Below are 114,451 nucleotides of genomic sequence, written 5' to 3'. Positions count from 1 at the left end.
CCACCAAACCCTGGCCCCAAGTGCCATGGCCACACCTTTCTGGAACCCCTCCAGGGATGGGGACTCCACCACCTCCATGGGCAGCCTCTTCCAACCCCTGACCACTCTTACATCTCCCAGCAGACCCCCAGCAGGTGGAGGTGCCCAAGCCAGCTTGCCCAGATGCACAAATCCTGCAGAGCTCTGCATCCTCCACGACACTCCCAGCAGGGCAAATTTGTGACCCAAAGTGTTGAATCCTTTTGCTAAGCAGTGGATGATCAGTGTGGGAATTAGCTCATGGCAGCTCATCATGAAGGAGGCTCTGGGGACTGGGGGGATGCTGGAGCTGCCCCAGCCCACCCTGCCATCCCTCCTGGAGGTGCAGCACTCACCCAGGCCATTTGCACAGTTGTAGAAGTCAAAGCAGTGCACGGCTCGGTCCATCCCGTATGGTCCCATGAGTGTCCTGGGAGAGGAGAAGAGAGGAGAAGAGAGGAGAAGAGAGGAGAAGAGAGGAGAGGAGAGGAGAGGAGAGGAGAGGAGAGGAGAGGAGAGGAGAAGAGAGGAGAAGAGAGGAGAAGAGAAGAGAAGAGAGGAGAAGAGAGGAGAAGAGAGGAGAAGAGATCTTTCAGCATCTGAACTCAGACATGCACAGATGTCCCACCATCATCCACACAAGAACATCATTCCCCCCACCCCAGACACTGCCTATGGAATGATGTAGATCTGGGAAGTGCTTTGGGGAGGAAGCTGTGCTCTGCTCCCTGTGCAGAAGCAGTTCCTCTCCTGGGCTGACTTCATCGCCCCCAGGAGCCCAGCCCTGCTTTCCATCAGCCATGCCTGGCTCTGACTTTCTCAGACCAAGCTCCACTCACCCTCCTGCCCACCTGTCTTCACTGTGGGCACCACCTTGGCCACCCAGGAAGCAGCAGTGCTGCTGTGCTGGCTTTGGAGCCCAGGCAGCTAGGTTGAGGGTGGAGCTATTGACACTTCTGGCGTCCTTGCTTTGAGACCCCCCCCCTTGGCAGAGGCTGTCTAGGGGAGACTGATCAGATCCCCTCTCAGTCTTCTCCTCTCTGGACTGAACACTCCCAGGGCTCTCAGCCTCTCCTCCCCAGGCAGTGCTCCAGGCCCTTCAGCATCCTTGCAGCCCTCCCTTGGACTCTCTCCAGCAGATCCCTGTCCCTCCTGAACTGGGGAGCTCAGAACTGGATGCAATATTCCAGGTGGGGCCTCAGCAGAGTAGAGAGGGAGGAGAACCTCCCTAGCCCTGCTGGACACACTCCTCTGAATGCCCTCCAGGATCCCATTGGCCTTCTTGGACAATGTTCTTGTCTTGGGACCTCCACCCTGCCAGAGGCTGTCTAGGAGAGTCCAACCCCTGCAGCCAGCAGGGACAGCTGCAGCCAGAGCAGGCTGCTGCCAGCCCCAACCAACCTGCCCTGCACTGCTGCCAGCCATGGGGCAGCTCCCACCTCTCTGGGCAGCCTGGGCCAGGCTCTCCCCACCCTCAGTGTGAAAAATGTCTTCTTTCTATCCATCTAATGGAGCAGGATGTTCAGCTCTTCATGCCCTGGACGTTGTTTGCAGCATGTCAGAAGAGAGAGCATCTCCCCAGCACTGGGTCCCTGTAAGGCTGAGCAGCTCTGTGAGGCTGCAGCTATCCAGCAACCTGGGAGATAGCCACAGCTGCAGCCCCTCCTGCTTATCCTGGCTTGGCCAAACCATTTGTGCAGCTGTGGAGTAGGTGTTGGGCAAGCTTTGGTCCAGCAGAGGCTACAGAGCTGCTGCTGAGGGGCCTGGAGCAGCTCTGTGAGCAGCAAAGGCTGAGAGCCCTGGGGCTGAGAGCCTGCAGAAGAGCAGCCCCAGAGGGCAGCTGAGCAATGCTCAGCAAGAGACTAAAGGAGCTGTGGGTAGGGGGCAAGAGGCTGGGGCCAGACTCTGCTCAGTGGTGCCCAGGGCCAGCACAAGGGGCAAGGGGCACAAAGTGGCAGGCAGGAGGTTGGATGTGAGCAGGAGGAGAAAGTTGTTTGGTGTGAGGGTGCTGGAGGGCTGGAGCAGGCTGGCCAGAGAGGTTGTGGAGTGTCCTTGTGTGGAGAGCTTCCAACCCCCCCTGGGCATTGTGCTCCTGGGCATTGTGCTGTGGGTGCCCTGCTGGAGCAGGGCTTGGGCTGGGGGAGCTCCAGAGGTCCCTTCCAGCACCACCCTGCTGGGATTGTGGTGTGTGATGAGAAGCTCCAATCAGACATCCCAAAGCTGCACATCCTGAGGGACACAACCCTCTGTATTAAACCTGGGGAAAAAAAAGAAGTCCCCCTCCCTCCCCCTTCCCCCGAAGTTTATAGAGATAAATGAGAGAATATGTGCAGGGCTGGGCATCATCCTCCCCACCCAGCAAATCTGCTGGACCTGTTTGTGATTCATTACCCCAGATTAGTGGGGGCTGGACAGCTGTCCAGCTCCTGGGAAATGAGATCAGAGCTGGGAGCAATGTTCTGGGAATAAAACAGCTTGACCGAGGCAGGCAGACAGCAACGAAGGCAGCAGGGCAGGATCTGCTCCCCAGGCTCTGGCACACAGCAGGGCTCCAGCCCTCTGGCAGGGGGCTTGGAGCTAGGGGGGGGCACAAGATCTGCAAAGATCCTTTAATGGTTGGATTCCACAGAATTCCAGAATCCCAGTGTGGCAGGGGCTGGAAGGGACCTCTGGAGGTGATTCAGTCCAACGACTCTCTGAGTCACAGCATCCTGGGACCCCACAATGCCAGCAGCATCCAGGGGAGGGTCTGCATCCCAACAGCAGCCAAGGGCCATGGCACTCCAAGGGCACTCTGCCCTTTGGCTGAGGTTTCACTGCCTCATGTTGTCTCTGAAGCTCCAGAGGTGATCTCCAGTTCCAGTGATGCTTGGAGGGTCAAACTTCATCCCAGCACCTCCCTTCCTGCACTTGGCTGTGTCTGCAAAATCCTCTCTGCTGCAAACCCCGTCAGGGGTGGCTTTCATGAACAACATCACAGAACCCCAGAACCCCAGCAGGGTGGGGCTGGAAGGGAGCTCTGGAGCTCACCCACTCCTACCCCCTGCTCCAGCAGGGCACCCACAGCAGCTTGCCCAGGAGCACAATGCCCGGGGGGATTGGAAGCTCTCCAGAGTAGGACTTGATGATCTCAAAGGTCTCTTCCAACCCAAATGATTCTATGGTTTTCTAAGTCCCTGCCTACCCAGGTCAAGGTGGGAGCTTCTCATCACACACCAAAGCATGGGGAAGAACATTCTTGCTCCTGGGCTGTGTGGCTCTCCCAAGGGCCCCACAGGCTCCCCTAGACAGCCTCTGGCAGGGTGGAGGTCCCAAGACAAGGACATTGTCCAAGAAGGCCAATGGGATCCTGGAGGGCATTCAGAGGAGTGTGTCCAGCAGGGCTAGGGAGGTTCTCCTCCCTCTCTACTCTGCTGAGGCCCCACCTGGAATATTGCATCCAGTTCTGAGCTCCCCAGTTCAGGAAGGACAGGGATCTGCTGGAGAGAGTCCAAGGGAGGGCTGCAAGGATGCTGAAGGGCCTGGAGCACTGCCTGGGGAGGAGAGGCTGAGAGCCCTGGGGGTGTTCAGTCCAGAGAGGAGAAGACTGAGAGGGGATCTGATCAGTCTCCCCTAGACAGCCTCTGCCAAGGGGGGGGTCTCAAAGCAAGGACGCCAGAAGTGTCAATAGCTCCACCCTCAACCTAGCTGCCTGGGCTCCAAAGCCAGCACAGCAGCACTGCTGCTTCCTGGGTGGCCAAGGTGGTGCCCACAGTGAAGACAGGTGGGCAGGAGGGTGAGTGGAGCTTGGTCTGAGAAAGTCAGAGCCAGGCATGGCTGATGGAAAGCAGGGCTGGGCTCCTGGGGGGGATGAAGTCAGCCCAGGAGAGGAACTGCTTCTGCACAGGGAGCAGAGCACAGCTTCTTCCCCAGGTCGTGGGACCCATCCCAAAGCACTTCCCAGCACTTAATCACAGGAGAAAAGGAGTTTCTGAGTCTCTATCCGATCCCAAATCTAGACACAGCTGAGGAAGGACAACTGCATGTGGCACAGCATGGGGCTCTGAGTCCACTGAGATGCAGGAGAGAGAGAGAACAAACCACGGAGACCTCTCTGCTCAGGCATCCAAAACCCCTCTCCAAACCTCCCTGCAAAGCCAGGGCCTCGGAGAGGCAATCTGGAAGCTTTTCCTCCATGTTAAAGATCCTCCATCCTCCTGCAACTCTTTCAGCAGCCTGACCCAACCACTGGCCACATCTGGCTGGCAGGAAGCAGAGCCCTTGGGCCGAGACTGGGGTTCCAGCATCCCACCCAGGGTTTGCAGAGCATTTGGAGTCAGCCGGGGACGCAGCTCCAGCAGGAGCACACAGTTCCAAGCAGGCTGAGAGGAGACAGAAGGACAGCAGGGCTGGGGGAGCAGAGACCTCTTTGACACAACCAACTTCTCCCTCTAACCCAAGGCACCAACAGTGGAACAGAGACCTCCTTGATGCAAGCAACTTCTACCCCTAGCCCAAGGCATCAACAGTGGAGCAGAGACCTCCTTGAAGCAAGCAACTTCTACCCCCAACCTAAGGCACCAAAGGTGGAGCAGAGACCTCCTTGATGCAGGCAACTTCTACCCCTAGCCCAAGGCATCAACAGTGGAGCAGAGACCTCCTTGAAGCAAGCAACTTCTACCCCCAACCTAAGGCACCATTGGTGGAGCAGAGACCTCCTTGAAGCAAGCAACTTCTACCCCTAGCCCAAGGCATCAACAGTGGAGCAGAGACCTCCTTGAAGCAAGCAACTTCTACCCCCAACCTAAGGCACCAAAGGTGGAGCAGAGACCTCCTTGAAGCAAGCAACTTCTCCCCCAACTCAAGGCACCAATGGTGGAGCACGAGGAGCTCTGCTACTGCTGGAGAGTCACAGAGTGGTAGGGGTTGGAAGGGACCTCTGGAGGTGCAGTCCAAGCCCCCCCTTGCCAGAGCAGGGTTACCTATGGCAGGTCACACAGGAACATATCCAGATGGGCCTTGAAAGTCTCCAGAGAAGGAGACTCCACAGCCTCCCTGGGCAGCCTGCTGCAGTGCAGGGAACCCATGGAGAGGAGCTGGCTGTGATGCCCTCAGCTCTTCCTGCTGCATGCCAGCCCCCACTGCCCACTCCTGGAGCAGCCACAGCACATCACCTGTGGCTTCCTCAGGTAGAGGTGGCCAGCAGGCTCTCCAGCACTGCTCCCCCTCAAGCCCTGCCTTCTGCTCACCTGCTGATGATGATGGCTCCTTTGTAGAGGACAGAGACCGCGGGCATCCTGCTGGCAGTGGCAGCCCAGCCCAGCCGGGCGCCAGCCACTTCGGTTGGGCAGAAATCCGTTAAAACGAGGGGAAAAAACCGAACACAACCCCAAACCCAACCAACCTACCCCAAACCAGCCAGTCCAGCACAAAGCCCCAGGGGGAGGGGTCACGTGGTGCCCCCATCTGCATGTTAATTCCACCCAACACTCCCCCAGCTCAGCTCAAAACATCTCCGATTTCAGATTAAAGCTTACGCAAGCCGGAGCCAGCGGCACCCCCCGGCCGGGCCGGCCCCAGCCAGGAGGGTGGGAGCTTTGCCGTCCCACCCCACCCCACCCCGTCCCAGCTCAGCTGCTCCCAGCGCTGCCAGCACAGCAGGGGCACGACCTGGGGACAGTTTTTGGTGTGGCTTTGGGGCCAGGGGTGGAGGAGAGCAGCGTTGGGTGCAGGTCGTGTGTGCTCACCAGCCCCGAAGGCTTCAGACCCGCAGCAGAGCTTTGGAAGCAGGGCCAGAGTGCAGGGCTTGAAGGGGTTCTCTGGTGAGAGTCGTGGAACTGGAGGGCTGCTGAGGTTGGAAGAGACCTTGGAGCCATCCAGTCCAACCTCTCACCCAGAGCTCACAACCCAGCACTGCTGCTGAGCCACTGCCACCAAACCACCTCCCTCAGCACCACAGCCAGGAGGCTTTAAACACCTCTGGGGTGGGGACTCCACCACCTCCCTGGGCAGCCTGGGACAGGGCCTGAGAAGCTTTGCTGGGAAGAAATTGCTCCTCATGGCCAACCTGAACCTGCCCTGGGGCAACTTGAGGCTGTTGCCTCTTGTGCTGTCACTGTTGCATGTGAGAAGAGCCCAAGCCCCACCTGGCTCCAGCCCCCAGCTGGCTCCAGCCTCCTCTCAGGGAGCTGCAGAGAGCAATGAGGTCTCCCTCAGCCTCCTCTTCTCCAGGCTCAACACCCCCAGCTCCCTCAGCTGCTCCTCCCTAGCCCTCTTCTCCAGACCCCTCCCCAGCTCTCTTGCCCTTCTCTGGCCCTGCTCCAGCCCTCCATGTCCTTCTCCATTCCATAGCATTTCCTGCTGAAATCAAAACCTGTTCTGCTGTCTGTTGGCAGGTCAGATGCTCTTCAACAGAGCCTTTTGTCTCCAGCCTGATGCACATCAGCACCAGGACCCTCATTTTGTGGGATGTGGGGCTGGAGGGATGCAGTTAGATAACCCAAAGTTGGCCACTGAGCAGGGACAGAGAGGGAACAAACCAGCCTGGGGCTGGCAGGAGCATGGCTGTCATTTTTGTGGGCATGGAATCACAGAATACCAGGTTGGAAGGGACCTCAAGGATCATCTGGCCCAACCTTTCTTGGCCAGAGCACTGTCTAGGTAAGGGCCAAGCATCTGTGCAGCTGAATCTCAAAGGTGTGCAGTGTTGGGGACTCCACCATTCCCTTGGAGAGGTTATTCCAATGCTGACTGTGAAATCTTGCACCAATCAGAATCTCCTCAGCAGTGCCTTGTGTGTGTGTGTGTCCCCTCCCCCCCCTCCTCTCCATGTGGCTCCTTGTCAAAAGGGAGTCTCCATCTTCTCTGTAGCCACACTTTGAACACTGGATCATGGGAAGAGGATCTGCCCTGAGCCTTCTCTTGTCCAGGCTGACCAAACCCAGCTCTCAGCCTTTCCTCACAGGGCAGCTGCCCAGTCCTTGGATCATCTTTGTGACCCTTCTCTGGATCCTTGGATCACCTTTGTGACCCTTCTCTTGGTCCTTGGATCATCTTTGTGACCCTTCTCTGGCTCCTCTTCAGCCTGGGGACCAGAGCTGACCAGGGCACTGCAGGTGAGGCACGATGTGAAGTGCAGGGAAATCCCCCTACAGGAACCAAGCTCCCCTGGAGCTGCAGGCAGTGGGAGGACAGAGGTCCTGCATCCCTGCCTGTTCTGGGGGACAACTGAGGTCACAACTCTTGGCCCTGACCCCATCCTCCTCATGCTGTTCCCACAGCAGGTCCCTGCAGGCTCCTGCCCATGAGTGGCAGCAGCCTCCTCAGCTGAGCTGCAGCTTGCACTAGGCCAGCTCAGCTGGGGGTGCTCTGCCTGGGGACTGCAAACTCCTTGCTGAGCCTTTCCCTCAGTCCCATGCTGTTGGCTGTTTCTTCTCCCATGTGATTTGATTAGCAAGAGGTCCCCCAAGGGCCACCTGAGGCTTTGCTGTGCAGGTGCAAGGAGACACAAAGCACTGATAAGGGGGAAAATTCTGCTGCATTCCACTTGTTTGGGGTTGTTGGTTTTTTTGAGGGCATTCAGATGAAAATCTTGAGCAGCTTGGACCTTCAGGTGGCCAAAACTCTCCCAACAACTGAATTCACTCAGCGGCAAGGTCAGAATTTGGATAAATGAAGTCAACAAGATACCAAACACAGCTGCCTCTGGCCATGCTTCACACAGTCCCAGAATCCAGCAGAGTGGGGTGGGAAGGGACCTCTGGAGCTCTGCAAGCTGAACAACTTCTGAAACAACTGTGCTGAAATTTTCCCTAATTAAGAGAGATGTTAATTGGCAGGAGCAGCATCAAGCATCTGATGCTTGTCCTAGAATCCCAGCAGGCTGGGGTTGGAAAGGACCTCTGGAGCTCCCCCAGCCCAAGCCCTGCTCCAGCAGGGCACCCACAGCACAATGCCCAGGAGCACAATGCCCAGGGGGGGTTGGAAGCTCTCCACACAAGGACACTCCACAACCTCTCTGGCCAGCCTGCTCCAGCCCTCCAGCACCCTCACACCAAACAACTTTCTCCTCCTGCTCACATCCAACCTCCTGCCTGCCACTTTGTGCCCCTTGCCCCTTGTGCTGGCCCTGGGCACCACTGAGCAGAGTCTGGCCCCAGCCTCTTGCCCCCTACCCACAGCTCCTTTAGTCTCTTGCTGAGCATTGCTCAGCTGCCCTCTGGGGCTGCTCTTCTGCAGGCTCTCAGCCCCAGGGCTCTCAGCCTTTGCTGCTCACAGAGCTGCTCCAGGCCCCTCAGCAGCAGCTCTGTAGCCTCTGCTGGACCAAAGCTTGCCCAACACCTACTCCACAGCTGCACAAATGGTTTGGCCAAGCCAGGATAAGCAGGAGGGGCTGCAGCTGTGGCTGCAGGTTGCTGGATAGCTGCAGCCTCACAGAGCTGCTCAGCCTTACAGGGACCCAGTGCTGGGGAGATGCTCTCTCTTCTGACATGCTGCAAACAACGTCCAGGGCATGAAGAGCTGAACATCCTGCTCCATTAGATGGATAGAAAGAAGACATTTTTCACACTGAGGGTGGGGAGAGCCTGGCCCAGGCTGCCCAGAGAGGTGGGAGCTGCCCCATGGCTGGCAGCAGTGCAGGGCAGGTTGGTTGGGGCTGTGAGCAGCCTGCTCTGGCTGCAGCTGTCCCTGCTGGCTGCAGGGGGTGGACTGGGCGAGATTTAAAGGTCCCTCCCTCCAATCCAAACCAGTCTGGGATTCCATGATTAAGGCAGGAGGGTCCAAGCCTACCCCCAGCTTTGGCTTTAAATGACTTGGTCACAGCTGGGCAGGAAGTTCTGTGGCAGATGAGGCACAGAAATTCACCTGCCCTAGGCAACGATACCCTCCAGCCATGCCTGCTCTATGGTGGAGAGCTGGTCCATGCCAGGCTGCAGCTCCTCAACAGGCAGGAGTACCCCTGGCACCAGGTCCTCCTGGGGGTGACGTTTTTGGGCAGCTCACCTCTGAGCAGCCCTCATCCCCCAGCCTCCTACCTCAATGACCACACTCCAGCTCCTCTCATGCACTAGGACAGGTCCCAGTAAGGACAACTTCCATCCCCACACCAGAAGACAGTGGACGACCTTCTGAGGTCCTTTGGGGCTCTGCTAAGAAATTAATTCTCAGAATGACTCCTCTGAGGCATGGGCCAGAGCCTTGGCTGGAATAAAGCAGCACTGCTGAAGGGAAGAGACACCCTGAGCACTGCAGACCCTGCTGGGGGGACAGGCTGACCTCTCTGACCAGCCTCAGAGGAGCTGCAGCAGGGGGTGAGGGAACCAGGCCAGCCCAACCCGAAAGGGGCAGGAAAAAAAAGGAGAATTTCCCTGCCTGGCAGGTCAGTAACTCACCTCCCCTGCTTCTGCAGCTCAGGGCAAGATCTCCACACCCAGGAGGTTGTTTGGGGCTTGCTTCATTGCCACATCCACGTGGATGTGGTGCTGAGGGAGGTGGTGCAGTGGCTCAGCAGCAGTGCTGGGGCTGTGAGCTCTGGGTGAGAGGTTGGACTGGATGAGCTCCAAGGTCTTCTCCAACCTCAACAGGTCTGGGATTCCTCTAGAAGCCCAGCCATGGTCCCACCAACCACTGCCAGCTGGCTCCAGACTGAGGCTTGCCCTTTCCCCTTGTTCTTCCCAGCGGCCAGAGAGGTTGCTGCAAACCACACCTTAGTCTGGGAGGTGCTGAAATAAATCCAAAGAGAATCAAAAAGGCCCTCAGGGAAGAGGAGCAAGGCTCAGCTTCCAAGTTCACCTCCAAGCTCTCGCCTCCATCCTCTCCAGAGAGAGTTGGGGTTGTGCAGTCTGGAGAGGAGAAGGCTCCCAGGAGACCTTCTTGTGGCCTTCCAGGATCTGCAGGGGGCTACAAGAAAGCTGGGGAGGGATTTATGAGGGTGTGAGGGAGTGATAGGACTGGGGGGAAAGGAGCAAAAGTAGAAGTGGGGAGATTCAGATTGATGTCAGGAAGAAGTTGTTCCCCAGGAGGGTGGTGAGAGACTGGCAGAAGTTGCCCAGGGAGGTGGTGGAAGCCTCATCCCTGGAGGTTTTTGCAGCCAGGCTGGATGTGGCTGTGAGCAACCTGCTGTGGTGTGAGGTGTCCCTGCCCATGGCAGGGGGGTTGGGACTGGCTGAGCCTTGAGCTCCCTTCCAGCCCTGCCAGTTCTGTGATTCTATGATCCTGGTTCCTCTCCTCCACCCCTCTGAGCTTTTTGCCAAGGGGCAAGGAGGCCAAGCAGCTGGTCCTGGAGCTGGCTGTCACCTTCACCACCCACCTCCTCCAGGGCACATCACCTTCTCCAAACCCCCCAGCTTTGGCCGTTGCTAAAGGTGGAGGAGATGGTGGCCATAGATCTGTCTGGGTTTCAGAAAGCAAAGAAGAAGAGGATGCTTGGAAGGAGCACAGCAAACAGGGAAGCTGTTTTCTTTTTTTCCTTATCATTCAAGCCTTGTCCTTCTCACCCAGACCACAAGCAGCCAATGCTGGGAAGATCTGCCCTGCAGTGGGCAGAGGTCAAGGCTTCGGTGGCACTGGGAGCATGGACAACAGGGGCAGAGCCACCTCTTGGGGCTTAATGTGAGCTTATGAAACACAATTACTCCTGAAGCTGAGGGGTTCAGCACCTGCTGTCCCCAGCCAAAGAGTTCTTTGCAGCCTGTTGGGTCATCTCCAGGCCATGTTAAGGCCATAGAAGGAAGGAAACAGAGCCATCCAGCTCCTCCATTATTCCAGCCCCAGGGACCAAGCTTTTGACACAATCACACAAACATTCAGGTTGGAAGAGACCCTCAGGAGCACCAAGTCCAACCCAGAACCCTACTCTGCAAGGGTCACCCCTAAACCATAGCCCCAAGCACCACCTCCAAACCACCTTGAAACACAGCCAGGCTTGGGGACTGCACCACCCCCCTGGGCAGCTCATTCCAGTCCCTGACCACTTTTGCCCTGGAAAAAACTTTTCCTACTGTCCAGTCTAAACCTACCCAGTGGCAGCTTGAGGCTGTTCCCTCTTGTTCCATCACTAATTACCTGTGGGAAGAGACCAGCAGCAACCTCTCCACAACCTCCTTTCAGGGAGCTGCAGAGAGCCAGGAGGTCTCCCCTCAGCCTCCTCTGTTTCACACTAACCATCCCCAGCTCCTTCAGTCACTCTCCATCAGATTTATTCTCCAGGCCCTTACATCTTGGCCTTCAGCACAACATCTGGCAGGCTTGTGCAGCTCAAGCCACAGCCTGTGGAGCAACCTTGGTGGCTGCAAATGTCAGCTTGTAGGAAATTAGGACTAGAGACACATCTCCAGCATGTCAAAGGAGATGTGTGGCTGTTGGTAGGACAGCTGAGAAGACAACTCCACCACATCCTCCCCCAAGAGCAGGGCTGTTTGCTCCAGGACACTTCTGGACTTCCAAGCCTTGAAGTCTCCAGCTCCTGGACTTTCAGGATGTTAGTTTGCAGTCCCCTCATGAAGATCTGCAGACTCCATGGCAAGGAAGTTCCTTCCAGCTTCTCTCCTCCCTGAGCTTTCCTAGAACCATGTTTGAAATGGAGATTAAATCAAACCAGCTCCAGGCTCCTCCCTGCCTCCAGCCAAGATGTGCTGCTTGGAAGTCCCACCAGGCATGGGGACTCCATTACCTCCCTGGGCAGCCTCTTCCAGTCCCTGACCACTCTTGCAGCAAAGAAATTTTTCCTCCTCTCCAACCTAACCTCCCCTGGCACACTTTCAGGCCATTGCCTCTCCTTCTGTCACCTGAGCCTAGGGAGCAGAGCCCAAGCCCCAGCTGGCTCCAGCCTCCTCTCAGGGAGCTGCAGAGAGCAATGAGGTCTCCCTCAGCCTCCTCTTCTCCAGGCTCAACACCCCCAGCTCCCTCAGCTGCTCCTCCCCAGCCCTCTTCTCCAGACCCTTCCCCAGCTCTCTTGCCCTTCTCTGACCTGCTCCAGCCCTCAGTGTCCTTCTTGCAGTGAGAGGCCCAGAACTGAACCAAACCTGAAACTCAGGCTGTGCCCTCCCCAGTGCCCAGCCCAGGGGCACAATCCCTGCCCTGCTCCTGCTGCCACCCCATTGCTGCTCCAGGCCAGGCTGCTGCTGCCCTTCTTGCCCACCTGGGCACTCCCTGGCTCCTCTTCAGCTGCTGGCACCCAGCACCCCCAGGCCCTTCTCTGCTGGGCACTTTGCAGCCACTCTGCCCCCAGCCTGGAGCCTTCCTGGGGATGTTGTGACCCCAGGGCAGGACCCAGCCCTTGGCCTTGTTTGGCAATGAGGGTCCCAAATCTGAGCCCAGGATCCAATCTTGTGGCCTCTCCAGTGCTGAATTATTTTCCACCTCTCCTCTACATGTTGGTCAAAGGACCTTCTGGAAAGCAGCCCTTAGGCTGTCTTGGATAAAAGGCTCCTCTACATTTCTTCCCTGGCCTGTCTCTTTCTCCTTCCTTCCTCCCACCATGGGAGAGACCAACCTGAACAACAGAGATGGTGAATGGAGGCCATCAAATCACACTTGCAGCTGGAGGAGCCACACAAGGTTGTCTCCACAAGCCAGGGCTGGCTCCTCACAGGCAGGCAGAAGAAACTCACTGCAGGACAGGGAATTGTGAGGCTGATGGTGAAAAGAACTACAGAAGGAGAGGAGACCCAACTACAGGGCCAGGTGTGCTTGAGAAGCACAGAGGTGGATCCCTGGCTCATAGAATCAGTCAGGGTTGGAAGGGACCTCAAGGCTCATCCAGTTCCAACCCCCCTGCCATGGGCAGGGACACCTCACACTACATCAGGCTGGCCAGAGCCTCATCCAGCCTGGCTGCAAACACCTCCAGGGATGGGGCCTCAACCACCTCCCTGCACAACCCATTCCAGGCTCTCATCAGTCTCATGGTGAAGAACTTCTTCCTCATGTCCAGTCTGAATCTCCCCACTTCCAGCTTTGTTCTATTCCCCCCAGTCCTGTCACTCCATGACACCCTCAAAAGTCCCTCCCCAGCTTTCTTGTAGCCCCCTGCAGATCCTGGAAGGCCACAAGAAGGTCTCCTCAGAGCCTTCTCCTCTCCAGACTGAACAACCCCAACTCTCTCAGTCTGTCTTCAGACCAGAGCAGCTCCAGCCCTCTGCTCATCCTCGTGGCCCTTCTCTGGACACCTTCCAGCACCTCCAGATCCTTCCTGGAACAGAAGCTCCAGAACTGGACACAGAGCTCCAGGTGTGGTCTCAGCAGAGTGGAGCAGAGGGGCAGAATCCCCTCCCTGGCCCTGCTGGCCACACTTCTCTTGCTACATCCCAGGCTCTGCTTGGCTCTCTGGGCTGCAAGTGCTCACTGCTGGCTCCTGGGGAGCTTCTCCTCCCCCAGCACCCCCAAGTCCCTCTCCTCAGGGCTGCTCTCCAGCCAGTCCCTGCCCAACCTCGATTTGTGCTTGGGATTGCCCTGACCCAGCTGCAGGACCTTGCCCTTGGTCTTGTTGAACCTCATGAGGTTGGCTTGTGGCCACCTCTGCAGCCTGTCCAGGTCCCTCTGGCAAGAAACCCAGGGCAAGATGAGGGAGTCAAGGCAAAGAGCCAGGTACAAGGAACTGGTGAGCTGGGAGTGCTTTGCCCCTCACCAGCCTGGCAGTTGGGACACCCAGGGCTGACCACCCTCAAGGTGAGGAGCAGCTGAGCCTGGATATGGTCAGACCCTGTGGGGTGTCATAGCATCACCTGGTTGGAAAAGACCTTGAGGTGACTGAGTCCAACCACAACCCAACCTCTGCCTGCACACAACTGTCAGACCATGGCCCTAAGCTCCTCACCCAGCCTGGCCAGGTCCCAGAGATTCCTGGAACTGTTCCTGTCAGCACAGACCTCTAAGATCATCAAATCCAACCCTCAGCCTAAGACCACCACAGCCAGGACCAAATCACCCCAGAGAGGTGGTGGCTTCAGGCAGGACCTTGAGCTGGGGGAAGCACAAGGGTGAGGACAGGCAGGTTGTGCAGCTACAGCCTGTGGAGCTCCTTTGGTGGCTGGAAAAGTCACCTTGTCTGAAACCAGAGCTGAAGATACCTCTCCAGCACACCAGGGCTGAGGTCTCCCGGCTGCTAGGACATCTGGGCTGTGCAGCAGCACCCCTGAGCCTGCCAGGAGCTTAGCTAAGGAGCAGGGTCTCAGCAGGTTTGTGTGGGTGGGAATTAGAGGTGGAAGGCATCCTGCAGTGCCAGCAAGGGCTGCCTGAGGGCTTGCAGCTCTAGGAAGCAGCAGGAAGGAGCTGGGAGGCTGCAGCCCTCCTGTTAGATCTCTGCCCACATCCCAGCCAGGATGGGAGCTGTGGTGGGAGCAAAGGGCTGTCCAGGACAGCATCAGGCTCCTGCTCAATAATGAGCCCACAGCTGCTTCATGGCCAATCAAACTCAGGGTAGGCTGCAGAGGCATTTTCTCCTGGTTGGAGAAGAGAAAACCCCAACTGTGCTGCTGCAGGGTCAGCTCTGACACCTGGAGAATGACCCCAGCAGGACACATCAGATGCTGTGGAGCTGGGAAGCAGCTGCCCAGTCACAGGGTCACAGCTCACAGGATGGTAGGGGCTGGAAGGGACCTCTGGAGACCACCAAGTCCAACCCCCCTGCCAGAGCAGGACCCTGGAATCCAGCACAGGTCACACAGGAACACATCCAGACAGGGCTGGGAAGGCTCCAGAGAAGGAGACTCCACAACCTCTCTGGGCAGCCTGCTCCAGGGCTCTGGGACCCTCCCAGTGCAGAAGTTCCTCCTCATGTTGAGCTGGAACCTCCTGTGCTGTGGTTGCCATCCATTGCCCCTTGGCCTATCCCAGGGCACAGTGAGCAGAGCCTGTCCCTGTCCCTTCCTTCCTGACCCCCAGCCCTCAGCTATTGACAGACATTGATCAGATCCCTCTCAGCCTTCTCCTCTCCAGACTGAACACCCCCAGGGCTCTCAGCCTCTCCTCCCCAGGCAGTGCTCCAGGCCCTTCAGCATCCAGCCATGGTGCAGTCCACATCCCTTTCATGGACAGTACCCAGGGAATCCCTTTGGATGAGCTCATGAGACCAGGGATATTCACCAAGACTGAACAGCAGAGGAACAATCACAGAGTCACAGAACAGCAGGTTGGAAGGGACCTTCTTGCCTGCAGGAGTGGGCAGGGACTGGCACAGGCTGCCCAGGGGGGTGGTGGAGTCCCCATCCCAGGAGGGGTTCCAGAAAGGTGTGGCCATGGCACTTGGGGCCATGGTTTGGTGGCCATGGTGGGGTTGGGTTGAAGGTTGGACTGGATGAGCCTGGAGAGCTCTTCCAACCAAGAGAGTTCTATGACGCTGTGACCTCTAGCAACACCTGGTCACAGGATCACAGGATTAACCAGGTTGGAGATCCTTTGAGATCACCAAGCCCAACCTATCACCCAGCACCATCTAACAACTGAGTGCCTCATCCAGGCTTTGTTTAAACCCTTCCAGGGACAGTGACTCCACCACCTCCCTGGGCAGCACATCCCAAGGACCAATCTCTCTCTCTGGGAAGAATTTCCTCTTCACATCCAGCCCAAACCTCCCCTCCAACCTTTGCTGGCCAAAGCATGGTCTAGACAAGCTGGCTCAGCACCTGTCCAGCTGAATCTTAGCAGTGTCCCATGCTGGGGACTCCACCACTGCCCTGAGGAGCTCATTCCAGTGGCTGATTGTTCTCAGGCTGAAAAACTGTCCAACAGGAACCTCCCCAGGAGCGACTTGAACCCAAACAAAGCCACAGCTGGGGAAGAGCAGGCAGGGACTATGGGGAGCACCCAGGGCCCAGCAGCTCTGTGCACCTCTGGGCACCAGCAGCCTGTGGGTACTCACCTGCAGGTGGGCAGAGGGGAGGTGGCAGGTGAAGGAGTGACCTCACTCCCCCCAGCCTGGGCTCCTGCCTCTTCCTGGTGACACTGCTGGTGGGGAAACCTCAGCCTAGCAGTCACACATCCCTCTCTCCACATCCTATGGGCACCTTCCTCCTCCTGATGGCCTTCACCCCCATCCTCTGGGGCACACAGAGGGATCCCAGGGGACCAGAGAGGCTACCTGGAGAATTTGCTGCTTCCCAACACCCATCCCCTCATCCCCACAGTGTCCCTTCCTTGCAAAGGGGCTCCAAGGAAGGCCAGGAGCTGTAGCAGCCCTACCCCAGCCTCACATCCCCTTTGCTGATGCAGCTCCACTCCCTGTAGCCATGCATAGCTCTTCTCCAGCTGCAGATGGCAGAGGGTGGTTCCTGGGGAGTGTGCTGGTGGCTCTCCCTTCCATCCTGCCCGAGCCAAAGCCTGCTCCTTAGTCCTAAGATGGAGATGTGAGGAGTCTTTAAAGCCAAGGCAGTTTTCCAGTGCTTGCTCCCTCCCTCTCTTGAGGAGAGATGTCTTCACCCTGGGCTGGATGCATCTCCTTAGCCTTCCTGGGCGAAGACTCCTTCTCCCAGGACATCTGCCCCATGAACCAGCACCACCAGGTCACCCAGACCATGGGCAGATGGAGATGCCACCCAGGCTTCCCCATCCTTCAACCCTTTTACTACCCTCCTCTGCACTTCATCCTCATTTTCCAATATCCTTCTCCAATGGATTGAGGGCAGGAGGGATTCATCTCAACCAACCTTTGCTGTCTAAAGGTCAGGTCTCTGCTGTCCATCACCCACACCCTGATAGGAGCAGAGGCTTCCAGGAGGGAGCTGATCCCATCTGAAAGACATGCATCAAGTCAGCTGAGGTGGAGCATGTTCTGGAGGTGCCTCCTGCCTAGTGAGAAGCAGCTCAGGCCACCCAGAGCTGGGGAAGCAGAGCTGGCCTCAGAGCTCACCATGGACATGCAGCTCTTCCCATACTGCTCTGAAAGGCTTTGGTTGGGGAAAAACAGCAGAAGGACCTCTTCAATTAACCTGTCCTGCAGTAATTAGGAAGAGAGGCTGTTCCAGGTAGAAGCCAGGCCAAGCTTGGTCTGCCAGAGGGTTTTTTTGGGGGGAAAGGCTTTGTGCCAAGACCCTGAGTGTCCCCAACATCTCCAGCCCAGAGCCTGGAGGTACCCCCTGGAGATGCAGGTGAACACCACTTAAGTACAGTCACACAGAACAGCTTCATTTTCACCCCAGCAGGACCAAGATGTGGTGGCACATCACACGTGGGGAAGCCTTCCTCCCTCCTCCTCCTTCTCCTCCTCCTCCCATGAGGAAGCTGATCTGCTTGGAGGACTGGTGCTGTGGTCCCAGTTTGGGTGTCAGCCCCAGTGAAGGGTTAACGAGATTATAAACCTCCTGCCTCTCTAAATCCCCTGGGCCCTGGGATTGGACTGGGAATAAACTTCTTAGCAGGGGCTGGTCACTGGTGGGGCTGCAGAACCTGCTCTGCTGGCCAGGCCACCCCTTTGTCTTCCACACATCACCTGGGGAAAAGGTGAGAACCTCAGCAGCAAACTCCCTCAAGTGAGACCCTGGGGAAGAAGGTGGAAAGGAGGAGGGAAGAGAAAGAGTACAGAAAGAGAGGGAAACAGCAACTTTTAGGGGAAAGCTCTTGGAATGTGCTGCTGAGCTGAGAGGCTTGGGAAGAGCTCTGACCCTTCCTTGAGCTGCCAACCTGCCCATGCTCAGGGCCAGACCCCAGCACACGGAGAGGTGGTAACACAGAGAGGGGTGGGGGACATGCTGGGTGGCTCTTGCACCCCAGCCAGGCCCAGTGAGGAGCTGGCAGGGAGTCTGCTCCAGCCATGAGACCTCCTGTGCATGGCATCGATGGGCACCTTGGGGCACTTTTAGTCCCCCCTGTGTCTGACAAAGCTCCTGCACAGAAGCCACTGTAGCAAAACCTGCTTACAGCCCCCAGCAGCTCTCTGAAGGCAAGAAGCCACCCGGGAGAGCCTTGGGGGTCACAGCAGCATCAGGACCAGGACAAAGCAGTGCTGTGGGATGAGCCCCTGGGCCAGGCGCAGCAACTGCCGATGCCAAGTGAGGTCCCAACATGGCTCCTGTTTACTTATTAAATTCCTATTTCAAACTCTAAAATTAATCTTTTAATCAGTGGCAGAGCAGGGCCGTGTTTATCAGAGCCCCAGGAAGGTGTTATCTCCCCACCATCTGCTCGCCACCCTCCACTGTGTCCTGGTGCAGCCACCAAATGCTGGCCGGTGGCATCTGGCTCCCACCACACGCCGGTGCCCCCTATACAAAGCCACCCCCCAGCTGAGGTCCTTTGGCCATCCCAGCAGACAAAGCTCAAAGCTGGGGGAGGTTTTGCGGCCCCCCCCCACCCCCACCCCCCGGCCCCTGGTGTATGAGCAGAGTTTCTGAGGCAGAATGTGGGGGATTGAAGGTTTTTGCCTTGCAGGCGCAGGGAAGTGGAGCTTGGGAGCTCCATGGAGCCAGGGACTGCCAAAGGACTCCAATGAGGCTGCCGGGGCAGGGCTGCAGCTCTGCCTGTCCCCCGTACGCACACCGCAGCCCCACCACACAGCACCCACCAGTGACACCAGCCTGTGGGTGCTCCCCGAGCTGCAGCCCACGAGGCTGAGCCTGTCCTGCACTACCTCCTTCTGACCAGCGACGGTTTCTGCCTTTTCTGCACCCAAAAGCAGCAGGGAAAGCAGCAGTGTAGCAACCCAAACCAACCTCTCGTGTGAAGGCAGCTGTGACCTCGGGGTGCTGCCCTCACCAACCTCCCTGCCCTCCCTGGGGTGCCCCCAGCCCCCAGCCCCTCGCTCCGATGACCTACTTCAGCAGAAGACGGTTGGTGGCCCATCAGCGTCCATGGTCCCTGCTGAACGCAGGGTGGCTCCGGGCTCTCGGTCCCTGGGGTGGACACTCAAGCTCAGCCAGCCCAAGAAAGCCTCTGCCACAGCTCAGGGTGGCCCCAAGGGCCCCCCGCCGGCTCTGGATCCGGCCCACTGACCCCCAGTTAATCGGCTAAAGCTGTGTGCTCTGAACCCTGGCCTCGGCTACAGACGTCCTCCCGCCGGCTCTCTCTGCCCTACATAGACATCTGCAGCGAGCCAGCGCCAGCCTTCACCTCTCTTCACCTCTGCCAGGCCTGCACCCGCATGGGGGTCCCTGCTGAGCACCTACCTGCCCCCCAGGACCGGCACGGGGTGGACGTGGTCCCTCCAAGGAGGCTGAGTTTGCTGGATGGGAGACCCCAGCAGCGGGGCTGCACCAGGAGCAGGAGCACCCCCAAATGCTGGGCAAGGCTTGGGGGGGGCTTCCCTAGCTGCTGCCTCAATAATAAACTCCCTTCCCCACCCCCACCCAGGCTGCTACTGCTCTCACCTGCACATTGCCCCTCCCGGGAGTGGATGCTGCAGGACTCCAATGCGACCCTGCCCACCAGAGAGGGGTCACCAAAATGAACTCAAATAAAGCCTGCAAATACCCAAGGGGTCAGCAGGTGCACCCCCCCTCAAGGCTGCTCCCCAAAAGGGGGGGTGGGGGGTGTCCAAGCCCCCTTCCCTGCACACCGGCATCCCCCCGTGCTTACCAGTAGATGAGGGAGAGCCCATCGAAGCGCTCCAGCTCTCGGCCAGGGAACTGGAGGTAGGACATCATCTGGGGCCACCCGTCCCCACCGAGCCCTTAGGGCTGCCACCGCCGGGTCCCGCTGCCCGGGGCCATGGGCTCCGAGCGCCAGCGGCCGGCACAGCTCCCTGGCACGGCTTCCCGGCACGGCTCCTGGCCGCAGCCGGCAGCATCTAATCCCAGACGGCAAGCATGTGATCGCCCCCCTGCCCGCTCCCCCCGGCGCAGCCCCGCCGAGGGCTCCACTCCTGTGCCTCTGCCGGTGCTGCCCTGTGCCTGCTCCTAGTTGGCATTTCCAAGACCCCTCGAGATTGGAGCCATGCTGGGTACAGTGCAGTGAACACCTCCACTGTGGGACCACCACAGCACCCAGCAGAGGTATTCCACATCTGTGGAGTGGCCATCAGCAGGGCACACAGAGAACCATGGAATCACAGATTGGGTTGGAAGGGACCACAAAGCTCATCCAGGTCCTACCCCCTGCCATGGGCAGGGACACCTCCCACCAGCCCAGGCTGATCAAGGCCTCATCCAGCCTGGCCTTCAACACCTCCAGGGAGGAGGCAGCCACAGCCTCCCTGGGCAACCTGTGCCAGTGTCTCCCCTCCCTCACTCCAAAAAATTTCTCCCTTCTCTCCACTCTCACTCTCCCCTCTCCCAGCTCAAAGCCATTGTCCCTCATCCTGGCACTCCCAGCCCTTCTCCAAAGTCCCTCCCCAGCTCTCCTGGAGCCCCTTCAGCTACTGGAAGGTTGCTCTAAGGTCTCCCTGCAGCCTTCTCTTCTTCAGGCTGAACAGCCCCAACTCTCCCAGCCTGTCCCCACAGGGGAGCTTCTCCAGCCCTCTGATCATCTTCATGGCCTCCTCTGGCCCCTCTCCAGCAGCTCCAGGTCCTTCTTGTGCTGGGGGCCCCAGAGCTGGAGGCAGTGCTGCAGATGGGGTCTGAGCAGGGCAGAGCAGAGGGGCAGAATCCCCTCCCTGTGCTGCTGCTCTCCTGCTCTGGCTGCAGCTCAGCACACAGCTGTCTCTGGGCTGCCAGGGACCATTGCTGTCACCAACTGACACCCCCAAGACCTTCTCTTCCAGGCTGCTCTCAGCCACTCCTCACCCAGCCTGGATTTGTGTTTCTGTATTTGTCCCTCCCTCCCTGCCCAGCATGGCACCTGGTCCAGTAAACTGAGTGTTTCCCTGGCAGATGATCCCTTCTGCCCCTTGCCATGGGCTGGCAGTGGCTGATAATGATGACTGGAGTGCAGCCACCCAGTGTGACCTGGGCAGGTTGGAGAGTTGGGTGAGGAGACATCTGCTGAAATTCACCAAGGGCAAAGGTAGGGTCCTGCAGCTGGGGAGGAACAACCTCATGGATCAGCACAGGTTGGGGTCTGACCTGCTGGAGAGCAGCTCTGGGGAAAAGGACTACGGAGTGCTGGTGGACAACAGGATGCCCATGAGCCAGCAATGTGCACTTGCAGCCAAAAAGGCCAATGGCATCCTGGGGTGCATGAGGAAGCCTGTGGCCAGCAGGTCAAGGAAGGTTCTCCTCCCCCTCTACTCTGCCCTAGGGAGGCCACAGCTGGAGTCCTGGCTCCACTTCTGGGCTCACCAATTCAAGAAGGGCAGGGAACTGCTCAAGAGGGCACAGAAAAGGGCTACAAAGCTGCTGAAGGGCCTGGAGCATCTCTGTGATGGGGAAAGGCATTGGGGCTGTTTGGTCTGGAGGAGAGCAGCCCCAGAGAGGATGAGTGCTGATCACTACTTACAGGGTGGGTGTCAGGAGGGTGGCACCAGGCTTCTGTCAGTGGTGCCCAGAGACAGGACAAGAGACGATGGGCACAAACCGGAACATCAGAAGTTCCATCTGAACATGAGGAGGAACTTCTGTAATTGAAGGGTGATGAAACTCCAGATCAGGCTGCCCAGAGAGGTGGTGGAAAGTCCTTCTCTGGAGACATTCCAAACCCACCTGGATGTGTTCCTGTGTGGCCTCATCTCGGTGACCCTGCCTTGGCTGAGGGGTTGGACTTGATGCTCTCCAGAGGTCCCTTCCAACCCCTACCAGGCTGTGGTTGTTAACTCACCACCCCCACCACCCCATTTAAAGCCACTTGCCAATGTCCCCCACCTGCACCAAGCCCAGGCTGCAGTCACACATGCTGCTGCCCTCCTGCCCAGCAGGCTCCAGTATCTCCAGTTACATCCTCTGGGACACAGTTCTTCTGTGGGGTTTTATTTCCCCCCCATTCCAGGTTGTCTGTTCAGACCCCAGCACCCTCAGAATGGTCCCTGGCAGGAAAGCTCTGAGGGTGAGTGCTGGTGGGCAGAGGTAAATGGTTTGAACTGGGGGGGCTCATCCATGTCAAATTATCCTGGAGCTGTGGGGTCAGAGCCAGTCCTTTTGTGCTTCCCCGTATCCAGGGACAGACAGACAGCAGGACAGGCAGACAGATCCCCGACTTTGGGGTGATGGGAAAGGCACATCTGAGTATTGTGTGCTTCATTTCTCCCTCTCCCCATCAGACACCATCCTGCGGCACCAGCCCAGGACAGCCAGCACCTGGGGTTGGGTGAGTCCAAAGGATTACAAAATACATTCACCTGTCCCCATCCTGCACAGTCTGGGACAGCCACCAAGGCAGGTCCTGTGCCCATCTCTCCCCCCAGCTCCAGGAAGTGCTTGGGGAGGGCACAGAATGGTTGATGGGGGCATCTGTCTGGCTGCTGCTGCCCAACCAAGGGGTCCTACAGGTGCAGGGCACAGTGGGGACTTGGTGGTGGCCAATGGCATCTCCAGCCAGGGAGATGACATCTCCTTGCCCGGAGATGACATTGACCTTGAGGTCAATCCTGCCTTGATGCCAGCGATCCAGCCCCGCCGAGGTGCTCAGTGCCCTGGAGCGTTGACCTGGAGGTCAGTGTGGCCACGCTGTGACAAAGAGGAGGGCGGAGGCTGCTGGGCGGACCGGGGCCGGGTGGGTGCAGGGCCCTGAGGCACCCAGCAGCCACCCAGGAGGAAGTGCCATGCCCGAGGTGACAGCCGCCGGCCGTACCGGCCGGGTGGTACCGGAGCTGCCGGGGAGAAGGGGAATGAAGGCTGCTGCCGCGCCGCATCCCTTCCGAGTGACTGTGCAGGACGTGCTGGTGCCAAACCCCTTTTCACCTGACACCTCCCAGCCGGCTGACAGCTCCCCTGAGGAGTACAGACGGCGACAGCCACCGAAGCTGTGTCCCCACGCACTTTCAGGGGCGCAGCTGTGCTTTACACCTTGCGCTGGGCAACGCATCGCCAGCCAGGACCCCTAACCCCGCGGGATATTTTGGGGTCAGGGCAGTCCCCAGCTTGGTGATCTGGCCGAGGGGTGCCGGTGGCCCAGGCCGGTGCGGGAAGAGCCACCTGCTGCCAGGGCTGTCGCAACGCGGGCGGTGCCGGGCGTGAGCCCCGGGCCGGGTTTGTGCCGCCGGCTGAGGACGGGCAGCAGGGTTTGCCGAAACCGCGGGGAGCGGGCGGGCGCTGGGCTGCCGCCGTGCCGCGGCCGGCTCAGGGCTGGGCTGGCCTCTCCCAGTCTCACCAGTGGGGATCGTCAAAGGTGGTGTCACCACGCTGCGGGGCAGGACAGCACCCATGGGCATGGCAAGGCCACCTCCGTCCTGCCCTGGTGCCAACCGTGGTGCCCAGTGCCCTGGAGCATCACTTCCATCTCCTTCCTTGCCAGGTGCTGGGAGCACGTCAGGGATGCTCTGGGGATGCCTCCCCCCTTTCCCACAACCCCGGGGGTTCACAGTGTCCCCCGAGCCAGGCTGGTGGTGACTCACAGGGACACGCCGGGGAGCAAGGTTCTGCCTTGCCCTTTCCTCCGTGCTGGCGGAAGCTGAGCATTATCTCCCTCGCCCATCGGAGGCAGCTGCCCCTGGGTGTTCTCCAGCCGCATATTTACAGAGATGCAAACATTACACCCCGGAAATTCCCGACCCTGACATCATGGGCAAGAGCCTGCCGTGCAGCCTCGACCTTTTTCTCCCTCTCGATGCGTTCTGGAAAGGCTGTGCTAGGGCAGCCTCTGCCCTGGGACTTCCTGGCTGCAGGCAACATTCCTCTGCAGGCAGTGTAGCTCCTTTGGTACCAAGGGCTGGGAGTTCCTGGGGTGCACGGCTTGTCCCCAAGCTCCCAGCAGAGCAGTGCTCCTGTACTGGTGTTCAGGACTGCAGCACAGGTGTCACACAAGAGGCAGGGGGCACACCTGTGTGTTCCCCCTGCAGGGCTGGGACTCTTCCACCCTCTTCATCCCTTCCTGACACAGGACCCAGAGCAGCTGCAACTGCAGCAAGTGCGTCATGACCATGAAGTCCTGAAGCCCTGCTGTGTGGTGCTCAGTGTCCTCGTCGCTGGGGACACAGGACAGGGACCTGGCAAACCAGAGGTGTCCTCCTATATCCAGCCCTCCCTGAGTCAGCTGCTGATGCCCCTCACCCCTCCTTGATGCCCACCGTGTGTGCCACCACTCGCTGCCCCCAACCTGGCACTCCCAGCACCTCAAAGCCACCACGCCAGTGACTGTACCACTGGTGCCAGCACAGCTCCTCTGCTCTGTGCCACATCAGGAGGATGAGGAAGAGCCAAACTTAATTTATTCCGTGCTGCATTTCCATGCCAAATGAGTCAGAGCAGAGGCCTCACTCGGCTTTTGTTTTGCTTGGCGCCCAGCGCTGGCTTTCGCTTGGTGCTAGTTCAACATTTAACTCCCCTGATGGCACTTGGGCTAGGACCAGCAACTGCAGCAGAAACAAAGCCACTTCCCTGCCCCTGCTGCCAGGGCAGGACCTTGCCCAGCTCTCGGATTTGCTTGGGAGCAATGCACTTGTTCTGTTTGGGGAGGGACTTTGGACAAGGGCTTGGAGTGCCAGGATGAGGGACAATGGCTTGGAGCTGGGAGAGGGGAGATTGAGAGTGGGGAGGAAGAAGAAATTCTTTGGAGTGAGGGTGGGGAGACACTGGCACAGGTTGCCCAGGGAGGCTGTGGCTGCCTCCTCCGTGGTGGTGTTGAAGGCCAGGCTGGATGAGGCCTTAGGCAGCCTGGTCCAGTTGAAAGTGTCCCTCACCCACGGCAGGGAGTTGGCGCTGGATGATCTTCAAGGTCCCTTCCAAACCAACCCATTCCATGATTCTGTGAAATCAGCTCAAACTCATCTGCTGCACAGTAACTGGAAGCTCCTGGTTAGCTCCCACTGAGTTGTGCAGCAAGAGGGGTCCCTGCTCATGGCAGGGGGCTTGGAACTAGATGAATTTTAAGGTCCCTTCCATCCCACACTGAGCTCAGTCCATCAAGCCCCACATCCCACAACCCCCATTTCAAGCTCTTGGGGCTGGCAGGGGCTGCAGGACGGGGCTGGAGCAGCCAGGCTGGGCTGGCTGCTGATTTCAGAACAAAACCAGCCCTAAAGGGAGCCGAAGGAGGTTTCGCCCAGCACAGGACCAGTTAGGAACGAGCAGGGCCACATTCCTGCACACGTGGGAGCCGGCGAGAAGGAAGCGGCAGGCGGAGGTGTTTCGGTGCTCTGCTTCCCTGCCGACTGCCGGCAGGAGCTCCTGCCCCCTCCTGACTGCCACCAAAGCCCCAGCACGGCAGCAAGAGGCTCAGCTGGGCCCCTCCAACGGCTGTCAAAAAGCCCCCGCAGAAAACAAATGAGATTTCTCGGCCCAGCCCCTTCTGGTTTGTGTTCCACTGAGTGTCTCAACTTTTGGAAGAAATTGACAAATTTTTTGGCATCTACCCCTCCCTGCCTTCCCCCTCCTCCCCCCCCACCCCCTTCTCCAAAGCTAAATCCTGAAATTCTTGCCTGTGGAGGCATCACTGAGAAGCCCCCCAGGGCTGAGCAGCCCCATCCCAGCTCCTCTGCTGCAACAGGTTCCCAAAAGCCCCTCAGTGCTTTGTGGGGTGCATAGAGAGGGGGACGCTGCTGCCACGCTGCTGCCTTGACCCACAGAGCCGCCGATACCTCCCCGAGTCACGATGGGCTTGGGTGAGGTGGGACAGGATGGGATGGCCAAGCCCCTCCTGAAGCAGGACCCCTGCAGCCGATGCCCATCTCAAAGCTCTGGGCAGTGGGGTGGGCTGGGCTGGGCTGGCGTCGATGGGGATGGTGCAGGGTGGAGCAGGGTGAGCTCGGCAGGGTGTGGGATCTGTGCCAGCAGAGGGCTTGCCAAGAAAACACGATCCCGTGGTGTAAAACGTGCTCCCCTCCCGCCGCAGCGGCGTGAGAGCTTCTTACCCGGGTTAAGTCAATATCATCACACCGCTGCCTCTGTCGAGCTGCTCACCCCCGTGGAAGGAGCTCCGTGGGGGTTTTAAGGGCTGGAGGGGAGTCATGGGAATGTGGTGGGCTCCAGCCCTGAGTGTGGGTCCCTGGAAGCGGCACCACTGGAGCTCTTCATCCCCTCCTGCAAGCTCCTGGCTGCCCCGCGGTGGGGCCAAAGCCCTGTCGCCCACCCAGGCTCCTGGCTGGCAGGACACCTCTGCTTTTGGATGCTCAAGAGGCTTCAGGGAAGCTGGTGGTACAGGGTTTGGGGAAGAGCATGGGGTGCACCAGCTCTGGCAGGAGCAGGAGCAGGAGCTGGGAAGGGAGGGCACAGAACAGAGCAGGGACTGACTGCATCGGTAGAGCTCATTCTCGAAATAGTGCAGGGAAAAAAATCCTTCCCCCTGTCTCCAGTCTGAGCTGTGGCTCCAGCAGACCCCAGCTGAGGGTCAAACCTCAGCACAGTGCTTTGGGCAGGCAGCAGCGAGCTGCCAGCACCCCCAAGGTCCCCAGAAGCAGGCTGTGGCTTGGTGCAGCACCTCTGATCCCGTGCCAGCGTGGAGGTGAAATACCTGGGCAGTTTACACAAGACATAGTTTTCCACTAGAGCAGAGTTTCTCTCCCTCCTTCCAGTGCTTCACCCAAGCAGCTGCAGGTTTGTGGCTCTCAAGGGCACTCCACACAAAAATGAGCCATGCTGGAGATGTGGGAGATTAGGAGGTTTAAGGCTGGAGAGCGGGCTCAGGAGGAGATGAAATGCCAAACCCCTCTGGTGGGCATCCCAGCCCTAAACCCAGCCCTCTGCTTGCCCTCAGCAAGAATTTGAGAGCAAAGAAGCACTGGGGTGAGCACAGCTCATGGGGTGAAGCTGGGAGAGGAGCACCCAGGTGCCCTGAGCTCTCAGGAAGGTGTTGCTGCTAGATATTGGGAGTGGATCCAAAAGCCTAACACCCAAAAAGTGTTTCTAGAGCAAAGAAAGCTGTGCAGCACCTCACGCGGTGAAATCAAAGCAGGAGGGTTTGGTTTCGCCCTCCTCACCTCCCTGGGTTTGGAATGGGAGCCAGCAAAGGCTGCCTGAAGAGGGAGGATGAGGGCAGTGGGTGCTGCCTGGCTGGGCATGGCTGCCTCTGCACCGTGGGGATGTTCACAGCCTCTGAACGACCCAGAGAAGCAGGGAGGGGGAATCCTCCTCTCCCTGTAAAACAGGGAAAGCCTGGTCTGCAACTTGGCCCTGGCATGGATGTGTGGCTGCAGCAGGGAGCGTGCCAGCCTCCTGGCACTGCCAGCCCAGCCAGCCCACAGGATTAACTGGTACTGGGGGATCAAATGAACGGTCCTTAGCCAGGAGGGCCTCACAAAATGAAGCCCTTTGGCCTCAGAATTGAAGCTGAGCTCCCTGAGGACAAAGCTGTAACCTCCAGCTGAATGGAGTTATCATGGCTGGCACCAGGTAAACCCCAGAAATTCAGCCCCAGCCAGGGTAGGGCCAGGCCAGTAGCCCCAGTTCAGGCTGTTTGCAGGGCTGGTGAGGGAGAGCTGCTGCTGCCAGGCTGCTCCAGCCTCACCTCATCAGCTCCCAGCAGCATCAGCCTCATGGCACAGTTCCAACAGGAAGCTCGATTCCAGCAGGACCCTACCACCCCTGCCAGAACCCTGCCAGGACACAGCATGGCCAGAGCAGGCTCTGGCACAGCCTTGGGCACTGGTGAGTGTGTTAAACACATCTCTGCTCACCAAAGCCTTGGAGATGCTCAGAGGGACCAGGCCATGGAAACCTGAAGTGCTGCTGCTTGGCAGGGTGACAGCCCAGCTCCCAGAGGGTCAGAGCTCCCGGGGGCTGGTTCCTGGTGACTGATTCACCACCAAGAAGCAGTTGGGGAGCATGGTCAGACCACCCCAGTGCCATGAAGCTTCCAGGAGCCTCCCCACCAAATGCTGGTGTGCTCAGACTCAGTAAAGAAGCTTCCTCTCACCCCTTCAAAAGCAGCCAGGAGGGCAACTCCCACCCCAGCAGGGTGGAGGAAACTCTCCCTCAAGCACACACACAGACACTTGCCTTGTGCTGTCACCACCAGGTCCTGCAGCCTTCCAGCACCCCGGGAAGGGGAAGCTCCATCCAGGCAGGAATGTGTCACCATCCAGAGGGCTTTGTGCCTGGAACCAGCAGTCCTGGAGCAGAGGAAATGCAACATGCAGGGGATCAGGATCAATAGGTCACGGCGTGCACTGACTCACCCCCAGAAAGAAAATCAGCAGAGGATTTGAGGCTGGTGGGGAAGCCACAATCAGGCCTTTAATCCCACAGGGACACAAAATCCTGGGATAAAAAGGCCAGAGATGGTCCTAATTGCTGAGTCCTGAGTGCTTGGGGATGTGTGAGCAAAACCTCTTAAGCTGCAGCAGGCCTGGGGGAGGCATCTCAGTGCCTTCTTGCTGCCTGCACGACCAAACTCCCCCCAGGGACAGGGGAATTCCACTTTGTGGGGGGATCTGCCCCAGTGCCCAGGAGGGCAGTGCTGGCACCAGCTTCAGGCCACAGGGAAAGAGTCACAGGATCACAGAACCACAGGATATTAAGGGTTGGAAGGGACCTCTGGAGATCCTTGAGTCCAACCCCCCTGCCAGAGCAGGAGCATAGAATCCAGCACAGGTCACACAGGAACACATCCAGGTAAGTCTGGAAAGTCTCCAGAGAAGCAGAATACACAACATGCCTGGACAGCCTGCTCCAGGGCTCTGGGACCCTCACAGTGAAGAAGTTCCTCCTCATGCTGAGGTGGAACCTCCTGTGCTGGAGTCACCGGGGTGGAGCCATGGTGCTCAGCACAGCAGACAGAAAGCAACCAGGAGATATTGGACCACATCAGGTGGTGGATGGAGGCTGGAGGAGGAGGCAGCTGCACCCCTTGGTTGTACCTCTGCATCTGTGCCCATAGAACTGTGGACAGGTTTGGGTTGGAGGGGACCTTTAGAGCCCATCCAGTCCAATCCCCCTGCAGCCAGCAAGGAAAGCTGCAACCAGAGCAGGCTGCCCACAGTCCCAGACAACATAACCTGGAATGGTGCCAGGGATGGGGCATCTACCACCTCTCTGGACAAACTGGGCCAGAATCTCCACAACAGCGTGGCCAGCAGGGAAAGGGAGGTTCTCCTTCCCTTCTAGACTGCCCTGGTCAGACCACATCTGGAGTCCTGGGGCCAATTGTGGGCTCCCCAGCTCAAGAGGGACAGAGAAGTGCTGGAGAGAGTCCAGGGGAGGCTGCAAAGCTGCTGAGGGGCCTGGAGCAGCTCTGTGAGGAGCAAAGGCTGAGAGCCCTGGGGCTGAGAGCCTGCAGAAGAGCAGCCCCAGAGGGCAGCTGAGCAATGCTCAGCAAGAGCTAAAGGAGCTGTGGGTAGGGGGCAAGAGGCTGGGGCCAGACTCTGCTCAGTGGTGCCCAGGGCCAGCACAAGGGGCAAGGGGCACAAAGTAGCAGGCAGGAGGTTGGATGTGAGCAGGAGGAGAAAGTTGTTTGGTGTGAGGGTGCTGGAGGGCTGGAGCAGGCTGGCCAGAGAGGTTGTGGAGTGTCCTTGTGTGGAGAGCTTCCAACCCCCCCTGGGCATTGTGCTCCTGGGCATTGTGCTGTGGGTGCCCTGCTGGGTTGGGCTGGGTGAGCTCCAGAGGTCCCTTCCAACCCCACCCTGCTGGGACTCTGGGATTCTGTCTCACCACCCTCAGCTTTAACAATCTCTCCCTGCTCTCTAGTCTAAATCTCCCTCTTCTAGTTTCAAACCATCAGTCCTGGCCATTCCTGGCCCACGGGGGGCTGAAGAACCACTCCAGCTGCTCCTCACCTATGCCCTGATTTACTCTGCACTAGGGGTTGGGGGAGTCAAGCCCTACCTAAGCCTCTTTCAGTCAGGATTGGAACTGGGAGCACCCTCCTTGGGAGCACCGGGTGAGGATGTAGCGGGGTGGGGCGGGTTGGGCCAGGCAGGAGGCAGGCAGGAGGCAGGCAGGGGGCAGGCAGAAGGCGGTGCTGCCCGATGCCCGCCTCCCTCCCGGCTCTGCCCGGCCCCGGTGGCGGAGCAGAAGCTGCGGGCGGCGGCGGCGGAAAGCGGGAGGAGGCTGCGGGCGGCGAGCTCCGGGGCCGGGAACGCGATGCACTCGCTCTTCAGGAAACGCAACAAAGGGAAATACAGCCCCTCCGTGCAGAAAAAGAGGTGAGTGCCCGGCCCCGGCCAGCCCCGCTCCGCCCGGGCCAAGCAGCTTCGCCAGCCCGGGGCTCCCAGCGCGCAGCATCCCCACCCAGAGCCGGGCTTTGGGGATCCTGGACTGTGGCAACCCCGCCTGAGGTGTGGGTACCCTCCAAAGTGTAGAGAATTTCCCGCGGGGTGTGGGCATCCCCCAGATGTGGGTGCCCCCTGAAGTGTGGGAACCTTCCCCGAGGGATGGGTGCCCCCCCACAAAGTGAGGGTACCCCCCAGATGTGGGAACCCCTCGATGTTTGAGAATCTGTTCCGAGGTGTGGACATCCCCCGAGGTGTGGGCACCCCCCGAGGTGTGGGCACACCCCAAGCTGGGTCCACCTCTGTGGTGCCCGACGAAGGCAGAGCGGTGGCTTTTCTCCGACCCCCTCGCAGCGGTGGCAGCTGTGGGGAGCAGGTTCCTTCGCTTCCCAGGCTGTGCTGGGTTCGATTGTAAGGGCACAAGAAGTGTAGTTGTCCTCAGCCTTCCTCCACCTGCCCCACCAGGAGCGAGTCGTCTTCTCCTCAGCTCTTTCTGGTGGGGTGGGGACATTTCTCAGTCGTAGTGGTGATAAAAAGCGCAGCAAGTTGAGAGCTCCCCTTGAAGGTCGCCGTGAAAAAGGAAAAGGAGGTGAAAATTCCACCCCCCTCGCAAGGCTTGGCCCCGCTTTGGGCTGTGCTGCGTTGCCGCAGATGGGGGGGCTGCAGAGTGGGTAGCCCCCAGCCCCTCCCTGCCTGCACAGGGGTGGTGACAGGAGGCACGGTTTTCTGAAGAGGTGGAATGTTGGGATCCATGCAGCACGTCCCGGAGGAGCTGCAGGAGCTCTAGAGCATGCAGAGTGGGATTGGGGGGGGGGGGGGGGCAGATGCAAGCCCATGGCTTGCTGGTCCCTCTCCATCCCTCTCCAGAGCCACCTGCCTTGGCTGGGGGGCTCGGAGCAGCCACTCAGCTCTCAAGACTTGGGAAGGCAGCTGGGGGGCAGGCACAGGGAGGCAAGTGCCTTTGGGGGCCCAGGATAGGAGCAGTTAACCCCAAAGCACTGCTGCCTCCTGAAGCGGGGAGCCCCTCGCTGCTCCCTGCCCGTGGGTGCGGTGCGGGGAAGGGGTGTTCCCTGAGACTTGAGGGTGCTGCCCGGGCACAGTGGGTGCTCAGCTTTGGCACTTGCTGAGCTCCCTCCATTCAGGCTGAGGCTCCAGCTGCAGCCCTGGGGACAGGCACCTCCGGCAGACCCAGCTGGCTCAGCAGGGCTGCCCAGGCTCCTGCTCCCAAAGCCTGGGGCACGCTTTGCTGCTAGCTCCTGCCCTGGGCAGGGCTGGCAGGAGGAGACAGGGTGGCACAGAGCCCTCTGAGGCTCAGCACGCACCCCCAGTGATGGCCCCAGCGTTCGTACGTTGTGAATTGCTGGTGACATTTCTGATCTTTGAGGGTATCAGTGGAAGGCTTGGAGGTGAGGAACACCACAGCTGGGGCAACATCCTGGGATGCTGAGCAGCATGGGGATGCTGGGAGGCAGGAGGAGACAGACCCGCTCTGTGCTGGATCCCCACTCTGAAGTCCGCAGTGCTGCACTGGGGGGGTCCCGAGCCCTGCATCGGGTACCCTGCCCTCGGTGCCCTTCGCTGCTGTCCCCCGCCGGACGGTGAATGGGGCTGGAGACGACGGTCCTGGCTCCGCCGCCCTGCCCGCCAGCCCTGCCTGGTCTGGGCAGGTGCCAAAGCACCTCTGAAGGCTGAAATCTTGAAATTTTTTTTTTCCGGCTGACTTGGTGGCAGCTGAGGAAGCAGCTCAGGGCTGTGGCCTTGGGCCACCCACCTTCCCTCCCCGCGCCCCAACTGGCCGCGCACCTCGGGGAGGGCTGCGCTCATTAGCCCCAATTTGTTAATTCCTGCGTTGGAGTTTACAAACATCTGGGAATCCAGGGAACACTCCCACAGTGGGGAAGCAGCCCCAGCATCGAGTCGGGGAAGCCGGTGCCGGACCGGTTGAGCAACTTGGTGGAGAAGTGTTGCGAGAAAGCAAGGAGCTGCTGCCGCCCCGGCCCGGCTCCGGGCGCTGCCGGCCTGCCAGCCGGCGCCCGCCCAGTTCTGCTGCTGCAAAAGCAGAGCCAGGTTGTGAACATCAACCGGCCGCCCCCGCCGCCCGCTGGGACCCGGGTTTCGACACTGGGAACAGCCCGGTCTCATACTGCGCTCCGCTGGGGCTGCACCTTAGACAAGGGCTCGGTGCCAAGGCGCTGCTGGTGACCGAGCCTCCAGCGCACGGTGGGCACAGGGCAAGGACTGAGCACCAGTCTGGCAGCTGTGCAAGGGCACTGGAGCGTTTCCTGGAAGCAGAGAGGAGCTGGGGCCAGGAGCTCGGCAGATCCAGGTGGGGGTTGCCCAGGGATCAGAAAATGTTTGGGTTCACTGGAAAAGATCTCTAAGCACCTCCAGTCCAACCATTCTCTAACTCGACCAATGCTGGGGCTAAGTCATGGCCCTCAGACCCACATCTCTGCCTCCTTTAAGCCCCAGGGATGGGGATTCAACCACCTCCCTGGGCAGCATTTGAGAACCTTTTCAGTGAAGTTTCTTCTAATGTCCAGCCTAAACCTCCCTTGGTGCAACTTGAGGCCATTTCCTCTCATCTTATCACTTGCTAGTAGGGAGAAGAGACCAGCCCCCACCTGGCTCCAGCCTCCTATCAAGGAGAGCCAGAAAGTCTCCCCACAGCCTCCTCTTCTACAAGATGAACAAGAAGGTCCCTCAGCTGCTCCTCCCCAGCCCTGTTCTTCAGATCTTTCCTCAGCTTTGCTGCCAAAACACTGTCCTACAGCAGTTTGTAGCACAGTGAGGAGCTTCTGTAAGTCCTGGTTGCTTCCTCAGCCCTTCCACGTTGAAGACATCTTGATAAGCAGCACCAGAATCTCAAGATCTCTGTGAGTCTATGCAGCCCAAGGCAGGTGCTTGTCTCCTGGTCCCCCAAGATGCAGACAACCACCTTTCCCCAGCCCCAGGCTGGCCCTTCAGCCTCCCACTCACAGCAACTTGGAGCATCAGGGCTCTGAGCAGCCTCTCCCCAAGCTGCTTGCAGCCTGCCCAGGGGCTGGGAACTCAGGGTGGGCAGGGAGGTGTTTCCTTGCCCCATTTCTGTTGCTGTGCCAGGGACCAGGAAGGAGCCATTTGGCCAACTGCCTCCAAGTCTTGAGGCTGGCTGGCCCCACACTCACCTGCTCTGAGGCTTTAAGAGGGCAATGGCAGGGAAAGAGCAGGAGTGACATCAAGTCCTGCAAAGCCACAAGGGTTTGAAGATGATTTGGTGCTGGGTCCTCTGACCTGCTGATGCTGAGCTGCACTAGCTCTGTGTCACTGCTTGGCTGGAGGAAAACCAGGACAATGCAGCCTGGACCACGTCCAGCTCCCAACACCATGCACAGCATCAGCAGGTTCTTCACCTCAGTGTGCAGGGGATGCTCCTCAGCAGCTCCCCAGGGGCTTGGCTTTGTGATGCAGAAATGAGCCAGGACCAGGGTCTGAGTCTTTCCCTAGGAGCACCTGGCCTGAAGTTGTGCCAGGGGAGGGTTAGGTTGGACATTGTTGTGCAAGAGTGGTCAGGGACTGGAAGAGGATGCCCAGGGGGGTGGTGGAGTCCCCATCCTTGGAGGTGTTCCAGAGCTGTGTGGCCATGGCACTTGGGGCCATGGTTTGATGTCCATGGTGCTGTTGGGTTGATGGTTGGTCTGAATGATCCTGGAGGCCTTTTCCAACCCAAACAATTCCATGATTCTCTGATCTGCTGCAGTTCTGACCTGGGCTTGTGGTCTCCAGGCCCCCATCTGACTCAAAGCATGTCAGGTGTAGGGCATTTCCCTGCCTAGTGTGGATGATGATGATGATGATGATGACATTGCTTTTGCCTCATGGATTTGGTTGCTCTTCTTGCTCACCCCATCCAGCAGTGAAAGGCCCTGGGGGTAGAACTAGGTGGTCTGTAAAGGTTCCTGCCAACCCAAAGCAGTCTGTGAGTCTGTGGGGATTCAGCTGGAGCTGGCCATGACTGCTGCATTGTTAGCACATCCCAGAATGCCAGCATGCTGGGGTGGGAAGGGACCTCAGGAGGTCATCCAGGCCAATCCCCCTGCTAAAGCAGGGCACCCACAGCAGCTTGGCCGGCATGGAAGGAAACCATCACCCTCCTTTCCTGTTACCTTCACCAAACACTTGCCAGGCTCAGAGAGCAGGAAGTTGGTTTCTCTTTTATCCAGTCCAGGCTTGGGAGGTAGAAAACAACTCAGCCTTGAGAAGTGGCTGCTGAAAGACATCCTTCTGCCAGCAGGAAAGGTAAAGCTCCTTGAGAAGCCTTGCTGAAAGCATCTGTCCAGGAAGACTCCCAGCCCTGGAGACCCTTGTCCCCAGCTAAAAGGGGGTGTAGGCAGCTGGGGCAGGCACCAGGAGGGGGTGACACACATTTCTAGAGGCTGTTTGGTAGGGCTGGAGCCAGCAAGCAGCAGCCAGCAGGTGAGTCAGGGCAGCTGCTCTGTATTTATGGTGCAGGAAGCCTCACACTGCCTGCCCAGCTCCTGCTGCCACTTCATGCACAGCACAGTTGTGCAGCATGGAATCACTGCAGCTGGCAAAGCCCTTTCAGCCCATCCAGTCCAACCATTCTCTAAGTCTGCCAAGGCTGGGGCTGAGCCATGGCACTCAGCACCACAGCTCTGCCTCTTGGAAACACCTCCAGGGATGGGAATTCAACCACCTCCCCAGGCAGCCTGGACCAGGCTTTGGGAACCCTTCCTGTGAAGAATTTTCTTCTCATATCCAACCTCAAAATCCCCTGGGGCAACTTGAGGCCATTGCTTCCTATCCTATCACTCAGGAGAAGAGACCAACCCAACTCCCTTTCAGGGAGCTGTAGAGAGCAGTGAGGTCTCCCCTCAGCTTCCTTTTCACGGGGGACAATGAAGAGAAGTGAAACAAGGCTGACCTTCCAGTGAGGGTGGAGGTTGCCCAGGGAGGTTGTGGCTGCCTCCTGCCTGGAGGTGCTCAGGGCCAGGCTGGATGAGGCCTTGAGCAACCTGGGCTGGTGGGAGGTGTCCCTGCCCATGGCAGGGGGTTGGAACTGGATGATCTTGAAGGTCCTTTCCAAGCCAAAGCATTTGGTGATGATTCTGTGACTCAGCACAGAAACTCTGCTGTCCAGCTACACCCTGCCATGGGGAGCCTGACAGAATGCTGCTCCCCAGTTTGCAGCCAGATCTTGATCTCTCCCAAACCTGAATTCCTCCTGCCCAGCCCTGACTCCTCTGCTCTGCCACAGTTTCACACTTGTGGCATAAGAAGTGGCACAAGGGAATGGGGGAGCTGCAGCTGGGGGAGTTTTAAGGGCATTTACAGTTCTGTGCTGTGACTTTCTGGAGGGTTCTTGGGATTTTAATTCCTGCTAAAGTCCAGTCCCCAGCAGCAGTGCTCACCTGGGTGTGTTTGATATGGGATCTGTGTAACTGGGAATTAAATGGAGATGGAATTGAGAGCAGCTTATCAGTAGCTGGAGGGGCAAGAGGCTGGGGCCAGACTCTGCTCAGTGGTGCCCAGGGCCAGCACAAGGGGCAAGGGGCACAAAGTGTCAGGCAGGAGGTTGGATGTGAGCAGGAGGAGAAAGTTGTTTGGTGTGAGGGTGCTGGAGGGCTGGAGCAGGCTGGCCAGAGAGGTTGTGGAGTGTCCTTGTGTGGAGAGCTTCCAACCCCCCCTGGGCATTGTGCTCCTGGGCAAGCTGCTGTGGGTGCCCTGCTGGAGCAGGGGATTGGTCTGAATGATCTCCAGAGGTCCCTTCCAACCCCACCCTGCTGGGACTGAGTGGTCACTGCCTGTCTCTGCATCCCAGCAGCAAGATATGCAGTGAGCAGGACCAGGATCAGTGCTCAGATCCCATCCTCAGCTGATGTGCTTATCCCTGCCCAGGTGGGGAAACTCCTGGCATGGGCAGGCTTCCCATCGGGAGAGCAGGGTCTGGACAGCACTGAGCAGGACAGAGCCCTTCCCATTAACCCTCCCAGCAAGGCTCTGATTCATGGCACAAGCTCCCAGCAGGAGCCTTCCCAGGGCCTGCACTCAACTGAACCAGTCAGAGCCCCAGGAGTATTCATTTGGGAGGATTAGTGAACTAACCTCCTTTTTTGGGGAAAAAAAAAAAAAAGAAGACAGAGAAGTCCAAGTGGTTTCCTAACACCTGCAGCAATTGGCATGCCAGAGGATGAAGCTGCAAGCACCAGGGAGATGCCAGCCTTGGGGAAGTTTGCTCCCAAAGGTGCTCAGATCACTGAGGGTGCAGCATGATGGGAGGAAAAACAGGAATAGAGAAAAAAAAAAAAAGCCCAGTTTTTAGCAGCAAAGTTGCCATGGCACAATAAGAATCATCAGGTTTGTGTGTTGAGGACCAATCTTCATTAAAAAAATTAATAAACAAGCCAAAACCCTAAGAAAAAACTCCAAAACCCTAAGAAAAAAAACCAAAACCCTAAGGAAAATCCCAAAACCCTAAGAAAAAAACCCAAAACCCTAAGAAAAAAAAAAACAACACAACAAAACCCTAAGAAAAAAAACCCCAAAAACCTAAGAAAAAAACCGCAAAACCCTAAGAAAAAAAAAAACAAAACCTTAAGAAAAAAAATCCCAAAACCCTAAGAAAAAAAAAGCCAAAATATTAATAAAAAACCCCAAAACCCTAAGAAAAAAACCCCAAACCCTAAGAAAAAAAAAATGCCAAACCCTAAGAGAAAAACCCAAAATATTAATTCAAAAAAACCAAAACCCTAAGAAAAAAACCCAAAACCTTAAGAAAATATACAAAACAAATCCCTAAGAACAAAAAACCAAAACCCTAAGAAAAAAAAGCCAAATTCTAAGATAAATTCCCAAACCCTAAGGGAAATAAAATTCCAAGTAAAAAAAAAAAGAAGTAAAAAACCCTCAAAGCTTAACATAAGAACCCCAAGTCTAAAAAAAAAAAAACAAAAAACAAAAAAACAAACCCAAAGAAAAAAAAGAAAAAACTAAACTCTAAGATAAACCCCCAAACTGTAAGGAAACACTAAGTGAAAAAAACCCAAGTCTAAGTAAAGAAACCCCAAAACCTGAGAAAAAAACCCCAAATCCTAAAAAAAGAAAACAAAACCCACCACCAAGTCTAAGCAAAAAAAAAACCACCAACCCCAGTCTAAGATAAATCCCCAAATCCTAAGAAAAAGACCAACTCTAAGTACAAACCCCCAAATCTAGTAAAAAGTGAAAAAAAAACAAATCCTAAGAACCAAAACCCCCAAATCTAAGTAAAAAAGCCCCAAAGCCTAAGGATAAAAAAAAAAAGAACAAAAAAAACCCCACACCTCTAAGATAAATCCCCAAACCCTAAGAAAAACCCAACTCTAAGTAATAAACCCCCTAAATCTGAGTAAAAAACCCCAAATCCTAAGACCCAAACCCCCCAAATCTAAGTAAGTGAAAAACCCAAACCCTAAGAAAAAAAACCAAAATCTAAGTTGAAAAACCCAAATCTAAGTTAAAAAAACCCAAACCCTAAAGAAAAAAAAAAACCCACGTTCTGGGACAAATCCCCAAACCCTAAGAAAAAGACCAATTTTAAGTAAAAAATAACCCAAAATCTAAGTAAAAGCCCCTCAAACCCTAAGAAATGAAGCCCCAAACTCTAAGATAAAGCCCCAAATCCTAAGGAAAAAAAAAAAAAGAACTCTAAGTAAAAAAAAAAAATAATCAAGTAAAAAAATCCAAACCCTAAGAACAAAACCCCAAATCTAAGTAAAAAAACCTAAGGCCTAAGAACAAAAACTAAGTAAAAACCACAAACCCTAAAAAAAAAAAAAAAAAAAAAAAACCCAAACCAAATCTAAGTAAAAAACCCAAACCCTGAGGAAAAAAAAAATTACCCAAATCTAAGTAAAAAACCCAAACCATAAGAAAAAAAAAAAAAAAAAAAATTTAAGATAAGTCCCCAAATCCTAAGGGAAAAAAAAACTCTAAGTAAAAAAAAAAAAAAAAAAAACAAAAAACAAAAAACCAAATCTAAGTAAAAAACCCCAAAGCCTAAGAAAAAAAGAAAAAAAAAAAACAAATCTAAGTCAAACCCAAACCCTAAGAATAGAGAGGAGAGGGAGAGGGAGAGGGAGAGGGAGAGGTGAGGAGAGGAGAGGAGAGGAGAGGAGAGGAGAGGAGAGGAGAGGAGAGGAGAGGAGAGGAGAGGAGAGGAGAGGAGAGGAGAGGAGAGGAGAGGGGAGGAGAGAGGAGGAGAGGGAGAGGAGAGGGAGAGGAGAGGGAGAGGAGAGGGAGAGGAGGGGAGGGGAGGGGAGAGGAGGGGAGAGGAGAGGAGAGGAGAGGAGAGGAGAGGAGAGGAGAGGAGAGGAGAGGAGAGGAGAGGAGAGGAGAGGAGAGGAGAGGAGAGGAGAGGAGAGGAGAGGAGAGGAGAGGAGAGGAGAGGAGAGGAGAGGAGAGGAGAGGAGAGGAGAGGAGAGGAGAGGAGAGGAGAGGAGAGGAGAGGAGAGGAGAGGAGAGGAGAGGAGAGGAGAGGAGAGGAGAGGAGAGGAGAGGAGAGGAGAGGAGAGGAGAGGGAGAGGAGGGGAGGGGAGGGGAGGGGAGGGAGGGGAGGAGAACTCCAAATCTAAGTGAAAAAAACCAAACCTTAAGAAAAAACTCCACATTGAAGTAAAACAAACCCCAAGCCCTAAGAACAAAACCTCAAATCCAAGTACAAAACCTCAAACCCTAAGAACCAAAGCCCCCAACCAAAGTGTGACCCCCAAGCCCTAAGCCAACCCCAAGCCCCTCTGCCACAAAGCATCACCCAGGGCAGGACTGTGCTAGATGGATGTAGGGAATTCTGCCCTGGAGCAGCTGCCCAGCTGGAACAAACCCTCAAATTCCTTCCCTTCCCATTCCTCATGGGAATAATCTCAGGTCTTCACCCCAGCTCTGGCTGCAGAGGATGAGCAACAGCTCATCTGCCCAGGGCAGCTTTTCCTGCCTGATATCATTTTTTCCTTCCTATCAGACAGTGTCCAAGTTCTCCAGAATTGGCACAGCCACTTTTTTCCAGGCTTTTCTCTTTCTTTTTTCCAGGCTATTCTCTTTTTTTCTAGGCTTTTCTCTTTTTTTTCATACTTTTCTCTTTCCCCCCACCTCCCCCAGGCTTTTCTCTTTTTTTCCAGGCTTTCCTCTGTTTCCCCCTCATCCTTCACACAAAGCCTGTTCTCTTTTAGCAGGGAAGCTTGACCATTCCCTTCCCTCCTTGCTCCCCTGCCTGCTCTTGCCTGTGGTGCCCTCCCCAGCTGGTCTGTGGCCAAATCCTGCCCTTCTCCCTCCCCAGCTCCACTCTGTGCTGCAGCCATCCCCTCCTGCTTGCATTTTGGCCCTTTCCTTCCAAAGCCTGGTTGCATCCCACAGCTCTTCCCTACCAATCCCACCCTCACCCCTCTCCCAGGCTGCCCAAGAATTCCTCAGCTCTTTGCCCACCACTTTGTACTTCTGCATCTTCCTCCTCCCAGCAGATGAAGGATGTGGGGAATCACAGCACCACAGAACTGTTGAGGTGGGAAGAGCCCTTGGAGCTCATCCAGTCCAACCTCTCCTGCAGAGCTCCCAACCACACCACTGCTGCTGAGCCACAGCCACTGCACCACCTCCCTCAGCACCACATCCATGCAGACAACATCCATGGCTCTTCCCTAGAGTCTCTCCTGGAGGGACTCACTCCTCCATCCCCTGGCATGGATATTTGGCGTCTCCCAACTTCAGTTTTCCCAACCAATCCCTCTGCTTGGCATCCAGGTGGGTGCAGGGGTCAGCCTTGTCCTCATGGCCTCTTAACCCACAGCCAGTGGAGGAGAATCATAGGATGCCAGGTTGGAAGGCACCTCAAGGATCATCACCTGGGCCAACCTTGAAGGAGGGGATAGGCAGCTTATTAACAGGGTTTGCAAATCAATAATCAGAGAATTAAAGACTGCTTTGGGTTGGAAAGGATCTTAAAGATCATCCAGGATCAACCCCCTGCCGTGGGCAGGGACACCTCCCACCAGCCCAGGCCACTCCAGCCTGGCCTTGGATACCTCCAGGCCAGGGCCAGGGTTAGGATTAGGGTTAGGGTTAATGTCAATGTCCAAGGTGGTTGATGAAGTCCCACAGAAGTGCCAAGATGCAGAAACAGAGAAAGGAGTCTGAGCAGAGGGTGGGGGTGGAGGAGGAGCTCCACTGATGCTGTGGTGGCTGTCTGGAGATCCAGCTCCCGTGGGGAGGTTTCATTTGCTTTCCCTGTAGTCCAGCCTCAGCTGGTGACAGCTGTGTGTGACTCTCACCTAAACCACAGAGGTGGGGAGAGCAAACAGCTCTTCTGGCAGGTCTCAGGGAAGCCAAGGCTGAGCAGCAGAGCCGTGCCCAGGGTACAACCAAGCATGTCCTCACTTGCCCTGCGTCCTCCTCTGCCTGGTCACACACATACTGCAGATGGAAGTAGGAGGTTCTGCCTTCCTGGGCAAACTGTCCCCTCCAGGGCAGGGAAACTCAGCCCCTGCCCTCCTTAGACCCCTTGCTTCTGCCCCCTGCAGAGGTGGAGAAGGGGTTTTCATTCCCAGGGTGACAGTTGTCACCTCCAGGGTACCACTGGGGCTGGAGGTGGAGGGTGGCTGTGCCTGGCACTGGAGTCACCAGGAGGGGAGGTGGGATCCAGCTGGCAGGGTGCAGGCAGCCCCAGCCTGTGGGGATGGTTAGAGCTCTTGGCTCAGAGACAGGGGATGAGTAGGGACAAGGGGACAAGGAGGCATGTCCTCATCCTCATCCTCATCCCCATCCCAACCTAGCCTTGTTGTGAGGGCAAGAGGCACATCCTCATCCTCATCCCAACCCAGCTGGTTGTGAGGACAAGAGGCACATCCTCATCCTCATCCTCATCCCAACCCAGCTGGTTGTGAGGACAAGAGGCACATCCTCATCCCCATCCCAACCCAGCTGGTTGTGAGGACAAGAGGCACATCCTCATCCTCATCCTCATCACAACCCAGCCTGGTTGTTTCAGCAGCATGGCCATGGAGGATGCTCCTGGCAAAGCTGGTACCTGAGTAAGAGGGTCAGGGCCAGGGTGTTGCACCCCCAGTTCCCAGCACCCAAGCTCAGTTTTGCTGGTGCCAGGTGAGCACAAAGGCTGGGCAGGGTCTGCAGGATCCAGTCTGCTAGGGCAGAGCAGCAGCAACAACTTGGGAAGCCATGGTGGAACCCAGCATGGCCACGGATCCCAGAGCATCCCTGCCTTCATTTGGTTGCCTCCATACAATTCAGAAGCTTCAGTCACAGATGGAACTAGAAAAGCCCCAGAGCTCCTCTGCTTTTTGGGATGGCTTTCACATCTATACTTGCAGGTGCACTGAAGAGTCACCCCTGGGCTTGCTAGAAAAGACCAAGAGCAAGGCAGGGGTCATGGAGATGACCAAGGTACGGGTCATGGAGATGAGCAAGGTAGGGGTCATGGAGATGAGCAAGGTAGGGGTCATGGAGATGAGCCAGCCAGCCCAGCCAGCCCTTCCCAAGCCTCACTCAGGGCTGGTTCCACTCCTGGCTCCCACCTGGATGAGCAGCCTCTGCCATCCTCAAAGCTCTGGCAGCCTCCAGTGCACTGGTGGGAGAGGGGGAAGGCTTCTTGGTGGCTGCAAGTCCTCTCAGGCTGCAGGAGATGCCAGCTTGGAGCAACCATGGCCTGAAGACACAAGAACATGAGCAGCACACTCGAGTTGCCCACCTTGAAGCCACTTTCTCTCCCCTGATTTCAGCAGATGTTTTCCCTGGTTACATGGGATGGGATCACGGAATCCTGGAGTCCTTTAGGTTGGAAAAGCTCCTCAAGATCATTGAGTCCAACTGTTAAGCCAGTGCAGCCAAGACCACCACCATGACATGGATTAGAAGCAACCCCAGGGTGGATTTTGAAGAGCTGCTCCCTGTGGCAGCAGGATCCAGCCACCCACACCCCATCTAGGGTGCTGATGGAGAAGCAGCTGAACAGGAGCCAGCAGTGCCCAGGTGGCCAAGAAGGCCAAAGGCATCCTGGCTGGGATCAGCAATGCTGTGTCCAGCAGGAGCAGGGAGGGGATTGTCCTCTGGGACTCAGCTCTGGGGAGGCCACAGCTTGAGTGTTGTGTCCAGGCTGGGGCAGCTCAATGCAAGAGAGATGTGGAGGTGCTGGAGCCAGGTCAAGGAAGCTGGGAAGGGCCTGGAGAAGAAATCTGATGGAGAGTGACTGAAGGAGCTGGGGATGGTTAGTGTGAAACAGAGGAGGCTGAGGGGAGACCTCCTGGCTCTCTGCAGCTCCCTGAAAGGAGGTTGTGGAGAGGTTGCTGCTGGTCTCTTCCCACAGGTAATTAGTGATGGAACAAGAGGGAACAGCCTCAAGCTGCCACTGGGTAGGTTTAGACTGGACAGTAGGAAAAGTTTTTTCCAGGGCAAAAGTGGTCAGGGACTGGAATGAGCTGCCCAGGGGGGTGGTGCAGTCCCCAAGCCTGGCTGTGTTTCAAGGTGGTTTGGAGGTGGTGCTTGGGGCTATGGTTTAGGGGTGACCCTTGCAGAGTAGGGTTCTGGGTTGGACTTGGTGCTCCTGAGGGTCTCTTCCAACCTGAATGTTTCTGTGATTCTGTGATCCTCCAGGGCACCCTTGCAGATGACCCTCAATGTCCTCTTCATCTGCTCCTCTGCCTGGGAATGCTTCCTTTCTGCTGCTGTCAGAGGGCCTCTCTCTCAGGCTGCCCCACCAGGAGGTGCCAGGCAGCAGCAGCAGTGCTGGACACAAGCCACCAGCCCTGCCAAGTACCATCTTGATGATGAAGCTTCTATAAAAAGCAAAAAATGCTCTGTAAAAACTGCCCAGGCAAACCTGAGCTTTTCTGGAGCTCTCAGAGATTACCAAGCTCCTGCAGCCTGGGGCAGGCTTTGAGGTTGGCAGGAACAAACCCAGAGCTGGGGTTTGGGTTGTTCTGAAGAACAGCAGCAAGCAGGAACATGTCCTGAAGCTCAGCACTGGTGCCAGGAGGAGGCCAGACCGGGGCTGGCCAAGCTGTTTCTCCCAGTGCCCATGTTGGAAGGGCAGCAAGCTGAGATGTTCCCCACTGCAGGCTGTGCCCACGGGGCACAGGAGTGGCAAGGCCACATCTTGCTGTTACCTGCTGGTAGCTGAGTACTGGCACACAACCAGGGAAGCCACTGCAAAGCACTGGCTGAGGACTTCTCTGGCCAACAAGCTCGGGCTCCCCATGCTGTGGAAGGCAGCAGGATGTGCCCCGTGCTGGCCTGGGGAAGCTCACGTGGACACCCCCAGCCCTGGGAAGGACCTTGGCACTGCAGGAGCCACCAGAGCTGGGCTGATGGAGCTGCTGGGTGAGGCTGCCCACTTGGGGGTCTCCCAGCCATGAGCAAGCATGGCTGGGCTGGTGGTGCTCCAGAAGCCAGCTCTGCCCTCCAGCCTTTGCAGGAGCCACACAGCTCCACCAAGCACCAAGTAAAAGTGCTTATAAAAAAGAAATTTGTCATGCTGAGGGTGGGGAGAGCCTGGCCCAGGCTGCCCAGAGAGGTGGGAGCTGCCCCATGGCTGGCAGCAGTGCAGGGCAGGTTGGTTGGGGCTGTGAGCAACCTGCTCTGGTTGGGGATGTCCCTGCTGGCTGCAGGGGGTTGGACTGGGTGAGCTTTAAGGTTCCCTTCCAGCCCCAAGCAGTCTCTGATGCCATGAAAGATGAGTTCTACCTCCACATAACGAGGTCTTTACTGCTCATTATCCTACTCTATGGATGGCTGGCATGGAGTGAGCCAGCCTTTGGCTTAAGCCCACATGGCAGAGCAGCACAGCCCCAGCCTTGCACCAGCCTCATCCAGCAGCAGAAACTGCTGGGGAGCATATCCTGCTCTCTGCCTCTGGTCAGCAGAGTTGGAGAGCTGCAGGCATGGCCTGGCACGCAGCCTGGCACACAGCCTGGCACGTAGTCCTCCAGGGCTGGCCCTGGCACACTACAGTCTCCCCTTGCAGCCAAAGTGACAGCAAGAAGACAAAACGTTTAGAACAAGCCTGGTGGTGCAAGAGCTGATGATGGGTTGGCCTCATTCTGCTCCAGATCAGCCAGCCCTCAAGAGGGGCTGTGAGGTTTTGGGGTCACCCTGACCCTGCTCCAGATCAGCCAGCCCTCAAGAGGGGCTGTGGGGTTTTGGGGTCACCCTGACCCTGCTCCAGATCAGCCAGCCCTCAAGAGGGGCTGTGAGGTTTTGGGGTCACCCTGACCCTGCTCCAGCTCAGTCAGCCCTCAAGAGGGGCTGTGAGGTTTTGGGATCACTCTGACCCTGCTCCAGCTCAGTCAGCACTCAAGAGCAGCTGTGAGATTTTGGGGTCACCCTGTGCCCTGCCAGTCCGGCTGTGATGGGGGAGGCTGGGATCAGCATCACCCCAAGAGTGAAACCCAGCGCTGAGAGGTGGATGCAACAAGTGCTGTGCCGGTCCGGGGATTGCTCCACACTGGGAACAGCTCCCTGTGGAGCAAGAAAGCCCTGGAGGGGGAGAGCAGGGGCTGCAAAGCAGGGCTGAGCCCCAGCGTGGGGGGCACACAGGGCTGCCCTGTGCATGAGCAAGGAACTCAAATGAACCATCATGCCCTGGGCAGGGGGGCTCCAGGTCCTGCTCAGGCTCCTCTGTCTCCATGCAGGGTCCTCTTGCAAACAGCTGTCCCCCCCAAACAGCTCCTCTCTCCCTGTTCCCCCCGAGAGCAGCTCCTCTCTCCCCTGCTCTGAAGCTGGGCGGCTCAGGCTCTCCCACCCACGGCACGGCTCTCGTTTCCCCTGCGTGGGACAGGCTCTGTCCTCCCCCCGCCACTCCCCTTCCTGGCACCGCGGCCAAATATTTTGGAAAAAGTTGGGAAGGCAGCAGTGAGTCACGCTCAGCTGCGGGGCCTGGCAGCCTGGGCTGGCCCCCGGCCACCCGCGGGGTCACAGCCCCAGCAGCAGCTCGGGGCCGGGGCTGTGCCCGCGGGGTGACGACTCCCCTCTTTTCTCCCCCTCTTTCCCTCCAGCATCTCCAGCAAAGAGCTGACCGAGCTCATAGAGCGCTTGCAGAAGAATGCGGACCAGGTGGAGAAGAACATCGTGGAGACCGACTCCCGCATGCAGAACGTGAGCCGGGCACAGGGCACCCCGCGGGCGGCACAGGGCACCCTGCCACGGCCCTTCCCACGCCACTGCTGCTGCCATCTCCTCTGCACTCCCTCTCTTTTCCCTGTCCCTCTCCCGTGCCCACTCCCTCTCTTCTCCTTTTTTTATTTTCCCCTTCCTTTTACTCCTTTTCCTTTTTCCGTTCCCTTTTCCCCTTTCCTTTTATTCCTTTCCCTTCTTTTCCTTTTCCCGTTCCTTTTATTCATTCCCTTTTGCCTCCTTTTCCCTTTCCTTTTATTCATTTCCCTTTGTCTCCTTTTCCCTTTCCTTTTATTCATTTCCCTTTGTCTCCTTTTCCTTTTCCTTTTCCTTTTCCTTTTCCTTTTCCTTTTCCTTTTCCTTTTCCTTTTCCTTTTCCTTTTCCTTTTCCTTTTCCTTTTCCTTTTCCTTTTCCTTTTCCTTTTCTTTTTCCTTTTCCCCTTTCCTTTTATTCCTTTCCCTTCTTTTCCTTTTCCCGTTCCTTTTATTAATTCCCTTTTGCCTCCTTTTCCCTTTCCTTTTATTCATTTCCCTTTGTCCTTTTCCTTTTCCTTTCCTTTTCCTTTTCCTTTTCCTTTCCTTTTCCTTTCCTTTTCCTTCCTTTTCCTTTCCTTCTTTCTTTCCGTTCCTTTTTATTCCCTTTTGCCTCCTTTTCCCTTTCTTTTATTCTTTCCTTTTCCTTTTCCTTTTCCTTTCCTTTTCCTTTTCCTTTTCTTTCCTTTTCCTTTTCCTTTTCCTTTTCCTTTTCCTTTTCCTTTTCTTCCCTTTCCCTTTCTCTTTCCTTTTTCCCTTTTTCTTTTCCTTTTCTCCTTTTCCTTTTCTCCTTTTCCTTTTCCTTCACCTTCCCTTTCCCCTTTCCCCTTTCCCTTTTCCCCTTTCTCTTTCCTTTTTCCCTTTTTCTTTTCCTTTTCTCCTTTTCCTTTCTCCTTTTCCTTTTCCTTCACCTTCCCTTTCCCCTTTCCCCTTTCCCCTTTCCCTTTTCCCTTTTCCCCTCTCCCTCCATGATCCATAACAAGGCATGGTTGCGTTCCCCCAGCTCATGGGAAGAGGTGGGAGGGTGCATCAGGGCCCCCAAATTCCTCCCTCCCCAGGGCCGTGCAGAGCAGGGTTGTGCATCCCGGCAGGAAGGTGGGGTGGGGGAGAAGGGGCTTGACCCATCCCCCTCTTCCCAAAGGACACGGTGCATCCCGAGGTGCCACAGCCCTTCCTCGGGGCTGCCGTAGGCGGCGGGAAAGCAAAACACATCACCAGGAGGCCAGGAGACAGCAGGGGTCCTGCCCATCTCTGCTGGGAAGACCTCTTGGGCCCCGTTTGTTTTCCCCCTTCCTCCGCGGCCGCGGTGGGGCTGGGAGCTCCAGGGGAGCGGCTGGTGCTCTGCGGGGTCTCCCCAAGCTGAGCAGCTGTCTGGTCGCCGCCCTGTGCCCGCGCAGGACCTGCACAAGCTCAAGTCGTGCCAGCCGGCGCAGTACCGGGACCTGACGGCGCAGAGGCTCTCCGAGTCCGACAAGCTGCTCTATGTGCTCGATGGGGACGCGGCCGTCGCCCGCCACATGAAGCACCCCCAGGGGGATATGATCACAGAAGAGTTGAGTACCGGGGAGGGGAGGACGCTGCTCCAGGGGCTCTGCTCAGCTCCTGCCTGCAGCTGGCGGGGGGGGGGGGGGAGGGGCGGGGGAAGGGGGGACGGGGGGAGAAGGCACCGCAGGCTTCTCTGTATCCCGATTAGCAGGCAGGCGTGGAGCAAGGGCAGCTGCATGCCTGCTGCAGGCAGCTCTGCAGGAAGCATGGTGAGGTGAGACCTGCCCACCCCTGCAGGACCATGCTCTACCTCAGCCCCAGTCTGCCCTGAGCTGGCAGATGTGAAACCTTTGCCCTCTTCCTGATTGCACAACGCAGTTGCTGCCAGTCTGTGTTGCCACCCTGATCTCTGAGGTCCCCTAAGGACAGTGCCTCCCACCCCAATCCATGGGGGCCTGGGAGAGGATCACCTCCAGCCACCAATGCTAAACCTGGTCCAGGTCCACGTCCTCCATCCCACCCTCACCTTTCCCTCCTGCAGCATCCGGCAGCTGAAGGAACGAGTGGCAAACCTGCGTGTGAAACACAACCAGATCTACAACTTCCCCCTGCAGCAGAACATTGAGCCCCAGGTCAACTGGTCAACAGTGATCGAGGAGAAACAGGTACCAAGGGGTTCCTCAGGACCACTGCCTGGCCAGCAGCACCACCCAGGCAGGACCTCATTCGTCTCCTCACAGAGAACCTCTTGGCAGCTTTCTTGTGAGAGCAGCAAAGAGCATGGGAAGGAGGTGGGGTGCTGGGTGGCAGAGGAGGATGCAGAGGTGATGGGACAAGAGCAGCTGCTGTGGAATCTGTGCTCAAAGTGACACCATTGGCAGCAGCCCAGCTGAGAAAGGAGAAGCTCCAGAGGATCAGAGGGCCATGGGGAATTGCTCCTTCAGGGGATGGGCTCCCAGGCTCAGCCTGGCCATTGACCTCCTGGTTGAGCTTGGGTAAACCTCTGCCCTTCTCCAGCTGAGGACAGAGCTCACACTCCGTCTCTGGGCAGTGTGCTCCAATGCTCCACTGTCCTATGGGTGGGGGAGCTTCTCCTGACACCCAGTCTGTGCTTCCCCCTGCAGAGGTCACCTCTCCTCTGCCTGCCACACACCAGCCTGCAGAGCCCACCTTTGCTCATCAGCCTTAGAAGAAGGATGCTGTTAGGTCCCTGTGAATCCTTCTGCTCCCCAAGCTGAACAAGCCCCAGCCTTTCCTCTTGGGTTCTTGGGTCCTTGCCAGTCACCACCTGCTTTGGGCTCTACTCTGTGGCCCTCATTTTTGATTTTGCCCCACTCCCTACACCCTTCCATCCTGAAAAGGGTTAAACTCCCCCAGACTGGCTCTCCCGGGCCAGTTTCACCCACATGCTCCCGGACACCCACATGAACCCAGCCCAGCCCAGCCCCAAGAGGAGTTTCCTGTGTCCCCTTGCGTCCCCCCATGGCTGACCCAAGCCCTGTGCACCACAGGATGCCCTGAGCAGTAAGGGCTTCGGCACCGACCTGCCGCTGATCAACAGCCAAGTGGAGGAGCACAACATCTTCCACAACGAGGTCATGGCCATCGGCCCACACATCGCCAAGGAAGGCAACAAGGTCAGCTCCCTGCCCCCCTGCCTGAGGCCCACGGGGCTGGCCCTGCCCTCAGCTGCTGCTGAAGCTCTGGGCACTCCAGCATCCAAGCTGCATCCAGTTCCACTGTCCTGCAGCCGGGGCTGGGTGGGGTGGGCAGCTAGCTCCATGCTGAACCTCAGAGCTCACAGGCTCACAGGATGTTAGGGGTTGAGAGGGGCCTCCAGAGATCTTCAGTCCAACCCCCCAGCCAGAGCAGGATCATAGAATCCAACACAGGTCACACCGGAACACATCCAGACAGGGCTGGAAAGTCTCCAGAGAAGGAGACTCCACAACCTCTCTGGGCAGCCTGCTCCAGGGCTCTGGGACCCTCCCAGTGCAGAAGTTCCTCCTCATGTTGAGCTGGAACCTCCTGTGCTGTGGTTTCCATCCATTGCCCCTTGGCCTATCCCAGGGCACAGTGAGCAGAGCCTGTCCCTGTCCCCTCCCTCCTGACCCCCAGCCCTCAGCTATTGATAGACATTGATCAGATCCCTCTCAGCCTTCTCTTCTCCAGACTGAACACCCCCAGGGCTCTCAGCCTCTCCTCCCCAGGCAGTGCTCCAGGCCCTTCAGCATCCTTGTAGCTCTCCCTTGGACTCTCTCCAGCAGATCCCTGTCCCTCCTGAACTGGGGAGCTCAGCACCCTACATCAAGTGGAGCTTTACAACGAGGCTAATCCCACACCCCCCACATTCCTCTCCACCACCAAGCCCCCACCAGACCACCACTCTCCATGCTCCTAACTCTTGCTCTGCTTCTCCTCTGTTATCAGGAATACCTGAGTGACTTCCAAGCCAAATACCAGAAGCTGCTGGTAAGAGCCCTCTGGGATCGTGGGACACAGAACCCTTTGGCACGGGTGCCTTGCTGGGGTGGCCAGGCCACCCCCGGAGGACCCCCGGAAAAGGACTTTGGGCTGAGCTCTCCCCTCTGGCCCTCCCCAGGCTGGGTCCCAGCAGCGGCAGCAGGACCTGAACTCCCTGCAGGACTACATGCAGCGCTGCACCAACAAGCTGTACTGGCTGGATCAGCAGGCCAAGGACAGGACCCACTACGACTGGAGTGACCACAACCTGGACTACCCCAGCCGGCGCCGCCAGTACGAGGTCAGTGTGCCCACGGCCCAGCCCTGCAGCTGCTGGCTGCTGCTTCCAGGGAATCACAGACTGGCTTGGGCTGGAGAAGCCTTCCCAGAGCATCCAGGCCAGCCAGCAACCTGACCCCACCATGGCCACCAAACCTTGGCCCCAAGTGCCATGGCCACAGGATTCTGGAACATCTCCAGGGATGGGGACTCCACCACCTCCCTGGGCAGCCTCTTCCCATCCCTAACCACTCTTGCAGCAAAGACATTTTTCCTCCTCTCCAACCTAACCTTCCCCTGGCACAATTTCAGGCCATTCCATCACCTGAGCCTAGGGAGCAGAGCCCAAGCCCCAGCTGGCTCCAGCCTCCTCTCAGGGAGCTGCAGAGAACAATGAGGTCTCCCTCAGCCTCCTCTTCTCCAGGCTCAACACCCCCAGCTCCCTCAGCTGCTCCTCCCCAGCCCTCTTCTCCAGACCCTTCCCCAGCTTGGTTGCCTTTCTCTGGACCTGCTCTAATCCTCAATGTCCTTCTTGGAGTGAGGGACTCCAAACTGAACCCAGGATTTGAATTGTGACTTCCCTAGTGCCCAGCACAGAGGCACAGTCACTTCCTTTGAGACAAAGGAGGTGGGCATGGAGCTGGGGAACAGGCTGGGGAATCAGATGGGGGCAGGAAAGGTCCCTTCTCCTGTGCCTCAGTTTCCCCTGCTCCATCATGAAGCACTTTGAGATGTGACAGCACATGAGTAGAGAGGTTCATTCCTTCCTCCTGGCAAGGATGACACAATGAGGAAGCTTTCCAGCTTCCTCCCCCTCCTCTGCCTTATCTCAGGGGTCACTCGGCAAGAGCCACATCTTTAGCAACATCTGTAGGGGAAGGAAAAGTGCAAGCTGCAGTAGGGGAACACCACACCTTGTGTCTGGAGGAGCTGCTCAGGCCTTTGCAGAATAGCTTGGTCCCAGGACACAGCCAGGGTCACCTCTGCTTTCCTGGGGTTCAGTATCTCTCCTCTCTCCATCTAGAACTTCATCCACCGCAAGCTGGAGGAGAAGGAGGAGGCCATCAACAAGCTGCATGCAGATGGGGACCAGCTGCTTGCCCAGAACCACCCTGGGAAGAATGCCATCGAGGTGAGCATCAGGGATGGCTCCCACCTTTCCCCCAGCCCTGGAGGACCCACTCAGCCCTTCTCCAGGGGGGAACCTGGTGCCAATGTGCCTCTCCACTTCACTTCCTGGAATGCCAAGTGGGAAGCAGTCTGCTTCACCTGCAGGTGTGCAAACACCACCAGAGGAGCTGAGATAAACATGAGGAGATCTTCCATTGTCCTCATTCCTGTGGTGGTTGCCTTGTGCCTGCCTACAAAGGATGGTGGCAAGTTCCACCTTTGGCAGGGAGAGGGACACAAGGGCACAGGATTTGCCACCTCCCTTCCCCCAGCCCTGTGCTCCCATCAGAGCTTTGGACCAGCTCCCCACTGTTCCCATCCTAGCTTGGACCTGAGAGCACCTGGGTGGTTCCAGGGGCAGCCAAGGAGCTGTTTGCTGAAGGTGGAAGCTGACTTTTGCTGGTGGGCAGCTGGGGCTCACCTCTACCAGAGGCTGTCCTGCTAGCATCCAGCTCCCACCCCTGTGTTGCAGGCTCACATCGAGGCAGTGCATGCTGACTGGAAGGAGTACCTCAACCTGTTGATATGTGAGGAGAGCCACCTGAAGTTCATGGAGGACTTCCACAAGGTACCAGATGTCTTTTTTGGGCAGCCAGGTGCTGTCATTGAAGAGCAGATGCTGGGTTGCAGGAGCTTCCGGAATCCAAACTATTGCTGCTCTGGACTCAGGGTAGAAGAGGTTGAAGCTACTCTGTGGGGCTTTTAAGGCTAGAAGGACCACCTTGAGCTGGTGGAACTCAAGCCATGATAGCTCAGGCACCAAAGGTGGCTTGGCCAAAGCATGGCTGGCACCTGCTCCAGTGCTGAGGTTCAAGAGCCCCAGCGTGCTGCTGGCATCCCTGTCTGCAGGCCAGCAGAGGCATCCCACAGAGGCAGCTCACCCCCAAAGCAAGGCATGGGCAGAGCTTGCACGCTCCACTCGGAAGCAGAACACGTCCAGGTGGGGAAGTGACAGCTGCAGAAAGCTGAGTTGTCCCTCAGGGAGCCCTGTGTGAAGGGCTCAGAGCCCAGCTGAGCTCAGCAGACAGATGTCTGCTGGATAAAGGGGATCCAGCAGGCAGGGAGGCTCTGCTGGGAGCAGGTCAGGCTGGATTCCTCTCCCACAGCCTGGGTGTGTTGGCGACGTGCTGAGTCTGTTGCCAAAGCTGAACGGCGGTGCCCAGCCCAGGCAGTGCCTCTTGTGGAGCTCTACCAGAGAAGAAGTGCCCCAGGAGGTGGTTTGTGTGTGGAAGGGCTTGGCTCAGCCTTCTCCTCGGTGCTGCCAAGGGAGACACCACACAGCGGTGTGATGCTGTCCGAAACTGGGGGCAGGGAGAGGTGGGAAATGAGAGTTCTGCAAGAGGAGACCATGGAACAAGCTGCCCTTGGTTGTCTCTGTTGCCCTGAGCATGGCAAACTGATTCCTCACCCTCTAGGTGTCCACAAGCCCATCACAGCTCCTGGTGGCTGTCCCTGCTCCAGGCAGTGGGAGGCCCAGGCTGCTGAGGTGGCTTTGCTCAGGGTTTCAGCAGGACCCCGTCTGAGCAGAGGCTTTGCCTTTCTGCAGTTTCAGAAGGACACTAAGGACGCCCAGGAGCTCTTGAAGAAGGTGGACACAGACCTGGAGCAAAAATTCAGCCCAGAGTTCAAGGACAGATACCAGCTGGAGTCTCTTCTCCGGGAGCTGGACGTGAGTGTTGGTGCAGGCAGGGGCACAGCAGGGCTGGCAGCAGCAGGACCCAGTGTCCCCATGGCACCCATGGAAGGGCATCCCTGCCAGTGTAGGCATCTTGCCCAGCTTTCTCCAGGGCGAGCAGCAGGACCAGGCTGCTTCCTCCCTGTGCCAGGCCTTCACCTGCCTCTTCCTTCCCCTCTGGCTAGAGGTGGCCTCTCCCATAGCAACGTAATTGCTCCCTGGGCTGGTCTGTGTTTGTTCTCTCCTCCAGCTGGTGCTCATGCAGGGTGGGAGCACAATCAGACCTGCTGCCAGAGGAGGTGGTGGAACTTGCTGTGCTGCTGGGAGCCAGGCTGCCAGATTGCCCACTTGGGAAGGGCTGTGCTGAGCCCAGCTGCTGGCACAGCCCTAGCTCAAGCCCAAGCCCAAGCATGCTGCAGCAGGCCCAGCTGCTGCACGTGTCCTGGAACAGCTGATAGAGAGAATCACAGAACGGGTTGGGTTGGAAAGGACCTTAGAGAACATCTGGTTCCAACTCTTCTGGCACGCACAGGAACATCTTCAGCTAGCCCAAGTTGCTCAAAGCCCCTCCGGCGTGGCCTTGAATGCTTGGAGGGGGCATCCACAACCTCTCTGGGCAGCCTGCTCCAGACCCTCACAGTGAACAACTTCCTCACAGCTAATCTAAATCCTTCTCCTGAGAGCTGTCTTCCTGCTGGTGCTCCATCCCACTCAGCTCTAGGGGACAGACACCTGCACAGCTGGGACCTGGGCTGCAGCTGGAGCTAACATCTGGGAACAGGCCTGCCCATCACCATGCCCCGGGAACTGCTCAGGCACTGGCACAGGCTGCCCAGGGAGGTGGTGGAGTCCCCACCCCTGGAGGTGTTCCAGGAAAGTGTGGCCATGGCACTTGGGGCCATGGTTTGGTGGCCATGGTGGGGCTGGGTTGATGTTGGACTGGATGCCCTGGGAGGGCTTTTCCAGCCCAAAGAGTTCTGTGATTCTGTGCAGCCAGGCAGGTGTGGAGCCCATACTAGGGAATGCTCATCACTGCCTGCTGGCTAATGCCAAGGCATGGGCAGGGGCACAGTCCCAGTGTCAACGTGTGCTCTTGTGGCCAAGAAGGCCAATGCCATCCTCCTGGGGTGGATTAGAAAGGCTGTGGTCAGTAGGTCAGAGAGGTTCTCCTTCTCTACTCCCCTGCTGAGGCCACATCTGGAATATTGTGTCCAGTTCTGGGCCCCTCAGGTCAAGAAGGACCTCAGGGAACTGCATGAGAGAGTCCAGCACAGAGCCATGAAAATGCTGAAGGGAGTGGAAGATCTTCCTTAGGAGGAGAGCCTGAGGGAGCTGAGGGCTCTGTAGCTTGGAGAGAAGGAGACTAAGGGTGACCTCATTCGTGTTTATAGATATGTGAAAGGTGAGTGCCCAGAGGCTGGAGCCAGGCTCTGCTGGGTGATGCCCAATGCCAGCACAAGGGGCAGTGGTGGAAGCTGAGGCACAGGAAGTTCCATGGAAACAGGAGGAAGAATTATTTCCCTGTGAGGGTGCCAGAGCCCTGGAGCAGGCTGCCCAGGGGGTTGTGGAGTCTCCCTCTCTGGAGATATTCAGGACCTGCCTGGATGTGTTCCTGTGTGACCTGCTCCAGGTGCTCCTGCTCTGGCAGGGGGTTGGACTGGATGATCTCTCGAGGTCCCTGCCAGCCTCTGACATTCTGTGATTCTGTGAACATGGGCACAGTCCCAAGCCTCAGCCTGGCTTCAGAAGTGGGCAGCAGAGCACAGGAGCACTTGGTGCAGAAACCCAGCGGCATCAGAGCAGGCCCCAGGAGCGGCTTCCAGCAGCACAGGAAAAGCAAAGCCTGCAGGATCTCCCCTGCAGCTGGCAGAGCCCAGGAACTCCTTCCCACCTGGTGTTGGTCTTTACCCTGTGCTAGGACCAGGAGAAGGCCTTGGACAAGTACGAGGCAGTGGTGAAGTCCCTGCAGGAGCGCAGCCAGCAGGTCCTGCCCCTGCGGTACCGCCGCCAGGCACCGGCACAGCACATCCCTGTCGAGGCTCTCTGCGAGTACGAAGGCGAGCAGGTACCAGCTCCTCATCTTCCTCATCCTCCTCACCTTCCTCAGCTCCTCATCTTCCTCAGCTCCTCATCTTCCTCAGTTCCTCATCTTCCTCATCTTCCTCACCTTCCTCATCCTCCTCACCTTCCTCATCTTCCTCACCTTCCTCAGCTCCTCATCTTCCTCAGCTCCTCATCTTCCTCATCTTCCTCACCTTCCTCATCCTCCTCAACTTCCTCACCTTCCTCAGCTCCTCATCTTCCTCAGCTCCTCATCTTCCTGAGCTCCTCATCTTCCTTAGATCCTCATCTTTCTCAGCTCCTCATCTTCTGTATCTCCTCATCTTCCTCATCTTCTGTTTTTCCTCATCTTCTTCAGCCCCTCATCTTCCTCATCCTCCTTATCTCCTCATCTTCCTCAGCTCTTCATCTTCCTCAGCTCCTCATCTCCCTCATCTCATCTTCCTCAGCTCCTCATCTTCCTCAACCCCTCACCTTCCTCACCTTCCTCATCTTTCTCACTTTCCTCATCTTCCTCATCTTCCTCACATTCCTCACCTTCCTCACCTTCCTTATCTCATCTTCCTCATCTCCCTTATCTCCTCATTTCCTCATCTTCCTCATCTCCTCATTTGCTCATCTCCTCATCTTCCTCATCCCATGAGCAACACCAAGGAGCTGCAGGGCCCTGTCTCTTTGAGGGGTCACAGGGGATGGAAGAGGGGCCTGGGGAATCATAGAATAGTTTCAACTGGAAGGGAGCACAAAGACCACCAAGTTCTGACCCCTCTGCCATGGGCAGGGACACCTCCCACTGGCCCAGGTTGCTCAGGGCCTCATCCAGCCTGGCCTTCAACACCTCCAGGCTTGGAGCCTCCACAGCCTCCCTGGGCAACCTGTGCCAGTGCCTCCCCACCCTCATGGGGAAGAATTTATTCCTAATGTTTCATCTCAGTCCAGCTTCTTCCAGCTTGAAGCCATCACCCCTTGTGCTGTCCCCCCAAAGTCCCTCCCCAGCTCTCCTGGAGCCCCTTCAGCTACTGGAAGGTTGCTCTTAGGTCTCCCTGGAGCCTTCTCCTCTCCAGGCTGAACAACCCCAACTCTCCCAGCCTGGCCTCCCAGCAGAGGGCTTCCACCCTGCCAGCACTGCTGTGGCCTCCTCTGGCCCTGCTCCCACAGCTCCCTGTCTGTGCTGAGGACTCCAGAGCTGCCCCAGCACTGCAGGGGAGGTCTCAGCAGGCACAGCAGAGGGGCAGAATCCCCTCCCTGCCCCTGCTGCCCACACTGCTGGGGATCAGCCCAGGACAGGCTGGGGCTGGACTGGCAGTGCTGGGTGCTGGCTCCTGGCCAGCTGTGCACCCCCAGCACCCCCAAGGCCTTCCCCCCAGGGCTGCTCTCCAGCCCTTCACCCCCAGCCTGGGTTGGTACTGGGGGTGCCCTGCCCCAGGTGCATGACCTTGCTCTTGGCTTTGTAGAACCTCATGATGTTGGCACTGGCCACAAACGAGCAGCTGCCAGCAGTGCCCAAGGAGTGATGTGTCCTGCAGTGGGGACAGGGTGAAGGTCCTGCTGGCCCTGGTGGGAGGTGACAGAGCAGGTTTGGCAGCCCAGGAAGGGTCTGGGGGAAGGCAGCAGCCTCACCTGGCTGTCACACAGCCTGCAGCAGGCTCAGCCTGGCTTTCACACAGCCTGCAGCAGGTTGTGACATCCTGGCTCTGACACGTTCCCACGCCCCCTGTGCGGCGCTGGAGAGGATGTCCAGGTGTGGTGCTGAGCAGAGGAGCTCAACCACCAGCAGCATCCCAGAAGCATCCCCCAGCACCACCATCCTGCTCCTGGCTTTGCTCCCCTGCTATCCGCTGGCCAAGGTGCTGGGACCCCAAAGCCAGCAGACAGCAGGGGAGCAGCAGGGCCCGGGGAGGAGCAAGCAGCTGCAGCTGACTTCAACCTTCCTCTCCCAGGGGAAAGCCCTCAGCAGGGCCTGGGAAACGCCTTCTCATCCCTGCCCTGCTGGGAGCCTGCTCGCTGGGACTGTTGCAAGAGGCTCCATGGCTTCGTGCCCGGGAGCCCAGGGGGAGTGGAGCAGGCACAGGAAGCTTTGGCAAGGAACAGGCACACGAAGAGGGAACTGAGTGAAGGGGTTTGGGCTGGTCCTGCCTCCCCGGGGCCGCTGGTGTGGGCGGAGCAGGGTGGGTGGTGGCTCCTGTCCTGCTGCTGTGACCAGTCGTTGTCCCCCTCCCCGCAGGGCCAGATAAGCCGAGGAGCCCACTACACCCTGCAGAAGAACACCGGAGACATCTGGGAAGTGGCAGACAGCTCAGGAGAGAAGATCAGTGCCCCGGGGGTCTGCTTCATGATCCCACCGCCTGATCCCGAAGCCATAGCGCTGGCAGACCAGTAGGTGCCCCCAGGGTGCCACACTGCACCTTCCCACAGCCACAGCAGCCTCTGCCCTCACCTCCACCAGCCCCAGGCTGTGCCACCAGCACTGCTGAGGGGCTCCTGCCCTGCTTCCCCTGCTCACAGCCTCCAGCTCCCTCCAGGAGGGCCTCCTGCCCACCTCCTGCTTGCATGAAAGCTCTCCCCTGGCAAAGCTCAGAGCCATCCATGAGTCCCCTCCTCTGGGTGGGGGCTTTTTGGTGGGGGGAGGTACTCACCCCTCCCTCAGCAGGCAGGTACCTGCCACTGCTGCCTCTCCCCTCTCTGGTGCAGACACTTCACCCTCTGCCAGCATGGGCTGAAGGTGCCTCTCCCCAGCTTGCTTCATGGTTGCCTTGAGGGACCAGGCCCCATGAGCCCCTCCAGAGCTGCCTTGTCCTCCCTGGAGCAGCACTGGGATGGGCTAAGGAAGTGATGGAAGAGCTGAGGGCTGATCTCTGACCTCATGCTCCCCACCTTGCTTCGTGGTTGCCTTGAGGAACAAGGTCCCATGAGCCCCTCCAGAGCTGCCTCCTCCTCCTTCCTGGATCAGCACTGGGATGGGCTAAGGAGGTGATGGAAGAGCTGAGGGCTGGACTCTGACCTCATGCCCACCCTTCCCTGTTCTGCAGGATTGCTGATCACTACGTGGCCATGAAGGAGAAGACCTCCAACTGCAAGAACATCCTCCAGCAGCGCTACGAGGGGCTGAAGGCTGACAGCATCGGAGGTGCAGCTCTGCAAGGGCACCTGCAGGCTGCCAAGCCACAAAAGGGCTGCTCTAGCCTTGAGCTTAGGTGGTGGCCTAGCTTAGGAAGATGTCACAGAGGGCTGCCCACCTCCTGAGGGTCCTGGGTACCACGGATTTGGGATGAGTGCAGGGGCAGAGCAGCCAGGCAGGGCTCGGGTACAGAGGGGGGTGCGGGTTTGGGGCTCAGCAGGAGGCTGGAGCCTCGAGGCAGCTTGCAAGCAGCTTTAGCCTGCCCCTCCCCCGCCTTGTTCCCCAGACGCTGCATCGGTGCGGGGTCGCCAGCTGCTGGCAGGGCTGGAGAAGGTGAACAGTGACCTGGAGAAGCAGGAGAAAGCCATCACAGCCAACCTGCGGCCCCCCCTGGAGCAGAGCCGTGCCGTGCAGGACAGCGCCGAGCGCTCCAAGGACCTGAAGGTACAGCAGCACAGCTCCCAGGGCTCCTCCAGCATGGCCCTCAAAGGCTGGGTGCTGGAAGCACTCCCTGAGCCCAGCAGCACGTGGAGAGGGAATGATGGTGCCAGGGGGGATGGGGAGCAACCCTGCCAGAAGCCAAAAAAAACCCCTTTGTCCTCCCCCCAGGTTGGTCATGGGAAGGTGAAATGGGAGGAAGGTGATGGCTGCAGAGCATGGGCTGGGCTCAGAGGGGGCCCCCAAGATGATCAGAACCTCCCCTATGGCACAGGCTGGGAGAGCTGGGGCTGTTCAGTCTGGAGAAGAGAAGACTCCAAAGAGACCTCAGAGCAGCCTTCCAGTACCTGAAGGGGCTCCAGGAGAGCTGGGGAGGGACATTGTACAAGGGCTGGGAGTGCCAGGATGAGTGACAATGGCTTTGAGCTGGGAGAGGGGAGAGTGAGAGTGGAGAGGAGGAAGAAATTCTTTGCAGTGATGCTGGGGAAACACTGGCACAGGTTGCCCAGGGAGGTAGTGGAGGTCCCATCCCTGGAGACATTCAAGGCCAGGCTGGATGAGGCCTTGAGCAGCCTGTGCTGGTGGGAGGTGTCCCTGCTGGCTGCTGGGGTTGGACTGCATCACCTCTAGAAGTCCCTTCCCACCCAGTGCATTCTATGGGTCTGTGGGGAGAGGGAGCCCTCAGGTTTGGCTCCTGTGCCTATTCTGAGTGCAGCAGGGATGTTAACTTTGCCACCACCCTGACCAGCTCAGAAAGGAGCAGGAGAAGGGCTGGTGCAGGGCACAACTTCTCCTGGTGGACCTGCTCTGGTGTGCCCTGGTGCTGGCCTCCTGCTGCTCCTTTCCTCTCCTCCACCCCTAATTAAGGCAGGCTCTGTGCCACAAACCTCCCTCGGGTTTGGAGGAAGTTCTGCTCCTGGCTGCATCACCTGCCAAGGGCTGTGGCAAACCCCAGGTGCCACCACAAGTGAAAGTGAATTGCTGCTAGTGCCTGCAGCTGTCCAGGCAAGGGTTCAGCTGGCAGACTGCAGAGCCGAGGAGTCCAGCACTGTGCTGACAGAGCTGGAGGAAACCACTCCCCAGCTGGAGCTGCCATGCTCAGGGCTAGTAGCACTGTCCCAGGAGAGACACAAGTCACAGAAGCATAGAATTGGTTGGGTTGGAAAAGCTCATCCAGGCCTTCAACCTTCAACCAAACCCCACCATGGCCCCAGGTGCCATGGCCACACCTTTCTGCAACACCTCCAGGCATGGGGACTCCACCACCTCCCTCGGCAGCCTCTTCCAGTCCCTGACCACTCCTGCAGCAAAGAAATTTTTCCTCCTCTCCAACCTAACCCTCCCCTGGCACACTTTCAGGCCATTGCCTCTCCTTCTGTTCCCTGAGCCTAGGGAGCAGAGCCCAAGCCCCAGCTGGCTCCAGCCTCCTCTCAGGGAGCTGCAGAGAGCAATGAGGTCTCCCTCAGCCTCCTCTTCTCCAGGCTCAACACCCCCAGCTCCCTCAGCTGCTCCTTCCCAGCCCTCTTCCCCAGCTCTCTTGCCCTTCACTGGCCCTGCTCCAGCCCCCAATGTCCTTCCTGGAGTGAGGGACCCAAAACTGAACCCAGGACACCAGCTGTGGCCTCACCAGCGGGGACAATCCTTGCCCTGCTGCTGCTGCCACCCCATTGCTGCTCCAGGCCAGGCTGCTGCTGCCCTTCTTGCCCACCTGGGCACTCCCTGGCTCCTCTTCAGCTGCTGGCACCCAGCACCCCCAGGCTCTTCTCTGCTGGGCACTTTGCAGCCACTCTGCCCCCAGCCTGGAGCCTTCCTGGGGTTGTTGTGACCCCAGGGCAGGACCCAGCCCTTGGCCTTGTTGAACCTCATCCCATTGGCCTCAGCCATGGATCCAGCCTGGCCAGGGCCCTCTGCAGAGCCTCCTGCCCTGCAGCAGATCAACTCTGCCACCCAATTTAGTGCCATCTGCAGAAAGTCAACACAAAATATCCTTTGTCCCACAGAGGGCTGAGAGGCCTCCTGCCACCAGAGAGATGCCTCCAGCCCTGCCCTCCCTGCTCACCCTGGACAGCCCAGGGCCACCTCCTGTGCAGCCCCCAGGTCCTAGCTGTGCTGCTTTGCTCCCCTGCAGAACATCACCAATGAGGTTCGCCGCATCGAGCCCGAGAAGGTGAGGAAGATCCAGGAGTGTGAGGCCTTCATCGAGTCTGTGCCCAACACTGGCAGTGCCTCCTTGGTGAAGAGCAAGGTGGAGAACACCAGCAAGAAGTACGACCGCGTGGTGCAGCTCCTCAGCGCCGCCCAGGAGAAGTAAGCCCTGGCTGAGGTGACCTGGCCTGAGGTGGGGCACAGCCACAGAGGTGGTCAAACATCTTTCTTCCTGTGCCCATAAAGGGTTGAGGTGGCCACCAGCCTGGAGAGGAGCCTCCAGCAAGGCCGGGACCTGCTGTCCACCTATGAGAACAAACTGGTGCTGGATGACACAGTGCCTGAGGACCCGCGGGGCATGGACCGCAAGAGGGAGGAGCTGCTGGTGAGTGCTTGCTCCAGCCAGCTCCGTGCCCTCCTGCTGAGCTCCACACGCACAACCACCTCCCCACAGCTGGGCTCGTTGCTGCCCAACCCAGGAGCTCCAACCGCTTGGTAAAGGGATGACCTCCTCCTCTTCCTCCTGGGTGTGAATCCTCAGGTTAACTGCAGTAAGCCCAGGAGCCAGCAATGTGTCCTCAGGGCCAAGAAGGACAATGGGGTCCTGGGGGGCATGAGGAAGAGTGTGGCTAGCAGGGCAAGGGAGAGTCTCCTCACCCTCTGCTCTGCCCCAATGAAGCCACACCTGGAGTTCTGGATCCAGTTCTGGGCTCCCCAGTTCAGGAGAGACAGAGAAGTGCTGGAGAGAGTCCAGGGGAGGCTGCAGAGCTGCTGAGGGGCCTGGAGCAGCTCTGTGAGCAGCAAAGGCTGAGAGCCCTGGGGCTGAGAGCCTGCAGAAGAGCAGCCCCAGAGGGCAGCTGAGCAATGCTCAGCAAGAGACAAAGGAGCTGTGGGTAGGGGGCAAGAGGCTGGGGCCAGACTCTGCTCAGTGGTGCCCAGGGCCAGCACAAGGGGCAAGGGGCACAAAGTGGCAGGCAGGAGGTTGGATGTGAGCAGGAGGAGAAAGTTGTTTGGTGTGAGGGTGCTGGAGGGCTGGAGCAGGCTGGCCAGAGAGGTTGTGGAGTGTCCTTGTGTGGAGAGCTTCCAACCCCCCCTGGGCATTGTGCTCCTGGGCATTGTGCTGTGGGTGCCCTGATGGAGCAGGGCTTGGGCTGGGGGAGCTCCAGAGGTCCCTTCCCACCCCACCCTGCTATGATCCTCTGCAGCTCCATGCAGCAGCTGGTGGGGAGCAGTGATAAATGTAACCATGGACAACCTCTCCTGCTTTTTCCACAGGCCATGGGTGCTGAGCTCCAGTCCAAGAAGTTCCTGCTCAGTGAAGCAGAGCAGAACTTGCAGAGGACCAAGTCCTGCTCCAACACCCTGGCCAGCAAGTTCCAGGAGCACTGCCCTGACATCGAGCGGCAGGAGGCTGAGCTCTACAAACTCAACCAACGCTTCAACAACCTCAGCAAGCAGATCGACCACAGGTGAGGCTCCAGGGCAGGACCCAGCTAGGGCTGCACCAGCCTGCAGAGCCAGGATGTTTGCAGTGAGGTTGGAACCACTCTGGAAGAGGTGAACCCCCCCTGCAGCAGGCCGTGCTGCCTTCCACTGTGACCTGCCCAGGCTGGAGAGTTGGGTGAGGGGAACCTCATGAAGTTCAAGCAGGGTCCTGCATCTGGGGAGGAACAACCTCCTGCAGCAGGGCAGGTGAGGGGGGACCTGCTGGGAAGCAGCTCCATGGAGAAGGACCTGGGAGTGCTGGGGGACAACAAGTTCCCCATGAGCCAGCAATGTGCCCTGGTGGCCAAGAAGGCCAATGGGATCCCGGGCTGCACTGAGGAAGAGTGTGGCCAGCAGGGCAAGGGAGGTTCTTCTCTCACTCTACTCTGCCCTGCAGTTCTGGGTCCAGTTCTGGGCTCACCAATTCAAGGACCAGGAACTGCTTGAGAGGGTCCAGCAAAGGGCTGTGAAGATGCTGAGGGGAGGGGAACAGCTCTGATATGGGGAAGGGCTGAGGGGCTTGGGGCTTTTGAGCCTGGAGAAGAGAAGACTGAGCGGGATCTGATCAGTGCTGATCAATACCTCAAGGGTAGGTGTCAGGAGGATGGGACCAGGCTTTGTTCAGTGGTACCCAGCAATAGGACAAGGGGCAATGGGCACAAACTGGAACATCAGAAGTTCCACCTGAACATGAGGAGGAACTTCTTTACCTTGAGGATGCTGGAGCCCTGGAGCAGGCTGCCCAGAGAGTTGGTGGAGTCTCCACCTCTGGAGACTTTCCAAACTCACCTGGATGCTGTCCTGTGTAACCTGCTCTAGGTGACCCTGCTCTGGCAGGGGAGTTGGACTCAATGACCTCCAGAGGTCCCTTCCAACTCCTATTATTTTCTGATTGTGTGATAAAACCTTCATGGGAAGGAGAAGGTGCAGAAGGGCTTCCAGGGAGAGCTAAGGAGGAGGAGAGAGATGTTCCTGGCACAGTTCCAGTGTTTCTGGCATAGTTCCACCATTCCTGGCTGGGGAGGTCTGGGCAGCTTTGGGGGTTGAATGTTCTTCCCACCGAGATGGAGAGACTTCGGCAAGAGAACAACTCTGGCTCACACCTGGGTCCTTGGGGAGCAGGGGAAGCAGGACTGGGCTGCAAGGTGTCTGCAGCTGACAGGAGGAGGGTGGTGGTGGTGAAGCTGAGCTGGTGTCCCCCCCAGGACACAGACCCTGCAGAAGGCCAGGAGTGCCTACTCCAACTACCGCACCAACTACGAGAGGCTCAGCCAGTTCCTGGGCAGTGTCCCCAGCTACGAGCCCCAGGAGACAGACAACATCCAGCAGGTGGAGAGGAAGCTGCAGAGCCAAGCGGTGAGAGCCCCCAGGGGCACCCACGGGGACAGGAGGAGGAGCAGGAGAAGGGAGAGAACTTAGGCAGCTCCTGGTGACAGCCTGGAAGTGTGGCTCAGGTCGGAAGGGACCACAGAGAGTAGCTTCCCTGAGCCCCTGCCATGGGCAGGGACAGCTCTCAAGTAGATTTGGCTGCTCAAGGTCTCATCCAGCCTGGCCTTGAGCACTCCCAGGCAGGAGGCAGCCACAGCCTCCCTGGGCAGCCTGTGCCAGACTCTCACCTCCCTCACGCTCAAGAACTTCTTCCTCAGCTCCACTCTAACCCTGCTCTGCCTCAGCTCCAAACCATTCCCCCTTGGCCTGGCTCCAGACCCCCTCAGCAAAAGTCTCTCTGCAGCCTTCCTGCAGGATCCCTTCAGGTCCTGGCAGGCAGCTCTGAGGTGCCCCTGGAGCCTTCTCCTCTCCAGGCTGCACACCCCCAGCTCCCTCAGCCTGTGCTCACAGCAGAGCTGCTCCAGCACCTTTTGAGCTTGACTGAGCTTGATTGTGAGAGTGGGAGGTCACAGTGTCCAACCTGTGCCTTGGTGACACTTCCCAGCTGGAGAAGGTTGGAGCTCTTGGGGTTGGGAGCTCTCCAGAAGGCTGCAGAAGGCCTTTGGCTTTGGTGTCCCCTTTGATGTGTGTCTGTGTGTGCCAGGCACTCCTCGGTGACATTGCAAGCAAGGAACAGGAGGTGCAGAAGGTCTCTGCCACAGCTCAGCAATACCAGCAGGCAGTGAAGGTAAGGACTGCAGCTGTGCTGCTGGGACAACTGGTGTAGAGTCAGGGACTGCTTTGGATGGAAGGACCTCTAAGGGTCATGTAGACCAACCCCCTGCAGCCAGAGCAGGCTGCTCCCAGCCCCAACCAACCTGCCCTGCACTGCTGCCAGCCATGGGGCAGCTCCCACCTCTCTGGGCAGCCTGGGCCAGGCTCTCCCCACCCTCACTGCCAAACATTTCTCCCTTCTCTCCACTCTCAATCTCCCTCTTTCACTTCCAACCATCCCCCCTTGGCCTGTCCCAGCAGGCCCTGAGACAAACTCTGTCCCCAGCTTTCTTCTGTCCCCTTGAAGCACTGCAAGGCCACCAGAAGGTCTCCCTGGAGCCTTCTCCTCTCCAGGCTGAACAACCCCAACTCTCCCAGCCTGGCCTCCCAGCAGAGGGCTTCCACCCTGCCAGCACTGCTGTGGCCTCCTCTGGCCCTGCTCCCACAGCTCCCTGTCTGTGCTGAGGACTCCAGAGCTGCCCCAGCACTGCAGGGGAGGTCTCAGCAGGAACAGCAGAGGGGCAGAATCAGCTACATCCTACAAGGAGCCTCCTAAAGACAGCCTGGAGAGTCCTTGCTCAGCCAGCTAAGGAGCTAAAGCCAGGTCCTGTGACATCCTGTGGCCATTAGCATGGCAGCTGGCTCAGGTTTCCTGCCTGGCAGAGCAGGGTCTGCACCCCAGGCCCAGCATGGGTAGGTTGGGAGGGCAGCACATCCCTGCAGCTCTGCTGCTGTGGTCACTGAGCAGCATCCAGCTCAGCCTGCCCAGAGGTCCTGCCAGCAGTGCTCTGGGTCCCACCAACCTCAGCAGCTCCCCTAACACACAGCCCAAGGGCAGAAGTCATTAGAGATGGGGTTTAGGGAGGACCTGTGCATGAAGGGCACCAGTAATGGTATTTTCCCACTGGGAACTTCTTCCCTCAGGACTATGAGCTGGAAGCAGAGAAGCTGAGGTCCATCCTGGACCTGGAGAATGGCCGCAATGGGTACACGAGCAAGAAGCCCAGGCTGCAGTCTCCTGCTGCCAAAGTTAAGGAGGAGGTGAGCAAGGGGAGGCCTGCAGCAAGCAGAGGACAGCTTGGGGAGCAATGGGGATCCTGCAAACAGCTCCAGCTGCTGTTGGGGATCTTGGGGCCAGAAAGGACCAGAGGAAAGGGCAGAGAGCTTGGGTAGGGAAGGGCAGAGAATTGGGGTGGGGAAGGGATTTGTCATCCTCAAACTCATCCACTTGTCAGGACTGGGCTGGCCATAATGGGAGAGAAAAAAACAGGATCTAGCACCTTCTGGAAGGGAAAGAGGGGGCAAGAGCCAAGCCCCTGGAATTCTTCCCCTGCCAGGATTTTGAAACACAGACTGAGATCTGACCACCACAGGCCACGTGTGCTGCAGAGAGATACCTCCAATCAGAGCCTGCTGCTTCAGGCAGGACCTGTTTGGTGCCTATAAAAGCAGGCACAGCATCCCAGCAGGGTGGGGCTGGAAGGGACCTCTGGAGCTCCCCCAGCCCAAGCCCTGCTCCAGCAGGGCACCCACAGCACAATGCCCAGGAGCACAATGCCCAGGGGGGGTTGGAAGCTCTCCACACAAGGACACTCCACAACCTCTCTGGCCAGCCTGCTCCAGCCCTCCAGCACCCTCACACCAAACAACTTTCTCCTCCTGCTCACATCCAACCTCCTGCCTGCCACTTTGTGCCCCTTGCCCCTTGTGCTGGCCCTGGGCACCACTGAGCAGAGTCTGGCCCCAGCCTCTTGCCCCCCCACAGCTCCTTTAGCTCTTGCTGAGCATTGCTCAGCTGCCTTCTGGGGCTGCTCTTCTGCAGGCTCTCAGCCCCAGGGCTCTCAGCCTTTGCTGCTCACAGAGCTGCTCCAGGCCCCTCAGCAGCTTTGCAGCCTCCCCTGGACTCTCTCCAGCAGTTCCTTGTGTCTCTTGAGCTGGGGAGCCCACAACTCCAGGACTCCAGATGTGACTTCCCTTGGGCAGAGTAGAGGGGGAGGGGAACCTCCCTTGCCCTGCTGGCCACAATCTTCCTCATGAAGCCCAGGACACCATTGTCCTTCTTGGCCCTGAGGGCACATTGCTGGCTCCTGGGGAACTTGTTCTTCCTCAGCCTCATCTCTTTACATCTCTTGAGGAGGAGCTGTACAGTGTGACCGTGACAGTGCCTGCAGCAGTCTTCCTCCCTCAGGTTTGGTAGATCACCAATGTAGAACACCCATGGTTGACTTCTTCAGCACCCTGCCTGAGCACCCCTAGCTCCACCACCTCTTCTCAAGGCATTTTTGTTCCCTAGGAAGCCATTCTGGCAGCCAAGTTCACCGAAGTCAATGCTGTCAACAGACAGAGGCTGCAGAACCTGGAGTTTGCTCAGAGCCTTCTGCGGCAGGTAAGGGATGGGCAGGAGGCCATGCAGAGGACAGTCCTGGCCAGAGCACACTCCTGTGCCCTTGCTACTACAACCTGAACTGGGAACCAGTCTAGCTAATGGCTCATGCCCCCCCAAATCACCTCCCTTATGGGCACAGGCTGGGAGAGTTGGGGCTGTTCAGCCTGAAGAAGAGAAGGCTCCAGGGAGACCTCAGAGCAGCCTTCCAGTACCTGAAGGGGCTCCAGGAGAGCTGGGGAGGGACTTTGGACATGGGCTGGGAGTGGCAGGATGAGGGACAATGGCTTTGAGCTGGGAGAGGGGAGAGGGAGAGTGGAGAGGAGGAAGAAATTGTTTGCAGTGAGGGTGGGGAGACACTGGCACAGGTTGCCCAGGGAGGCTGTGGCTGCCTCCTCCTTGGAGGTGTTGCAGGCCAGGCTGGATGAGGCCTTGAGCAGCCAGGGCTGGTGGGAGGTGGCACAAGACATAAGCCCCCAAACTGTTATTGCTGGGAGGGGTTTGACTCCATGTTCTTCCTTCAACAACAGCAACCAGAGGTCCAACTGACAGAAGACTTTGCCCAGAAGAAAACAGCTGTGAGGCCTGTGGAGGAGGTCTGGAAGCTGAAGAAAGAGCTTGAGGATGAGACTCAGCGCCGGCAGCAGCTGGAAGCGGAGATCCAAGCCATCCAGAACAACATTGTCCACCTGCAGAACCAAAAGCCCCAAGAGATGGTCGTGAAGAAGGAACTGCTGAAGAAAGTGCCTGACCCTCAGTTGGAGGAGAGCTTCCATAAGCTGCAGCAGAACCTTGCAGAGGAGCAGCGCAAGAATCAGGTCCTCCAGGACGAGCTGGAGGCTCTTAAAATCAGGCTGCGCGTCCTGGAGCACGAGAAGAGGGAAGGAGGCCAGGAGTACATCGTGAAAGAGGTTCTGAGGATTGAGCAGGACAAGGCTCAAGCCGACGAGATCCTGAGGCTCAAAGAAGAGCTGGAAGAACTCAGGAGGCAGGAAGGAACCAGAGAGAACGAAGTCCTCCTCCTGCGGCAACAGATCGCGGTGCTGTCCAGCGAGAAGAGCAAAGAGCAGGAGAAGGTAACAGAGAAGGAGGTGCTGAAGCTGCAGAACGACCCTCAGCTGGAGATGGAGTTTCGGATGTTGCAGGAGAGCAAGCAGAGGGAGAGTGCCCTGAGGCAGAAGCACGAGGAGGAGCTCAGCTTCCTCCAGGACAAGCTCAAGCGGCTGGAGAAGGAGAGGGCCATCGCCGAGGGCAAGATCACCGTCAAGGAGGTGCTGAAGGTGGAGAAGGACTTGGCCATCGAGAGGGAGGTGAACGAGCTGCGGCGCCAGTACGAGGACGAGAAGTCCAAGGGCCGCTCCAACGAGAGGGAGAAGGCTGAGCTGCTCAGGAAGATCCAGCTGCTGGAGGAGGAGAACTCCAAGGTGGTGGTCCAGGAGAAGGTGCGCGAGATCGTGCGCCCCGACCCCAAGGCCGAAAACGAAGTGGCCAACCTTCGTCTGGAGCTGGTGGAGCAAGAGAGGAGGTGCCGAGGGGGTGACGAGCAGCTGAAGAGCTGCCAGAGTGAGCTGGCTGCTCTGAGGAACAGAGGGCCGCTGGTAGAAGTCAAAGAAGTCATTAAGGAGGTCATCAAGTACAAAAACGACCCAGAAACTGAAAAGGAGCTGCTGCGGCTGCGGGAGGAAATCATCGAGAGGACAGGAGCCATCGAGCGAGCTGACCTGGAGATCTACCAGCTGAAGCAGGAGATACAAGCTCTGAAAGACACCAAACCTCAAGTGCAAATGAAGGAAGTGGTGCAGGAAATCCTGCAGTTCCGGGAAGACCCCAAGACCAGGGAGGAGGTGGAGTCTCTGAGAGCGCAGCTGGCAGACGAGCAGATGAAACACATCGACCTGGAGAGGGAGCGGCTGCTCCAGGAGGAGAAAGTAAGGCAGAGGGAGGAAGAACTTTCCCAGGTGAAGGAGAAAGTGGTCCAGCAGGAAGTGGTGAAGTACGAGCAAGACCCTGCCTTGAAAGCTGAGGTAAACTCCTTCTCCCAGAGCATCGAGAGCGAGCTGAAGCAGATTGACGAGCTGCGCGAGGAGCTGCGCAGGCTGCAGAGGAGGAGGTCTGAGCTGGAGCGGCAGCTGGAGGAGCTGGAGAAGGAGAGGCAGGCCCGCAGGGAGGCAGAGCTGGAGGTGCAGAGGCTGAAGATCAGGCTTAGCGAGCTGGAGGAGCAGGAGAGGGAGACAACGGAACGAGTGACCGTGAAGCAGAAGGTGATCCTTCAGCAGGACCCCCAGCAGGAGAAGGAGCACTCCCTGCTCAAGCTGGAGCTGGAGGAAGAGAAGCACCGCAGACAGGTCCTGCAAACAGAACTGGAAGCCCTGAGGAAGAAGCTGCTCTCCTTGGAGAAGATGGAGGTGAAAGAGAAGGTGGTGTTCTCAGAGAGTGTCCAGGTGGACAAAGGAGACACTGAGTATGAGATCCAGAAGCTGAAGAGCAACCTGGAGGAGGAGAGCAGGAGGAAGAGGGAGCTGGATGCAGACATCAACCGCCTGGAAACCAGGCTGTCCGAGGTGGAGTTCAACAACTCCAAGTCATCCAAGGAGCTCGACCTGCTGAGGGAGGAAAACCACAAACTCCACCTTGAGAAGCAGAACCTGCTGATGGAAACCAGGAGGCTGCAGTCAGAGATCGAGCTGACGGCAACAGAAGCTCGGGATCTGAGGAACATGAGCCACGTGGAGAGCGGAACTAACCTGGACTCCAGGTTCCAGGCTTTGGAAAGGGAGCTGGAGGAGCTGAAGCAGTTATCCCGGGAAAAGGATGCGGAGATCGAGCAGCTCCAGAACCGCCTCAAGACAGTGGCCATCAAGAGGGAGCAGAGGGAGAACCACCTGAGGCGCTCCATTGTGGTCATCGACCCAGACACGGGCAAGGAGATGTCTCCAGAGGAAGCTCACCTCTTCGGCCTCATTGAGTGGAGCCTCTTCGTCAAGCTGAAGAGCCAGGAGTGTGACTGGGAGGAGATCTCCATCAAGGGCCCCAACGGGGAGTCCTCAGTGATCCTCGACAGGAAGTCGGGGCGAGAGTTCTCCATTGAGGACGCCCTGAAGAGCGGCAGGCTGAGCACGGCCCAGTACAACAGTTACCTCAACAAGGAGATGTCCATCCAGGAGCTGGCAGTCCTGGTGTCTGGCAGCAGCTGCACAGCTCTCCCTCCACTCTAGGAAGCCAGGAGCAGCTCTTCCGAGCTGCACCACTCCTTAGGCTCCCAGATCGCTGCCGTTCCTCCTCCTCCTCCTCTGCCTCTCCCATGCTGCTCCAGCCTCTGCCCCAGCCGCGCTAACCAAGCCACGCTGCTGCTTGCTGTTGCCCACTGCAGAAGAACACCACCAGTAGAGTGGGACACACCTTCATCAGCACCACAGCACCACCTCCTCCCCCTCTTCATCCCTACCTGGTCACTCAAGCCAGCAGAAACCAAGAGAAAAAGCCTTAGGATGTAGAACCTGAAGCTCAGTGACTCAGTAGGACCTGAAGCCCAAGGACTCCATAGAACTGAAGCCCAAGGACTCCACAGAACCTGAAGCCCAAAGACTCAGTAGGACCTAAGGATTCCATAGGACCTGAAGCTCAAAGACTCAGTAGAACCTGAAGCCCAAAGACTAAGTAGGACCTAAGGATTCCATAGGACCTGAAGCTCAAAGACTCAGTAGAACCTGAAGCCCAAGGACTCCATAGAACTGAAGCCCAAGGACTCCACAGAACCTGAAGCCCAAGGACTCCACAGAACCTGAAGCTCAAGGTCTCCATAGAACCTGAAGCTCAAAGACTCAGTAGGACCTAAGGATTCCATAGGACCTGAAGCTCAAAAACTCTGTAGAACCTGAAGCCCATGGACTCCATAGAACCTGAAGCTCAAAAACTCAGTAGAAGCTAAAGTGCAAAGACTCAGCAGAAGCTGAAGCTCAAAGACTCAGTAGGACCTAAGGATTCCATAGGACCTGAAGCTCAAAAACTACATCTGTAGAACCTGAAGCCCAAGGGCTCCATAGAACCTGAAGCTCAAAAGCTTTGTAGAACCTGAAGCCCATGGACTCCATAGAACCTGAAGCTCAAAAACTCAGTAGAAGCTAAAGTGCAAAGACTCAGTAGGAACTGAAGCTCAAAAACTCAGTAGAATCTGAAGCCCAAGGACTCAGTAGAACCTAAAGCTCAAAGACTCAGTAGAACCTGAAGCTCAGACTCAGCAGAAGCTGAAGCCCAAGTCCTCAGTAGGACCTGAAGCCCAAGGACTCAGCAGAACCTGCAGTTTCCTCACTCTATACTCAAGCAGTCAAACAGAGAGCTGTATCCAGCTGTTGATAGAGACCAAAGGTGAAGATGGCTCCAAGGCAAGCAGAAGGAGCAGGTCACATCAGCTGCATGTTGGGAGGGCAGCCAGTTTCACTGTAGACAGCTGCCCAAGTGCTGGGGACCATCCTGAGAGAAGACCAGGTCTGGAGAAACGAAGCTGTGCCACACACCTCCATCCAGGACGGCCACGGCAAGACCTGAAGGCCACCTACCTGCGTGTGCTGCTGGGGACGTGTGGGGCGGGTGGCATTTGATGGCATCAGCCCTGGACCTGGACAGGAGCATTCCCATAGCAGAGAGGTCACCAGGAAGTCCATGAAGAGATTGGCCAAGCCCAAGAGGCAGCTGTGACCCACAGCAGGGAGCCTTCAGAACACAGCTTGCTCACCTGGTGGCTCCAAGCCATCCATGCTGGTTTTTACTGGTGGGAGTCCCATGGAGCTCCAGGGCTCCTCACCTGGGTGAGGGGATGGGGAGTGGGGGAGAATTCTATTTACAGCACCCAATAAAAGCACAGTGGGTCCAGGCAGCAGGTGAGAGACTCCTTATTGCTGACAGCATCCTCCTGAGCTTTGCCTAGAGATGGTCCTAGAGGGCTGGAGAAGCTCCCCTGTGGGGCCAGGCTGGGGGAGTTGGGGCTGTTCAGCCTGGAGAAGAGAAGGCTGCAGGGAGACCTTAGAGCAACCTTCCAGTACCTGAAGAGCTCCAGGAGAGCTGGGGAGGGACTTTGGAGAAGGGTTGGAAGTGCCAGGATGAGGGACAATGGCTTTGAGCTGGGAGAGGGGAGAGGGAGAGTGGAGAGGAGGAAGAAATTGTTTGGAGTGAGGGTGGGGAGAGACACTGGCACAGGTGTTCAAGGCCAGGTTAGATGAAGAGGAGAAGGCTCCAGGGGCACCTCAGAGCTGCCTGCCAGGACCTGAAGGGATCCTGCAGGAAGGCTGCAGAGAGACTTTTGCTGAGGGGGTCTGGAGCCAGGCCAAGGGGGAATGGTTTGGAGCTGAGGCAGAGCAGGGTTAGAGTGGAGCTGAGGAAGAAGTTGTTGAGTGTGAGGGTGGTGAGAGCCTGGCACAGGCTGCCCAGGGAGGCTGTGGCTGCCTCCTGCCTGGGGGTGTTCAGGGCCAGGCTGGATGAGGCCTTGGGCAGCCTGGGCTGGTGGGAGGTGTCCCTGCCCATGGCAGGGGCTTGGGGTTGGAGCTGGATGATCTGTGAGGTCCCTTCCAACCCAAACCAGTCTGGGGTTCTGTGGATTCAGAGCCAAAGCTAAGGAAGGAGCCTCCTTGCTTTGCCTGGTTGCTGTTTTCCAGGAGGAAAATGGCTGGAGCAGTGCTGGAGCTGGACTGATGGGCAGCACGGGATGGGAGTGACCTGCACTGAAGTGACTGCAGCTGCAGGAAAACAGGGAATGATGCTGGGATGGGGCCAGGGGATGCCATGTCTGGAGCATGCTCAGTTCCTTCTTCCCAAATTTTGGCTGATAGATGAATCCCAGGAAATCCTGAGGCCAAGAGCAGCTGTGAACACTCCCTGGTATCCATCCTGGCTCTGGGAATTGGCATCAGCATTGTACCTTTGTGAGCACAAGGATCCCACAGGGTCACACCATTGCTCCAGGGTGCCAAGGGGCAGGGCTGGGCTGGCCACTAAATGAGTGCCAGATGCCCTCTGTGAGTCCCTCTGCTTCCCAGTGGGAAGTGAAAGGGAAGAAGGGAGAGAGACTGATGGGGTGGGAAAGAAACTGAACCAGCTGGGCTGGAAACAAGAACAATGCCATGGGATAGAGACACAGAGACACAAACCACTATGGAGCCCAACCCCTGATGGCACCATTGGCACCACTGATGCTGGGGGCAGGCACTGGGCAAGTCCCAGAGTGGATCCAGGTGGGAATCAGATTCAGGAACTCATGGTCTGCGATCAAAGGCAGAACATTCAGAGTCCCCCTGGGACACTGATCACTGAAGAAGAGGCTTGACCCTGGGGATCCCTCAGCTCTCCCCTGAAGATGCCCTCCATAGGCTGCAATCCCTTGGTGGGCAGCTGAGGGTCTCCTGTGCTGTCTGCTCCTCCCCACAGCTGCCACCTCTGCCTTCCTGCCCCCCAAGCTGTGGCACAAGCTGTGGCAGTGCCCTTGGTGTGCCCAGGAGTGAGTCTCAGGCAGTGGCTTCCTGCAGCCCAGCCCTTGGCAGGAGCTCTGCCCATCAGCTCCTCCCTGCTAGCAGCAGCCCCTGGCTGTGCCAAGCTGTCCTGAGCTGCAGGAGCCTCAGAGAGCAGGGACAGAGCTGGGCAGGGACAGCCCTGGCAGGATCAGCTCTGCTCTAGGTCAGGGCAGCACACAGGTCTGACCCCCCCATGCCCTTTCCAGCAGAAGCCAACTTGGAGCATCAGCAGAGCACAGGGAATGAGGAGCTGCAACTCTGCCCCCACAGCAGAACCATAGAATGATTCAGGTTGGAAAAGATCTTCAAGATCATGGAGCCCAACCATTAATCCTACTCTGCCAAGTCCACCACTAAGCCATAGCCCCAAGCTCCACAGAATCATCACAGTGCAAGAGACCTTAAAGCTCATCCAGCTCCAACCCCCTGCCATGGGCAGGGACACCTCCCACTAGCCCAGGTGGCTCAAGGCCTCATCCAGCCTGGCCTGGAACACCTCCAGGTTGGATCTACACCTCCATGACTGTTAAACACAAGCAGGGATGGTGACTCAGCCACCCTGACACAGCTTAGAGCCAGCTGTGGGCTGCTCCCCCTGGAAGAGCTTTCAGTGAAGAAAGAATTCCTTCTTCCCTCACCAAGAGATGATCACCCAAAGCTGAAACCACAACCAAAGCCAGGAGAGCAGAGGGAAGGAGATGGAGGAGAAGCAATTCTGGAAAGTTTGAAACCATTTATTCAGTTGCTTTGTACAAGGTGAAGAGTTTTCATCCCATCCCCTGCAGCAAGACAGTCCCACCACACACCAGAGAACAACCCAAATGAATCTAGCAGGAAAGGGCACCTCTGACAGCCACAAGGACTGGGGCTGGGGGGGGATGTCCTCTGCTCCCCATACCACCACAAAGCCCCTGGTGGAGGCAGAGGTGCCAGGCTCCCAGCTCCTCAGCAGCTGCTGGTCTGGTCCTGCCTTGCTGCCACTCCACATCATTCACTCACTCCTTAGAGCACACAGAGACATGAGAGAGAGAAAAAAACCAACCAAACCCCAAGGCAAACAAATATCCCACAGAATTCCCACCAAAGAAACGTTTCCCTGAGGCAAGAGGCTTTGCTAAATTCCTAGGAGGAGGGCATTCTGCTCTGGGTGCTGCCCAGCAGCAGCACTTCAAGTTGAAAGCAAAGAGAGGGAGGAGAAGCAGTAACCTCCAGTCACCCACTGGGAGTCCCCTGTCCTGCCAGGGCTTGGGAGGCTCTTTCTCAGCTACCACAGGCAAGGTGAAGGTTGCAAAGTACCCTTTGGAGGTCCTCATTCCAGTAGACCTCCATCCACTGCTCAGAGTCCACCAGTAACTGCTGTGCTGAGCTCTAGTACCACGAGTTCTGTCTTTGGCTCTTTTGCTACAACCTAGGGATTTATGTATGTATTTATTTATTTATTTCTCTGTAAACAAAAGGTTACAGCTAAGCTGCTTCCTTAAGAGGCCAAAAATAATAATCAAACACCAAGAAACAAACCCACAATAGAATGCATTGGGCTTGGGCAATGATCATCTGCCAGCTCCCATTGCAAACAAGTCCAGCCTGGAGCTTACCCAAGCTGAGGGAGGGGAGGAACTCAAAGCAGTTCTTTGCTGGCATGCTCAGTGGCAGCAGCAGCCTTCCCCACAGGCAGCTTCTCCCTTGGAACACCAGGAAAGGCCAGGAGGAGCAGGGCTGAAAATGCAAGGCTAGGCTGGGGGTTGGAGGAAGGGAGGGTCTGAGAACAGGCAGGATGGGGTTGGGGAGGGGGGAAGAGCTGGAAAACCAAACTCCAAGCCCACAGAGCTCAGCTGGAAGGCAGCTAAGTGTGGTGGGCAGGGGCAGCTCAGGGGCAGTGCTTTAGGTCCAAGGGTTAAAAAGCCACAGAACACCCCAAGGGGGAGGGGGGGTCCCTGGGCCTTCAGCTGAGACAAGCACACCCCCCAGGGCAGAGATCAGCCAGGAGAGGAAGGTTGGCCTCTGGAATTCCTTCCCTTTGGTTCATCCAAACCATTCCATCTCTTGAGGGTGTGGGGTAGGACGAGGACTCAGGGGGATGGAGCAAAAGCAGAATTGGGGAGATTCAGATCGATGTCAGGAAGTTGTTCCCCAGGAGGGTGGTGAGAGACTGGCACAGGTTGCCCAGGGAGGTGGTGGAAGCCTCATCCCTGGAGGTTTTTGCAGCCAGGCTGGATGTGGCTGTGAGCAACCTGCTGTGGTGTGAGGTGTCCCTGGCCATGGCAGGGGGTTGGAACTGGCTGAGCCTTGAGGTCCCTTCCAGCCCTGACACTGCTGTGACTCTGTGATTCCCTCTGCCCACCAAACAGATCCTGACTGATGGCCCTGGGAAAGAATGGCTTTAAGGGGAGGGTGTGGAACCCACCTGCACACACTGGGATAGGAATTGGTGCTCCTGCTGGATTTGGCTGTGTTTGCAGCCGCCAAGACACCACTGAAGTCCAGACAAGTGCAGCTCTGTTGGTTTGCTGTTTGTTTTTTTTTGTTTGGTTTTTTTTTTTGTTTGTTTGTTTTTTTTTTTTTTTTGCTGTGCAACCATCAAAAGCTCTGTTAAATAAACCAGGAGACATTTTAAATACAGAAGGACTAAAAAAAAAAAAACAGCTTGAGGAGCACACCAAAGAGGGTTTGAAATCTGTCTTCACTAGGTCCATTCTTGCTCCACCAGAAAAAAAGGCACTGGGATTTTGTCTTCCTCTAGATGTGGCATGCTGAGAAAAGTGTCCCCCTCAATCCAATGCAGTTGAGGGCAAGGAGGATAAAAGTGAGCAGGGGGGGTGGGGGAAGGAAAGAAAGAAAGAAACAAACAAATCATCCAAAAGAAGTCAAATTCTCCAAAAAGAAGTCAATGGGGTCAAGAAGTCAAAATCTAAAAGGGTCTCTCTAAAAAGTCTTCTCTCCTCCTGAGGGGAACATCAGGTGGTTGGTTCCATTCAGCACACAGGAAATGTGAAGTCCTCCAATGAAGTGGAGCAGAGTCATATAGTACAAGAGAAAAAAAGTCAAATGCCTTCAGAGAGCACTTCCAGTGCTGGAATCCCCCAGCTCAGTCCCAAGCAGAAGCAAGAAGCCTCTTCCATCCCCACCACTGGGAGACCAAGCAGGTGACCAGCCATGGAGCTGCTTGGCAGATGCAGATGCAGATCCAGCTGGGATGGAATCAATCCAAGCAGACAAAGCTCTCCTGTGTCTCCCAGCAAGCTCCAGCTGCTGCCAGCGCCAGGGAAGGCTCCAGGGGCAGCAGCAAAAGAAAGGTGCTACAGAATGCTTCTCTCCTGAGGGCACAGCTCAAGGGGGGGCCCTGGTGTGGGGCTCAGCCTAGGCATTGGTCCAAGGTGGCCTCTTGGTATGGGGCTCAGCCTAGGCACAGCTCCAGGTGCCCCTTGGTGTGGGGCTCAGCCTAGGCACAGCCTCAGGTGCCCCCTGGCATGGGGCTCAGCCTAGGCACAGCCTCAGGTGCCCCCTGGCATGGGGCTCAGCTCTGCAAGCCCCCAGGAGCGAAGGCACCGCTGCACCCCTGGGCATGGCTCAGTCTCTGCAGTTGTCAGGAGGCAAGAAAAGGAAATGAGAACAAAACAAAAAGCTCAGCCAAGAGCCAAGACACAGCTGGTGCCCAGAGTCCATGAGCTGGTGCCCAGAGCCCAGGAGCTGGTGCCCTCCTCCGGGGTGGCTGTGAGTGTGCTGCTGCTCCCCTCCTGCCAGGCAGACGTCACAACTTGCGCTGCTGGGCACCGGAGCCTTTGCCGTGCAGCTGAGGAGCATCTGCAGGGAAGTAAAAGCAAGTGGGAAGGGGCTCTGGGGGGCTGCAGGCAGCTGGGGGGGGGGGGGGGGGCAGATCCCTCTGCCCCAGAAAGATCTGCTCCTCTCTTCCAGCACCAAGGAATCAGGCGGGAAGGGGAGGTGACTGGAGACATAGCTGGGAGCAGCCTGGCTTCCGCACCTAGGAGCAGGGAGGGAGGGACAGGGGAAGCCTGCAGTTGGGTCTCACACTGAAGAGGGGAATGGTTCCTTGAGCAGGTGAGAAAGGACCTAAAGGCTGAGCATCTGAGGCAAGTTCTTCTCACTGGGGAAATGATTTCATGCTGATGAAAGCAGCTTTGGCTTCATGTGGAAAGCTGCACCAGAGAGAAACCCACAGCATGCATCAGGGTGACACCACCCAGAGCAGGGTTTGGGCTGGAAAAGCTCTCCCAGAGCATCCAGTCCAGCACCAACCCAGCACCACCATGGCCACCAAACCTTGGCCCCAAGGGCCATGGCCACACCTTCCTGCAACACTTCCAAGGATGGGGACTCCACCACCTCCCTGGGCAGCCTCTTCCAGTCCCTGACCACTCTTGCAGCAAAGACATTTTGCCTCCTCTCCAACCTAACCCTCTCCCCTGGCACACTTTCAGGCCATTGCCTCTCCTATCACCTGAGCCTAGGGAGCAGAGCCCAAGCCCCAGCTGGCTCCAGCCTCCTCTCAGGGAGCTGCAGAGAGCAATGAGGTCTCCCTCAGCCTCCTCTTCTCCAGGCTCAACACCCCCAGCTCCCTCAGCTGCTCCTCCCCAGCCCTCTTCTCCAGACCCTTCCCCAGCTCTCTTGCCCTTCTCTGGACCTGCTCCAGCCCTCAATGTCCTTCTTGGAGTGAGGAGCCCAGACCTGACCCCAGCACTCAAGCTGTGCCCTCCCCAGTGCCCAGCCCAGGGGCACAATCCCTGCCCTGCTCCTGCTGCCACCCCATTGCTGCTCCAGGCCAGGCTGCTGCTGCCCTTCTTGCCCACCTGGGCACTCCCTGGCTCCTCTTCAGCTGCTGGCACCCAGCACCCCCAGGCCCTTCTCTGCTGGGCACTTTGCAGCCACTCTGCCCCCAGCCTGGAGCCTTCCTGGGGTTGTTGTGACCCCAGGGCAGGACCCAGCCCTTGGCCTTGTTGAACCTCATCCCATTGGCCTCAGCCATGGATCCAGCCTGGCCAGGGCCCTCTGCAGAGCCTCCTGCCCTGCAGCAGACCAATTCTGCTACTCAGTTTGGTGTCACCTGCAAACTGCCTGAGGCTGCCTCCATGCTCTCCCCCAGATCATTGCTGAAGACATTCAAGAGACCTGGCCCCAGCACTGAGCCCTGGGGAACACCACTGTGACCAGATCCAACCAGATCCCCACAGCTCTGCCTGCCTGTGGCCACAGGGGGGATGCAAACTGCAGGTCATTAATCAGCAGTTAATTGCAGGTTTTAAAGCACTGCCTTGGCAGCCTGGTCCCAGCACCTCAGGACTTGGCTGTGAAGCTGGAAGATGTTCAGCACCTAATGCAGAGCTGGCCCCTGTTGATGTGGGTCTGAAGGTCTCCTGTGGCCTCCCATCATCATGGCACAGATTCAGGCTCCTGGTTGGCCACCAGCCTGTGCCCCTCTCTCAGATCCACCAGCTAGGAAACCAGACCTGCACAGGGCCTTGTGTTTAGAGGTGCTTTGAGATGACACCAACTGCTACACCTTCACTGCTGTCAGGAAGGTTTTAGATGCCCGTTGCTAGGAAGAAGGATCCCAGGAACCTAACTACTGAAGGAACCGACATGGAGGAATAAGAGAAAGGCACAGAAGAGAGGAAAAGAAAACAAAAGAAGTTTCTGGAAGGAGAAGTTCCCCAGGAGCACCCCAAAAGCATCCTCAGGCTGTGATGAACAAATGGGGGCAGTGAGATGTGCAGGGCAGCAGCAGCAGAACAGCTTCTTCTGCAGGCCAAGGCCAGAGCCTTGCATGCAAGAGCTCAGGGGCAGCAGCTCACACCTCTGCAGGGAGCAGCCAGAACACCATCACAGCACCAGCAGCCAGCCAGCTCCACCACCCAGCACAGCACTGGCAGCACACCAGCAGGCCCTGAATGCTCCCTGGTCAGAGGCCTCCTGATGGTCACCAACAGCTCCTGGGCCTTTGGAGCAAGCTCCCAACATAGCAGAGTCCTCCCAGCCCCTAGGCAGAGCCATGCAGCTGTGGCCATCTGCTTGGGCACCCAGCCACAGCTTATGGAATCATGGAATGGGTTGGAAGGGACCTTCAAGGTCATCCAGTGCCAACCCCCTGCCATGGGCAGGGACACCTCCCACCAGCCCAGGCTGCTCAGGGCCTCATCCAGCCTGGCCTTCAACACTTCCAGGGAGGGCACAGCCACAGCCTCCCTGGGCAACCTGTGCCAGTGTCTCCCCACCCTCACTCCAAACAATTTCTTCCTCCTCTCCACTCTCACTCTCCCCTCTCCCAGCTCAAAGCCATTGTCCCTCAGCCTGGCACTCCCAGCCCTTCTCCAAAGTCCCTCCCCAGCTCTCCTGGAGCCCCTTCAGCTACTGGAGGGCTGCTCTAAGGTCTCCCTGGAGCCTTCTCTTCTCCAGGCTGCACAGCCCCAACTCTCCCAGCCTGTCCCCACAGGGGAGCTTCTCCAGCCCTCTGATCATCTTCACGACCTCCTCTGACCCCTCTCCAGCAGCTCCAGGTCCTTCCTGTGCTGGGGGCCCCAGAGCTGGAGGCAGTGCTGCAGGTGGGGTCTCAGTTTAAGATGCTGGTGGTCACTTCAACATCTGCTACCTTCTTTTACCAGCTGTGCTGCTCTGCAAGAAGCTCCATCTCCAGTCTGTGTGAGACACCACCTGAAGAAGGAGGTCCCTGCTGAAGCTGTCTCCAAGGTCACTTTGTCCTCACTTGTTCCTAGTCACTTTTTGTCTGCTTGCAGCTCCTGGCACCATGTCCAGCTTCAGAGCAGCAACCCAATAGAAACTGCTTTTGTTCCAGCCAAATTCTTCTGTCTCAGCCCCATCAGCAGCTGGGAAGGGACCACTCTGAGTTCCCTCAACAACACGACAGAGAACTCCTGCCCAGTCACACTGCCCCAGTCCTCACCTCCATGTCTACTTGTCAAACCAAACCAAATCACCTCACTCCCCAGCAACTGAGTTTACAAGCAGGAGGGAAGGCTCTGGCACACCACTGAGGGCTGCCAGTACCTTCCTTCCACTGCTCTACTCAACTGGACACCCATCAGAACCTGTCCCAGCAGAGGAGGCAAAGCAGCTCTGAACTCTCCACCAGTGCCCAGCACTCTCAGAATCACAGAACAGCCCAGACTGGAAAAGACCTTCAAGGTCATGGAGTCCAATCATTACCCCCACACTGACAGGTCCTTGACTAAGCCACAGCCCTCAGCACCACATCTGCCTGGCTCCTGAACCCCTCCAGGGATGGGGACTGCACCACTGCCCTGGGCAGCCTGGACCATCCCTGACAACCCTGGCTGGCAAGAAGTTTCTTCTAATATCCAGCCTGCTGCAACTTGAAGCTTCTTGTCCTGTCCCTTGTTCCTTGGGAGCAGAGCCCAAGCCCCAGCTGGCTCCAGCCTCCTCTCAGGGAGCTGCAGAGAGCAATGAGGTCTCCCTCAGCCTCCTCTTCTCCAGGCTCAACACCCCCAGCTCCCTCAGCTGCTCCTCCCCAGCCCTCTTCTCCAGACCCTTCCCCAGCTCTCTTGCCCTTCTCTGGACCTGCTCCAGCCCTCAATGTCCTTCTTGGAGTGAGGAGCCCAGACCTGACCCCAGCACTCAAGCTGTGCCCTCCCCAGTGCCCAGCCCAGGGGCACAATCCCTGCCCTGCTCCTGCTGCCACCCCATTGCTGCTCCAGGCCAGGCTGCTGCTGCCCTTCTTGCCCACCTGGGCACTCCCTGGCTCCTCTTCAGCTGCTGGCACCCAGCACCCCCAGGCCCTTCTCTGCTGGGCACTTTGCAGCCACTCTGCCCCCAGCCTGGAGCCTTCCTGGGGTTGTTGTGACCCCAGGGCAGGACCCAGCCCTTGGCCTTGTTGAACCTCATCCCATTGGCCTCAGCCATGGATCCAGCCTGGCCAGGGCCCTCTGCAGAGCCTCCTGCCCTCCAGCAGACCAATTCTGCTACTCAGTTTGGTGTCACCTGCAAACTGCCTGAGGCTGCCTCCATGCTCTCCCCCAGATCATTGCTGAAGACATTCAAGAGACCTGGCCCCAGCACTGAGCCCTGGGGAACAGCACTGCTGAGTGGCCACCAACTGGAGCTAACTCCCTTCCCCCCCACTCTCTGGGCCCAACCAAGCAGAGTGTTTTTTTTCCCCAGGGCAATGTCCACCCACCCATGCCAGGAGCAGTCAGCTTCTCCAGCTGGAGGCCACCCATCTCCACAACACAGCTGAGCACCTCCAGAGCCCACACTTCTTGTAGGCTCCTGCTCATCATTCTACCAACACACCAGTTTGGCCTGGTTGACCTAACCAGTTGAGGACAGGGAGGGCTACACCTCACTGGGTACCTCAGGGAGGGCTTTAGCGACAGCCCAGGTTGGACAGTGTGGACAATGACTTTGTTATGCCTTCTCCAGGAAGAAGCACCTGGGGTGCATTAAGAGAAATGTATCCAGCAGGTGTAGGGAGGTTCTCCTCCTCCTCTACTCTGCCCTCAGGAGACCACACCTGGAATACTGAGTCCAGTTCTGGGCTCCCCAGTTCAAGAGGGACAAGGATCTGCTGGAGAGAGTCCAGTGGAGGCTAAGAGGACAGTGGATGACTGGAACAACTCTGCTGTGAGGAGAGGCTGAGAGCCCTGGGGCTGGTTAGTCTGGAGAAGAGAAGGCTGAGAGGGATCTGATCCATGTCTGTAAATATCTGAGGGGTAGGGGGCAAGAAGGGGCCTGGCTCTTTGCAGAGGTGCCCAGTGATAGGACAAGGGGCAGTGGGTACAAGGTAGAACCCAGGAGGTTCCATCTCAACATGAGGAGAAACCTGTTTGGTGTGAGGGTGCTGGAGGGCTGGAGCAGGCTCCCCAGAGAGGTTGTGGAGTGTCCTTGTGTGGAGACTTCAAAGCCCCATCTGGCTGGGTTCCTGTGTGCCCTGCACTTGGCAGGGGGGTTGGACTGGATGCTCCCCTAAAATTCTGCTGCTCCAGGGGACAAGTGAGATGGCAGAAGGCAGAGGGAGGACTGTCTGGGGAGTTACCTGGCAAAGGCTGTGGTAAGTGAGTGGAGAGGGCAGAGTGTGGGAGCGGTGCGGCGTGGTGGGGGCTGGAGTGCAAGCCAGCTAGGAGACCTAGAGAGAGAGAAACACAAAGGAAGGACAGGGCACAAAAAAAAACAGGGGAAAAAATCCACATCAAGCACAGAAACAAGAGCAGAGCAGCTGCAGCAGTCAGCCTATGGCTCAGCTTCCAGCCGTTGGGAATGCTGGGCTCGCGCCCAGGGATGTGGCCAAGGTATAAATGTAGGAAGCACAGCAGGAAGCAGGAGCAAGAGGAGGAGGGGTGGTCTGTAAGGGGGTAACACAGCAGAGCCTTGGCATGGTGCTGGCTGCCAGCACAGCCACAAACAGCACCCAGGGGTGAGCAGCAGGATACTCACTGTGGCCCAGGCTGTGGTGGAAAGTTCCTGGAGCAGGTCCTGTAACTATTGCATCCTTGGAGACTCCTGCTTTGGGGGAGGAGTCTGAGCTGAAGGAGATGACATGGAGAGGGAAGGAATGAATGGGAGAGATGATACCCAAGGGGGTGGAGCTGAGGGCAGCTGGCAGCTTTGGACTGTTGGACTTGTAGGATGGAGCCAGCACACTCAAGGAGGAGGAGCTCGTCAGCAGCACAGCTCCACTGGTTACTTTCTGCAAAGCAAAGGAAAAGGGCAGTTAGGAGAGGGGAAAATCAGAGTCACTGCCACTGAAAGCTCTGCACAGCAAGGAGAGCTCAGCAGTTCTGAGCTGGCAGCCCAGAGCCAGCTGTGTGCTGAGCTGCAGCCAGAGCAGGAGAGCAGCAGCACAGGGAGGGGATTCTGCCCCTCTGCTCTGCTCAGACCCCTCCTGCAGCACTGCCTCCAGCTCTGGGGCCCCCAGCACAGGAAGGACCTGGAGCTGCTGGAGAGGGGCCAGAGGAGGCCATGAAGATGATCAGAGGCTGGAGAAGCTCCCCTGTGGGGACAGGCTGGGAGAGTTGGGGCTGTGCAGCCTGGAGAAGAGAAGGCTCCAGGGAGACCTTAGAGCAGCCTTCCAGTAGCTGAAGGGGCTCCAGGAGAGCTGGGGAGGGACTTTGGACAAGGGTTGGGAGTGCCAGGATGAGGGACAATGGCTTGGAGCTGGGAGAGGGGAGAGGGAGAGTGGAGAGGAGGAAGAAATTGTTTGGAGTGAGGGAGGGGAGACACTGGCACAGGTTGCCCAGGGAGGCTGTGGCTGTGCCCTCCCTGGAAGTGTTGAAGGCCAGGCTGGATGAGGCCTTGAGCAGCCTGGGCTGGTGGGAGGTGTCCCTGCCCATGGCAGGGGTTGGCACTGGATGACCTTGAAGGTCCCTTCCAACCAAACCCATTCCATGAATCCATGAATTCCTCCTTGCAGGAGGCATCCAAGAGCTGCCAGCTCTTGAGGCCATCAGGAGATTCTCAGGACATCCAGCTGCTGGATCCATCAACCTGACCACACTGGATTGCCTTCTGTTACTCCCTTACCCTGGAAGTGTGCCTCCACTGAGCCAAGGAGAAGCTCACACACTGCCTGGGAGCTCCAAGGAGGATGCTTCCTGCTTCTCTTGGTCACCACATCACTGCTGACAGCTCAAGGCACCAAAGTTTGGTGTAACCCTGGATGTCACCTGAGATCTCTGCCATGGCACAGAGCCCACTAGGGAATGATTTCAGCTCCCAATGAAGACAAGGAACACCTCTCAACTAGATTTGGCTGCCCAAGGCCTCATCCAGCCTGGCCTTCAACACCCCCAGGCAGGAGGCAGCCACAGCCTCCCTGGGCAGCCTGTGCCAGACTCTCACCACCCTCACACTCAACAACTTCTTCCTCAGCTCCACTCTAACCCTGCTCTGCCTCAGCTCCAAACCATTCCCCCTTGGCCTGGCTCCAGACCCCCTCAGCAAAAGTCTCTCTGCAGCCTTCCTGCAGGATCCCTTCAGGTCCTGGCAGGCAGCTCTGAGGTGCCCCTGGAGCCTTCTCCTCTGCAGGCTGCACACCCCCAGCTCCCTCAGCCTGTGCTCACAGCAGAGCTGCTCCAGCCCTTGCAGCATCTTTGTGGCCTCCTCTGGCCTCACTCCACAGCTCTGAGTCCTTCTCCTGCTGGGGACAGCAGAGCTGGAGGCAGGATTGGAGGTGAGGTGTGGGCAGAGCAGAGCCAAGGGGCAGAATCCCCTCTCCTGCCCTCTGCCCACACTCCTCTGGCTGCAGCCCAGCACACAGCTGCCTGCTGGGCTGCAGGAGGGCACTGCTGGCTCCTGGGGAGCTGCTCAGCACCCAGCACCCCCAAGGCTCTTTCTTCAGGGCTGCTCTCAACCCACTCTGACCTGATGACCTCAAAGGTCTCTTCCAGCCTCAACAGTTCCATGGTCCCCCAAGCAGCTACCAACCTACTCAGCCCACAGCACTGGGGAGGGTTCTCCTCTCAGCCCAGATGGAAGTCAAGGCCCCCACAGCAAGACAAACACTGAGTGAGTAACACCAGCCCAGCCTGGAGGCCTCTCTAGGATGGCAAATCCCAATGGACTCAGCCCCTCAGCTCCATGATGGGTCCCTCAGCAGGGTTCCAAACATCACCTCAGGAGGTTACTGGAGGCACTGGGAGCAAGAGAAGGGAGTCAGAGAGAACAACCACAGCAAGCAGGGCAGGAAGGTGGCGATGAGAGCCTCCTGCCAGGGGCAATTGGTGTGGAGAAAAGGGGTAACAGGAGCTAATTAACAACTAACTGATGGGCTCAGGGAATCACAGAACCACTGCAGCTGGTAAAGCCCTTCCAGCTCCTCCAGTCCAGCCATTCTCTAACTCTATCAAGGCTGGGGCTGAGCCATGGCACTCAGCACCACATCTCTGCCTCTGGGAAACACCTCCAGGGATGGGGATTCAGTCACCTCCCTGGGCAGCCTGGGCCAGGCCTAGACAACTCTTTCAGTGAAGAAGTTTCTTCTCATGTCCAAACTAAACCTTTCCTGGGGCACCTTGAGGCCATTTCCTCTTGTCCTGTCCCTTGTTCCTTGGGAGCAGAGCCCAAGCCCCAGCTGGCTCCAGCCTCCTCTCAGGGAGCTGTAGAGAGCAATGAGGTCTCCCTCAGCCTCCTCTTCTCCAGGCTCAACACCCCCAGCTGCTCCTCCCCAGCCCTTCCCCAGCTCTCTTGCCCTTCTCTGGACCTGCTCCTGCTCCTCAATGTCATTCTTGGAGTCAGGGGCCCAGAACTGACCCCAGGCTTCGAGGTGTGGCCTGAGCAGTGCTGAGTCCAAGAGCACAATCCCTGCCCTGCTCCTGCTGCCACCCCAATTGCTGCTCCAGGCCAGGCTGCTCTCAGCTTGGGCACTGATTTTGAGCTTTGCTGCTAACTTGCCTCACTGACCTCCCTCCTGCTGTGGCCAGAAGTCACAAAGCCAGGGCAGGACCCACCAAGCCCTGCAGGCTGGCAGGTGCCATGGCATGGCCTTGGCTTTCAGCTGGCAATGGAAGCTTGAATCTCAGAGCAGGAACCCATGGCAATGTCCAGGACTTCCTGAGAGTCAATCAAGAATCTGAGGACATCCTTTGGAAGCCCTCACTTCATGACAGGTCTGAAGGGGTCAGGAGGTGGTCTGGCACCACCCCAGCCCCAGGCTGGGCCAGCACCCCGCTGCTTACCGGCGCAGAGGTAGAAGAGGCAGTGCTGCTCACAACAGCTGGCTTTAGGGAGGAGGTCAGCAGCTTGGCCACCCCTTGAGTGCCCCCACTGGAATCTCCATTGGAACCTCCAGGAGGTGCCACCAGAGTCAGCTTCTGGGAGACAGGAGTCTTCTTCAGTGAGGAGCTGGGGGCCGGGCGGCTGGAGGGCTGCCCTGAGGCAGGGGGCTGCACGGGGGGCAGCAGGCTCCCAGAGGAGCAGCCCTGGGCTGCAGAACCTCCAGTTGAGTTGCTGCTGGAAGAAGCTCCGTGCTTGGAGAGGGAACCAGCCACAAAGGGAGACTTGTAAGCCTGTCCTGAAGAGCTGGAGCCGCTCGAGTGCTTTGCTGCGTAGCTGAGGGACGAGGAGGAGGAGGAGGAGCCTGGGCTCTTGTGGGAGCTGCTGGAGGTCTGGGTGTTGCCTGCTGCTGAGGAGGAGGAATGGAAGCTCTGAGCTTTGGCTGAGGACTTGACCTGTGGGAGGAGGGAGCGCTGGGGCAGCGGGGAGGAGGACTTGGGGTGCTGCAGCTTGACAAAGGGAGCTGGGGAGCTGAAGGGTTTCTGCAGCTGGCTGCCCGAGTGGAAGACCTTCACCTGAGGGGCTGCCACGGGGCTGGAGCTGGGCCTGGCCAGGCTGTGGTGCTTCTGCTTAGCCTGGTGGGCATCAGGGAGGGCTTTGCTGGGAGAGGCCTGGCAGGAGACTTCTTTGTAGTTGGAGTTCTCTGTCTTTTTGTCTTGAGAAGACTGGCCCAGTGCCAGGGCCTGCTCAGCCAGGAAGTTTAGGGGAGACTGGAGGGAACCAGAGGATGATGTAGGGGGAGGGTTGGACTTTGGAAATGTCCTCTTCTCCTCTGAGGAGGCAAGGGTTGGGATCTTCTCTGGTGGGGCTTTTGGAGCTGCAGGCAGAGTAAAGTCAGGGCTGGTTGCTGCTCTGCTGTTCAGCACAGCCAGCTCCTTGGAGACTGCTTCCAGGGAGGAAGTAGGGTTCCGGATCAGGTCCTCATCCAGGGAGTCGTCCTTGAAGGTGGCAGGAGTGCCACTGCTGCTGCCTGCTTGGGTGCTCCCAAGGGACAAGAGTTCTCTGGTCTGGGCACTGATGCCCACAGCTGCCCCCTGGGGCTCTGAAGACAGAGCTAAGGAGCTGCTGGAGTGCATGGAAGGAACAGAAACAGAGGGCTTCTTGTCTGGCTTGGAGGAGGAAGAGTCCTGGAAGGAAATCATAGGAGAAGGCAGTCAGAGCAGAGGCAGGGTTTGGGGAGAAGGGAGGGCAGGCCAGGGGAGAAGGGAGGGAGGGCAAAATGTTGCCATCCATTCCAGCTGCAGTTCCAGCTGTTTTCCCCAGCCCAGCATTGCCTCCCTCACTGTACAACTTCCTTGTGATTGCACACAGAAAGGGTTTCAGATGGCAGCCACTTGCCCCTTGGTCTATGTCAGCCATGAGAAGCAGGGATCAAGCACTCACCTTCACCTTCACCTTGGCAGGAGCCAGAGCTTTCTTCTTCACCCTGTTTGGAGGGACACAAAAGAAACAGAGCTCACTGGGGGCCCCCAGGTGGGGCAGCAGTTAGGGAGCAGACTGCTGATGGTGATCCACTGAGTCTGTGCAAAGAACCAAGGGCACAGAAGCAGCATCTCAGGTTGCTGGGACCCAAAAGCATACCACACTCAGCTGCTGCTCTGGGGAGCCCCAGCTGCCACACAGGGGCAGTGGAGCAGAGGCTGGAAACAGAGGCAGAGCAGGGAAAGCACTCAGCAGGCACAGCCTGCAGCAGCAGCAGACTGGGGAGCTGTCAGAGCAACCCCACTGCTGACCTGGGCAGGGCAATACCCAGAGAGAAACCACTCCAGAGGCTGGCTGGCAGAAAAGCTCCAACACTTCTTTTAGGTTCCCAGAAGAAGTCAAGGCTGCAGCAGCATCTGCCAGAGCCATAGCTGAGATCCTTCAGACTGCTCCCAGACAAATCCTGAAGTGCTGAGTAAGGGCTGAGGGAAGGATGGCTCCAAGCTCTGTTTCCTACTCTCCCTCAGACTTCACAGCTTGCACTGGGTTGGAAGGGACCCTCAAAGGTCAGCTCGGCAGGGACACCTCCAGCTAGATCAGGGCCCTTCCTTTGCCCTCCTCTGATCACCTGCAAACATCCTGTCTGGAGTCATCTCTCTCAGAGGCTCATTTTTCCCTTCACCTGCTGACTGATCTCACCATGGGGCTCTTAGGATTTGCTTTGCCCCTGGCTTCCAAAAGGTCCTGCCCCAGTGAGCAGCAAGACCCAGCCATGGGCATTACTGCTTTGGGTCTTGCCCTGGGCAGAGATGATCTGCTGGGCAACCTGAGCCACTCTGGGGGCTTTCAGAAGTCACCAAGTACAGAGATACCAAGTACAGAGATGATCTCCTGGGCAACCTGAGCCACTCTGGAGGCTTTCAGAAGTCACCAAGTGAGTCCCCATGCCAAGAAGAGGACCATGTGTCAGACACCAGCCTGACCCTGCATCATCCAGGCCACTCCCAGGAAGATCCATGAGACCTTTGTCACTGAAGCACCTGCCCAGCTGGATTCTGATGGCTCTCCTGCTTGGCCACCCACCAGCCTGTTGCACCTATCTCCACTAGCCTGAGTTCACTGTGTCCCTCCTTCAAGCAGGCAACAGGAAAGAGGGAACCCAGAGCCCAGGGAGGAGGAACTGAACAGTGCTGACATCAGCCTCCAGTCTGCCTCCACCTGGCTTCCAAGTTCTCACCTCTGAGCTGACTGGAAGGCTAAAGCACCTCTGAAAGGCTGCTGTTGGGAGCTGTCCCCCACACCACTCCTCTCCCTAGACCTCCCCAGGTGAAGCAGTGCTGAACCACCAGCTGGGAGCCAAGCTGAGGTGCTCCTGCATGATCCAGCCAGGTCCCAGCAGCTGTCAGTCCAGAGGATACTCACAGGCCTGCCGGGAGGTGTCCGTGTGCTCGCCTGCTCTCCTTAAACAGTGTCCTAAGAAGGGAAGAGAGCAATGAGAAGGGACATCCAGCAAGACCCAGGAGAGCAGCTGGCATCACTGGAGACAAGAGCTGCCTGGTACAGCAGGGGGCTTGGAAGTTGAAGTCACAGAGAGCAAAGAAATCTTGCTGCCTTTTGCAGGCAGCTTCTCCTGAGCTCCCCCTGGGCAGTTCCCTCTGTGCTCAGAGGTGCTGGGGAGGCCATGGAGGCAGCTGCTGGGACAGGGAGGGAGGAGAAGGCTCTGGAGGGGCAGGGCAATCAGTCCAGCTGGGTGCTACTGCTGCCAGGCATCAGCCAGGAGCTGGCAGCTCAGCCAAGAGCTCTGCAAGGACTTGAGAAAGGAGAAAGGTTAACCTTCCCCTGCCTCAAACAGCACCACAGAGGAGCAGCCTGAGCAGCTCACACCCCCCTGCCACCTTCTCACCCCCAGCAAGCAGCTGAGGTGACTCCTTCCACCAGCACAGCTTCTTCTGTCACAGCTAACTAACCACAGGCAGAAACTCAGCCAAGGAACCCAGAACTCTCCCCCTGCTTCAGCTCAAGCAGCTGCCAGCTTCCATGGCAGGGGGAGGAGGTTACAGACACAGCTGCAGTGGCACCTGGCACACACTCTCCAGCAGCTGGACATAGACTTCTGTCACCCTTTTCCTTATCCTTGTTTTCTCCTGAGGTGCTGGTAGCCACCTTGTGGTGCTACTTGAGAAGCCAGACTCAAGGCAGGACCTCTCTGAACTCATACCCAAAGCTGATATTCTGCTCATCAGGATGGACTCCTGTGGGCATGGTGGCAGTGAACCAAGGTGACTTGGCCATCAGCTTGTCTACAGCTCTCCCCCTGCTATCAACCCCTTCCTCCTTCTCAGTGTGGCTCTGTCCTCTGCACCCTCAGTCTTTAAACCACAAAAATCTGAATATTTCAGGTTGGAAGGGACCAATAAAGATCACAGAATGCTCTGGGCTGGAAGGGACCTCCAAAGCTCATCCAGTCCTCTGCACTCAGCAGGGACATCCTCCACCAGATCAGGTTGCCCAGAGCCCTGTCCAGCCTCACCTTGGATATCTCCAGGGATGGAGCCTCAACCACCTCCCTGGGCAACCTGTTCCAGTGTTCCAGCAGCCTCCTGGTGCAGAACTTGTTCCTCACATCCAATCTCAATCTGCTCTGCTCTCATTTCAAACCATTGCCCCTGGTGCTGTCCCTGCAGCCCTTTGGGAGCAGTCCCTCTGCAGCCTTCCTGTAGCCCCTTTCAGGCACTGGAAGGTTGCTCTAAGGTCTTCCTGGAGTCTTCTCCAGGCTGAACTCCCCCAGCCTGTCCTCACAGCAGAGGTTCTGCAGCCCACTGATCATCTTTGTGGCCTCCTCTGGATCCTCTCCACCAGGTCCAGGTCCTTCTTGTGTTGAGGGCTCCAGAGCTGGATGCAGTACTCCAGGTGAGGTCTCACCAGAGATGATCTTAAAGATCATCAAGTCCAACTCCACCAAGGCCCAGCAGGAGAAAGCTTTGTCCTTCAGCCTCTCTGCAGGTAGCTCACTGGAAGCCTCTCCTGCAGTGAGCCTCAGGGACCCTCTGCATGCCCCAGAACTGCTTCACCTACAAATCAGGAGTTAAAAGATTTTCATTTCCTTTTATTCCAAGAGAAGTTGGAAAGTCAAGGCCCTCAAGCTGCTGAGGCCTTCATTAACTCAGCTGGAATCTGGACTGGAAGCTGGAATCATTCAGCTCCTGCACACCACCACCATGCACCTTCACCTGCTTCCTGAGCACAGGCAGCAGCCACAGGCAGCCAGAGACCTTTCCCAATGGATCTGTGATCTGCTGCTCATACTCAGCACTCCTCCAGGACTGCCACCTCCTTCCTTCTTCATCAACCCCCCTCAAAAAAAAACCCAAATTCAGCTCTTTAAATGCAGAGAAGCAGACCCCAGCAGTGAGACAGGAGGGCTTGCTTCCTTTCTAAAGCAAAACCTTGGTGGCAGTGCCAGTGAATGACTCTTTGCACCTGCCAGCACAGTGCCATGGGTGATGGAGGGCATGGAAGAGCAGGAAACAGCAGGGAAGGCACCAGCTAAGGTCAAGGAAACCAAATCCCTAGGCCCCTGAAAACTCCTGCTTGCTTACTTGGGGGAATGCTGCAGGGAAGACTTCCCAAAGTGCCTGACCTTTGTCAGACAGATCCAAGGGATCCTTTGGCAAACAGATCCAAGGAGCCACAGGGCTGCCAGCGTCACCTCACTCCCACCTCTGCCTTGTACCTGCTCACTGCCAGAGGTCAAGGTGGGGGCCAAGAGTGCTCAGCAGGGACATTTCCTACCTGGCTGACAGCACAGACCCCATGAGACTGAGGGGCAACTGAAAGCAGGAGGGGTGGGGAGAACACACTGGAGGGCAGGGCTGCCACTGCCAGGACCTTGGCAGGCTGCAGAGAGGGGCTGGAGGGCAGGGCTGCCACTGCCAGGACCTTGGCAGGCTGCAGAGAGGGGCTGGAGGGCAGGGCTGCCACTGCCAGGACCTTGGCAGGCTGCAGAAAGAAGCCAACACAAACCTTGTGTGGCCCAACGACGACAAAGGCAAAGTCCTGAGGCTGGGATGGAAAAAACCTCACAGCAACAGGGGCTGGGCACCAAGTGGGCACCAGCAGCCTTGAGAAATGAGCCTGGGGGTCATGGTGGGCAAGTTGGCCACAAGCCAGGAACGAGAGCTAAGGAGACACTGGCAGGTATTGGCCAGAGCACAGCTCAGGTGCTTATTCCTCTCTGTTTAGCACTGGTGAGGTCACCTCCGGAGGCAGCAGCCAGTTTCAGGGTCCCCACAGCACAAGAGAGAGGCTGACAAGCTGGAGACAGCCCAGAGCCACCATGGTGGCTGAGAAACAGGGCCACAGGACAGACAGGGAAGGGTTGAGGGACCTGGGATGGCTTAACCTGGAAAATGAGGAGACCAAGGAAGGATCTAAGAGCAGCCTTCCACCACCTAAAGAGTGGGAGGGAGCCAGGGAGCTGTGAAGAAGGTGGAAGCAGAACCTTCTTAGAGGTGCAGAGTGGAAAGCAAGGAGTTCAGTGCAGCAAGGGCAGCTGTGATGGGAAAGAAGAAAAGGCTCCATGAAGAGTGCCCAAGCACCAGCAGAGGGGCCTGGAGATGCTGTGGTGATCTCCATCCTTGGAGAAGACAAAGCCCTGAGCACTCTGACCTAGCCCTGCAGCAGAGGTAGGACCAAAGACCTTCCAGGCCCCTGAGGACAAGGTTCTTGCTCACCTGGCCTGCATCCAGCCTTTTGGCCAAAGGGGCTTCACCTCTCCAGATAGGAAGGTCTTCAGATAATCCTCTAGAGACTGAGCCTGATTCTTGTCAAGGTCATAACCATCCAACTTAATCTTCACCAAATGGCAAAGCAGCTCCCTGAAGGACAGCAAGAGTTCAAAGAGGGTCACGTGGAATCCTTGCCCCAGCTGCAGGTCAGGGGCCAGAGGGAGGTCAGGGGCCAGATGCAGGTCAGGGGCCAGATGGAGGTCAGGGCCAGCTGCAGGTCAGGGGCCAGATGGAGGTCAGGGGCCAGATGGAGGTCAGGGCCAGCTGCAGGTCAGGGCCAGCTGCAGGTCAGGGGCCAGATGCAGGTCGGGGCCAGCTGCAGGTCAGGGGCCAGATGGAGGTCAGGGCCAGATGGAGGTCAGGGGCCAGATGCAGGTCAGGGGCCAGATGCAGGTCGGGGCCAGATGCAGGTCAGGGGCCAGATGCAGGTCAGGGCCAGATGCAGGTCAGGGGCCAGATGGAGGTCAGGGGCAGACGGAGGTCAGGGCCAGCTGCAGGTCAGGGCCAGCTGCAGGTCAGGGCCAGCTGCAGGTCAGGGGCCAGATGCAGGTCAGGGGCCAGATGCAGGTCAGGGGCCAGATGCAGGTCAGGGGCCAGATGCAGGTCAGGGGCCAGATGGAGGTCAGGGCCAGATGCAGGTCAGGGCCAGATGAAGGTCAGGGGCCAGATGGAGGTCAGGGGCCAGATGGAGGTCAGGGCCAGATGGAGGTCAGGGCCAGATGCAGGTCAGGGCCAGCTGCAGGTCAGGGTCCAGATGGAGGTCAGGGTCCAGATGCAGGTCAGGGCCAGATGGAGATCAGGGCCAGATGGAGATCAGGGCCAGATGAAGGTCAGGGGCCAGATGCAGGTCAGGCGCAGATGGAGGTCAGGGCCAGCTGCAGGTCAGGGCCAGCTGCAGGTCAGGGGCAGATGGAGGTCAGGGGCAGATGGAGGTCAGGGGCAGATGGAGGTCAGGGGCAGATGGAGGTCAGGGGCAGATGGAGGTGAGGCTGTTGAGCCAAGGCTGGACAAAAGAACCCTGCAGAAGCCCTCTGCTAACCACCCTGAGCCTGCTCTGCCTCTGCAGGGGTAGGGAAGGGCAGGTTCCTGCCATGCACAGCACAGTGCCAGCAGAAGTCTCCTCAGCCCTTGCCATTCCAACCTCCTGAAGCAGCAGAGGTGGTGAAGCAGTGCCAGGGTCCCAGGCAGAACTGAAGCACTCTGCAGGAGCTTCATGCTGAGGCAAGGAGAAGGCAGGAGGGGAAGCCTGCTCTGACCTAAAGAACATTCTAGGGAGCAGCAGCCCAGTCTCTGATGGACCAAGGTGAAGAAGACAACAGGAGTGGTTCTCATCTTACCCTCTCTCTTTCTGCCCTTCTCCCCATGCCCTGCTCCTTGTCAGAGCCATGGGTGCCAGGGGCAGCAACCCCTATGGGTGTTAACTGCTTCCACAACCAGGAGCTGGTCTTCATGGAATGCTTTGGGTTGGAAGAGACCTTCAGGATCAAGCAGTTCACGGGCAGGGACACCTCCCACCAGCCCAGGCTGCTCAAGGCCTCATCCAGCCTGGCCTTCAACACCTCCAGGGAGGGCACAGCCACAGCCTCCCTGGGCAACCTGTGCCAGTGTCTCCCCACCCTCACTGCAAAGATTTTCTTCCTCCTCTCCACTCCCAATCTGCCCTCTCCCAGCTCCAAGCCATTGTCCCTTGTCCTGGCACTCCAAGCCTTTGTCAGAAGTCCCTTCCCAGCTCTCCTGGAGCCCCTTCAAATACTGCAAGGATGCTTTAAGGTCTCCTTAAAGTCTGAGCTGGGCTGAGCAGCCCCAAGCCCCACTTCATGCCCACCAGCAGTTTTTGGCTCAGGCATGGGTGGCAAACTCCCTGAGAGCAGCCTGGAGGTTGCAGACAGCCTGTTGTAAGGGTCCAGCTGGTAGGACCTGAGCAGCTCAGCTGACCTCCTTTTCCCCTCCACCTGTCCCTCTCTTTTGGGCTCTCCACAGAGCTTTATGAGCTTCTCTCAGGGCTGGCCTGACATCAGCTTCACCTTCCTGAGGGGTCTCAGATGCCAGAGTGGCCTCCAGAAAGAGCAGAGCTGAGCCACAGACCTCCCTGCAGACAGTCCACACTGCTCTGGGCACAGCAGACAAAGCCCAGGCTGCACAGCAGGAGGCAAGTGCCAGGCTGAGTGAGGATCTGAAGAGTGCAAACCTGATCTCCTCATTCCACTGGAACTTCTTCCGTGGCCCTGCAGGGCGCTTCCCTCCCTTGTCTTCATCCTCCTCCTCCTCAGAGCAGACTCGGTCTCGCTGCTCCTTGTCCCTCTCCTCTTCCAGCAGCCTGAAATGGAGACACAGGCTGCAGAAGAGAATCATGGAAGCCCTCTCAGCTCCTCCAGTCCAACCATTCTCTAACTCTGCCCAGGCTGGGGCTGAGTCCTGGCCCTCAGCACCACAGCTCTGCCTCTGGGAAACACCTCCAGGGGTGGGGATTCAGTCACCCCCCTGGGCAGCCTGGGCCAGGTTTTGAAAACCCTTCCAGTGAAGAAGTTTCTTCTCATGTCCAACCTAAACCTCCCCTGGGACAGCTTGAGGCCATTGCCTCTTGTCCTGTCCCTTGTTCCCTGGAGCAGAGCCCAAGCCCCAGCTGGCTCCAGCCTCCTCTCAGGGAGCTGCAGAGAGCAATGAGGTCTCCCTCAGCCTCCTCTTCTCCAGGCTCAACACCCCCAGCTCCCTCAGCTGCTCCTCCCCAGCCCTGTTGCTCCTCTCAGATCCAGCTGTGGCCCAGCTGAGTGCCAGTTCACCTCCAGCACCAACACTCTGAGCCTGGTCAGGCTCCTTTCCTGCCTGAGGGGCTCCTGGCTAACCAGGCTCAGCTGCCCTGAAGCAAGGACAGGATTTAAAGGGCTGAAAGCTCTTCCTGTGGGTGTCCAAGCTCTTGCTAAGGGTTCAAGTGTAAGAATTCTCCCAGTTCTGTGTACAAGAGCCCAGGGTACAACCCAGCCCCACTGCTCCCAGGTCTGCCATCTCCCTAAAACCAGGCCCACACAGAAGTCCTGGAAGTCCTCAGCCAAGTCCTGCTCCCATCAGTGCTGCTGCAGCTGGCATCACCAAAGGCAGCACAAGGAACACAGGCAGCTTAATTAGGCCAATTAATCACAGCATGGGCTGGAAAGGACATTGAAGATGATCCAGTACCAACCCCCTGCCATGGGCAGGGACACCTCCCACCAGCCCAGGCTGCTCAAGGCAGTGTGTGAGCTTCTCCTTGGCTCAGTGGAGGCACATTTCCAGAGCAAGGGAATAACAGAAGGCAATCCAGTTTGGTCAGGTTGATGGATCCAGCAGCTGGATGTCCTGAGAACCTCCAGATGGCCTCAAGAGCTGGCAGCTCTTGGATGCCTCTGGCAAGGAGGAATTCATGGATTCATGGAATGGGTTTGGTTGGAAGGGACCTTCCAACCCCCTTTAAGGTCTCCTTAAAGCCTGAGCTGGGCTGAGCATCCCCAGCCCCCACAGTGCCCACCAGCAGTTTTTCACTCAGGAATAGGTGCCAAACTCCCTGAGAGCAGCCTGGAGCTCACAGGGAGCCTGCTGAGGAGCTACAAGAGCAAACCAGAAGCTTACTTGGCAAACTTGGCTTGAGTATGGACCTGGCATTCCTCCTGGTACTTGGTCATCTGCTCTGGCATGGCCCTGCCAATGGCTTCCTTCAGCTTCTGCAGAGGTTCCTTCAGCCTCCCACCCTGCAACAACCAACCACAGACTGAAGCCTCAGCTGGCATCCTCCAGCTCAGGCACCCAACCCTGCCAGGGCAAGGCCAGTCCTGAGCCCAACCATCAGGCAGGGAGCCTGAGATGTGCCCAGAGCAGGGCATCACCACCTGAGGTGGGCAACAGCTCTGCCCTGGAGGGCAGGGAGGGAAATGGGCACAAGGCAGAGCTGTGCTCTGGGGGGCAGGCAGGGAAATGGGCACAAGGCAGAGCTGTGCCCTGGGGGCAGGGAGGGAAATGGGCACAAGGCAGAGCTGTGCCCTGGGGGCAGGGAGGGAAATGGGCACAAGGCAGAGCTGTGCTCTGGGGGGCAGGCAAGGAAATGGGCACAAGGCAGAGCTGTGCTCTGGGGGGCAGGCAGGGAAATGGGCACAAGGCAGAGCTGTGCCCTGGGGGGCAGGCAGGGAAATGGGCACAAGGCAGAGCTGTGCCCTGGGGGCAGGGAGGGAAATGGGCACAAGGCAGAGCTGTGCCTTGGGGGCAGGCAGGGAAATGGGCACAAGGCAGAGCTGTGCCCTGGGGACAGGGAGGGAAATGGGCTCTGGGTTCAGGGAGGGCCCTGGGCAGGAGGCAGGTGCTGAGGGGTGGTGCTGAGGAGCCACTCACCTGCTCATAGAGATAGAGCCTGCGGGCACGCTTGAGCAGGGTGTCCTTGCTGCAGGGGAAGAAGGCAGCCAGGTGGGCATAGACCCCGGAGCGCACCTGGCTGCTCAGCTCCCGGGTCTGCAGCTCTATGCTGAGGGACAAGACAGAGAGCAGTCAGCAGGGACCTGCCAGGGCTTGACAGCCAACAGAAAGGCCACTCAGGTGCAGCCTGGGGAGCTGGAGGAGGGAGGGACAAAGGACAGGCTGAGCAGGTCTTCTACAGAGCCAGGCTGGGAGAGTTGGGGTTGTTCAGCCTGGAGAGGAGAAGGCTCCAGGGAGACCTTCTGGTGGCCTTGCAGTGCTTCAAGGGGACAGAAGGAAGCTGGGGACAGAGTTTGTCTCAGGGCCTGTTGGGACAGGCCAAGGGGGGATGGTTGGAAGTGAAAGAGGGAGATTGAGAGTGGAGAGAAGGGAGAAATGTTTGGCAGTGAGGGTGGGGAGAGCCTGGCCCAGGCTGCCCAGAGAGGTGGGAGCTGCCCCATGGCTGGCAGCAGTGCAGGGCAGGTTGGTTGGGGCTGGGAGCAGCCTGCTCTGGCCGCAGCTGTCCCTGCTGGCTGCAGGGGTTGAATTGGATGAGCTTGGAAGGTCCCTTCCAACCCAAAGCAATCTGTGAGTCTAAACATTTCCATCCCCCCTTCTCCAGTTATCAGATCCTGCTGACAATCCTCTCTCCATGGTTCTCACAAGTTCCCTGATGCACTGACAGGCTGCAAGGTCTTCTCCATGCTGCAGAACTCCAGCCCTTCCAGCCTTTCTCCATAGGAGAGGTTTTCCCAAGCCCCTGACCATTTTCATGGTCCAATTTGGACCCACTCTGACAGATCCAAGGTGCTGGGCCCCTGCGGCTGGATTTGTGCTCCAGGGGAGTCTGACCAGAGCCAAAGGGGAGATTCACCTCCCTTGACCTGCTCAGCACACTGCCTGTGGTGCCTTGGCCTTCAACTTGCTTCCCAGTGAGGTCAGAGTGGTGTGTGCCAAGCCCACCTGGGCAACTTAGGGGAGCAGCTTTTGAAGCCACCTCCCAGCCTCAGCAGCTGTAAAGCCTCTGGTTCTGTAGCACAGCCACCCAAGACCTGCCTGAGTCTCTCCTGGCTGTGGTCAGCAGGGCTCAGGTTGGGGCCAGGTTTGGGCTCTGTGCAGTCAGCACTGGAAGGCTGCAAGGTGACAATCACCAGCCCAGGGAGAGGGAAGCAGACTCCCAAACTCCCTCTGAGTGCCTGGAGAAACCTTCCTGGGATGACCAGAGAGCTGGGGTGACCACTGGGCTGGGTGTCCTCAGCAGCCCTCTCCAGGCACTTGGAGAAGAATGAAGCCATTCCCCAGAGGAACACTGGCAGTGTGGAACTGGGAGACTCAGCACCACAGGGCAGTGGGATGCAGCTCCTCCAGTCTGCACAGCAGGGCAGCTGAAGGCAGCAGCCCCACCACAGCTCCATGGAGCAGAGAACTGCAATAGCAAAGAATCACAGAATGGATCAGGTTGGGAGGGACCTTCAAAGGGCATCCTGTCCAACCCCTGCAGGCAGCAAGGACAGCTCCGACCAGGGCAGGCTGCTCAGGGACACAGCAAGTTTGACCTGGAATATCTCCATGGATGAGGCCTCCACCACCTCCCAGGGCAACCTGTGCCAGTGTCTCCCCACCCCCACTGCTAAGAATTTCTTTCTCATCTCCCCTCTCAATCTCTCCTCTTCCAGCTCAAAGCCACTGTCCCTCATCCTACCCCCACAGCCCCTTCTGCACAGTCCCTCCCCAGCCTGCCTGGAGGTCCTCTGCAGATATTGAAATGCAGCTCTGAGGTCTCCCTGGAGCCTTCTCTTCTCCAGGCTGAACAGCCCCAACTCTCCCAGCCTGTCCCCACAGCAGAGCTTCTCCAGCCTCTGAGCATCTTTGTGGCCTCCTCTTGCCCCTCTCCAGCAGCTCCAGGTCCTTCTTGTGCTTGGTCCCATATCTGGCCCCAGCCCTGCAGGTGAGGTCTCCCCAGAGCAGAGGGCAGGATCCTCTCTCTCCAGCTCTGCCCACACTGCTTTGGATGCAGCCCAGGCTGCCCTTGGCCTTCTGTGCTGCCAGTGCCCATTGCTGGCTCCTGGCCAGCTTCTCCCCCCCCAGCACCCCCAAGGCCTTCTCTGCAGGGCTGCTCTCAGTCTCATCACCCCCAGCCTGGGTTGATACCAAGGACTGCAGGACCTTGCACTTGGCCTTGTTGAACCTTCTGAGGTTCTCCTCAGCAACCTCTGCAGCCTGTCCAGGTCCCTCTGGATGCCTTCCCATCCTTCAGCCTTCCCAACCACACCACCCAGCTTGGTGTCCCCTGCAGCCCTGCTGAGGGTGTCTCAGTCTCTCTATGGCATTGGTGGAGATGCTGAACAGCTCTGGTCCCAGTGCAGGCCCCTGGGGGTCACCACCTCTCACCCATCTCCACCTGGGGGTCACCACCCTCACCCATCTCCACCTGGGGGTCACCACCCTCACCCATCTCCACCTGGGGGTCACCACCTCTCACCCATCTCCACCTGGGGGTCACCACCTGTCACCTAGATGACCATGGCTGACATCTGCCAGGGAGAGACTTCCTGCCCTTGGATCAAGCTGCAGTCACTGCTCAGGAGACCAAATCTAAGTGGATGGACATGAAGGTTGAGAAGAGGAGGCCTGGCTGTGTCCCCTCCACCATTCTCCTACCCCAGTTAAACATCAGAGCTCCACTGCAGCCATCTCTAGGAGACCTCCATGCCAGGCTGGGCATGCTCTGTGGGGAGGAGCTGTACAGAGACCCCCTCACAGCAACTTCTCTTCAGCTGACCAAAACTGCTCTGCCTCAGCAGCTCCTTCCCTCCTGGGGGCACTTACTCCAGTATGATGTTGTTGATGTCCTGAGTGAAGAATCTCTGTTTGCCTTCTCCCTCTGCAGCTCTGGCAGCCTGGGAATGAGCAGAGAGCACAAAGTCACCCACAGCACCACACAGGCACAAGGAGGCTTAAACCACTCCACAAGCATCACAAACCAAGCCCCAGTCTCCCCCCACCAACCTCCAGTCTCCCCCCACCAAGCTCTGGGCCCCCTGCCTGTTGCAGATGGGCTAAAAGCTGCCACCTCCAGCAGACACCTGAGGGGTTGTGTCCTCTCCTCTTACACCTCCTCAGCTCCAGCCCAAGCTGACCTGGTGAGACCCTGTCCTGCCCACAGACCTTCCCTTGGGGGCTCTCCTCGTGACCCCTGAGTTTCCTGCACTGAAGGCTTCACATCTAATGGGGCCAAGGAGCTTCCCTGGTGGCCATGGGGTCCTTTGGGCTGGGCACAGTCACAGCTGCAGGGCAGAGGGAGAGCTGCAGGGCAGAGGGAGAGCTGCAGGGCACAGGGAGAGCTGCAGGGCACAGGGAGAGCTGCAGGGCACAGGGAGAGCTGCAGGGCACAGGGAGAGCTGCAGGGCACAGGGAGAGCTGCAGGGCACAGGTTTAACCTCACCCCAGAGGTCGGTCAGAGCAACACAGAGCATGTCCCTGGAGCAGCCCAGCTCCCCCCAGCATACACACTGAGGGGCAGGCAGACTTCTCAGCAGGCTTTAAGCCCAATGTGGACACCAAGCCAGGAGCAGCAGCCCCAGGGGCTGGGTCATTCCCAGTCAACACCATGGAAACCAGGAGGAAAAAAAAAAGAAAATCAGGAAGCTTCCTGAGGCATGACTGCAGCACACAGAGTGCTGCCCAAAACCTCACCCCCAGGAAAAGTATGTCCAGCAGGAAGAGAATTCCAGGGGAAGACAACTGCCAAGGGCTGTCAGTGTCTGCCAAGTGGGGAGGGAACCAAGGCTGGGATTGACCACCAGGCAATACAGCAAGAGAAAAGATTCCCTATGTGGGAAAGGAGACCAGGAGAAGGCCATTAGGGCTGCCCTGCCCTGGTCAGGCCACAGCTGGAGTCCTGGGTCCAGTTCTGGGCTCCCCAGTTCAGGAGAGACAGAGAAGTGCTGGAGAGAGTCCAGGGGAGGCTGCAGAGCTGCTGAGGGGCCTGGAGCAGCTCTGTGAGGAGCAAAGGCTGAGAGCCCTGGGGCTGAGAGCCTGCAGAAGAGCAGCCCCAGAGGGCAGCTGAGCAATGCTCAGCAAGAGCTAAAGGAGCTGTGGGTAGGGGGCAAGAGGCTGGGGCCAGACTCTGCTCAGTGGTGCCCAGGGCCAGCACAAGGGGCAAGGGGCACAAAGTGGCAGGCAGGAGGTTGGATGTGAGCAGGAGGAGAAAGTTGTTTGGTGTGAGGGTGCTGGAGGGCTGGAGCAGGCTGGCCAGAGAGGTTGTGGAGTGTCCTTGTGTGGAGAGCTTCCAACCCCCCCTGGGCATTGTGCTCCTGGGCATTGTGCTGTGGGTGCCCTGCTGGAGCAGGGCTTGGGCTGGGGGAGCTCCAGAGGTCTCTTCCAGCCCCAGGCTGCTGGCACTGTTTGTGATTCTGTCACCCTGCAATCCCCTCTCATTTAACACTCCAGGGCAGAAGCTGCCTCCATCCCTGCCAGCAGAGCTGCTGACATGGAAGGGAGAAAGGAAGATGCTGAAGAGAATCCTCAACAGGAAAATCCTTTGAGGGAGGGGAGGGTTAAAATTCAAATCAGTTCAAAGAGTCTCCATCTAACCCAGGAGATGCTCCCACCTGCTGGGATCACAGAACCACAGAATGCTCTGGGCAGGAAGGGACCTCCAAAGCTCATCCAGTCCAACCCCTGCACTCAACAGGGACATTCTCCCCTAGATCAGGTTGCCCAGAGCCCTGTCCAGCCTCACCTTGAGTATCTCCAGGCATGGAGCCTCCCTGGACAACCTGTTCCAGTGTTCCAGCAGCCTCCTGGTGCAGAACTTGTTCCTCACACTCAAGGGACATGGAAGGGACCTCTAGAGACCTTCAGTCCCACCTGCCCCAGAGCTCATGTCCCAGCTGGTTCCATCTGGTGTTTCTCCTGCTCCACTTCTTCCCTTCACACCCACAGCCCAGCAACAGGAGCCAGAGCAGCAGGAAGATCCCTGGGCAGTCTGCTCCTGCCCAATCTTGTGGCAACCTAACCCTTGACTTGGTACCATGGCAGCCTCCACAACCTTCTCCTTTGGCTCCCAAGAAAGAGCTGTATCAGAGTTTGCTCTGAACAGCAAGGAAACAGCCATGAAGAACCTGTGCTCTTCATCAGCTGCAGCTCCTCCATCTGCTCCCCACCACTCCACACCCCTCACACTTGTCAGCAGCACTCAGTCATCTGTAACAGAAGTTTTTCTTTAGCAACAGCAGTTAGGAAGCAAGAGATGCTTCAGTGAGAGGTGTCCTGAACTGCTGTGCCCAGGAGGCAGAACACAAACCACCAGCAGAGGTCCAAGGGCACTGCTGATGGCTTCACATCATAGGTTCATAGAATCCCTGAATGGTTTGGGTTGGAAGGGACCTTCAAGATCATCCAGTTTCAACCCCCTGCCATGGGCAGGGACACCTCCCACCAGCACAGCTTGCTCAAGGCCTCATCCAGCCTGGCCTTGAATGTCTCCAGGGATGGGACCTCCACTACCTCCCTGGGCAACCTATGCCAGTGTCTCCCCACCCTCACTGCAAACAATTTCTTCCTCCTCTCCAGGATCAGCTGAGGGAATTAGGGATGTTTAGCCTTCAGAAGAGGAGGCTGAGGGAGACCTCATTGCTTTCTACAGCTTCATGAAAGGAGGCTGGAGCCAGGTGGGGGCTTGGGCTCTTCACACAGGCAGCAGGGACAGGACAAGAGGAAACAGCCTCAAGCTGCCCCAGGGGAGGTTCAGGTTGGACATGAGGAACAATTTCTTCCCAGCAAAGGTTCTCAGGCCCTGTCCCATCCTGCTCAGGGAGGTGGTGGAGTCTCCATCCTTGGAGGTGTTTAAAGCCTCCTGGCTGTGGTGCTGAGGGAGGTGGTTTGGTGGCAGTGGCTCAGCAGCAGTGCTGGGTTGTGAGCTCTGGGTGAGTGTTGGACTGGATGAGCTCCAAGGTCTCTTCCAACCCAACCCATTCTATCAATCCATCAATCTCAGGGCTTTCCACACCTCCTCACACTTTTTGGTCATGCTTTCTGGCTGCACTCAGTTCTTCTCCACACAGAACCCTCCCTGCCACCTCACAGGCACTGTCCTGACTGTTGTGACACACCAAGAACACTGGGGGTGGGATTTGGCCTTCAGGCTCCTCAGTTCACAATTTAACTCCATTCACACTAAAATGACTTTGGAAACAACCTCTTGCCTCACATCTGCACTTTGCCAAGAGAGGGAAAGAAGTCCTCCCAACAGCTGTGACCCTGTGACACTCAGGAGATGAAAGGACTTTGAGCCTCCCTGACACCCAGCTGGGGACAGAACCTGGTGACACCAGGGAGAGATCCCACGTGGCACCACAAAGCTCTCCTGCTCCAGCCAGCCCTGGGGGAAGCTACACAAGCCCTGCAGAGCTGTGCCCACACCTGCAGCACCCACAGAGCCCCCCGGGCTCCCGGGGCCATACCTGGGCCAGCTCCTTGATGCGCTTCTCCAGAGGGGCTGGCAGCCCCTCGGGGAGGGAGGGAGGCTGCTTGAAATCCTGCTCCAGGCCCATCCCGCCGGAATCGCTGCCGTCCTCCACCTCAGCAAAGGGACTGCCCTCTGGGGACTCGCTGAGCAGCCTCTCCAGGTCCAGCTCAGTTAAGGAGTCCATGGCTGTGGCTGCCTGAAGCAGGTCACTGTCACTGGCATGGCCAAAGAGCGAGAGCAGAGGGTCAGGCATGGGCTCTGCCTCCCTCGGGGCTGGAGGCTCTGCGGGTGAAGGAGTCACCGCCTTCTGCTCCTCATCTTTTTTCTTCTGAGCATCCTTCTCCTTCTGAAACTTCTTCAGCATCTCCTTGACACTAAGAGCCCCAGAGTATTTCTTCTTCTTCTTCTCCTTGCTTGCATTTAACGCTGTAAAGCTGCAAACAAAGAGATGGAGGAGGAAAGGCAACGGAAATGAGTCCAAGAGGAAGGGGAAGGGACATGGATACCTTCACCCCAGCTCACTGCAGCCATGCCTTGCAGCCTGCTAAGTCTCAGCTCCTTGACCAGTGACAGCAGGAAGAATGCTCCATGGTCTCCTAAGCTCTTATAGTTGTGCTGCTTGCTCAGGCTGGAGGAGAGGCTGACCTCCCTCACTGGTGGAGCTTAAAGTGCCTCCAGCAAGTTCTGCTCTTGGTTAGCTACCTGCACTTTTCCTGCAAGGAAGGTTGGGCAATGCACCAGTGCAGAGGAACTGGAACAAGGCAGTTTGCATGAGAGCAGCTGGAAGCTTTTTGCCTGTTGAAGCCAGGAGAGCAAGTTCCTTTTTCTTCTCTTCAGGCTCTCCAGTAACTGTCTCCATCATCAGTGCACAAACAGAGCTCTGACAAACACCAACACTGGGGCCAGCTCTGCCCCTTCCTCCCCTCACTGGGGAGCTCTGCTCCTGCCCCAGTCCCCAGCTGCCTTTGTTTTCCCACTCCAGAAGCAAGAGGGGTTGGCCTCCTGGTGTCTCTGCAGCACACACTCAAGCCACCCCCTCCGGCACCAGGGATGTCAAATGCCACCTGTGACCCCAGCAGGAGGCAGTGAGCATTCCTTCCCCTTCCTTACCCAGCTTTTGGAAACTTGGACTTCTTGGATTTCTTTTCCTTGTCATAAGAATCATCTTTCTTCTTCTTCTTGACTTTTTCACCTCCGTCTTTCAACTTCCTCTTCTGGAGAGAGGTCACAAAGCAAAATCACAACCAGGGCACCTCCTGCAATGCTGCCTCTGGGCCCTCCCCACACTGCACACATGAACCCAGAGCCAACTGTCTGTGCCCATGGTTCTGGCACACAGAGTGTTCATCATTTCACAGCAGAGCTGATGCCATCCAGAAAGGGAAAGGGATGCCCAGGTGCTGCTGCTGCCTCCCCTTTTAGCCACCTCCCTTCAGCACCATGCAAACAGGGCTGGCTCCAGCAGAGATTGCCACCTGATTTCTCAGCAGTCTCCCCAACACTTCAGATGAGGAAGAGAAGGATCCTGGAACAAACCTTGTCATCCCCCCATGATGCTAAGTGACATTTCAGGGTGGCAAGCAGCTGCTGGCATCTCTGCTCTAGGAAGCAGGCAGTGCCACAGAGCCTCAACCGTGGCAGCCATGCTCCACTCCACTCCCCAGTACTGGCACTGGAGGAGATTTCTGTCCACACCAAGTCACAGCTTTCTCTCTGCTTCACATGGCAGCACATTTTTCATGCAGCAAACCCACTGAGCTCTAAGAGAGGGAAGAGTGGAGGCAAGGTGGCTTGCTGACCTTGGGGCACTTCTTCTTCTTCTCTTTCACGTAGTCATCTTCAGACTCCGAGGCCTGCCGGAACTGCAGCGTCCCCGAGTTGATGTAAAAGCCTCCATACTTGGTTGTGAGGGAAGCTGGAACCAGCTCATCATACTGGAAACAACAGAGAACACCTTACTGGTACTGTGAGCTGTGATATTCCATCCTGGACCAGAGATGCACAGGGAATAGAGTGGGATTTGTGCTCCCCCAGGACCACGGCAGGGGCACAGACGCTCCTGCTAACCATTCTCCTGCCACGTGCTTGCCCCAGGAGCTCTCCTTCCCCAGCCCTGCAGGCTCCTGGCTCTCTCCCAGGTCAGGCTGTCCCCAGGCAGCTGTTTTTCACCCCCTGCCAGTACTCACAGCTTCGGAGTTATCGATGAAGGAGTCAGACTCATCGTAGCCATAGCCCATGTCAATCAGGTCCTGGATGCGGTCCTTCCGGCGCCTCTTCCCGCCCTGAGCGACACAACAGTGACCTTCTTCAGTGACCTTCCTCCTCCACTGACCATGGGGACAGCCCTGGCACAGGGCCCTGGCACTGCCCCTGCACAGAAAGGGGGCTGAGATCTTTTAGCTCCTAGCAGCAGCAGAACAGGAGCAGCGCTCACACAGAACGGTAGGGGTGGGAAGGGACCTCTGGAGAGCATCCAGCCCAAGCCCCCTGCCAGAGCAGGAGCACCTAGAGAAGGTCACACAGGGACACATCCAGGTGGGGATGGAATGTCTCCAGAGGAGACTCCACCACCTCTCTGGGCAGCCTGCTCCAGGGCTCCATCACTCTTAATTTAAAGCAGTTCCTCCTCATGTTCAGATAAAACTCCTGATGTTCCACTCTGTGCCCACTGCCCCTTGTCCTGCCACTGGGCACCACTGAACCTTTGGTCCCATCCTACTGACACCCACCCTTGAAGTGCTGATCAGCATTGATGAGTTTCCCCTGGTCCCATCCTCCAGACACCCACCCTTGAGTATTGATCAGCATTGATCAGATCCCCCCTCAGGCTGCTCTTCTCCAGGCTCAACAGCCCCAGGGCTCTCAGCCTTTCTCCACAAGGGAGGTTAATTCCCAGCAGGCTGTCTGGAACCTCAGGGTAAAGTAAATTCAGTTCTAGGCCCTTTCACATGGAACCCCAAACTGCTGCAGCCAAACGGACCAGAGGCTGAGCTGCCAGCCAGGCTGGCTCTGTGCCACCAGAGGTGATGGTGAATTAGGTCTGTGCCCCTGAGCACAGACCTAGAATCAGAGAATCAGTTTGGTTAGCAAAGCCCTTGAAGCTCATCCAGTCCACCCATTCCTTGATTCTACCAAGGCTGGTGTCAAACCATGGCCCTCAGCACCACAGCTCTGCCTCTCAGAAATACCTCCTGGAATGGGCATTCAACCACCTCCCTGGGCAGCCTGGGCCCATGCCTGGAAACCCCTGCTAGGAAGGAATATTTCATAATATCCAACCTGACCCTCCCCTGGCACACTTTCAGGCCATTGCTTCTCCTTCTAGCACCTGAGCCTAGGGAGCAGAGCCCAAGCCCCAGCTGGCTCCAGCCTCCTCTCAGGGAGCTGCAGAGAGCAATGAGGTCTCCCTCAGCCTCCTCTTCTCCAGGCTCAACACCCCCAGCTCCCTCAGCTGCTCCTCCCCAGCCCTCTTCTCCAGACCCTTCCCCAGCTCTCTTGCCCTTCTCTGACCTGCTCCAGCCCTCAGTGTCCTTCTTGCAGTGAGAGGCCCAGAACTGAACCAAACCTGAAACTCAAGCTGTGCCCTCCCCAGTGCCCAGCCCAGGGGCACAATCCCTGCCCTGCTCCTGCTGCCACCCCATTGCTGCTCCAGGCCAGGCTGCTGCTGCCCTTCTTGCCCACCTGGGCACTCCCTGGCTCCTCTTCAGCTGCTGGCACCCAGCACCCCCAGGCCCTTCTCTGCTGGGCACTTTGCAGCCACTCTGCCCCAAGCCTGGAGCCTTCCTGGGGATGTTGTGAGCCAAGGGCAGGATCCAGCCCTTGGCCCTTCAACCTTGCTGCCAGTGAAGGGCTGGATTGCTCTCCACAAATGCTACACAGTCACTACAAACTCATTACTCCAGGCTCCAAATACACACCCAGAGCATGAAGGTGACTCAGAGGCCAAATCCTTATCACAAGGCAAGACAACAACTCATTCTCCTGGGGTGCCCATGGTCAAACCTTACATAGCTGCAAACCTTACCTGTGCAAATCAAGTGAGAGGAAGAAGAGAAAGGACCTGACTGAGGCAGTGTCCCTCACACTGCCTGTCCCTAAGGCCCAGAGTGCTGGCACATTCCATGGCCTATCAATGAATTTTGACTTCACAAAATGAAGGGTTCCACATGACAGCAGCTTCTTGGCCACCACCAGTGAGAACAGCACTCCCCTTAAGCAGACTCCTCTGACTTAAGAGCACAGCTGAACTATTTTCATGGCCCCACTGCCTTGAGATGGGAAAGGAAGAGAGAAACCAGCACCTTCCAGCAAGGATAAAGGATTGAGAGCAGGAAAATAAAGGCAAAGGCCAGCAGCTGGTGCTGGTTGAGCTGAACAGCACTGCCTGTGCCAAGGGCTCCTGGAAAGCCAGGGGCAATGCAAGACAGACTCACATATTTTTCTTCAAACTTCCTAGCAAGGGCCTCCACTTTATGCCTTTCCTTCTCCTCATCATTGAAGGGATCAGCAGGGTCTTTCTTCTGTGAAAATAAGAGACAAACACAAATCAAAGGCAGTTCTACCACATTCCCAATCATCAGGACTAGAGCAGCCAGGCAGCAGCTCAGACAAATCAGCAGTGACCACAATCTTCACCAACGACACAAGGCAGAGGACCAAGGCACCCTCACCACGTTTGCAAATGACCCCAAGCTGAGTGGTGCAGGGGATGTGCCTGAGGGGCAGGATCCCCCCAGAGGGACCTGGAGAAGCAGGTCCATGTGAACTCAGAGGCTGATCAGAGAGCTGGGGACAGAGTTTGGAGCAGGGCTTGTTGGGGCAGGCCAAGGGGGGGATGGTTTGAACTCAAAGAGGGAGATGCAGACTGGAGAGAAGGAAGAAATGTTTGACACTGAGGGCCCAGGCTGCCCAGAGAGGTAGGAGATGTCCTATCCCTGGAAGCATTCAAGCTCAAGCTTGATGGGGCTCTGAGCAACCTGCTCTAGTTGCAGAAGTCCCTGCTGACTGCAGGGGTTGGACTGGATGAGTTTTAAAGGTCCCTTCCAACCCAAACAGTCCTTGACTCTGAGAGGGTCTCTCAGCTACTTTGGTACTTCTGCCTCTGCTTCTCCTGACTCTCAGAACCAAACAAAAGCCACACAAAGCATCAGCTGCTTCTCAACAGTTGTGACAGCAAAACATCAGCAGAATCCAGTCAACTCTCCCTTGATAGCAAAACAGCCCTGGCACAGAGCTCAGATGTGACAGCACTTTGGATGCCATTGCACCCTGAGAACCAGCTTCCCACAGCCAAGCAGCTCTGTCAGACCACACCTGACAGCACCCCATCCAGCACTGAGGTGGAAATGTTCACCTGGAGCAGAGCAAGGGCCCAAGAGAAGATCCAACCACATGCTGCAGGAGCATCTCTCCTTCTGATGCTCTTTGGAAGAGAGTTCCTGGGAAAGGGCTCCTCCCCACTGCTAGCAAGCCAGGTACCAACCATCACTCCAGATCCAGCAGTTCCAAACTAAACAAGCAGCACACCCCATCCCTGCCACCAACAGCACCTTGCTGATGTGAAATTCCACACAATGCAAATCACAGAATGCAGCAGGTTGGAAGGGACCTTCAAAGCCCATCCTGTCCAGCCCCCCTGCAGGCAGCAGGGACATCTCCAACTGGAGCAGGTTGCTCAGGGCCACATCAAGCCTGATCTTGAGGGTCTCCAGGGATGGGGCCTCAACCACCTCCCAGGGCAGCCTGTCCCAGTGTCTCCCCAGCCTCACTGTGCAGAGCTTCCTCCTGATGTCCAACCTAACTCTGCCCTGCTCCACTTTCAAACCACTGCCCCTCGTCCTGTCACTACAAGCCCTAACTGAGTGAGGCAGCACGGCCCCGACAAGAGCCTCTGCCTGGGTGCCACTCTTCCTGCCCATGGGATGCCAAATCACTCTCCTTCCACCTCTCAGCACCTCACAACCAACTCCCAAACCAGCAATGAAACAGCAACCCTAGATAAAGCCTCTGGAACACAGAATCACAGAATGGTCTGGGTCAGAAGGGACCTCCAAAGCCCATCCAGTCCAACCCCTGCACTCAGCAGGGACATCCTCCACCAGAGCAGGTGCCCAGAGCCCTGCTGAACCTCACCTTGAATATTTCCAGGGATGGGACCTCAACCACCTCCCTGGGCAACCTGTTCCTGTGTTCCAGCAGCCTCCTGGTGCAGAACTTGTTCCTCACATCCAATCTCAATCTGCTCTGCTCTAGTTTGAAGCCATTGCCTCTGGTCCTGTCACTGCAGGCCTTTGTAAACAGTCTTTCTCCATCCTTCTTGTAGCCCCTTCAGGTCCTGGCAAGCAGCTCTAAGGTCCCCCTGGAGCCTTCTCTTCTCCAGGCTGAACACCCCCAGCTCCCTCAGCCTGTCCTTGCGGCAGAGCTGCTCCAAGCCCCTGATCACTTTCATGATGCTGAGCTTCCATAACACAGCTTCCCCAGGAGGACACCCACCTTGTCCCCTGAGAATCCACCACCCACCTTGTCCCCTGAAGATCCACCACCTTTTACTTTCCCTCGACAGCTCTTCAGAAGGTCTGGGTAGAAGAACTCTGGGCAGCGTTTGTGGTCTGGCTCGAAGAGAGTCAGAGTGATGCGAACGGCAGTGGCCGCCGGCTCCACGTCCTGGGGCTGCTCTCCATCGTCCTTCCGAGACCTCTTCAGGAAGCTGCTGCTAAGTGGGCCGTGGAGAGTGGTGAAGGGAACCCTGTGGGGCTCCGTCATGGCTATGGTCCAGTCTTACCAGTCCTCATGGCACAGTTCCCATTCCATCACGAAAGGGCAGCCCCAGCTGCAAGGCTACGGATTGCACCTGCTGGCTGAAGGAGAACTGAAGCCCTCGGCAGTGGAATGAATCCTGTGGAGTCTGGAATTCCGTAGGGAAACGACAAAGGTCTGTGCTGCCAGCACCTGCTGCAACCATTAAAGAAAGGAAGAAAGAAGTCAACCCTGGAACCAGCAGCCCCTCCAACGCCAGCAGCCCCCCGCGCTGTCACTGCTCTCCACCCCCAAGGCTCTGTCTTTGTACCAGAGGCTGCACGGCTGCAGGCAATACAGCTGCCGCAGAAACAGAACGACCCCACCAGACTCGCCAGGACACAGCCTGCAGCCCCGGGACAGGGTTCCACTCCTCCCGGCACCTCTGCCGCTGCACCGAGGCCCGGACACCCCTGTCCTGGGGAAAACAACCCAGCTGCCGGCCCCCGCGGGGCGCTGCGGGAAACCTATGGGCTTGGCTGAGCTTTGGAGGAAGCCTGGGCCCCGGGGCTGTGGGGAAGCGGAGCCGCGGGGCTGAGAGGGAAACGGGGACCGCGGAGAGATAAGGGGCCGGCCGCGCTGAGGGGAGCGGGCCGCGGGGCTGAGGGGAACCGGGGCGGCCTCAGGCCGCAAAGGGAGCGCGTAGCGGCGGTGGCCGGGCAGGAACAGTGGCGGAGCGGCGGGCAGAGGCCAGCGCCAGGGCGGGACGGGCCGCACTCACCGCTGTCGCCGGCGCTGCGGGACGCGGCCACCGCCGGCTGAGACCCGGCCCGACTCCGAGCCCCGCTCCCGCGTCACGTGCGGGGGGCGCTGCCCTCGCGCGCCGAAGCCGCGGGCCCCGCACCCAATCAGCGCCGCCGCCGCGGTCACGCCCCGGGAGGGCGCCGGCCTGACGACCGACCCGGACCACGTGATGAGGGCCGACCTATCCCCGCCGCTGCCGGCATGTCCCGGCAGCCCCCGCGTGGCCGCGGCCGGGCAAGATGGCGGCGTGCGAGAGCGGGGGGGAATCTGCTGGTGCCGAGGGATGGCTGTGGGCCAATGCAGCCTTGGAGAGCTCTTGGGAAGAGCTGGGAGGGGTGTGAGGGCCGTGGGCCGGCATTGGAGATTGAGAGGCGGCAGCCGGCGGTTTTTCGGGGCCGTCAGAGTGGCTGCCCGCCGCCACGTCATTTATAGAACTGCGTTCGTCGAAGCCTGGGAAAAATTAACGACGTGAACGTTCCTGCCCGCGGGAAGCAGCGCTCCTCCTGCCCCAGCTGGGCCCAGGAGCACTTTATAAAGCTCAGATTTGTATCGGGGAATTAAACATAACTGTAGGAGTGTCATCGGTAATGTCAGGGGCAACAGAGTGGGAAAAAGTTCAAGGTCAGGTTGTTTGGGGCTCTGAGCACCTTGCTGTAGCTGCAGATGTCCCTGCTGACTGCAGTGCAGTTGGATTGAATGACCTTTAAAGGTCCCTTTAAACTCAAACCAGGCTATGAAAGCAGTGGAAGTTTGAGTACAGCTGTAAGCACTGAGCCCTGCACTGGAAGACTGCCTGGGTGGAATAAACTCGCAGATGACCCTGAACTTGTTTGGATTCATCTGTTGGAGCTGGAAGCACACCAAACTGCAGGGCATGACATGATCCATTCCAAGGTACTGGAAGAGCTTGTCAAGTGCCAGCATGGGACTTGGGGAGCCTGGAGAGGTCTCCATCAACTGGAAACTGGAAAATATCCCAATTTTTAAGCAGAATAATGAAAGAACGTGATAATTAAAGGCCTGTCATTCTCACTTCGCTGCCTGCTAAAATTCTGGAGAAGGTTATCCTGGGAGCTACTTAAAAGCACTTGAGAGACAACGCTCAGTTGTCAATTCTAAACTCAGTCACCCTTCAAGGATTGGAAGTCCTGCTTAAGCAACTTAATTCTTCCTAATGACCAGGTCACCCATCAAGCTGACCAAAGGAAGCCAGCAGATGTGGTTTGGGATTTTAGCAACACCTCTCATGTTATCTTAACAGTATCCTGCTGGACATTGTGAGATAATTGAGTGGAGGTGCAAGGAGTTGGGAGACAGAGGATCGCAGAACCACCATTGAACCAACGACTTGGGGGGATTCTCCCTTTAGGGGTCTCTCAGGAGGCATCAACCTCAAGCTGAGTGTGGTCTGGTACCACCCTGTTAAATTATTTATTGTTATGAGGTTATCAGCCTGATAACTCTGCTTGGAGGCACTGAGGGTTAGGACTGTAGAGTGACTAACACCAGACACCAGGGTTTGACTGTGCTGCTTTAGCGTGGGACATGGCCCTGGGCCGGGGCTCTGCTCTGGCCAGCAGCTGTCATGGTGCACCGAGGCCGGGGTAGCCCTGTCCTTGCCCTGGGCCATGCAGCAGCACATCCTTGCCATGCTCCGGTGTAGGACGACCCTGCCTAAAATGCCGTTCAACCAACTAGCCCCGGAGCGGGCAATGGGGCCGGCCCGGGGGGCACCAGCTGGGGAGATCCCGCGCCTCGGGGCTGCCTCTCCGGGCCCTGGCAGCCGCGGGTACACAGCGGGGAGCAGGGGAAGGGTGTCAGGGGTGCCCTGCACTCATCGCTTGCCGCCGCCAGCCTGCAGGGGGCGCTGCCCTCGCGCGGAAGTTGTCAGTGTGAGAGAGAGCCGCCAGCCCCACGTGACCCGGGCAGGCCGCAGCCTATCCCCGCTGAGCACGTGCGGCATCCTCGCGCGCCGGCGCGGGGGGCGTAGGGGCCAGCGGGGGAGAGCCAGGGCCGGGGCTGAGCCCTCAGCACCACAGCTCTGCCCCTCTGAAACACCTCCGGGGTGGGCATTCAGCCAACCCCCTGGGCAGCCTGGGCCTGAGGGTGCTTTCAGTGGAGAGGTTTCTGCCTGTGTCCAACCTAACCCTCCCCTGGCACACTTTCAGGCCATTGCCTCTCCTTCTGTCACCTGAGCCTAGGGAGCAGAGCCCAAGCCCCAGCTGGCTCCAGCCTCCTCTCAGGGAGCTGTAGAGAGCAATGAGGTCTCCCTCAGCCTCCTCTTCTCCAGGCTCAACACCCCCAGCTCCCTCAGCTGCTCCTCCCCAGCCCTCTTCTCCAGACCCTTCCCCAGCTCTCTTGCCCTTCTCTGGACCTGCTCCAGCTCCTCAATGTCCTTCTTGCAGTGAGAGCCCAGACCTGACCCCAGCACTCAAGCTGTGCCCTCCCCAGTGCCCAGCCCAGGGGCACAATCCCTGCCCTGCTCCTGCTGCCACCCCATTGCTGCTCCAGGCCAGGCTGCTGCTGCCCTTCTTGCCCACCTGGGCACTCCCTGGCTCCTCTTCAGCTGCTGGCACCCAGCACCCCCAGGCCCTTCTCTGCTGGGCACTTTGCAGCCACTCTGCTCCCAGCCTGGAGCCTTCCTGGGGATGTTGTGAGCCAAGGGCAGGACCCAGCCTTTGGCCGTGTTGAACCTCATCCCATTGGCTTCAGCCATGGATCCAGCCTGGCCAGGGCCCTCTGCAGAGCCTCCTGCCCTCCAGCAGACCAATTCTGCTACTCAGTTTGGTGTCACCTGCAAACTGCCTGAGGCTGCCTCCATGCCCTCCCCCAGATCATTGCTGAAGACATTCAAGAGACCTGGCCCCAGCACTGAGCCCTGGGGAACACCACTGTGACCAGATCCAACCAGATCCCCACAACTCTGCCTGCCTGTGGCCACAGGGGGGATGCAAACTGCAGGTCATTAATCAGCAGTTAATTGCAGGTTTTAAAGCACTGCCTTGGCAGCCTGGTCCCAGCACCTCAGGACTTGGCTGTGAAGCTGGAAGATGTTCAGCACCTAATGCAGCCTGGCCAGGTCCCTCTGCAGAACCTCTCTACCCTGCAGCAGATCAGCACTGCCACCCAATGGGATCACTGATGGTGCTTCAATTCCCTCACCCAGATCATTGATCAAGACACTGAAGAGAACTGGCCCCAGCACTGAGCCATGGAGAACACCACTGGAGGTAACTCTCTTCCCCCTCACTCTTTGGACCCAACTTTTAGCCAGTTTTTTGCCCAGGCAACCATCCACCCATCCAAGCCCTGAGCAGCCACTTTCTCCAGGAGGATGCTATGGGAGACAGTGGTGGCAGGCAGGGACGGGTGAAGATTGCATCCACCTCAGCATACCAAAAGCCACCCAGGCACCAGCCACCACACAGTGCCTGGGGAAAACAACCAGCAGGAGCGGTGGTGGCACTCCAGAGTTTATTCACAACCCCAGCAAATGGGGGAGTTATGGGAACAAAGGGAATCTGTCACCTTCCTGGAGCTGTGAACAGCCACCTAGAGAAGGCCCTGGAGGCAGGAGCAGCCTGGGCAGCTGAGGGAAGCCTCAGACCCCAAAGGTCTCCCTCCACCCCCAGCACCCTCTGCTGTGTCACTGTCCTTGCTCAGCCACAGTACACTCAGGGCCAGCCTGGAGCAGGGAGCAAGGGCAAGATTCCTGTGTCCCCAGAGAGCTGCAGCTGTTGCCCAGCAGTTGTAATGGGGATCCAGAGAGAGAGAGAGGACTAAGGACAGGCTGAACATTTTGCTCCACCTGCAGAAAAGCCCTGGAGACCTTCTTCCCCAGGTCAAGTCATGCCTCTGTTCCAGGGCAGGAAGCCACATCACTGCCCTGCAAAGCTGCCCAGGCAGCTCAGGCACTGCAGGAGTCTGAGGTCCCAAGGCAAGCTCACAGCAGGTTCAAGGTGGTGTCAAATGGGGGTCCCAGAAACACTCCCTCCAGAGAAGCTCCACCAGCAGCCAAGATCTCAGGGTCTCCCAGAGCTTGCCAGGGCTCCCCAGCCTGCATTGTGCACCAGAGAGGACTAAAGAGCCCTCCTAAATCCCTCCAGAGCCCCAGAGCTAGAAACCCTTCTCCACCTCCCCCTCCCCCTTCTGTTGCTGTGGTTGGCCCAGGGCTGCTGCTCCACACACATGGATCCCTCACCATGGAAGGGCAGCATGAGATGGACTGGGCTAGTTCTGCCCAGGAGCCATGCAGCCACCACTGGAGGCCTGCAGAGAACCAGAACAGAGCTAGAGAGCTGCTTCCCTGCTCCCAGCAGCCACAAATTCTGCATTTAAGAGCATTTGGTGAGTCTTCCTTCCATGGCCTCACTCATCTGAAGCTGGTGAGCTTGTGGCAGCTCTGACAGGCAGAGCTCCCACCAAGAGACAG

The 114,451-nt window shown here is 57.7% G+C and overlaps 2 protein-coding genes across 3 annotated transcripts; one reads left to right on the top strand and one right to left on the bottom strand.

The window, feature by feature from the left end:
• The first annotated feature begins 29,969 nt into the window (after window positions 1-29,969).
• PPL (periplakin) lies at window positions 29,970-69,342 on the top strand. The gene is made up of 22 exons (XM_054390935.1): window positions 29,970-30,031; window positions 45,133-45,232; window positions 46,681-46,835; window positions 47,310-47,433; window positions 48,280-48,405; window positions 49,199-49,240; window positions 49,371-49,532; window positions 50,535-50,642; window positions 51,153-51,248; window positions 52,227-52,349; window positions 54,274-54,420; window positions 56,641-56,792; window positions 57,446-57,543; window positions 57,821-57,978; window positions 60,101-60,279; window positions 60,364-60,502; window positions 61,393-61,586; window positions 62,808-62,958; window positions 63,635-63,718; window positions 64,669-64,785; window positions 66,038-66,130; window positions 66,658-69,342. The coding sequence occupies exons 1-22, from the start codon at window positions 29,970-29,972 to the stop codon at window positions 69,340-69,342; spliced, it is 5,295 nt and encodes a 1,764-aa protein (XP_054246910.1).
• Window positions 69,343-76,375: 7,033 nt separating this feature from the next.
• Window positions 76,376-109,242, bottom strand: UBN1 (ubinuclein 1). Of its 2 annotated transcripts, XM_054391199.1 has the most exons (17): window positions 109,000-109,242; window positions 106,914-107,000; window positions 104,667-104,762; window positions 104,280-104,414; window positions 103,591-103,694; window positions 102,476-102,914; window positions 98,838-98,908; window positions 95,949-96,078; window positions 95,196-95,314; window positions 93,781-93,909; window positions 91,539-91,682; window positions 88,228-88,278; window positions 86,767-86,809; window positions 85,287-86,510; window positions 82,048-82,300; window positions 81,650-81,739; window positions 76,376-76,428 (listed from the first exon to the last, which is right to left on the bottom strand). In XM_054391199.1, exons 1-17 carry the CDS (start codon window positions 109,240-109,242, stop codon window positions 76,376-76,378), a joined length of 3,411 nt encoding a protein of 1,136 aa, XP_054247174.1. The 2 variants fall into 2 exon arrangements, with proteins under 2 accessions (XP_054247174.1, XP_054247175.1); XM_054391200.1 differs by lacking the exon at window positions 81,650-81,739.
• Window positions 109,243-114,451: the final 5,209 nt, after the last annotated feature.

Source organism: Indicator indicator, chromosome 22 (assembly GCF_027791375.1).
Source record: "Indicator indicator isolate 239-I01 chromosome 22, UM_Iind_1.1, whole genome shotgun sequence".
NCBI lineage: Eukaryota > Metazoa > Chordata > Aves > Piciformes > Indicatoridae > Indicator > Indicator indicator.
The sequence above is the reverse complement of the archived record's forward strand: the minus strand, read 5'-3'. Positions and strand labels throughout refer to the sequence as shown.

Bases quoted from the DNA above. Each gene is read 5' to 3' on its own strand.
- PPL (XM_054390935.1), top strand. From the start codon at position 29,970: ATGCACTCGCTCTTCAGGAAACGCAACAAAGGGAAATACAGCCCCTCC. The intron at 51,249-52,226 runs GTACCAGATGTC...GCCTTTCTGCAG, and splicing joins TCATGGAGGACTTCCACAAG to TTTCAGAAGGACACTAAGGA. The intron at 66,131-66,657 runs GTAAGGGATGGG...CTTCAACAACAG, and splicing joins CTCAGAGCCTTCTGCGGCAG to CAACCAGAGGTCCAACTGAC.
- UBN1 (XM_054391199.1), bottom strand. From the start codon at position 109,242: ATGACGGAGCCCCACAGGGTTCCCTTCACCACTCTCCACGGCCCACTT. The intron at 104,763-106,913 runs GTGAGTCTGTCT...TGTGTCGCTCAG, and splicing joins GGAAGTTTGAAGAAAAATAT to GGCGGGAAGAGGCGCCGGAA. The intron at 81,740-82,047 runs GTGAGTATCCTG...CTCTCTCTCTAG, and splicing joins CCACCACAGCCTGGGCCACA to GTCTCCTAGCTGGCTTGCAC.